This window comes from Gordionus sp. m RMFG-2023, chromosome 3 (genome assembly GCF_954871325.1).
Source record: "Gordionus sp. m RMFG-2023 chromosome 3, tfGorSpeb1-WG-v2, whole genome shotgun sequence".
In the NCBI taxonomy this organism is placed as follows: Eukaryota; Metazoa; Nematomorpha; class Gordioida; order Chordodea; family Parachordodidae; genus Gordionus; species Gordionus sp. m RMFG-2023.
Window position 1 is genome coordinate 22,799,247 of NC_088777.1, and position 125,370 is coordinate 22,924,616.

General features: G+C 26.0%; 1 protein-coding gene and 1 long non-coding RNA gene across 3 annotated transcripts; one reads left to right on the forward strand and one right to left on the reverse strand.

Annotated features, from left to right (window-relative positions):
• Positions 1–41,426: 41,426 nt before the first annotated feature.
• Positions 41,427–57,521, reverse strand: LOC135926813 (GATA zinc finger domain-containing protein 14-like). Its single transcript, XM_065462744.1, has 3 exons — positions 55,951–57,521; positions 52,703–53,001; positions 41,427–41,981 (listed from the first exon to the last, which is right to left on the reverse strand). Exons 1-3 carry the CDS (start codon positions 57,519–57,521, stop codon positions 41,500–41,502), a joined length of 2,352 nt encoding a protein of 783 aa, XP_065318816.1. The 3' UTR covers positions 41,427–41,499.
• Positions 57,522–69,932: 12,411 nt separating this feature from the next.
• LOC135927278 (uncharacterized) lies at positions 69,933–101,081 on the forward strand. 2 transcript variants are annotated; one of them, XR_010572026.1, is made up of 4 exons: positions 69,933–70,058; positions 70,544–70,606; positions 80,930–80,997; positions 100,940–101,081. It is a non-coding gene; the product is annotated as an uncharacterized LOC135927278 (long non-coding RNA). The 2 variants fall into 2 exon arrangements; XR_010572025.1 differs by lacking the exon at positions 80,930–80,997.
• The last annotated feature ends 24,289 nt before the right edge of the window (positions 101,082–125,370 follow it).

A 125,370-nucleotide genomic window follows, 5' to 3' on the forward strand; every position in this document is an offset into this window, starting at 1 on the left:
TTAAGTTTTTATTATGGATTTTAAAATTTTGGTCACTTTCACTTTCCAGATTTTTAAAAGTTGATGTTAAAAAATAAATTTGGATATGTTTTGTAAATTATTTTAAAGGGAATTATAAATTTGATCAGCAAATGGAAGCTAAATGATTCATTAATTAACCCTTTTGTCTACTAATCTGTCAAATAGTAAATTTTCTGACCTATTTTACCGCGTAAATTATTTTGGCGCTAAAATTTTAATTGTGTCTTATAAGTAACATTCATAAAAATCATTTTTTTATAATAAATTCTTATATTTATTTAAAGTGCAAGTATTTAATGTCAGCTATTCCCTATATTTCAAAATTGACATTTTTCGTAATTTTTAATTACATTTTTTAATATTAAACTTTAATATTATTTTTCAAAAAAATATGAAATAGATAACTAAAATACTCCTATATTCTTTTCTGTTTTTATATTTTAAAAGTTTAATTTAAAATTTTTTAATCGAATATATATGTATGTTACTAATAAGACTAGATTTCATCATCTGATTATTCTTCTGATAAGAGCTTTTTAGAAGATAGCCACGATAATGAGGATGATAATTCAACATTTTCAGATAATTTTACTATTATAAATAGACGAAGAGATATAATATAGAAGGAAAAAAATTTAAACATCCCTAAAACTATCTGAAATTCAATGAAAAACTTTATCCAGCGAGATACTGGCTTTACATACTCCCTATCAATGTTTATCATATTTTTTTGAATATGATAATTCTATCGAATCAACCAATATGCTGCAATAAAAAATATTAACAAACCTATAAAAATATCTATAATGGAATTAAGGAAATTCATTGGGATTAATATTATCATGTCGATTGTCCAATTACCGTCCATAAGGGACTATTTGGAAGATGTAATTGGCAATGACTTATAAAAAGGACTATGACTGGCTTATAAAAGTAGTCTCAATTGTGAAACACTTTCAAGATAGGTTTCGTACAATTCCTAAAGAGGAATGCTTATCAATCGATGAGCAAATTTACTCAACTAAAGCTCGTATATATTTAAAACAATATATGCCAATGAGGCCTCACAAATGGGGCTTTAAATTCTTCATTCTATGCGGTGTATCAGGATTTGCCTATGATTTTGAACTATATACTGGGCAGGAAAATGATTTTGAAAAGAGACCAACAACAGAACCAGATTTAAGAGCGTCCAGCAATATTGTTGTGCGTCTATGCCGAACAATACATATAAATCAAATTTTTATGTTATATTTTGACAATTACTTCACCTCAATTCGATATATTTGGCAAAAAGAGGCATAATAAATATATTATATATTTAATTTTTCAAGTATATTTATAGGTATATACAGTCTTGGTACAGTAAGGAGGAATATGATCCCAAATTGTGAGCCTACAGAGATCGAAATGAAAAAAGAGATCAGAGGGTCATCCTTTGAATACATGGCACATATTGAAGGGGTAGATATAAATTCCTTAGTATGTAAAGATAATAAAACGGTAACCTTTTTGTCAATATTGTACGGGAAATTACCTCAGAGTCCTATTGAAAGATATGATAGCAAAACCAAGAAAAGACTAAATATAGCTTGTCCCATGCTTGCAAACAATATAACAAACATATGGGAGGGGTTGACTTGTTAGACAGCAATATTGGAAGATACCATAATACAACCAGATCTAAAAAGTGGTATATAAGAGTCTTCCTACACCTTATTGATGTAGCAGTTGTAAATTCCTGGTTATTATATCGGCGTATGAAGGTGAGAAAGCCAAATCAAATGACTTCTGTTTTTTCTCTATCGGAATTTCGCCAAGAAGTAGCCACAACAATGTGCCAAGTTAAAGCTACAATAGAAATGAGACCCGGACGTCCTTCTTCTATGGTCGTAAATCTAATAGAAGGTGATTATTTATTTATTATTGTATTATATTTTCATTTAGATAAAAAAAAGAAGGGGGCCTACGTCTTTCGTACCGTCCATAGATATTCGCACGGATCAAATTGGACAATTCCCAGAGTGTGAATAATTATCAAAGTTGCAAAAATCTACTATGTATAAAGGCGTTACACATGTAAAATGTTCGAAATGTCAATGCGTACTATGTTTCCATGCAAAAAAAACTGCTTTATTTTATTTCATACCAATATATACAATTAGACCTGTGCGCCGACAAAATATCGGCGGCCGGCGCAATTTTTAAAAAACCTAATAATCGGCGCATATATAAATTTTTATAAGATACATTTTTTTTATTGCATATTAATTTTTTAAAAAAACAAATAAATATACACTATTCTACAGATATCTCGGCATATATTTTAATATTCATTTAATAGAAAACTTATTATATCCAAAATCGATTTCGTAATTTAATTATCATGTATAAAAATTATTTTATTTAAATTTTTGGGACATAATGATGATCACCTTGAATTTAACGTCAATCCAGCGGTAGAGAAAACTCTTTCACTAGGTGTGCTAGTCGCCAGAATACAAAGAATTTTTTTGGCGAGCCTGGAAAGATTGGGAAGTTCACTCTTCTTTTCTCTCCAAAAATTTAGAACGTCCATATCTTGTGAATGTCGTTTTCCAAGAAACTGTGTGTTCTAAAGTCACCTAACTTGGAATCATAATTTATATTTGTTGAATGTTTATTTGCCAATTTTGTCAAATAACTTGAATTTAATAATTCATCTTCATCCTCAGTAGCTATATTTACTACCTGATTATCATCATTCTCTATAAGTTTAAGATGTTTTATTATAAATTCTGAAGCTGAGCAATTTTGCTCTATTAAATATTTTGACACAATTGTCAATTTTTAAAATCTTGGATCTAAAAGAGAAGCCAATACCTATAAATAAAAATAAAAGAATATACTTATATAATATTACTTGCAGATTACAAACCGGAAATCGTAACGCAAGTCTTTTTTGCATATTTTCCTTAAGTGAAATAATTTAAGAATTATCACTATCATTTACTATTAAATGTGTTTCAATTTCACTTCTAAAAAGTAACGCTAAGTTTAAAGTAGGCCCTTTTAGTACTGAAAGAAATTCGACAGTTTCTTTAAATTTTGAAAAATGCTAATAGTTCTTCTACCAGATCAGATTCATAATTTGATAATTTGGGAAAGTGCTTCCCAATTCTTTTCAAAACATTATTAATTAAATTCTTATTTAATAAAGATATGTTTCTAGCATAATTAATATACTATGCCAACGTGTTGGGATATTTAATTTTAAGGTTTTCATATGCGTGGAATTATTGTTACTATTATCATTGGAATTGCCAATTTGAAACCGGGTATCCGGGTATGGATCAATGTTGCCATGATCTAACATGTCTGATGTTAAATCTATTGTACTTAGGCATTTTATTTGATATTCCTCGAATTCAAATTCAACCTCTGCAGTTTTATATCTTAGAGCAGTAATAATTTCTCTAATTCTTTTGCAAAAAATTTCATGACTATGGATTTTTTATTATCCAGAGTTAGGATACTAAAATTATTTAAATTATTAAATTAGATGCATCCATTTTAAAAATATGTAAAATTATTGTAACTTTTGGAATTTTAGATTTTTGATTGATTGAATTCTATAATGACGTGGTCAATATAATTAAGATTTTAAAATAGTAGAAAATAAAAATTCATCAAAATCCTGATTGACATTAAAAAATTACAAGAGTAATGTTTACCAATTATTAGAATAAAAAGGTAGAAAGAAATTTCTGCGCCGGCCGTGTGCCGCCGATATGAAAATTGTCAGCGCGCCGGCGAACGGCGGCGTTTTCGGCGTATGGCCGGCCAGTGCACATGTCTATATACAATACAATAAATTGTTTGTTAAATACACTTTGTTAATTATATGTAATATACATTATTATAGTCAAAATAAAAAAAAAATTTTTTGATCAATTATCGATTAATATGTTAAAGGGAATACCTGAGAATTTTTTCTATTATTGCAAACATTATGTGATAAAGGGTTAATAAAATTTAAAATTAATTTTAAAAAAATTCCTTTTGTAAAATAAATATTTTGCCAAACCCGACTCAGCTTTTAGACATATATTTGGGAGCATTTGTCCTAACTCACAAGATTTTCACCTTTCTTAAATAAATGAGGAAACAAAAATTTATTTCAATAAAATAATTGGGCTTTCAAAAAGTCATTTTATGTCGCATAATAGAGTGTCATATTTGGAATAATTTATAAAAAAGTCTGAAAATTTAACCAATTTTGCAGATAAAGTATCGCATGATAAAATCTAGGTTGATAAAGTTTCGTGTTACGAAATGCCCTCGTGAAAAAGTGTCGCGTGAGTCGTATCGAGTAGGCTTATGGAAAATTATTCGATATTCGAATTAATTCAAAATTTATAAGAATATTAAAATATTCAATTTTATAAGAATTTGAATCGAAAATTTTATTCCTAGATTTTTGAAAATCATAAATTTTATTAAATATTAGAATTTTATCATTAATTTTTGAAATGCTTTACTCTCAATCATGTTTACCTTTGAATAATTTTTGAAATTAAATGTATTATATATAAACCATTCGACAAGATAATTATATATTATAAAATTTAAAAAAATATAAGGTTATATGAATTCAATGTTAAATTGCTCAGCTTGCGATAGTGAATATTTTATTAGTAAAAACTGCATGCCCATTCAATCTCATTTGTCTCGCCAAAAAAATCCTTATGTAATAAATTTATGCGATTCATTCGTTAGATCATCTGCCGCCAATACCAAATTTGGTATTTTTTTAAATTACAAATATAATACAAAATAATTTTATAGGTCCCCGGGAACAACTCAATGAAAACACTGCATTTATAGATGCATCGATGATATATGGTTCAAATAATTGTATCGCAAAATATTTGAGGAAAAATGTGGGAGGTTTTATAATAAATGTGACTGGATTGAAAAAAATAATTTTATGTAGGTCGTTTGAGATCTCAAAGCCCTGCTCTGAACATTAATAAAGATTCAATCAAAATTGCCACCGATCTTTTTGAAACGCAATGCCAAACGATTTTGAATATAGACTGTTTCTTAACTGGTATATATTAATTCATTTACTTTACAACGAAATCAAACAAATATTTTTACACCTATAAATAGGTGATCCCAGGGCGAATACACCTATGGTTGCGTCATTTTATATGCTTTTTATCAATGAGCATAATAGAATAGCTAATGAGTTATCTAAATATAATCCAAGTTGGAGAGATGAAGAATTGTATCAGGTATAATTTTCTCACCTCTATAAATATATTGTGTTTGAATGTTGATATGAACTATCTGATATTTTTTTTTAAAATAAGATTAAGCTAGAATTTGATAGATGCTTCTTAGATTATTGTCTATAAGTCTCCATTGTTCTAGTCACTTTTGCTTACTATTACAAAAAATATCTATATTAGAGACCTGAGACTCTAACTAAATCCTTGGCGGTCTAATAATTAAAAATTTGGAAAGGGTTGGCCTAATTTTTTTCCTAGATTTAAGAGTAAGACAATAAATTTAAATTATATAAATTAGTCAGTTGAAAAACACGCTGAATCATTTATATTTTTGGCTTCTCTTTAACATTAACAAAATGACCAAATTTGTGTAAAATCCGAGAAGTGTCTGGTAAACTCGGGTAAGGCTAGAAAATAAAATACAGACCTATACCCCTGTATATTAGATTTCTGCAGGTATCTCAATATACATATAATTTATTTGGTAAATGAATGCATTTACGAATTATAAGTGAAAATTTCTCATTAGGAAATATATTATCTAAGAGTGACAATCATTGTATATAAACGTAGCCATGATTTTGTGGATTAAAAAATTTCCCCATAAATTTTATTGAATTTTATTCCCTTGGTGTTTTAAAATAATACGAAACCCTTAGTTATTTGCGGGAATAACTGTAACTAATTGCATTTGAAGTTTTGGAATTTCACTTTTTAAAAATATTTTAAATAACATTGTAGATGCGATGGTTTATTTATAATCATATTTATTCACTATAGGTAATGATTATTTATATGATGAATGGTTGGAAGCATTACCAAGTCGTAACCTAGGTAACCTCTTATCAGGTGAACAATTAAGAGTTGCCATAGGCCATCGACTTGGATGTAACATTGTTCAATCACATACATGCATCAAATGTAAAATATTAGTTGACTCCAAAGGGAGATATGGTCTAAATTGTATATATAGTCAAGGCAGGCATGCAAGGCATGCAGCAATTAATTTAGCTATTAGCCGTTCTCTTGCCAGGGCTCGAATACCAAACATCCTGGAGCCTACAAATTTATCATTAGATGATGGCTTAAGACCAGATGGCTTAACTTCCGTGCCTTGGTCTTAAGGGAAATCCTTAATTTGGGACTTCACATGCGTATATTCTTTTCCAAAAAATTTAAATTCTAATCCGGAGAATAAAAAACAATGAAATATTCCAAATTCACAAATTATATACCGATCGTTATCTCTTCCCTTGGACATATGCCAAACGGAACTTTAAAGTTCTTAAAAAATATAAGCTATAAGATAAGAGTCCTTACATCAGAACCAAAAGAATACTATTTTTTAAAACAAAATCTACAAATAACTATTTTAAAATATAACTATTCATGTTTTTTGGGAACTTGTAGTCCCACCTCCGTTTTTATAAAATAGTGTTTTATTCTATTTTATATTTGTTATATTAATTTTAATATAATATTTGAAAGTAGTAATAAAAGGAATATTTGAAAAAAAAATTATATATGAAATAATATAGCTGCAAAATATATTAAAGTTTTAAATTTGAATTATTAAATATATCTTATAAAAGAACGTAGTTTCACATCAAATAATATATCCTTCTATAAAAATGGGTTCGGGTTTGGGTTCAGTGAAAAATCTTTGAACCCGGTTCGGGTTTAGGTGGGTTTAGGGTTCGGAGACCAGAAAAATAAACTTATTAAAATTAGTTAAAATAATAGAAACATCATTTTTTTAAAAAATTTATTTTAATTAGTATCGCCATAAAAGTAATTATCATCAATATTTTATATATAATATCGTTGGTCTAGAATTTGAGTGCTCCACTCGACATTTTCAAAATTTTTAAGTTAGAAGTGGATAATAACTTATTTATTCCCAATATATATAAAAATATTAATTTTTGCCAAAGTTATTGTCAACATTGATCAATAAGTTTTTCCTAAATTTAATTTTAAACTTTAATGCTGTTTCTCATTTTAAACATTTGCGTAAATGGAGCACTCCAATTCTAGACCGACGATATAAATGCTACAATACAATTTAAAAAATTATTAAATATAACAAAAATAATTACAATAAAAAAATGACCCCAAATTTTTTTTTTAAAAATTAATTTTTTTTTTGAATAAAAAAAACAATTGTTTTGAATAAGAACTCTTTTTAAATAGGAAATCTTTTATAAATAAAAATCTTAAATTACATGTTTTTATATTAAATTTAAAATAAATAAAATGAAAGTTTTAAAATTAAAAAAAAAACTTGAACCCTGTGAACCCTAAATTTAAAAAAAGGGTTTGGGTTCGGCAAAATATTAAGGGTTCGGAAGGGTTCAGTGTTTGGGTTCTCGTCCCTGATATAAAACGAATTTGGATATTATAAATAAAGACAATGATAATTTGTAATATTATAAATAAAGACAATTTAACAAAAATTGTTACGTAATAATACTACAAATATTATATATACCACTTATTACCTTTGTATATTAATTTCCCACATTTGAAATTACTTTTTATTAAATTTAAAGGCTTTATAAATCGTTCCGGACTTTTGTTTAGTCTAGGGAAGCTTACATTTATAGTAGGCATATTCAAAATCGAATTGAATTAACGAATACGAATAATATTCGACAAATTATTTGAATTTTGATTGATTATTTGAATTAATTATTCGGAAAAATTATTAATATTAAAGTAATTAGTTACTCTTGATTTACTCTTGATTTTATTGTAGCTAATAATTTGTTACTTATAAAAACTTTTAAATAATGATTATTTTATAAAAGGTTTCTTTTTTGTTTTTTATAAAAAAATATAAATTTATTATTAAAAAAAATATTCTGATTTCATCATAACAGTGAGAAAAAAAAATATAGCATACAATTTTTTTTAAAAAAAAACCAATTCTAGAAATTTTAAGAAATTTAACAACCAACGACTTCATAATACAAGGTATAATAATGGGAATATAATTAGTGCAAATGATAATACGAGGAGGAAGGGGGGGGGGTAATTTAAAAAAAAAAAGGGAAGAAGAAGAAAATCTAGATTAATCGGGCTCCTCGGGGAATGAACCTATGAAGCATGTGAAATTAGATTTTATAATCTGAATTCCTATGCGTTGACGTAAGTAGACGCCTTCTTTTGGGTCTCCTGATTTTGTTCTTAAGGTTCTGCCAATCTTTTTGACAACTGGTACGAATTTATACTCATCTGGAATATCCACATATTTATTTGTTTTAAAATCTTCGGTGTATTTTAAAATGTCTTTATTGATGTTGGAGGGTGAGAGGGGGTCAACGCAGGAGAAATCCCAGGCTAGAAATCGGCCATTCTCCCAGGGAATTTGTGTAATTCCATCGGGTCGTCTCCCATCCGTAAAGAGACCTGAGGGTTCTAAAGTGGCAGGAAAGCCTGCTGACTGTAAAGCTCGTTTTATGAGAGCATTACATCTGTTATGCCGGATCGAGCGTCCACTGCTAAAAATGCATTGGACGCAATGACGACCAGTTTGACTAACTGGCCTTTTGCACTTGGCGCACTTATATGAAACTGAGGTTGTTGCATTTAATCGAATGGCTACAGCAAAACTGAATTCTTGATTTGAAAGTTCGAGATCAAGATTTTTAGAGGGGATGGCGTCCAAGTATTCATGTCCTGAACCTTGGTTGAGGGAAGCTAATAGGGCATGATCTTCAGATTGCAGTGTCGAAAAGAGGTAATCAACGGACCTTGCAATCATCGGATTATCCCAATCCTTTTGTTTATGGGAGGCTGGTGGTAGACATTCATCTCCAACTGAGGCTTTCCAAATGACATAAGCTTCGTCAAGCAGTGCATCTGGCAAGGTCAGGTGATCAGTTATTATTTTGGAGCTTGCCAATCTGGACGAGATGAAACCACTAATTGATAAGGCTATGGGTGATCGTAACCCTAAGCCTCCTTTATTGCAGGGGAGAGTGGCTTGATGCCACGAATTGGAGATAAATTTGAGGTTAGTTATTTTTTCCATGATGTTTTTAATTATGGATTCATATGCTCTTAAGGGATTGGGATGTTTAAAAACAGCAGTAGACCGTAGAGCATATAGGATCTTTGGTATATTGAAGAAATTTTTAATTAAGAAGAAAGATTTATGCGTGGGAAGTTGCATAAGTAGACCCTCCATATTGTTCAAATTATTCGAAGTAGCCTGGAAAAAGGCTTCAACTGCTAAGCAACCCCCAACTGGTGAGCCAAGATGTGTTAGTTCTTCGGCCATAACCTCTTTAAAGGCGTGACAGTTGGGAGATTGAGAGGTGAGCTGACAGAATTCTGTTTTGTCGACGTTTAAGAGAAGGCCTATGTCTGGCCCATCCTTTTGCAAAATTTCTAGGGCTTTGTCTATCTCTTCTGGGCTTTCGCTTATAATCCCGTCATCTATGTACCAGATATGAAGATCTAACAGGCAACTGCTTTTAATTTTTTTAACTAGATTGTCTATTCCTAGACAGAATAATATCGACCCTAGAGGATCACCCTGTTGAATTCCTTCTGAAGAAGAAAGCCTATATTCACCATATTGTAAGATGGAGGGATTCGCATAGCAGCTTAAAATGTAGCTGGAGTAGCATGGGAAGCTATTGATAAAGGATTTTAGGAAGACGGATCGCTTTATTGTGTTGTATGCATTGTAAAAATCGATTTTAATCAGGTGTTTTGAGGATTATTTTGTAGATATATTCGGGTTATATGAGCGGCAGACTCGCAGCCGCCTTTGACACCAACCCCTAGTTGAGTTGATGTGAGAACTGTAGAGACCTTCTCATTGATTCGAGCCGAGATCAATTTTGATACTAGTCTTCTAAAAAGGGTGCCTATGGCAATTGGGCGCAAGTCTTTGTTTGGTTTTGTAAGAGCTATTAGTTTTGCTACAAACATAATTGGCTGGGCGAAGATAGGAACGTCACCATGTAAGATCCTGTTACAAAGGAGAGTTATACTGTTGAGTAGGGTAGTTTGAGAATTTAGAAGAGGGATTGTTAGGTCTTGAAGATATATCGGTCTCATGCCTTCAAAACCATGTGCAGAATCTTTTTGGAAGGTTGAGATTGCTTTTCTTACTTCCTCTGGGGTAAATTCTATTGGATAAGATGTGGGATTTAAACCAGGAAATTCAGTTGAAGATGCCTGATGTGTGGGGTGCTTCATAGCCAATCGGGTATAAGTTTGAAAATTAATGGGGGCTAGTGTGTCTGATGAAGAGGCCAGACGGAGTGCTCCTTTTATATCTAAATTATCGATTTTTTTTCCAACTAAATTTACTTTTATCTTAAAAGGATTTATGGATAACTTAGGTGTGGAAGTTATGTCCATTGAAATGTTGTCTAGATCATTCAACCTGTTCTTAATTTGTTGAGTGAGGGACAGCTTGCTTTTGTCAGTTGGAACCTGAAAGGCATGGAAGCCAAATAAGAGAAACTCTTTCCAGTGCTGTGGGGAGTTAAAATTGGTTAGAAGGTTATTAATAGTTTTACTATATGATTTAGCCGCAAGAAGCCTGGCTCCCCGGGGGATTCTTGAGATAATATGAGATTTAGGTAAATTTGTAAATTCATCGGAGAAGGAGGGTATTGGTAACTCATTGGAAGTACAGGGTGAGTCCTCATTAACAGATAAATTATTAATTGTGGTGAGAGCTGGGATATGTGAAGGGGATGTTAATGTTAAATGCAATAGAGAAAATGGAGGGGGGATAGGATCTGTAAAAGGTGACTGATGTGATAAATGACACAAGTTACCACTTTTACCGTGCTTCCTTAGGGTTCCGTTTTTGTTGATTAAGGTATTTAGCCCACAGTTTGGACATTTTTTTTTAATTGGGATATGTGTAGAAGGGGACATTTACGTTTATAGGGGGAGGGGCAAGGTGGGAAAGGGAATTGAAATTTTTGTGTTAGTTTTTCTTAGAGGAAGGGGAATAAGATGGATATATATACATTTTAAAAAAAAAATAATTTTTTAAAATAAGAAGAAAAAAAAAGAACTCGAAATAAAATTGTTGAAGTTTATCGTTAAATTGATTTTATTTTAATTAAATGGATGTTAAGATTATGTTATTTAAAAAAAATTAAAAATATAAAAATAAATAAACAATTAGAAATTAACATTGACGTAAATGGTGGTAAGTAAAAATGGTGTATAATAATATACTTGAAATGAAGCAAAATTTTTCATGGAAGAAGGTAATGTTATCAGTGAAACAAAAAAAAGGGGGCACGGAAATATCCGATATGAGAAGGGAACTCATTTTTTTCTTTTTTGAGACTCTGAAGAATTATCGATTGAGAAAAGATAAATATAATTTGAATTATTTGAGAGATTAGTGTAGTCATCTAGATATGTTTTCGCAAATAATTCGGAGAATTAATCAGTTGACTATCGCTTTGGTTGAAGATAGACTATGGTCATCTGTAAAGGGCTTGTAACCATTCGGTTTTATAATGTTTATGCCGAATAAATCGAATAAATAGAATTAAGAATACGAATGATCGATATAGTCCGGAAATCCCGAATATTTAATAAATATTGCAATATATCGGTAGAAATAATCGAATATTTAATTCCCATACAAGTAAGGTATATAGGTTTATATTCTTCATGTAATAATAATTAATATAATATCGTATAAATTAAATATTAAATAAAATTTTTGAAAATATAACAAAAATATTAAAAAAATACAAATAAATGCTTTTAAATTTAAAATATTATTTTGATTTAATATAGAATTCTTATAGAAAATGCAAAATTTTATTAATTTTTTGAAGAATATCACTATTTGCTTTAAAATTTAAAATATTATTTTGATTAATATAGAATTCTTATAGAAAATGCAAAATTTTATTAAATTTTTTAAAGAAAATCATGTTATTTTGAAAAATTATTTAAAAAACAATGTTTATGTATTTGATTTTAACAAGTTACAAGTATCTTATATTTTGAATCTTTTATATTTTTAATAAGATATTTCTAAGATCCTTTTTTTACAAAGAATCTGTATCTAGATTTTTTTTTGAGGACCTGCACAACTCTGTAGACAGTCATATAAATAAGGATATGAAATTTTGTCAGATTTGAAGGAATAGTATATCTTAATCGATTTTAAATATGTGTTCATTTAGGTCTATAATTATTAAAAGGAGGATTAATTAATTATTGGATTAAAACCTAAGTTTAACATTGGGCAATACAAATATACAAATGGTATATTGGAAATCTCTACCTTAGTAGAATAAAGGATCATACTAAATTTTGCCGAACCCTACAAATAGAAAAGTAAAAATCAAAGTCGGATATTTTTAAGTAGAGTCCCTAAAATAAAATTTTGAATTTTAAAAGAAGGAACAAAAATTTCGTAGGGATTTTAGAAATTATTTATTATAAAAATTAATAGCTATTATATTAGTGAATATTCTGAAATCCATCTATTGTATCCAGTGACTACATAAATGGAGGGGTGTAGGAGCCACATTTGCCCCAATCTTCCAGGAAATGGGTTCCTAATATAGTAGTGAGTAAATAATAAGGGAGAGGGTATGAGGGTAAATTTAATCATGTTGCCACTAATAAAAATTCTCATGTAGATGCATAATAGAATTTTATAAATAATTGTTTTAATTTAATTATAGATCACATGTAAAAAAAAATAACGTTTCATCTTTAAACTTAATTAAAAAAATTATACTAAAATTCAATATTAGGAGACTCGCAAAATTATAGGCGCGATGGTTCAGCACATAACTTTCAATGAATTTTTACCAAAATTAATGGGCAATGAGAATATGAAAAGATACAACTTATATTTAGAGGACATGAAGAACGCTGAATATTATGATAACTATAATGACAAGTGTGAACCTGGTATAAGGAACTCATTTTCAACAGCGGCGTTTAAATTCTTTGATTTAATATTATCTAAAACAAACTCTAATTTAAAAGAATCTCAACCTTCTAGGTATATTAAGATTGCAATGAATATTTATGTTTTGACTTACGGAGCAATTATAATTACATTTTTATAGTTATTATATTAAGCTAAAATATTTATATATATTAAAATTCTTTTGAACAATACATTGATCTAACGTAAAATGATGATTCATAAAATGCATTAAAAAGCATGCATCTATTAAAGTCCATCATCGTAAAGCATTTTGGCAAAATGGTCAAGAGCCATTGGCATATATCGCTTTCAGTATATGTACACTTTTAATAAATGAATCCTCAGTTTGTTAGTAATGTTATTATTTTGATGCTTATAAATATTTCTATTTTTATGAAATCCATCTATGTGTATTTTTTAGATTTTTTGTTGGGGGGGGGGGGAGGAGGGGGGCTGTAAAATATTACGAATCTCAACTAGGCTGGGCTTAGAAATAAAAATTAATTACAAGTGGCTCTGCTTTATTTTATATACACAATTGCTAGGCCGAATTTTAAACTACATCGATTAGGTAATTGAAAACAATATATATAAAAGAATTTCTTTCCAATTTTCCTTTGAAACAATTTTCAAAATACAGCCAAAATTTTGAATATAACAAAACAATATTATTATTTATTTTGAAAGTGCTAAAAATGGGAAATTGTTTCAGTTTTTGTCGCAAACAGATGATAGCCATGGAAAATTAGAATGGATAATAAAGACAATTACATCAACAAGAATTGATGATATTAGCTTTGGCCAAAGTAGTTATAATGAATCTTGATAAAAAATTTTAAAAAAATAACAATAAAATTTATATAACCAACTTTTTATAGATGCTAATATCCTCAATCAACTACTTCCAGCGAAAGGAAAACTATTAGATCCAATCAGCTATCATATTCAAAGAGGAAGGGACCACGGCTTACCTTCTTACATTGATTTTATAAAATTTTGCAACATTTCTATTAATTTAAAGGACTTAAAGAAACAAAATGAAGAGTTAAAATATTCAAATCTCTTATCTTTGCTTGTTAATTTATATGAGTAATATCTAATTTTGTATATATTTTATAGTAATGTTTTTTTTATTTAATAATTATCTTTTTCATTTGAATATTATAGTCACATTGAAGACATTGATGTTTTTATGGGCGCACTAGCTGAAACCCCATCATCAGGTGCAATAATTGGCCCAACTTTGAGTTGCCTCATAGCTACACAATTTTATTATATTAAGAATTGTGATCGATTTTGGTATGAAAATAATTTATCGAACACGGGATTCACTTTAGGTAAAAATTAACAAAAAAACAACTAAAATATTCTGATCTATAGATCAATTAAATGAGATAAGAAAAATTTCGTTAGCTAAAGTAATATGCAATAATCTAGATACCATACATTATACTCAACCCCAAGTCATGGCTCCATTCAATTTAAGGTATATTAAACAAAATTTCAATTATTTGAATATTATACGATAGAAATCGTAAAGTTAGTTGTAAAACTCTTTACAATATCGATTTACGAAAATGGTCCAAATCAGGTATAATGATATTTTTTGTATATTAAATATATATTTACTACAATATACTTCCAGAGGTATGTTACGAAAAAGGATTCGAGATAGAAAAGGGCGCGTATCATGTCATATCTCCTTGTAACGTATGTTATTGTCCTTTCACTGGAAACAAAGTATTTAATCAATAATAATAGTTTTACAATAATGATAAATACAGGCTCGATGTAATAGTGTCAAAATCGAAAATTGTTTTCAACTATTTGTTCAACATCCGCGAGAAAAAATTTTGGAAGATGAATCATGTCTGATTCAATGTAGTTTTGTTTTCCAATTGCCCATAGGCAATGAAAATCCTGCCCAAATAACAAATGCTAATAATAATACATCCTCGTTTTTGGATCCTATTAAAATAAAAGGTTATTAATATATGATATATATAGACCTGTGCGCTTTTTTAAAATGATTAACTTGTGGCGGAATATCGAATTTCACGCCGTCTTGAAAATGAGCAGTGGCGCGGCGGCGTCGAATATATTTTTGACTTGTTTGTTTTTTACAAAATATATTAATTTATTAAAAACAACTTTTTTGAAAAAAATTTATTATGCAAACTTTGAATTTGTATATTTTATAATAATATTACTCAAATTATAAGTATCAATTTAACAATGATATTATGTTAAATTATAATGTATAAATTATTTTTATTTAGATTTGAAGAGTATAATAAAGAAAGCTCAAAGTAAGCCTGCTATTAAAAACACAAGCTCGCTGAATATGCTCCTAACTGAAACACACTAGTTTTCTAAATAAAATCAAAAGCTTGAGCCATGCTCTTATTTTCCAAAAATCTAATTCATTAATTGTCTCTGAAGCATCAAGCGAAATATGAATAACATTCTTTTTCTAGACTAATAAAAGCGTTCATTCTTACTCTAAATTCTGATGATGAATGTTTCATTTTTAGTAGTTAATTTCTTAAGAAAATCGAATCCTGAAGTTATTTCTGCTATATTGTCTATGAGTTTGTAGAGAATAGATGCAGTGTGTTGCCAAAATTGTACTGGCGGGATAACATTTTTTCTTTATATCCATTCACTATGTTTATCGACTGAAAGCGAGAGTTTAAAAGTGTTCCTGTTACCTAAGTATAATGAATATAACAAAGAAAAATGTATTTTAAAAATAAATTAATTTAAGCATTTTAAAATAATACCTTAAAATCGGTTATTGGAAATATATGATTGAATTTATTATTCCTAAGGGTTTTTATTGCACATATATTGTATTGCAGAACCATCATTTTATTTTGCTATCAAATAATTATTAATCAATCCTAAATAATAAGAATATAATCGTTTTAGTTAATGCTATATCCTTTTAAGGATAATAATTAACAATGAAAGTTAAATAATTTAAGAACCTGATCTAAGCTTAAATATATGGCCCTGACTGACCCTATATCAATTATACTAGAAAATATTTCATTTATTGCGATTAACACATCACAAAAATGATATATATTTCTATAGTTTGATATGAATCTAATAATAAGCAATTAAACCAAAAAATTGTATTCGAATGATAAAATATATTTTTTTAAATAATAGGGGAGATTGGGGTAAAATGGTTGGTATTTTTCATTTTTGCCAAAAAATTTTAAACATAAACAAACAGAGCAAATTATAGATTTATATATAGACAAATTCCTCATCTCATCTACAAAATAAAAAAGTGTAGCTCTTTGTCTTAATGCTTAGTTAAATTTATGAAGAGGTAGGAAAGTGACAATTAACAACCTATATTTATACCCATTTGCGTCAAAAAAATTCAATATACTTCAAAAATAACGATTATGACAATTGTCACTAATCTAGGGTACATCTTCACTAATATTTTATTTGAACATGTTAGGAATATTTATTTTAGCCCATTTACATCAAAAAAATTTTAAAAACTTTAAAAATAACGATTATGACAATTGTCACTTTTATATGTTACATCTTAATTGAAATTTTAATTTAACGTGTTAAAAATACATATTTTTGTCCATTAGCGTCAAAAAAAATCTAATATGTTTTATATTGATTATGATAGTTACCAATTTATCAGTGAACTTCACTGAATTTATGATTTAACATCTTTTTTTACCCTTTTGTGTCAAAAAATAATAACGATTATGACAAATGTCACTTTCCTATATCTTCATGAAATTTAAATTTGACATTTTTAAAATATATTTTAACCCATTTGGATCAAAAAAAATCAAAAAACTTTAAAAATAACGATTATGTCAATTGCTACTTATCTTTACATTTCACTGAAGCTTTATTTTAACATGTACGCAATCTATATTTTTGCTCATTTGCGTCAAAAAAATTCAAAAAATTTAAAATTACGATTATGACAATTGTTACTTGAAATTTTAATTTAATATGTTTACAATCTATATTTTAACCCATTCGTCAAAAAAATTCACAAAAACTTTAAAAATGACAATATGACAATTGTCACTTTTATATGCTACATCTTCATGAAATTTTAATTTAACATGTTTACAATATATATTTTTACACATCTGCGTTAAAAAATTCAAAAAACTTTTAAAATAACGATTATGACAATTGTCACTTATATATATAGTACATCTTCACTGAAATTTTAATTTAACATGTTGCAACCTATATTTATATCCATTAGCGTCAAAAAAAATCTAATATGTTTAAAAATTTTGATTATGATAATTGCCAGTTTTCCAAGAAATATCTTTATTGTATTTATTTTTTAACATCTTTACAATATAAATATTATTTTACCCTTTATGAAAAAGTTTCAAAAATGTTAAAAAATAACGAATATGACAATTGTCACATTAAAATATTTTCATTAAAAAAATCATATAAAATAACTTAAAAAAGATATAAATATTTTTTAAAAAATTATTTGGAAAAAACCACATCTTTTAATATACTAAAAAAATAGATAATTTTACAAAGATGATTAAAAAAAACTATAAAAAATTTAACTAAAAAGATTGTTTATTGATAATAAATTTCTCAAAAGAATTCCTCAAAAATGATTTATTTACAAAGAAGATTTAAAATTCTTATCAAATCAAAATATGTTCAAATTATAAGGTAAAATCTTTGTTGAAATTGAAGATAGAAATATCAATAACAACTTAAGCTATGGTGGTTAGACCAAAAATAACTTTAAAAAAGCCCGGGACAGGCCGGCCCTGAGTATATAAATCACGGACTATGTCTAAATATTTTTTAAAAAATCCATGCCAGGCGTAATTTTTATTTTTGAAAATAGGATTCTGGACGAAATTTTTCTATTTTAAAAATTCGGGCCATGCAAATTACCTCTGCAGCTATCTGACATTAATATTTTAAAAAAAACACATTTAAAAATTCATAAATAATACTTAATATTAATATAAATCACCTTTAAAAATGTTTAATAAAAAAAATTAATTAATATTTACATCAAATTCTATGAAAAAATAAAGAAATAAAATGTTGAGTTAATGAAAGATTATTTATCTAAATATCTTTAGCTTAAAAGAAAAAAATGATTTATATTTTAATTTATATACCTATAAAATACATAAAATAACATGTACAAATAAAATTTAAAAACAAAAAAATAAAATATTATAAAAAAGGTGAATTCCATATCAAATCAACCAAGGTTTCAACCCGACCCCCTTCAATTTTTCTTAAATTTTGTATACTGGTAGTATATACTATAATTAAGAAAAAAATGAAATTTTACCTTCCAACACTGTTTATCCGCTAAGATATGGCCGTTTAAAGCGCGGAAAAATGGTACATTTTTGACAAAATGCACCTCATTTATTTTCAAATATCTCGAGAAATAATTCAGTTAGAAAAATAATTTAAATTTGATTTTGTAGCTTAATAAAATTCTTTAAAATGACATAAAAATAAATATGATGGAAATTTTATTAATATCGAAAACCGGATGTGTAAAACCGGAAATGGCCATAGAAAAAAAAGGAATTTTTTTTTCAAAATTTTTTTCTGTAGATAGATATCACACTGCTTTATATTTGTACAAAATCCTAGACTGGGATGAACATGGATTTAGGAGTTATCACTCTTTATATGGCTAGAATTGAACAAATTTAACATTAATATCATCATATTTTAATTTAATGAATAGTTATGAAATAATGTTAATTTAAAAATTATGTCTAAATGACAGGCCCTTACTTTTTTTTATCTTTATCAAAATTTTTGAGAAATGGCTGGAATAATAAGCTTTGTTTAACACTTTAGTTAAATTTTGTCTCGAAGTTACTTGACAAAATAATTCTAAACATATTTATAACTTTATTTGTCTTAAATTGCATTACATATAATACAATCAAAAATTTATAATTAAAATATATCATATATTATAATCATCCAAGGAATTTTATTAAATTATGACTTTTGTTTTCGTCTAGGGGAATAAAAGCTTGGAACTTTATGTTCTAGAAATTCTCTTTGCTCTCAAAAATCTGCTTTCAAGATGACTTTCTATGTTCATATATTCATGATTGCTCACAAATATATAATTTACCCCATAGATATTATTTCTTGCATAGTTAATTAAATCTATTGTTGTCAATATGTGATGTTCATATGGACGTTGCAAGCTTGCTCGGGCTGCTAACCGTTTAGTAACGGCCCCCAAAATGTCGCATGGGCTTTTACCCTGTTCGGTTTCAAAAAATGTCACTCAGCCTTTATCCCAAAATCATTTTCATGATTGTAGAGATTAATGAAATCTTTTATTTTTATATTGGTTACTGCTCCATCAGAAAAATAATAAATTTTAGCCACTCTACAGTGTTGTGATGATTTAATGAAACACATTGACGATTAAATTCAAACCCATTCATATAAAATTTTAATATTTACAAAAATAATTAAAATAACAAAAGGAATAATAAAAGGAATAATAAAAGGAATAATAAAAGGAATAATAAAAGAAATTTCAATAATGCTTTGTCTACATTTTAATTATTTTTGCAAATATTATAATTTTATATGAATGGGTTTGAATTTAATCGTCAATATGTTACATTGAATCATCACAACACTGTATTAAATCTTTCCTTCAAGAATACGATCAATTTTTAAAATAAATAAAATGCACATGCGTTGTGCTTTAAACAATCTGATATAACCACTAAATATTTACATGTTTTATTATGTTGTTCTCACGGTAATAAATTATAAAAGAGTTGATTAAGGCTTGATTATTGGTCTGATTAAATACTTGTGCATGTTCTGCACTACAAATGCATAGTTTTCTCAAAAGTATGCAATAACTAAGAATTCGCCAACATTTAAATTGAATTTTAAAAAGTTTCGAATTAATGATTATCGTTAAGCTATAAACAAATGAGGAATTAAATTGTTTAATTATTCAATTAAATAATCTACAAATTTGTCAGCTGATTTTGTCAGTGTTTCGAGGGTAGTTCGATCAAATGCTATCCATTGTTTGAATTTTTTATAATCTATAGAATTCTCGTCAAATAATATATTAAGCCTTTCTTTTAATTTTGGATATATGGGGGAAAATTTATTGTTAAATTTCAATTTTGGTAGATTATTTTATGCTAAATAAAATATTTAAAATTATTTTGTCAAGTAATTTTAATTTCGAGATAAAATTTAACTTAGGTTTTAAACAGCTCATTATCCCAGCCTCAAATTTTTTTTATAAAGATAAAAAAAAAGTAAGATCATTTAGGCATAATTTTTAAATTAACATTATTTCATAACTATTCATTAAATTAAAATGATGATATTAATGTTAAATTTGTTCAATTTTAGCCATATAAAGAGTGATAACTCCTAAACCCATGTTCATCCCAGTCTAGGATTTTGTACAAAATATAAAGCAGTGTAATTATCCATCTACAGAAAAAAAAATTTGGAAAAAAAACACCTATTTTTTCTATGGCCATTTCTTTTACACATCAGGTTTTCGATATTAATAAAATGTCCATCATATTTATTTTTATATCTTTATAAAGAACTTTTATTAAGCTGCAAAGTAAAATTTAAATTATTTTTCTAACTTAATTATTTCTCGAGATATTTGAAAATAAATGAGGTGCATTTTGTCAAAAATGTACCATTTTTCCGTGCTTTAAACGGCCATATCTTAGCGGGTAAACAGTGTTGGAAGATAAAATTTCATTTTTTTCTTAGTTATAGTTAGACCTTTACGCCGGCCGGCCGTTGGCCGGCCGCCGACCTTTTTTGGTTACACCAAAAACGTCGCCGTTAAGAAAATCACGCAGGCGCGCTGCCGATTTTCTTATCGGCGGCGCACGGCCGGCGCAGAAATTTCTTTCTACCTTTTTATTCTAATAATTGGTCAACATCACTCTTGTAATTTTTTAATGTCAATCAGGATTTTGATGAATTTTTATTTTCTACTATTTTGAAATCTTAATTATATTGACGTCATTATAGAATTCAATCAATCAAAAATCTAAAATTCCAAAAGTTACCATAATTTTTCATATTTTTAAAATGGATGCATCTACTTAAATAATTTTAATAATTTTAGTATCCTAACTCTGGCTAATAAAAAATCCATAGTCTGGAAATTTTTTGCGAATTAGGAAAATTATTATTGCTCTAAGATATAAAACTGCAGAGGTTGAATTTGAATTTGAGGAATATCAAAGAAAATGCCGAAGTATAATTTAACATCAGACTTGTTAGATCTTGACAGCATTGATCCATACCCGGATACCCGGTTTCAAATTGGCAATTCCAATGATAATAGTAACAATAATTCCACGCATATGAAAACCTTAAAATTAAATATCCCAACACGTTGGCATAGTATATTAATTATGCTAGAAAGCATATGTGGATTAAATAAGAATTTAATTAATAATGTTTTGACAGGCGCGTACGCAGGAATTTGGTCTGGGTGGGGGGATAATAAATTTTTTTAAGAAATAATATTTTTAATTAAAAATACTAAGCATAAATTTATTAGGATTAATAACTTTTCTAATACACAATTTTAAACTAATGTGAATTAAAAAAATTATAAATATAAACCGGCATTTAAATGTGAATCATAAAATATAAAGTGAATATAACCCATGATATGAATCACTTAAATGACCCAAAATTGAAATTTGAATTTTTTGAGCTTTTAAAATATATAAAGTATAAAAAATTTAAATGTTGTAAATATAAATTAATACACAAAAAGTTTCTTAGGAATAATTGTATTTTGTATGTTTTGAGCTAATTTTTCAATTATCAATCCTTGCTTGGCGTTAAATGTCTATGAATATTCAAAAGATCCAAATCATTCAATCTACTTTCAGATGTTGTAATTCATAGGTATGTTTTTCACAGACTTGCAGGCCCGGCCCCCGAGCCGGACCGTATTTTAATTTTTTTAAATATACCCGGGCCTGGCTCGTAATTTTTTTTTTAAAAAACACTTGGGCTGGGCCTGAAAATTTTTTAAGAAAATATATCCGAGCCGAGTTGTATATTTTAAAACCAAATATTTGAAATCGCCATTATTACCTATAAATATCAAAAATAAATATAATTTATTTTAAAAAATTCGGGCTGGGCCAGCCGGGCCGGGCCTAAAAATTTTTTTAAAAAAAACCCGGGCCGGAAAAAATTTTTAAAAAAAATCTGGGCCTGGTCCTGCAAATGGTACCTCTGCAAGGCTCTGTTATTCTTCTTAAAAAAAGTGAATGTTCTCTCATTAGTTTACTAAAGAGCTGCTAATATATATATAACCATTTTAATAATTGGGAGTATAATCTAAAATTTATTTGAAATAAAAAGCATCCATAGCATTTTTTGGGACTTTATCAACCATAGTTAATCTTTTAATCATAGTTATTCACCTAATAAGGCATCATAAGATATTTTAACATCTTCATGATAAAAATATAACAAATATTTATATTTTTTTTCTATCACCATATGATGTTTTATAATACTCTTCTACTGATCCTATATTAATGTTTTGATGATGAGCTTGCTTGCTGCAAGTCGAGGGGGACAAATATTTAACACGTATAGCTCTGCTTTTGACTCAACAATAACATATTAAATATGAAATTCTTCAACAACACTAGCTCTATTTCCTTGAGTTCTAATAAAATGCTCTCCGCTATTCTCATCTTCTTAATCAAGTCAATGTTATGTTTTTGAAAAGTATTATATAAAATAGTTGTATAATTAAATAATACATTCTAATGAGAAAAAAAATTTGGAATAAGTATTGAATCCAATAATTTTCTTGCTTCTGAGGAAATATTTCTTTCAAGCCATTGTGATATTTCAGTAATAGCATTAATAATCATCTCTTCTAACTCCAAAATAGCTGTTACTGTGGCGGAGACTCGATTTCGTTGGACAAGCTTGCAATTTTTTTCTCCCTGTTGGACAAGGAGTTTCAGAGATAATTATTATTTTATTAGAAATTTAGATAAATATTACGCCACTAAAATTTGAAAATAATAGGTAAATTACGCCAAGGAAAACTTGAAATCGAAATTGATTGATAAAATAACTTAGTAGATGAATGTGATAAATAAATGTAATTAAATATATATATATATGTATATATGAGATAAGAATAAATATTAACAAATATAAATTAATATTAACAATAATATTTTTGAAAAATATAATCCGGCATCTGCATTTTTTGGCTTTGGAAGGGGGGGGGGGATTTGTCCCCCTGTCCCCCCCCCGCTGCGTACGCGCCTGTGTTTTGAAAGAATTGGGAAGCACTTTCTCAAATTATCAAATTATGAATCTGTCCTAGTATGTTATTTTACAGACGTATAACGTCAATCAGATGGATTGAATACATCTGATTGGGGGAAAAAATATTATTATTTAATGTAAAAAAATATAATAATATTTTTTTTTTAATTATGGATTATTAAAGTTATGAAATTTAAAAAGAAAAAAATATAATTATTATGAATTTATTTTTTTCTATATATATTTTGGGATTATAATTATTCTTGTTTTTATAAGGAAAAAATAAAGGTTTTGAAATAAAATAAAGTGATATATTTTTTCTACGATAATTCTGTTTCTATACGTCAAAAGAATCTGATCTGGTAGAGGAACTATTAGCATTTCTTTCAAAATTTAAAGAAACTATCGAATTTCTTTCAGTACTAAAAGGGCCTACTTTAAACTTGGCGTTAGAAGTGAAATTGAAACACATTTAATTGTAAATGATAGTGATAGTTCTGAAATTATTTCACTTAAGGAAAATATGCAAAAACTTGCGTTATGATTTCCGGTTTGTAATCTGCAAGTAATATTGTATAAGTATATTCTTTTATTTTTTATTTAAAATCTTTTAGATCCAAGATTTTAAAAATTGACAATTCAAAATATTTAATAGAGCAAAATTGCTCAGCTTCTGAATTTATAATAAAACATCTTAAACTTATAGAGAATGATGATAATCAGGTAGTAAATATAGCTAATGAAGATGAAGATGAATTATTAAATTCAAGTTATTTGACAAAATTTGCAAATAAACATTCAACAAATATAAATTATGATTCCAAGTTAGGTGACTTAGAACAAACAGTTTCTTGGAAAACGACATTCACAAGATATGGACGTTCTAAATTTTTGGAGAGAAAAGAAGAGTAAACTTCCCAATCTTTCCAGGCTCGCCAAAAAAATTCTTTGCATTCTGGCGACTAGCATACCTAGTGAAAGAGTTTTCTCTACCGCTAGATTGACGTTAAATTAAAGGAGATCATCATTATGTCCCAAAAATTTTAATAAAATAATTTTTATACATGATAATTAAATTACGTAATCGATTTTGGATATAATAAGTTTTTTATTAAAGGAATATTAAAAAATATGCCGAGATATCTGTAGAATAGTGTATATTTATTTGTTTTTTTTTAAATTAATAAGCAATTAAAAAAATTTATCTTATAAAAATTTATATATGCGCCGATTTACGCCTGTTTTATTGACGGCAGCTAAAAATCGGCGCGCCGCTGGCCATCGATTAGATTTTTAAAAATTGCGACGGCCGCCGATATTTCGTCGACGCACAGGTCTAGTTATAGTATATACTACCAGTATACAAAATTTAAGAAAAATTGAAGGGGGTCGAGTTGAAAATTGACTTTTTTTTTGTTGATTTGATATGGAATTCACCATATGAATATGAGGGGTATAATTTTATAAATTCTAAATTTATGTTTTTTTCCATTTATAACATGGGTATATAAAAATAAATAATATTAAATAATAATTTATAATATAACATTAAACAAATAAATTATAATAATAAATAAAAAATATAATTTAATATCCATAGTCTATTTTTAGAATGAATATTTTTAAAGTAGATCTTATACTCAAAATGATTGAGCAACTTGTGAATAAGTTTTGCTTAAATAACAATTATTATCGTCAGGAATACAATATACTTTTTACAATTTCATAATGCGGGTAGAAAAAAAACAAGAGTCTGCCATACCGATGTAATATGTGTCGTAGATCTTTTTTAATTATGAGATCTTCCTTTGGCTTGAGCCTCAGTCAATTTTTGACTCAAAAACAAGCTGAATTTTGGGCTAAGCCGGCTTGGCTCAGACGTTTAAAAATAAATTTCGGCTCAAAAGTCGGCTTGAGCCAAGTCATGAGCCGACTCGAGCCAGTCTACTAATTTCGCTCAAAGAGCCGGCTTGAGTCAATTTTAGATTCAAAAACTAGATGAGTTTAGGGCTAAGCCGGCTGAGTCAATTTCGACTCAAAAACTAGATGAATTTAGGGCCAAGCCGCTTGGCTCAGCCGTTTAACAACACTACTCAAATTATTTTGGCTTAAAAGACGGCTTGAGGCTCCTTAGCCGGCTTGAGCCGACTCGAACCAGCCAAAAATAGCTCAATGAGGAGGCTTGAACCTTAGTGAATTTTTGACTCAAAAACTGGCTGAGTTTAGGACTAAGCCAGCTTGGCTCAGCCGTTTAGCAAAACTAACACTAATCTCAAATAAATAAATTTCGCCTCAATGATTGGCTTGAGTGAGCCAACGACTGAGCCAGCCGGCTCAATGAGTCGGCTTGAGCCTGAGCCAAACTTTTGGCTCAAAAACTGGCTGAGTTTTCGGCTAAGTGGGCTTGGCTCAGCCGTTTAACAACACTACAAATAACACAGAAACCATTTATTAATGTTCCTTTTTGATCAAAATACCTTATTAAAAAAAATTATCTTTTTGCAGCTTAAATCAGATAGAACATTTTAACCGTTCTACCCATAATAACTTTACCCCAAGGTGATACATATTATATAAATCGTTATTGCATAACTTTTAATTAAGCTATAAACTTCTGATAAATTTTATTTAGTTATGATTTAAGAAACATGTCTACATATTTTTTAATTATGAGCCTTAATATATTTTGCTAAAAGCAAAATTAATTAGTGGGTATTTTTATAATTTTTAGGTAAGAACTAATTTTTGGTAAAATATGCCAAACTAGCAAAGTTTTTAAAAGGTATATATGTAAGAAATTAGATATAAAAATGCACGTTTTTATTCTATTAGGTTAAAAAGTTATTCGCGTTAACATTGTTACCCCATCAATAGCTTTACCCCGGTCTTCTACCTGTTATTTGTATATTTTTAATATAATAACATCTATTCAAATTATTCTGATAACTTCAACTATTTAATATGTTTCTTTATAAAAGTTTTCTATAGCAAATAATATTTAATTTAAAAGATTAGTATCTCATTTTTAATAAATTAAAAATATCCTTTTATAAATGTATTCACTATTCGACTAATGTAATTATTATAATTCAAATTCACAAATATAATAAATTTACTAATAATAAAAATTGTATATCACGCGGCCACGTCGTCAAATTTTTACATCGGGCGGTAGTGGGTTTTCTCTGCGGTGTACAGGTCAAAATTATGTCTAGTTTTTATATAAATGTTATTATTTACTTAGAAAACATGAAATATCTGCCTTTCCTTGACTTGACTAGACAAAAGAGGGTAATTGTTCCCGGAAAATATGGACTAAATGTTGAACAACTTTTTCACATTTAACTACAAATGGCATCTTATAATGCTGACTCGATAATTTATAAATTTGATAATAAAACATTTTTATTATATTATAATGTTAATGATTACTAATTCCAACCATATGCTGATATTTCCTTACTTTTTAAATCTACCATTCAAATCTATGCTTTTGTTTCTATTAATTTTAATTAAAAATATTTTATTTCACTCTAATAATATGTATTGTATAATAACGCCAGATATCCTAACTGCAATGGAACCTAAAAAATAGGGTTCTTGCGTTCTCATATTTTACCGTCGCTAAGAACGAAATTATCTGAAAATACTTTAAATGATATTTTAATTTCAAGATTAAATATATAAAAAATTCAACATGTATATTTGATATAAATATAGTTATATTTTATTTTTAAATGGAAAATATTGTTCAATGTAAATTTACTTTAATTATTACAATAAAAAAAATCTAAATTTGTCACACATTCATATTAAATAAATTATGATAAATCTAGAATCATTTAAGAACCATGAAAAAAAATCAAAACCTATCTCAAAGATTCGTTCTCTGCATAAAGAAAAATTTGTAAAAATTAAGTTTAATAAATAAATATATTTGAAAAATAATAATTTTGATTGAAGGGAAAAGCAATAAAACTATCATACCTGGTTTCTTATTCATAAAATAAAACTGAAAAGATGGGGTCATATATGGGCCTCCAAGTTGGTCCAAGAGGGTTTTTGAAGGGGAAATTCACGACGGACGATACTATAGGGTGCCAAGGATAGGAAAGCCTTTTTCAAAGTTGAATATCATATAACCAGTACATTAATCTAAATTTTTAAAAAATCAGTCACCAAGATAATTCGTGTTTATATCCAAATCTTTAATTCCTTTTATTTATATTTTGATTATAATTTAAAACCAGTTTGATGCACCATTTCCACTGATAGCGCATCCGATGTCAACTATCCCCTCACATTGAGACCCCACATAAGGTTAACCTGACGTAGGTATCCCCTCCAAAAATAAGTTATATCAAATTTTTAATATTAATAAACGAGTGTTTTTAATCTTGTTTTGACTAATATTATATCAGTTATTACCCCCTTGGCTCTACATCTAATCTAATTAAAATAATCAAAAAAGGTATTAAAAATTTTAGATTGAATGCGAATCGAAAAAATATTAAGATCGAATTGAAATCGGAGAAAAAAATGAGGTAACAGGGAAATAAAAGTCACCAAAAATTGAGTAAAATGAAGAAAATCTTTAAAAAAATCGATAAATTTTAAAAAAAGTAGTGAAAAATTAAGTTAAGATAAAAAAGACTAGAAATAAATTACGCAAAAATCAAGTTGAAATGAGAGAAAATCGAAAAGTGTTAATATAAATGAAGCCACTAGGAAAATTTGTACACAAGGCCGCAGAACCATTCGACTCCTTTTTAGCATAAATGCCATTTTTCATTGGCCTCATAAATCTTATCATTTACAAGTGCCAAAAGAAAGGTAAATTATTTTATTAGGCGTTTGCTCAGAATTTTGTTTCTATCAAATAAAAATATTTTAGGTACGTCAAATTAGATTTGTACATTCTGCTCACAATTTTGTTTTTCCCTAACATATTGTCGATTTTCCCTTTTATACCTTTATAAAGAGTTGATAAAATATTTAAAAAATTTATTGATTATTATAATTTAAATTTTAATAATTTCAAAATTTTATTATACATCACTATAGTTCATTCTTTCATCTATTAGTATTAGCAGGTTGATAAAGCTTTTAAATGTGAAACAATATTGTCCTGTTTATAGCAATATTTTTTTTAATTATCTAAATGCACATCTAATATATTCATTTTTATAAAAAATTAATGAAATTAGATTTTGACTTGACTTGTATAAACTTAAATTATTTTTTTTCAATAATATTGAATATTAAAATATCAGATTTTTGTTATTTATTACTTATTATAATAACTAAAAAAAATTAATATAATTATAATATAATATATAACAATTTAGCTTTCATTTATACAATTTATCGTTTAAAATATAATAATTTGTTAGTACATTAGAATAATTTATATTTATTATCTAATCACAAATTTAAAAAAATATTGTCTATATTGTGTTTGAAAAAATTCATTAATTATTCATCCTTTTTATTTTATCATCTATAATTTATCTCTATTTTTCGAGTGCAATTTATATATTTTTTCATATATTTACAAGCAAACAAGTCTCGCATTTTTATGAATTTTGTTTTTACCTTTTGCAAATCCTTTCATTATATAATATCAGACTAACGATACTTTTAAACGTATAGAAACCGATACCGATAAAAATTCTAACAAAGTCCGTATCTACCGATAAAAATACATTTTAAAAAAATATTATTCATATTAAAAATGTTTACAAAATAACCACTAGTATTTGATTTTAACAATAAAAATTTTAAAGTTTTTATCTTGGAGGCATCCTCTCATTTCAGTAAAAACATCTTTAGCCACTGTCAATCGGTGGGCTGGGAAAAGTGCTATATGTTTTACATGAACTAGATTTTATGGAAAACTTGAATGGTTGACACTTCTTAACTATCAATGCTCCTCTTTTTTCTCTATTATCTGATTGGTCTTGATTTCAATCCCATATTTTTAATTATAAGCTAATTTTGAAATCGCTTGCACAAAATTATGAAATATATTTTTAAAACTTTTATCTTTAAATATCATATTTTTTTCCTTAATAAAAAAGCTTCATTTTCATGGTCCTCTACTCTCTTCATTACTATATCCCTAAAGATTTAATTTATATATTTAATGATAGAATAAAAAATAAAGAATTTACATTCATTTAAATAAAAAAATCTGATTCAATTCTCTTTCTATATTATCAAAGGTAGGTCTTCCTTTAATTTTTCATGAGTTACAAAATTAATAAACTCCCTCCTTAATTATTTATTTCTATAATTCATTTTTTCTCCTTCCATTTAAGAAAGTGCATGAAAAATCTATGAATATACAAAATTGAAAAACGAGACATATTTCAAAGACACTAATTTGTATCAAATCTATGTTTCACCTTTTCTATTTCCAAGTGTGAAATCATAATCATGAGAGTAAAAAATCATCGATTTTAATAGTTTTCAATTTCACCGTAATCAATCCATCTTATTTTGTAAACACATTTTTCAAAAGTTCTATTAACATGTGCCCCACTACTAACTTATAAAAGTATCAAGGGGGGACATCATCAAGTTCATATTGATTTTTTATAATGATGATATAGTAATTTTTGCTATTCCCGATTTTTTTTTATTATTATATATATTTTAAATTTATTTTATACTCATTACAATATATATATGCATATTAGATATAGGTTAAAACGGAAAAAAAAAGAGGTAAATATATATTTTAAAAAAGACTAAAATAAATGACTAATTAATATTATAAACGATGGGTAGGCTATGAATTGATTAGTTGAAAGGCAAATTTAAAATATTCATTAGGATCGCCTGTGAGATGGGTAATTTTTCTTCCTATCTTCTATAGGAAGGTAAGTCTCTCGTGGCCAAAGTTTCACAGCGAATTTAATATTGTTTAGCTCAGAATATTTGTTTATTTTTTTTATTTTCGCTACCAAAAATTGAGTTTTTGTGGATGTTAGATTTAGTGAATATGTCTACACAGATGTAATCCCAAGTGAGAAGGATACTCCTTTCCTCTGTAATTAACGTTAAAATATTTGGTTTCTTACCATCTAAAATATTAACTAAGAGCTAAAGAATAAGCAGTATAATAGATGGTGCCCATCTTTAACTCTGATGCTAAAAAGAGAACAAGGGGAAGGAGATAAGATCCTTAATGGGCAGGACTGACATACAGCCTTAATATTATATTTTCTAGCGGGTCTCGGTTTTAATTTTTTTTAATGGGCTTAGGACAGGCATGGGCTCGAATTTTTTTAATTTAAATTTAGGTTATTTAAAACAGTTACTAACTTAAAAAAACATTGCAATTTTCTTCTAATAATAATAAATTTTATTCTGAACAAATTGCTTAAATAAACATTAATATTTATTTTCATTAAATACAATATATTAAATATTAGGACTTTGGCAACTGTTTGTAAAAACTTTTTTATTTGGTAAATTTTCTATCAAAAATTTCATTTCTTATAAATTACCCCAACCCTCCTTGCCACGTGTTGGTCAACAAATTTGTTAATTAATGTTATCAAATATATATGTTCACTTAAATTATTATACAAATTTGGTTAAGTAAATTTCGGAATCATTCTTATTTTATTCAAAACAATAAAGAGGATTATAATATGATTTGATTTTTTAAAATAGTCTCTTCTACTTGTAGAATTTGGATATTGAATTAAAAAAACACTATTTTGTAGGTTTGTCGGGTGTAAAAATTCTAAAGTTTGGCATGCTGACAACCAATTAATTAGTTCATTATTCGTAACTATTAGTCGAGCTTCATTTTTGAATAGGCCCTAATCTATAAGAAAAATTATAACGCGTTAAGTTAATCTCTCTATAAATAATAACATATAGAATCAAAAATTATTGTAAATTCACAGGATTTTGAAGATTATATATAAATAGATTATCAAATACTCTTAAAATGCATAGGAATATAATTGCAGAAAAAGAAAAGATGGCAAAGAAAGTAATATCAAAATTAGTTAAATTTTTAACCTGTTGTTTGGATCAGCTTTCCTTTGTTAGTGATTAACATCACATTTTATTGCAATAAAAAAATTTTAATTTTCTTACGAATTATTTTATAATATTAAAAAAGATAAATAATTCGATTCGAATAGTAAATTTTATTATTCGCATGAAGAATAATAAATTCATCGATTCATTTAAATGAAGTGGATACTAATGATGCATTATCTGTATTCGTTTTTGAATTTGATATCTTGCATATCTGTAATACTTTAGGCTTCTTTACTTTATTTGCATATCTGTTAAATTCTTTTCTACCCCTTTATTATAGACCAGAGCTATTCGGGGCAAGGGTTTTGTCGCTTCAGCGGATTTTATTTAAAAACCAGGCATGTTTAGAATTTAAATTTAATTATGTAATAGAATTGTATAAAATGGATATTTTAAACTAAAAATATTTTATACCCCTCAGTTATTAATAATTTTTTATTATAAAAATGTGTGTTTTTTAGGTAAAAATCAAAATGAAAAGTTTAAAAATAATAAATTTTAAATTTTAAACCCTCTTTTCGCATTTCAGAAAGTTTCATAATCATATATCAAGCTTAAATATATTTTTAAACGGTTAATTATAGTAGTAAATATGGGCTAGTAGAATCAGGGCTAGTCGGATCAATAAAATTATGCTTACATATATGATATATTATAATACATTTATATAATGATATATTATAATATATTATAATATATTTATATAATATTATAAAATAAGTATTATTATATATTTAAATCAATTTCATATGATAATACATAAGTATTAAAAAAATTTATTAAAAATTTTACACATTTTCTATAATTCAAATAATGTCATATTTTGTCATTTTTATGTAAATGGTATATTACAGAGTTGTTATCTAATGTATAAATTAAATTATTTTTTAAATATTAATAATATTTGTTAATTAAAATTCAATAAAAATAAAATTTTATTTTATTTAAATTTATTTATTAATAAATGTTGAGCCGAGTTTTATATTGGTTTTTCATCTAATCATTTTAAATATTAAACATCAAGTTTTTCCTTTTTATATTGAAAATTTTTTGAAAATCTTGTAAGTCATATTAATATTCATTTTATAGATATATAATAAAAAATAGTTTTCGATATTATGGATTTAGTGATCATAAAAGAAGAAATCGAATTTCCATTTCCATCATACAAAAAATATTACTTCTAAAAGATGTTGATCCAAATGATCAAACAAATTTAAGGGCAAAATGCCTTTTGTGTTTAAATAAAACTATTTCATTTTCAAAAGTTAGCAGCTTCAATCTAAAAAAGCATCTAAAAGTTAAAAGAAAATTGTTTGATAGATTCTAATTTAGAAAATTACTTTTAAAAGTTAATAAAAGATTATAAATATTTTGATAGATCATTTAATATAAATAATACTTTTTGATAAAAATATGATTTTGTTTGGTATACCTTCTAAAAAAATAAAAATCAAAGGAGCGGTTATGGAGTGGCACTCTATTATTTGGAGCGAGCTAGCTCCTTTTAAAAATGTAGTAGCAGGAGCGCGAGATAGCTCATTTTGAGAAGGTAGAAGCGGGAGCTCTTTTAAAAAGGAGCGTTATCAACTCTGGTATATTTATATTAATAAAACATCGTCCATGAAAATAAGGGAATAATAATATTAATTATCTTATGGGAGACTTAATAAAATAAATGTTGGCTCAAAAATTTACTTTTACTAGAATCAATCTTGAAAGAAAAGTATAAAATAATTTAAAAATTTATTAATGTACAAGGTTAGTTAGAGTTTGGGCTATCTTATGATATTTTGTAAATTCAAATACCACATTTATTTTTGGACCTATGATGATTTTGACAAAGATTGGGCCGACTAGACAGGTCTCCCCTAAAATATTTTTCCCATTATTTTTTTGCTGCCAAATACAGCCTTTTGACATAATTAATTAATTATATTTATATATTACACGTTGATTTATTTAAAAAACAGGCATTATTTCTACAATAGGCAAAAATATTAATTACTAATAGTCTTTAATTTTTTTGTTTGAATATTTGCATTATATCTAATGTTTCTTTCTACTCTAAGTTAATTTTTTGGAAAATAGCTTAACCCAAATGGCAGAAATTTCATAAAATATGAAAAAAAAATTTTGCCATAATTTTATAAATTTTAAATTTCATGGCAATAATTACAATTTTATAATTTTTGACAGTTTGCGAGATTTTAGGATTTTAACAATTTCACGGTATATTCAGTCACGTTTTTTCAGCGGGACAGAAATTTATTTAACGAGATTGCGCACCTAAAAAGGGACGTTTTGCAGGTCAAGCTAGAGAGGGCAACTTTATATTAGTAAGCCTTATCATCAGCTTTATCGGAAATATACTAGTTAGAGTTTAAAGGTAGGATATTCAAGAAAAAAGGAAAGTTAAATCCAAATTTTGTTTAATTTCATATATTATAGATAAACCTGCCTCATCATGATTTGGAGCCCTACAAATTTTAAATAAATTTGTCCAGACCAGGATTTTTAAATTTTGGAATTTCATTTTTAGACCTGAGCTCGATAACCCCAAAATTTTAATTGATTTTAAATTAAACATATTTAAGAACGCGTTCCTTTTTTTTATCGAACCCGTTCGAATTTATTGTTTGTTCAATTTGAATTATTTTTTTTATTTTTATTTATTTGAAAAATTTAATATTAATCGAATTTTTTAATATATTTTATAATCAGGTGTTTTTCTTTTTCATATTTCAATTTTTTTAACACGCCATTATTATAGTTTATTAATTTGAATATTATTGTTTATATTTTAAATTTAATAGATTAGCATAATCATGGATATAATTATTCCATCATCTGATTTGGAATGGCTCAAATATGATAAACATTTTACAGTAACTAACTAAATTGAAGGAACTAATTCAATACTAACCAGTAAATGGTGCCCAAAAAGTATTATAGTTTCAAAATCTTTAAGCTCCAATTAAAACGATATTTGCTGTAATATTAATTATTTTATATTATATAACTAAGTAAAATCCTTAAATTCGAAGAAAATATGATTTGGGCTATTTGACCCCAACAATAACGATAGTTAAGTCAAATAAAATTAGTTATGGTCAACCAATGATAGACGCAGTATTAAATGGTATTCATAAAAGGTATTAAACCTATCACTCACTATTAAATTAATTACATTTTTTAAAAATTTAAACATATATACGAAGATTAATATGTTTTGCTGCTATTATACATCTTGTAATTAAGCTTCAATGGCTATGGATAAAACTTCCACAGAAAGAACCTATAAAAAATTAACTTATAGCATTATTGAAAAAATGCATTGAAAACCCTAGAAATGTTAATGCAAGAACTGTTAATTTCGAGATATCCTTTTTTTTGAAATGGAAGTGGAGGACAGGTTGGAGGAGGATAACTTATCTCCATTTTTTAAAGCAAAGGACAAAACAATAAATGTTTTTAATATATTTCCCGCTCTAAAAGAATTGTTTATTAAGTATATTAACGCAATACCCTCATTTACCTCTGTAGAGCGCGTTTTTAGTATAGCTAATCTCTTATTAACTGCGCTTTAATGTCTATCAGATAAAAATTTTAAAAAACAAATTGTTATTAATAATTAATAAGAATTTTTTTTTATAAATAACAATATCTTTTTATTTATTTTTTACTTAGCAAATATATTGTGTTAAGAAATATAAGACATTTATTTATTTTAAATTAAATTTAAAAAAAATTTATCATAAAATATTGAACGAACGAGAACGCGTTCCTTTTTTTTGAAAGTGAATGTGAACGCGTTCGATTTTTGTCCATGAACGTTGAACGCGTCGATTTTTAAAAATGTTTACAGCACTTTAAATAATATAAAAATTATCAATTAATATTTCCTAAACCCAAGGAATATTCAATCCTGGTTCAAATTTTATTTATTTTTAGGCTCAAGCGGTTTTGGCCGACTAGCAGGTCTCCACTCCGAGCTACAAATTCAGCGAGTTCTATTTTCTTTCACTTTCATATTGATAAGATTACAGTGGATTAATAAGAATGCCTAATTTAAATAATTCAAAGTGATGATTTAATGAAACATATTGACGAATAAATTAAAACTCATCCATATAAATTTATTTTCTTTGCAAAATTAATTAAAATAACAAAAGGAGTAATAAAAGAATTTTCAATAATGCATTGTCTATATTTTAATTATTTTTAAAAGAAAATAATTTTATACGGATGGGTTTTAATTTAATCGTCAATATGTTTCATTAAATCATCACAACACTGTATTCAAGGTCATGTAATCACCTTCGAATATAATATTTTAACAAGAATTCTCACCTTTATATAAGAGATATGCCGTTGTCCTTTAATTTTTTTTTGGTAACCCATAAAATTTATTACAAAAAAAGAAATTATGTACGACACGGATTATATAATTTGAGGAAACAAATCACTTCTAATTGACCAATTTAAGTTATCATCTCATTAAAAAGTTAATTAAGTTTTTTTAATAAAAAAAATCAATATAAGTTTATTTTACCTCATGAAATTATTTATATATTATCACAATATTAATATAAATATTATATTATAAAATGAATTGATAATTAACTTTTACTTTTTTATATTTTATAAATAATTATCCAAATAATTTATATTATTAGATGCTTTATAATATTATATATAATATTATATATAATATAATATATAATAACCACAATTTGCTCTTATTATTATTAAAATAAATATCATTATAAATTATTATTTTTTAAACATAAAAAATTAATATATATTTATTAATTTTTTTCTTTTCTAAAATATTAGATAAGATTATAATTAATAAAAAAATTTAATAATTAATCTCTATATTTTGTTAATTAAATAAATTAGTGTATAATATATATTATGATTAAATTTTTTATATTAATATAAATTGAGATTATGTACCTAATATTTAAAGAGCCATGGTACCTTTTAAATTATAGTTTAAACTTAGCAACATTTTTTTAGGTTTAAAAATATTTATAAAGAACCTTATTAAGATGAGCACGTCTTTTATTTTGAAATCTTGCGTATTAGCTTTACACAGAGACTAAACTTAGCAACATTTGGTTTAAAAATATTTATAAAGAATTTTATTAAGATCACGCCTTTTAATTTGAAATCTTGCGTAATAAGTTTACGCGGAGACTTCTACAACCTTCCTTAAACAAATGAGATTTGCCCCCTTCCTTCCCTGTAGCAAATAACCCTCCAAAAAGAAGCAGCAGCTCTTATAAAATTTGTTCATTTCTCCCTTTAATTTTATAAATATAAAGTCGTCTTTATTACAAATAAAAGCAATGATATTTAAAATGTAACTAAAAACAAAAATATAATTTTTAAATTGTATAAATTAAATTAATAGTATATAGTCCCGTCAAAATGACCGGGAATGAGAATTTTATCCTTAATTTGATGATGAATTTTTTCTTTTCTATTTGTTACCCATATCAAATTTTATTTTTACCCCCTCCACCTTCCCCCAGTTTAAACAAATAAGACCCAAAGTGATTGATTACTATTATTTGAGTCAAAATATTTTTTAATTAGCATTTTTAATACCCATGTTAATATTTTGTGTTGATTAAAATATTCCTGCCCCTCCACCCCCAGGCCTAGATCTTTTACAAAGACTAATAATTATCATTAAAATCAATTAATTACCTTTTATATGATACCTATATTAAAAAAAATTTATCCCCCCCCCCCCCCTTCTCCCAGACCAAATTCAACCCATTAAGATCAAAAGTGAATACCATTGTTTGAGTCAAAACCATTTTTAATGCTTTTATTTAATACCCATAATATTTTGTTTGATAAAAAAATTCCTGACTCTCCAAGACCTAGACCCACCCACTTGGAGTGATAATTATCATTACAATCAAGACATAAAAATTACATGTAATACATGAGATAATTGGGAATTGTCTATAAATATTTTTACAGGATGAATGAATTTGAGAAAGAAAGAAAACTCACAAAGAAATTAATTAATTTGGGAAAGCGAAAAAGTCACAAAATAATTAATAAAGTAAAATAATGTTTAAAACCTATAGAATTAGGATCATCATCAACACCATTCGAATCCAAATAATGCAGTATTATTATAAAAAAAAATTAAACAATTCTCTGAGTCTAAAAAGTCCTGTCATTCTTTAGCTTTTATATCATAGCATTTTGGACTCCAATACAAAATTTGCTTCTGTCATAAAAATTTTGACTGCCACTAGATCAAAATTTGGTTTTATCAAGAAAGTTAAAACTTCCGTATTTTTCAAATAGGATTAAATTTATTTGACCATTCTTGCAGGGAAATAGAATGTGTATGATCAGGCACGTAGCCAAGAATCTTCTAGGAGAGGGGGGTGGGGGGGGGGGTTTAAAATAAAATAATTTTATTATGCGCATTAAAAATTTATTAGAACTAATCATATAAAATTTATTAGAATTATTCATCATATAAAATTTATTAGAAAAACCAATCATATTTAAAAATATGATAATTTCACAAAAATAAAATATTGGATAATTCAAAATATTAAGAGCAAATATAACACGGTTATAAAATATTATAGCTACTAGTAATCACAATAAAATATAAAATTAAACATTTATAATGATTTAAAAAGTTAATCAAAATATCATCCATAAATGAAAATTTAATCTTCTTTGCGATTGGGCCAATTTTTTAATTGTTCTATGTTGGGGATTAGATCAAAACAAGTAAAGCTAGTATATTTAATTAATTTTGAGATGTCTTAATTTTGATAGTAAAGAAGAAGGTCCTATCATTTGTGCTTGTACTAATTGGTATCATTGCCAAAAAGATATACAATTATTTTATCTTAAAGTATGCAATTTCACTGTATTTCTTGGAAGATTATCTTCAAAAATCAATCTTTCATTCATACAATTTAAATTCTTAAATTAATTGGCCTTCAAATACATTTATATCCTTTGAATAAAATTTAACAAAATATTTAATTTTTTAAAATCAAAATTTGATATATCCTCAGATCAGGAGGAGTTATAAAATATAGTAAATTGAATAGAGACGTTTGATAAATCGGAAACATTGATTTGAGTCAAAATTAAATCTAAAAGTGGAATAAAAACGGTTATTTTATAATAATCCTCAATTGAATCCACATTAATATTGGAACGATTTGTTTGTTGGTAAAGGTAGTGGCTAATGAATCTCAAATCATACAATTTTATTTTTTTTCTTTAACATCATTTTTATGTATTTAGATTTGAAAAGTAATTGCAAAATATATTAGTACTATTCTGAGGTTTAAAATTTCTTAAGGAAGCAATCATTCAAATGTTATGCATCCCTTTGAAGTTTAGTGAATTTACTTCGTGTGCATTCCGTTGTAGGAACCACTACATAATACTCACCCTGCCCCCTTCTTACCCCCTACAGCCTAACCAAATAAAAATTAGCAAAAATAAGGAGATCCAAATCAATATTAGCAAAACGAAAATACAAATCACTATTTTCAATTGACTAACTTGTGTCATACCTCCTCCATATCATTCTCCCTTTGGTAGAAGTCCCTAGTTTTGCGATTATATTTGCGTTTTTTTAAAAGATATTTAAGGAAAGACATTTCGTATTGAAAGAAACGCTGTAACATTAATTTTATTGGTAATTATATTATTAAAATTGCGATTTCATAAATCAAAAAGGTCTAATGGCGTAACTATGTTCAAATCAACTGAGGGGAACTGGAGAAGGGAACTTTTTTAATATTAAAAATAATCTAAAAACACTGGGAATTTTCTTGGCCAAATTAAAATTCCATTTGAGACAGAAATTTAGAGCACTAAAAGTCAAAATTTCTAAAATTAAAAATAATTAATCATTTTTAATTAGAGATAATTTAATTTTAAGAAAAAATGACTTATATACTTTTATTTTAATAAAATATACACAAAAACAGATAAAAATTAACACTGACCGATGTGGAGAAGTGACTAGCCAATGCATTAGGATAACGCTCCCCTCCTCTCCCCCCAATATTTACAGATGCCTGAATTGGGTATTGGATATGTAGATATTAGGTAAGGTTAACTACCTGATTATTAAATTTATTTCACTAGTAAAAAAATTTAAATATTGACTTGTAATATAATTAAAATAATAGTAAAGTAACTGACAAATCAAATAAATTCATAAGAATCTGAAATCCTTACAGTCCTCGGAACCAGAACCGTCGAAACCAGAATAAATATAGGAATATAAACCAATTCCGGAACCCATTTTAAAATTTTCAGAAACTGGAACCGGTTCTAAAAAAAGTACAAATTATAAATATACTGTTTAAAATAATAAAGTTTAAACCAGAGTCAGAACCTGGAGCCCTTAGAACCGCATAAAATTTAGAAACCGTAAACAGAACTTACTTTTAAAAATTATGGAAACCGGACCCTTTTTAAAAAATATTCAGAACCTAAAACATTTTGGCTAGTTCCAAGGATAATTATTACTGAGATTCTAAAATTTATACGGTCTAATCATTTATTTTACAATAATGAAAATGATAGTGGAGGATAAAATTATTTGCTTATTTTACAAGACTAAAAAAATGGCATAAACAGGTAATTCAAAAAAATATTAGGTAAATATAAATATTGGTATATAGAGGAGCAATCATTAGAAACAATGTGACAAACTCCTTTCCCCTTCCCAGTAGTTATGTTACTGCTATCATGCCAAGCAAGTATTATATATTTTTTTACTTATTTTATGCTTTCTGAGGGCTCAAAATTTTTTTTAAAAAGGGTATTTTTTAAAAAAAATAAAAATTTTCAGAGGGATCTTCAAATTTTTTAGGGGGCTTGCTCCTCTGTGTACCCCCTCCCTTGTGAGGCTACTGTTAAGTCATAAGGGTAAAGATATGAAACTCAAGATCTGTTATAATTAGTTTATTATATATCATAAATAACTACATTTAATTTGCTTAAAGGATAACTAATAACATATTTATTATCGAGCTTATAAATACAATTACATAAAATATGAATTTAACTAATTGTATAATATGTTAATTGTTTTATGACCTATTATTTATCTTGGATAGATGTTTTTTATATTTATTAAATAAATATCGAAAAAATAAATAATCATAGAAATGTAGCACTTAATTTAAAAGTGTATATTATTTTTTTTGAATCAAGAAAAATCATTTATATTACAACTATTATGACAATTATTTAGAATAGATAGCAGCTCAAAATTAAACTCTTATTGGTTTAATAACGAATTCACTGAGATATAATATACATTTCTTTGTTTGAATATTGTAGATTAGGTGCCAAGGGCTTAAAAAAAATTATTGAGAAAAAAAAGATGGTATACAATTAATCGTTTCCAAAATTCATATTATAAAGAATTCAAATAATATATACTTTCGATTTTATAATTTTATTGCACAATTTATATGCTAAAATGTTAGTCTCTAATATATAAATAATTCATAACAATTTGATCTTTGTATATATCTTTAAAAAATGTATTTTTTTTTTTATAGTGTGAACGAGTTTACTTTTTTTCGAATAAACATTATTCACATTTAACAACCTAATAAGGGAAAACACAATTTTTACACATTAAAAGTTATTATGGAGGAAATACACAATTTTTTACATTACGAAAAATTATGAAATTATCCTTTAAAATCCCTCTTTTAATTTTTCAACCAATATCATACTTATGAGATAAAATTAATGTTTTCTTTTTTACTTTCTCAAAAATTATTCATTTTACATAAGGTCGTTGGCTTTATTGGCAGCTGAAAATTTCATTCTCTTTTGTTTTTGCCTCTGATTACAAAACCAAACCCTGACTACATTCTTCTTTAACTCTAATTTATCAGCGATTGCGCTTATTTTATCTCCCGAGGGCCTGGGTTGAACCGAGAAATATGCTTCTAGAGATCTTTTTTCGGGGGCTGCAATAGACGTTCTTTTCCTTTTATTATTACTACCATTATTATTATTGTTATGATTGAAATTACTGCCATGATTATTACTATTATTTTGATTATTTATTGAATGGAAATTATGAGACTTTGACGAGTTATTAGAGAGTGAATTATTTTCCTTTTTGTTGTAAACAATTTGCTTGTGATTATTGCGGTTAGACGAGCTACTATGAATGGAAGCTTGGTTAAGGTCCAAGTTGTTTATATTTGAACAGGGATTCTGAAAGTTAAGCTGAGATCCGGTGTTTTCATAATAAGATTCTTCAAAAAAAAATTTTTTAAGATTTAAAAATATATATAAATGCAGAAAAAATGGAGTGAAGAAAGAAACAAATATTTCTGTATCAATGAGTTTAAACTATATAAATATTCAATTCTAATAAAAACTTATAATTATTTGAAAAATTATCTACACATACAAACTAAGTTGTCCGACCGGTTTGTAATAAATCGTTAGAAAGGAAAAATATAAATTTACTTAAGTATTATCTTTAATAAAAATTTACTAGGGGAGACCGGGGATAGTGTGTTCCCGGGGTAGGTATTTCCTTCTCAAATAATTTAAAAATTAATAAAGTTTAAGATTTGTAATTTAAGCCCAATATGTATTATAATAAGGTGCTTAAGTAGGTCCAAAATTGTTTCGGACAAAATTGCTCATGAAAAATTTTAAATGCAAATTTAAGTTTCAACATACCCAAAGTAACTTTTTTAAATTTTACATTTTCACGAATAACTTTTTTTATAAAAGTTGTTCAGACTTAATATAAATTCTAAATGATAAAAAAATCTCCATTTTATCATATATAAAAATATTGACAATCATTATGTTATTTTAATATTCTAAATTTAATTTTTAAATGATCCTGTGGACCTGGGGAAGGTATTAGCGGGGTGCGTCTTTTCCTTTTACATACATTCATTAAAATATTGGTTCTGATTTTGTAAAATGGTTCGAACATATATTAGAAAAACTAACAAAGAAAATAATGATAATCAAAAGGCAAGTATTCTTCAAATGCTGAAATATAAGATACCTTTGACAGTTATAACCATGAATACGAATTTAAGTTATGGGAGGTATATTTATATATTTAAATTAGTATATATTTAAGAAACTAAGCATTAAGAAGTATAATAAATTGTTCAAAAGAAATGAAGATTTTCAAGAGCGATATCTTTACAGATCAGTATTTTCTCCTATTCAAGAAGCTAAATTAACAGATTATTTAATTAAAGGATCAAGATTATTTTCAGGATTATGCCCTAATCAAGTATTTTAATCCTTTGTTATATCATATATCTCTGTAAAATGATTTTTTTTATAATCTTTAAATTTATGCCATGGTATTTCTTTAGTTAAATAATAATAAACTTGAGAAAATTTTTTTAAATTATTTACATTATATGTTAATGAAACATCTTTATTAATTTTAAAATACTTTAAAGTAAGAATTTAACTTATACATTAGAATGATATTTATTTAAGTGTGTATGATATATATGTAAATAAAATGATGCTGCCATGTATATATATTAATTTTAAAATGATGCTGCCATGTATTAATATTAATTTTAAAATGATTTATGTAGCATTATATATATTATATCATGCATTAAATCATATCTTACCTATATATTAAAGATTTAATTATGTGTGTATGATATATATTTAAAATAAAATGAAGCTGCCATGTATATTAATTTTAAAATGATTTATTCATTGATTTAGCATTAAATTATATCATGCATTAAAACATATTTTGGTTCTTACCTATACATTAGAGGTTTAATTATGTATGATATATTTTATTATATTAATTATTAAATAAATTCAGAATAAAATTTAAGAATTAGGATTTTAATTAGATTGCCTTAATATATAAATAATTTAATGTCTTATGTTTAAATTTAGGTTAGAGTTTTAGCTTATCAAATGGCCAAGAGGTATAGTTTACAAGTACCAAAATCTTGTGAAATAACTCAATCAGCTGGTGAAGACTGGGTTGGAGCATTTATTAAAAGAAATCCAACCATTTCTTTGAGAACACCAGAGGCTACAACAAGTATAGCCAGGGCTACCAATTTTAATATGAAAATGGTTGATTTATTTTTTAATTATTTGACTGTCACAAGGGAAAATAACTTTCTACCATGTGATATATATAATATGGATGAAACTGGTTAATTAAAATATAAATGATAGCAAATCTTTAATATTTTCATAGGATTAACAACAGTTCAACGGCCTAATAAAGTTATTGCAAGGAAAGGCGAAAAACAGGTTGTGGCAATTACTACATCAGAATGTGGTACACTTATGACCTTGGCAATTGCTGTCAATGCTCTAGGAAATTCTATTCCACCTATGTTTATATATCCCAGGAAAAAATTTTATGATCATTATTTAAGAGATGGCCCTGTAGGATGCATTGGCGTGTATAATGGTTCTGGGTGGATGCTGGCTGAAGATTTAATATATTTTTAAAATCATTTTATAAAATACACTAAGCCCAGTCAAGATAAAAAAGTTTTGCTTATATTAGATAATCATAAATCTCACCAATCTATTGAAGTCATTGAGCTGTGCTCTGACAGTGGTATAGTTCTATTGACTCTCCCTCCCCTCTTCACCTTACAAAAAAATAGCCAGATCTAGGGCTAATCTGAAAAAAAAATCAAACCAATAATAAAAAAAGTTTAAATATGAATGCTGGCAAAAAAGAATTTTGTTTAGTGTGCCACAAAAACTATCAAACTCACCACCATAATGAAGATTGGATTGTCATTTATGGGCACATGGATCATGTTGTGATTTTAATCCATTTTTTATATGTAATAAATGTGTTGTATGTTAATATTATATGTTTGTTATGATTTTTATATGAAAAAAATGAATAAAATGCTTAGAAAATGATAGTATAAAACATGCCCCACAAAAGGACAATACATCCCCCGTCTCTTTTTCATGACTCAAAAATTTTCATTTTTTTTAAATTTAAATTTAAAAAAATATATAATATTTTTTTATTAGATATTAATTTCTACCGTAGATAATTATATAAAGAATAAAATAACATCAAAATTATTTTGATAAATTATTTCTCCTCCTTTTCACAGCCTCTCAATTTTTTATGGACAATATAACCCCGGTCTCCCCTATAATAAATATTTTGCATATATCATAAATAAGAAAAAATAAAATTTTAGTCTTCAACTCCAAATAGGAACTGGGAAATGAGCCCGTAAAAATTGAAAATTATAATTAATCAGAAATATAATTATAATTATATAGCCTATGTATGAGGCCTAGCTAATGAAATATTGTTCAATAGGGTATTATTTTTGACCTTTTCCTCTTTAACCACCTCCTAATCTGAGAGCGCTGTGTTTGTTCGCCAAACTATTCATAAGGATACTCTATTTAATCATCTAATACATATCATGTAAATGCTAATCAATTTTATCATCTAATATGAACATAGTTAATAGATAAACTGGAACTTATTCAATATTTTGATGGGGTTAAGTTAAGCAAGCCAAGTTTGTATCTTAACAATAAGTTGAGGAGGAGGGTAGGGTAAAGTAAATATATTAGAGGATTACCAATTACATTATTTGCTTGCGCTATAATAATATAGTAGTAATAAATAAGTGTATATACAAAAGTAGGTACATGAATTTACCAACATAAAATGCGTATCACGTCAATACCGCGAAACTTTTACCGCGAAATGTATTATCGCGAATGTATTATCGCGAATGTCGATTACCGCGAAAAGATATTATAGCGAATGCATTACCGCGAATGCATTATAGCGAATGTATCATAGCGAATATATTAGCGCGAATGCATTACCGCGAAAATATTATAGCGAATGCATTACAGCGAATGTAATACCGCGAATGCATTATCGCGAATGCATCATAGCGAATGTATTATAGCGAATATATTAGCGCGAATGCATTATAGCGAATGCATTACCGCGAAAACATTATAGCGAATGTATTACAGCGAATGTAATACCGTGAATGCATTATCGCGAATGCATCATAGCGAATGTTTTATAGCGAATGTATTATAGCGAATGCATTATAGCGAATGCATTACCGCGAAAACATTATAGCGAATGCATTACAGCGAATGTATTATCGCGAATGTATCATAGCGAATGCAATATCGCGAATGCATTACAACTAACATTATCACAATGCAATAGTGATTTATATTTGACAAAATTATATTTAACCCATTTATTAAGTTCCAAAAAACCAGAGAACTAGCTTAATTGTCCATATTGATTTAAAGTAGCGTTTTAAAATTATTTACCTCTAAAACACGTCACTTGTTATTTATGAAATTCGTATTTTATTAAAAAATATGTGGAATTTGGTATACTCAATTTTTTTAACGATTAGATTAAGTCGTTTTTTACAAAAGACCCTATTAATAAATATTTTATATTTTAAGATTGATTCTAGTAAAAGTTAATTTTTGCCCCAACAAGCCCCAAACCCCAGGTTTGTAGATTATATTGGTTTATTAAGTCTCCTATAGGATAATTGTTATTATCAATAATACACCATTTGTATATAAATAATTCACAAAAAATTTCAAAATGTGATAAAGTTTTAATGAATTTTTTAATTTTTTTTCTAATTCTTTTGATTATCAACCACCAGAAAAGGTGAAAGTTAAAGGGAAAAAAATAGAATTTAAAGCTATAATAGCCAATGAATACTTATTATATCATATTTTTAACCATAATATAATTAATTCGACCTAATTCTACTAGCCCCTTGTTACTGATATGATTAACCCTTTCCAGCGCTAAAAAAATATGTTGATAATTTTAAATTTTTTTAAATAAGATTAGATGAAGGGGAATTGAGACCTCTATCTTATTAAATCTTTTGTAATCGTCAAAATTATTAATTTTATAGCTTTAAAACATAAAATCTTATCTTTTTTAAATTTAAACATTGTTAAATTTAAAAATAATAAATGCCAACTCCTGTTTCAAATATAAATCTTAAAATGATAAAAAATATATTTAATTATATAATGGTGTATTTTGATAATAACAATTATCCTATAGGAGACTTAATAAACCAATGTAATCTACAAGCCTGGGGTTTGGGGTTTGTTGGGGCAAAAATTAACTTTTACTAGAATCAATCTTAAAATATAAAATATTAAAAATATTTATTAACGTATAACTTAAGTTAAGTGTTTGTTGGGCTATCTCATGGTATTTAATAAATTCAATTATAAATTGTCAAGCTTATGATGATATTGACAAAAACGACTACTAGCCCTATTCCTACTATTGGAAAAAAGTTGATAATGAGATCAAAAATTTTGATTATTTACTGGGCGGCTAAAGAACGTCGCGTTTGAAATCTTATTAACTCCGAAACGTGTCATTCGTTTTTTATGAAATCTCCTGTCTTAATATTCTCAAAATATATAATTTAAAGTGGTTTTTAGAAAATTAAGATAAAAAAAATGTAGTCGTACATATATATTTTTAAAGATTTCCTTTAATTCATAAACTATAACATAAAAACAAAATATTTTAAATTTTATAAAGTGGCTTTTAGAAAATTAAGATAAAAAAATGTAGTCGGACATATATATTTTTAAAGATTTCTTCAAATTCATAAACTATAACATAAAATATTTTGGCATTATTAAACAAATCTCATTATTAAATACCACTAACAATATAAACATACGATAATTTTCTAAATTATGTATTTTATCAAAGATCTGATAATGATAAAATTTTGACATGAGAATAAAAATTGGAATCAAATTTAATTCCTGAATTCTCTAGGAAAAAGTGGAATATTAATCCAGTTCACCAAGCTAACCCCATGGTTATCATATAACTCATCAATCTCCTTTTGTTTTTCAACTAAGATTTTATCAAGCAAAACCATAGATTCGTAATACGAATTCCACTAGAATTTATCAGATACCTACCCAATTTCTTGATGTTACCTGCCATATTGGTAGACATTTTTTGTTTATTCCACAAAGTAAGACATTTTGGAAAGAACTTTGTGATATTATTTTATGTTATCAGCTAAAGCTAAAAAATTTATAATGCCCATAATTATGGGAGACCGGTCTTATAATGAACCCAGGGTTATAGTGAGAGTGGCTTTATTTTCTAGAGTATTAAACTCTAAGAGATAATTTTTTACCAAAACTATATACTTATATATTGCATATGCGGCTATAATTTTTATTTCTAACGGACCGCTTGAAGAATTTTTAATATGCTTTATAATATTCGTACCTTCAAACGTAACTTTTTACACTTTTACTATTTTTCAAAAATAAAGATTAATATATAATTTTACCACACAATAATCATCTTATATAAAAGAAAAAATCCTATTTTATAGAATAACAAATTACCCGAACAAAATTGATAATATAAATACTTCAAAATATGATCTTAATCAAAGTGGTGCTACTGGGGCTATTTTTATGGGGTTAGGTCGAACCTTATTTTTTTGCTATTTTTTAAAAATTTGACATGCAAAAAAAGCCAAGGAGAGACCAACTAAAAGAAAAAAAATCGAAAAATGTTATTATATGATAAATAATTGTTTGGTATACAAATAAATTATATCAAGCATAACAATCAAGACTGCTTTCAATGTCAGTTATTAGTTACATGGCTTTGCAATTTTATTGTTTTTTTATTTGCAAAGATTGTGAATGTTTTAAATGATTTTATATAACACTTTTATGTTTTAAATCATTAAATATATCCTAATAAAAAAATATATAACTTTTATATATGGAAAATTAAGCAGAGTTTATAATAGCCTCGACCAAGGGCTTGTTCGTCCCCGAGTAGGGTTCACTCGGTTACCAAAAAAAATTCCAGGAAAAATGATATTTTGAAAAAATGATATTTTGAAAAAATTATTAGAGATGTATTTTTGAAATTTAAACATATCATAAAACTAATAGAGCTGAACAAAATGAGATATTTTTTATTAAAAATGATAAAGTACTTATAATTTTCTTAAGGTTTGCCTTTAGGGTTCGCCATAACCCCGTTCTCCCCTACAAGTTTTCAATAAATTAAAAAGAAAAAACTTGATGTTTAATATTTAAAATGATTAGATGAAAAAGAGAAATCTATTTTATTACTTAGAATCTTTTTTATATATTTTGAGTCAAAAAAAAGAAAAGCCTTATCCTTAATTTCAATAAAAAAATGTTTTTAGAGCCAATCCCCATTTTAACTTAATTTTCAGACTCAACTAAGTTAGTCGAAAAGTCGATAAATATAAAATTGTAACTTTCATGAAACTCCATTCGCGATATGATAATGCATTCGCTATAATGCATTAGCTATAATGCATTCGCTATAATGCATTCGCTATAATGCATTCGCGATAATTCATTCGCTATAATGCATTCGTTATAATGCATTCGCTATAATGGATTCGCTATAATGCATTCGCTATAATGCATTCGCTATAATGCATTCGCTATAATGCATTCGCTATAATGCATTCGCTATAATGCATTCGTTATAATGTATTCGCGATAATTCATTCGCTATAATACATTCGCTATAATGCATTCGCGGTAATATATTCGCGAAAATGCATTCGCGATAATTCATTCGCTGTAATGTATTCGCTATAATACATTCGCGATAACATTTTCGCAGTATTACATTTTCGCTAATACATTCGCTATAATATTTTCGCTGTATTATATTCGCTATAATGCATTCGCGGTAATGCATTCGCTATATTATATTCGCGATAATGCATTCGCTGTAATGCATTCGCTATAATATCTTTTCGCGGTAATCGACATTCGCGATAATGCATTCGCGATAATATATTTCGCGCTAAAATTTTCGCGGTATTGACATGTAACCCATAAAATGCGTTTTACCAGATGATTCGTCATTTTTTCAAATGTATACAATACCGATACATTAAAAATTAGTTATTTGTTTTGGAAATTTTATAATCAACAGCCAATATATATGTCGTATTGGGATATAGAATCCGAGGGGATTCGGAATCTCTCAATTTTAAATAAACATATGAAATACTTTTGATTTATAAATTTTAAAAAATACACAAAAGTTGAAGTAAAAAATGTTTGAAATTTATAGAATAGGTACTCTATACATGCTGGAATATTTTTTCGGTCACCAAATTTAAAATCACCCTCAAATTATTTAAAATTGAGATATTTCGCATGGATTCTGTATCTCAAGACAACGTTAATTCCAAGTCAAATCAACAAATATTTGGTAGTTTTCGTGGGAATTTCTTTGATAAATCGGTATATGCAGTTTACTATAATGAGTAAAATTGTCCAAATTTTAAAGTTCAATTTTGCCGGCATGCCGAGATTTGACTCATTAAATTTGTAAATGGAAAAGTTGATATTTTTGATCATCATTATCTCACATATAAGCAAAGATCATAAAAAACTACAAACAGATTTGATATCTCATATAGCTTTCAAATTATTTTTTATTATTTATAATTTTTTTAAAAAAATAGCGTTTTACCGGCAATTGAATGACGGAAATCAATCCATCTCAAAAATGACCTTGAAGTTTTTTAAAAAAGCAAAATTAAGCCTTATTATTAAGGCAAGCATAAAATTAATTTGTGATCTCAAACAGTTTTTGGGATATTTATTAAATTTTATTTTTTCTAAAACATGATTTTTTTAATTTACAAATTTCGAAAATTAAATACGTTTTTTAAAATATAAACCAGAGACCTGCATGCCTAGCCCTGTATTTTTTAAAAATATACCCTTACCGGGCCTAATTTTTTTTAATCGTCATATCTACAAAAATTACAAATAATTAAAACATATTTAAAAGCAATATAACACACATTCATTAACTTATATTTCCTATTTCTATTTTTTCGATCCTTAGAAAATATTATTTAAATTAAATATTCAACTAATCATTACTTTAGATGATATTAAAAGCAACAAAAATACACTCAATATTTAAAATAGAATACAATTAAAGGGAAAATTGTATTTTAGATAAGTATCATTATATCCCCCTTTTTTATCCCAAATTCAGGCAAATAAATATGTTTCCAGGGAGAGAGCGCAAAGACTATACCTATATAAAAGACTATATTAAATTACAAGAAGAACAGGAAATAAGGGAATTACCATCGATGTGGTAATTCAAACTAACTCCTTTTATAACAAATGGGGAGATAAATTTTTTAATATTCGCTGAAAAACGCTAAAATGCTTAAGGTAGGGGAGACCGGGGTACATTGAGTACAGGGGAACGTTAGGACATTCTAATTATAATTTGAGCTATTATTTTATAAGACTGGAAATTTGAGCCTAACATAGATAATTTAGTCATACATGATTGGCTAAAAAAGATTTGAAAAATATTTAGTATTTTAATTTTTACAGAAGAAAATGTGTTTTGGCATACCAAAAGTAATAATAAATATTTGCAAACTTTATCGTTTATATTTATAAATAAAGCTTCAAAAATCATAATAAATAGATTTTAGGAAAGCCTAAACCCAATTTTCCAATCTGGCAAACTTACAGAATCAATAAACATGAATTAATATGATTTTGGATGATATTTATAAAGTTAGTGGGCTCGGTCATAGTTGGTCATAGTATAGTTGGGACACGCCATTTTAGCTCATTTTATAAACAATTTTATTATTTTATTATTAATTTAGTATTGTGAATAATGAATAATTAAATACTTATCTTTCGCTATGTTTATGATTAAAAAAAAATTTTTTACATTTTTTTCTTTACAATTTTTTTTTTCCATTAAAATAAATTTCCTAAATTTTGCTAAAATTTTTTTTATATAGTTATTGATTATGAATTACAATATTATCAATAAAATCATATGTGTCATAGTCTCTAGTCTTACTGGATTACTGATTTTAAATTTTTAAATTTATTTAGACCTCTATTTCACGAGTGTCCCAACATATGTGTGTCCCAACGAACACAGAGTCTGTCATAGTTGGGACAAAAAATTTTTTTTTAAATTCAATTTTCTAAAAAAATATAATCTTCATAAAATATATATTAATTATTTCAAATAGCCTATACTTCTGGGATTCAGAAGATGCTTTAATTATTCAGATTAGTCTATTAATATTAAAATTATTAAGGTTTGAACGAAAAGTGTCCCAACCATCCCCGGTCTCCCCTATATTTCAATTTTTTTTAAAACCAAATAGAAAATTTTTTTACACCCTAACCGATATTTTTTAAAAAAAAATATGTGGGGGGGGGGGAATTTTTTGAAAAAAATCAGAGCCGGTACGTGACGAATTTTTTTGGAAATTCGGCCTGGGGCATGTATTGGTACCTCTGCATGTCTCTAATATAAATATAAATAATGTCTAAAATATATTTCTAGAAAATTTTAAAAATTTAACATACAATTTTATTAAAATTTCTAAAAGATTTGAAACTTTTTGAATCTTTAAACAAATTTTGAACCTAGTATAAATTTTTAACGGTTGAGTTCTAAATATTTATATGGGGTTTTTTCATCGCTATTATGCAAATAAATGGTTGTCTTATTTTTATTGATTGTAATTTTTAAACCTTGGGCTCGAAATAAAAATTTCGGATATTATGGTTTTGATCTTGTTTATAATTACACTTTTTCAAAATAATAAATGGTCTTTTATTTTCATTAGAGTTGTTAATGCTCCTTTTAGAAGGAGCAACTCCTAGCTTCCGCTTCTGATGAGTTTTTGAAATGAGTGCGCTCCTGTTTCAAATTTAAAAAAGGATCGTCGATTTAGTCTCTCTTTTGATTTAAAGTACACAAAACAAAATTATATGTTTTTATCTACATTATTTATATGATAGATACTGATATATTATTTTACCATGAATTGTCTTTGAACCTCTGAAAAAGTTAAAAAATAATTATAATTTTAATTACCGAAATTTTGATTGATGATCTGTGAATTGTTAACGGAAGGGTTATTATTGTTGTTGTAATTGACCAAATATTTACCGGGATAAGTGTGGAGACTAGGAATGGGGACAGGTGAACACGATGAAGAAGAATGGTCACTTTTTGATCTAACCACGTTATTATTCATAGTTTTGTTACTCCCATTGAGATATTTATTATTGTGATTAACCATGGCTACTTCAGCCTCCGCTTCGCTCAACCAAGCCTGAAGGATAGGTTTCAACGCTACCATGTTATTATGACTTAGTGTCAGTGATTCAAAACTTTATTTTAAATCAAATAAAATTTTTAGATATCATAACTATGTTAGAGCCCAAATTCGGCCCGAATCTAAACCCTGCTCTAGGCCGGGCTAGCCAAAATTTAAAAATACATCGGGGCTTGGGCCTGAAAAATTTATAAAAATCTACAAAAATAATGTTTTCTCTTGTTTAAATATAGGGATTTATCAGTGACTGTGATAAGGACAAGGCAATCACCGATTTTTAATAATTTATCTATTTAAAATGTATTTAATTAAAAAATTTTAACCGAAAGGGTTAGAAATTCGGGCTCGGAAGAGACTCAGATCTAAAAACTTTAATATAAATCGGGTCTGGGGAGAGCCGAGAAAATTTAATTTGCAGGGCTCTAAATCTATATAAGTTCAAAAGTAAATTATTAAGTGATTTAGTCAAGCTGTGCGTTATGGAATTCGTTTAAAGCAATCACCGATTTTTAATAATTTATCTTTTTAAAATGTATTTAATTAAAAAATTTTAACCGAGAGGGTTAGAAATTCGGGGTCGGAAGAGACTCAGATCTTAAAATTTTTATATAAATCGGGTCTAGTGAGAGCCGAGAAAATTTATTTTGTAGGGCTCTAATCTATATAAGTTCAAAAGTAAAATATTAAGTGATTTAGTCAAGTTGGGCGTTATGGAATTCGTTTATATATCTTGAATGCTTTCGTAAATTCTATCTAACTACACATCAAATTCTTTATTATTTTCTATTCATTCAATCAACTTACCAAATTTCTAATAGAAACTTTTATTTAATTTAACTTCCTATGTTTCCAAAACTTAGAATTATTTTATTCCCAATTTAAACTCAAATATTTTTTGTTCAAATAAATTAATATTTTATTTAGAATAGGTGTTTTTCTTATATAGTAATTAGGATATAAAAACCTACATTATAATAATATTTTTTATTTTTGAAAATTAAAGTAATTTTTAAGGGTTTACAATCATGGCTATGAACTAGACCCGAATCCAGAGTTGTGAATCTGTGGGTATTTTATGAGAATCTGAATCTAAACCCGAATCCGTTTTCAAATTTCTTAAGAAGCTGATCCGACGGTTTCATACTTTTTCAAAATTTAATGGAAAAATATTGGAAGATGTTCTAATTGTGCGATTGAATAAAATTTTTAATATTGCTAAATAAAATATCAAAGATATTATTAATTATGTAGATTTAGATTATTATGAAGATAATCAATATTTATAAAGTTTGAATGAAATATTATACAACTTTAAAAAATGATTTAATATAGATTTTTAAAAAAATTAAATGACATTTTAAGATTTTTGATTTCCATTTTAAAAATTTAGGCTGACATTTTAGAAATTTTGATTGTCATTTAAAAATTTGATTGACGTTGAAACTATGTCATGTTTTGATCTAGTTTTGAACCCGAACCTGGCCAAAAAATTTTGTGTGTTTGAAGCACTTCTTTACGTCAAAATATTTGTTGCATAAATTTTGTTGAAGGACTATAAAGTCCTTTTTAGACCTTTGGCCAGGTACCTTTTGTAAAAAAAATGGTTTTACACTTTTTCTACAAATTTTAAATTTCTAAAAATACCAATTATAGTTATTATTTATAAAAAATTATTAATACTTGTTTATTTTAAATTCTAGTTTGTAATGACTTATTGCATTTATTATTTAGGAAAAATGACTGGAGGGGGTGGGAAGGGGGTGTAGTAGAATATTTTTTATTAGCTTTAATCTCCCAGATGGGGAGGGGAGTACTATTTCTTATCTTATGCCTGTTATAATTTAAATCCTCAAGTATAGAAGTAAAATAACCTTTTTTTGCGAAAAATGCATTTCCAAATTTTTAACTTAGAAGTTATTTTAAAAATTTTTTAAAAATACAATAAAATTAGGATTGCATTATTTATAATCAATGACATATTATACTTATACCTAGATGGATGATTTATTCTTTAAAGCTCATTCAGGCATAGCTGAATAAATCAGCTGGCGACACCTTATTTTGGTTTCTTATATAACAATATTATAAGTAAATATAACTCGAAATTAGTGATCTGCATCGGGCGGCCCGAAATTTTTTTAAAAAATTTTGCCGGCAGACCCGAACCCGAAATAAATTTTAAAAAGTTTTAACGGCCGGCCCGGCCAGAACCCGATTTTTTTTTAAAAAAACTAACCGGCCCGGCCTGGCCCGAATTTATTTAAATATAAAATTTAATCTTTATAATTACTCAAAATAAGTCATATATGTTATATGGCGTCTAGTTTCTATTAATAAAATCTAATATTTTAATTTTACATAAAAATTCAACATTAAATGATAAATTTAGATATATTTAAAAAAAATTCCAAAGCTTGACTCGACCAGGCCCGAATTTCTTTAAAAAATATTAAGCCCAGCCCGTACCCGATTCAGATCTCTACTAGAAATATTTTTTAAAAAAAGTTTTCATAAAATTTTATTGTAAAGTTTTTATATTGTAAATCAAACTGGAGTAACCAGCTGATTTGTATTTATAACATTTAATGAATAAATCGACAGTCTGGGTAGTATTATCATTGACTATAATATAAAAAGTGGAATATTCAGGATTTTAGTAAGTGAGAGGGGGGGGGGCATTCGAAGTGGTTTTCTGCCATAAATTTTAATGGATTTGAAAGTATTGCTTAATAATGACATATTGCAATTGTTTATTTAGAGATGGGGTTAGTGTAGGGAGATATTTTTATGTTAGCTTAAAATGATATTTACGTAAACTGGCTTTGCTAAGGGGAAAGACCCCTTCCATCACCGTTAAGCCAATAAAAACAAAGATTCTATCTACCAGTCTGGGTTATTGTATAAATTAGCATTTCTAAAAATAATTATATAAAAAAGAACCAATCTTAAAAATAGAGTGCTGTATAAAATTAAAAAATGCATATTAAACGTAAAAATGATTTACCGACATATTGTGCTCTGAGATAAAGCTCCAACACCGGGTATTCTAAGTTTCGCCAAGGCATTTCCCACATCGGCTTGAGTTACTCCTAATTTGATCCTTCTTTGCTTGAATTTTTCTGCAAAAGCTTCCAGATCTTTTGGGTCATTGCTATCGTTATTTATTGAGCAATTTTCATCATTAGCTATTATATTGTCTCTATTGAGCCCTTCATTTTTTGTAATAGTTTCGTTGTTGCTTCCTAAATTTTTGCTTATATTTATCATCTTAACGGTAGAGTTAAAGTCGAGAGAAGATTTTAATTTATTTTCGTTGTAAGATTTACGATCTAATGCTTTCTGTTTCTTGGAAAAGTTGTAATGATTCTTATTAGGCATAAAAATATTGACTGGTGGAACGTGAAAAAAACTAGTTTCATTGTAATAACTATCTTGCTGAGGATTGTTATCTGAGGTTTTTGAAGTTTTATCAAAAGCTGAACTATTCTCGTAAATTTCCCCATAGTTATTACTAAAACAATTTTCGCTATTTTGAACCTTGAGATTTTCGTGCTCCCCAGATGTGGTAGGGATTGTTGTTTCATCCTTTGCATTTAATTTGGGAAATATTTTTAGTGGATGGTGGCCAAAATCATACGTGATTGAGTGATTATTATTGTTATAAAATGATGTGCTATTAAAGGGTAGAAATGGTTGATGCAATCCAGGTATAAGATTACAAGCTCCACCCATTACATGAGAGCCCACAATCGATGTATCTGTCAGTTGATCTATGCCGTTATTCTCGGCTCCCACTTCATTTCTTGAACCCCAGTTAGCTACACTGTTACATTCGCTCATTGAAGAATTAGGGGGTATTTGATGAGAATGGTAATAATTGGTATAATTTTTGTAATTATAATTGTAATAATATGGAGTATAATCATCTCCATCTTTCCTGGTTGGAACATTGTAATAACTACTGTAATCAATAAGATCTAATTTGTTCTGATTACTAATGTTACCAATGCGTTTCCCGTCTTTTCGTTCTAAAGCGCCTCTAAAGAGACTATCCTGATGATCGGTTTCATCATTATTATTAAGAGCGAGATTATTAGAACTCGTAGTTCCTGAATGATGGCCTCTTATAAATTGTTGATCACTTCCATTGTTAATATTTTCTAGGTGAATATTATCTAAAATAGGAAAAACATTTTTTGGGCCTGTATCATTCGTACCGTTTGCCGTATTCAAGAACAAATTTTCGTTAATTACTTGCGGATAGTAATAATGATGATAGGAATTGTAAAATTGACGAGTTAACGATTGATTGCCTATCATATTGGTGTTTGAAGTGATAAAATTTTGAGGAGTTAAATCAGAATTATTTTCAGTGCAAAATTGGTTAAAATTGGTAAAATTAATGTTGATATTATTATCGTATTCTAAGGTGAAAGGTGTGTACGAAAAATTTTGAAAAGGTATCCTGTCCTTTAATTTATAAGAAATAGATAAAGTAGGTTCTACAGACTTTTTAGAAAATAGATTATTAGATGTGTTGCAATTAGTTGCTTCGTTTTTGATAGCCACACTCATTTATGAATGTATATTTGATTTTGCGAATCATCTATCATATTTGATAAATATTTTAACGATTTCTTCATATTGCAAATTTTGATGAGATGGATTTATTGATATCTAATCTATTCTATAAAGTAAATATGTGATATTTAAGAGACAGATTTTTTTACTCTGTCACCTAAGGGATCTTTCAGACACAACGCTTTTTTTTCAAAACGGTAAAAAATAAACATAGCTTAGTGGTTTAAGTTTCAAAGAATATAAATTGTGCTTGTTTTTAGTTTTGAAAAAAATAATGTCATGTTTAGAAAGTCCATAATCACTTATTTTTTAGTCATTTTTAATTGCTCATATTGGTTTCTTAATTTGGACTTACAGGGTTTCCCATTCAAAAAAAGGAAAAGTCCCAATCAAAAAAGGAAAAGATTCAATCATAAAAGGAAAAGGTCCGATCAAAAAAGGAAAATGTTCAATCAAAAAAGGAAAAGATTCAATCATAAAAGGAAAAGATTCAATCATAAAAGGAAAAGGTCCGATCAAAAAAGGAATAGGTTCAATCAAAAAAGGTAAAGTGTCAAACAAAAAAGGAAAAGGTCCAATCAAAAAAGGAAAAGTATCAATCGAAAAAGGAAAATTCCCAAAAGGAAAGGAAAAGTGTCAATCAAAAAAGGAAAATTTCCATTCAAAAAAGGAAAAATTTTTCAATTTTTCTTAAATTTTTATTTATTTTTGTCATTCCTTCTTATTTTATTTCTAACTTTTTGCGATTTCTTTACTTTATTTGTATCTCTTTCCTCAATTTATTTTTCTTACTATATTTTTTCTCAATTTTTTTTCTTCTCATTTTGATAATTCTTTTGTATTTTTAAAAATAATTTATAAATTTAGGTCTATTTTTTTAACAATTCTTGACGTTTTTTTTCTCATCATACTAATTTTTAAAGGGATCATAACTATCCGGGATCTTCACGGGATTTAAAGGGATCCCTTTAAAATTTCAATTTTTTAAAGGATAAAGAACTACACGGCATTATCACGTTTGAACCATGATATAGAAGAATCTTATTTTAAAAAGCGTTTTCCGCGCGTTTCGTTTGTTTCATTTTATAATTTTATTGTTATTCATTAATTTTCAATGTTGTTTTTTTTGGCCTTATGAAATAAGATATGTCTAATATAGGGTATCAATCGATAGCCAATCAAAAGATGTATTCAACTGGTCAATCTCTTTCCCATATGGAGCTGGTCTACGTCTTGGGGGGTCAGAAATATTTTTATCAACATAAAATATCGATATGGTTTTCAAATAAAAGCTAATTTTAATATTGTTTGACTGAAAGTCTTCATTCTTGGTCTGGATGGGCATGACTTGGTCTGAGGGGGGGGGGGGGGTAGGGTTGGAGGGAGGGTGGTGTAAAAATAATTTTTTTTGATATTTATATCAAATAAACGCTAATTTTAATATGGTTTGACTGAAATTCTTCATTCTTGGTCTGGATGGGTATGACTTGGTCTGGGGAGTGGGGTTGGAGGGAGGTTGGTGTAAAAATAATTTTTTTTGATATGGGTATCAAATAAAAGCTGATTTTAAAATCGTTTGACTGAAAATCTTTATTCTTGGTCTTGAGGGATATGACTTGGTCTGAGGAGTAGGGGTGAAGATGGGGGGGGGGGGTTTAAAATAATTTTTTTATATGCGTATCAAATAAAAGCTAATTTTAATATGGTTTGACTGAAATTATTCATTATTTGTCTTGATAGGTATGACTGTCAGGCCCTCAACATATTAACAAAATGTTTAGTTGGATAGAATTTGCAGAAATAAAAGAGAAGAAGATAAAAAAAAATTTTTAATCTTTTTTCGGTTCCAATCTTGAACTTGAAATATATAATTTGCAGTGTTCTATATTTAGCGCGTTATTCCATAGCTTTTTAGTATCGATAGCTTTAGCGTGCTACATTTTTTTAAAAAGAGCTTGTTACTAAATAAATAGCAAAAATTATTATAATAGTTTTATAATTAATTCTAAAATCATAATCTTTTTATTTTATCTGTACCAAAATTATTTTTATTATCAATGTCTACTGTCGACATTTAAAAGTTATTATTTTTTTGAAAAATATATTTACAATGCATATTTTTAAATGTAAATTTAAATAAATAAAATAAAAAGATTATGATTTTAGAATTAATTATAAAATTATTATAATAATATTTGCTATTTATTTAGTAACGAGCTCTTTTTAAAAAAATGTAGCACGCTAAAGCTATCGATATTAAAAAAAATAGCTATGGAATAACGCGCTAAATATAGAACACTGCAAATTATATATTTCAAGTTCAGGATTGGAACCAAAAAAAGAATTAAAAAATTGTTTTATCTTCTTCTCTTTTATTTCTGCAAATTCTATCCAACTAGACATTTTGTTAATATATAGAAAGCCTGACAGTCATACCCATCAAAACAAAAAATGAATAATTTCAGTCAAACCATATTAAAATTAGCTTTTATTTGATACCCATATCAAAAAGAATTATTTACACCAACCTGCCTCCAACCCCACTCCCCAAACCAAGTCATACCCATCCAGACCAAGAATGAAGACTTTCAGTCAAACCATATTAAAATTAGCGTTTATTTGATATAAATATTAAAAAAATTATTTTTACACCACCCTCCCTCCAACCCCACTCCCCAGACCAAGTCATGCCCATCCAGACCAAGAATGAAGACTTTCAGTCAAACCATATTAAAATTAGCTTTTATTTGATACCCATATCAAAAAATTTATTTTTTACACCACCCCCCCCCCCCCCTTACCCCTACACCCCAAACCAAGTCATACACCTCAAGACCAAGAATAAAGATTTTCAGTCAAACGATTTTAAAATTAGCTTTTATTTGATACCCTTATCAAATAAATATATTTTTTACTCCCACCCCCCTCCATTAACCACCCCCCCCAGACCAAGTCATGCCCATCCAGACCAAGAATGAAGACTTTAAGTCAAACAATATTAAAATTAGCTTTTATTTCAAACCCATATGGATATTTTGTGTTAATGAAAATATTTCTGACCCCGCAAGACCTAGACCTGCTCCATATGGGGGAGAGATTGACCAGTTGAATACATCTTTTGATTAGCTATCGATTGATACCCTATATTAGACATATCTTATTTCATAAGGCCAAAAAAAAACAACATTGAAAATTGATGAATAAAAATAAAATTAAAAAATGAAACGAAAAGCGCGAAAACGCTTTTTAAAATAAGATTCTTCTATATCATGATTCAAACGTGATAATGCCGTGTAGTTCTTTATCCTTTAAAAAATTGAAATTTTAAAGGGATCCCTTTAAATCCCGTGAAGATCCCGGATATTTATGATCCCTTTAAAAATTACTACATATGTATGATGAAAAAAAAAGTCAAGAATTGTTAAAAAAATGGACCTAAATTTATAAATTATTTTTAAAAATACAAAAGAATTATTAAAAATGAGAAGAAAAAAATTGAGAAAATATATAGTAAGAAAAATAAATTGAGAAAAGAGATACAAATAAAGTAAAGAAATCGCAAAAAGTTAGAAATAAAATAAGAAGAAATGACAAAAATAAATAAAAATTTAAGAAAAATTGATAATTTTTTTTAAAAAAATTTTAAAAAATTACGATTTTCCTTTTTTGAATGGGAATTTTCCTTTTTTGATTGACACTTTTCCTTTCCTTTTGTGAATTTTCCTTTTTCGATTGACACTTTTCCCTTTTTGTTTGACACTTTTCCTATTTTGATTGAACCTTCCTTTTTTGTGTGACACTTTTCCTTTTTTGATCGGACTTTTTCCTTTTTTGATCTGACTTTTTCCTTTCTTTTTGGGAATTTTCCTTTTTTGATTGACACTTTTCCTTTTATGATTTACCCTTTTCCTTTTTTATCGGACCTTTTCCTTTTATGATTGAAACTTTTCCTTTTTTGATTGGGATTTTTCCTTTTTTGAATGGGAAACCCTGTATATATATTAAGATTATAGTTATTTAAAACAAAATGTTTTTTCTCACCATAAAATCATATATTCATAGATCTGTAAAATATGGGTGATGAGACCGGAGTTATTTTGTCCATAAAAAATAGATGAAGAAGATTTTCCAAAATATCTATACTTAGTTTTATTATTTAAATATACGTCTACCTAGAAATTAATATTTCTATTATTTATGGAAAAACCCGGGATAGTACCTTTCATCCTTTAACAGTGCTTATCAAAGATATACTTTATTTCTAAAAATTTTTTTATAAAAATGATAGTTGAAAGTAAATAAATGAAGATACATTGCCAAATATGTGAAATATATCAAGTTCATTCCTATTACATATATATATCACCCGGAAGAGCTTATTGTTAGTTAAAACTGTCATATAAATTACAAAAATTCAGCCATCTTTATCGTTATTCTTAACCCTAGACAGAATCGTGAATTCTATTATTTTTAATTTAATATTAATCCCTTTTTAAAAATGGTTAATACGCACCCCGCCAAAATTTGTCCCAGGTCTTCACATTTAATAAAAATCAATTTCAAGATATTAAATTACCAAAATATATTGTCAATATTTTTATTCAATAAATTTGAGACTACTTTATCATTTAGAATTGATATTTAGTTTGAGTAACTTTTATAGAATAATTTATTAAATATGTAAAAAATTATAAAATTAAAATAATTTGTATTTAAAAATTTTCATGTGCTAAACATTTTTTAAACCATTGAAGAACCTTATTTAAATATATTTTTAGTTTAAAATTCAAATATCAATGTTTATTCATTTTATAATTATTTGAGAAGAAATTACCTGTCAGGGTATAACACTATCCCAGGTCTCCTCTACCATACAAACTGGCTACCTAATATATAAAAACTACTTAAACCTACTAACTTGCTGCCTAATTTCTGTATTTTAATAAATTCTCGGTTTTAAAGTATTCTAGAAATTCTTCTCTCTTTTAGTATACTTTTGCATATTTTCCACATTTTTTGAGTACATTATTATTTAAAATATATCTGATTTTATTCCATTCTCGCATATTTTTTATTTTTTCAACTCATATTTGATTATTCGATAGTTTTCTAAAACTTTATATTTTTTTTAATTTTTAGTATTTTCGTCTCTTATTTTGGAGTAATTTAATATATTTTCCTAAATCTTACTTTTTCCTGTTTTTGTTTATCTTTTAAATTTTTTATTAGTTATTAAATATTAATTTTTTAATCTATTTTTCATTTTTCTATCTATTTTTGAGAATTTATGGATTTTAAACCTGACTTAATCTTTAATGTTCAATTTTTGAATTTGTTACAATATTGTTTAGTCTCATATATTAACTAATTCACTTGCTTCTTCTTAGCCTTATACTTTTTTTTGGATGGACTTAAAACTTAGATTACATAAGTCTAAATTGTTTTTTAGAGCACTTATAACATATAATAACTCAACACATTTCGGGATCCCTTCTTCTATAATAAAGATTTGCAAACCAAATTAGAAGAAATTTAAACATACAAAAAATACTTTATAATTTTTTTTATAATAAAAACTTTTAAAAAAATATACAAAAAAATACAAAAGTAATTGAAAACTAAATTATTCAAATATGGGAGAAAATATATAAAAAAATAAAGATCGGGGAACCCAATAATTTAAGCTATTAATTTACACTTAAAATTTAAGCTTAATAAGGATAATTATGTGATACATGATTAGTTAAAAAAAATTTTAATTTTTATAGAGGAAAATGTGTTACAAAAAATATTTCAGACTTTATCATTTAGATTCATAAATATAGCCTTTAAAACCCGGACCCTGAACCCTCCTGAACCCTCGTATTTTGGCTGAACCCGAACCTGGACCCGGATTCTTTTTAAAAGTGAAGGGTCCAAGGATTCTAGGTGTTATAAAAATTTTTAAAAATAAAAATATTTTTTTAAAAAATAATATAAATTTTATTAACTTTTTTGTGGAATCATTTATTTTATATTCGCGTTTTTCTTTCAATTTTCTTCCTGGACTTCTATTTTATTTAGATATTGATATCATAAATTATTTTCCAATTAATATGCTATGTTATAGAAATACGTTGATTATTTTGAAAGTGAATTATTTTGGTACAAGTAATAATATTTAAATTTAAATGATAATGCACAACACGTTGGTGCTCAATTTGTATGATGCTAGAACGATTATTAAGTTTGAAAGATTTCTGTAATGATTTTATTATAAAAGCATTTGAAGTCATTTTGTCGGAAGATGATTGGTGCCAAATAAAGGATCTTACTAGTGTATTAGTTCCTTTAAAAATAACAATATTAAGATTAAAATCAGAACAATTATGTTTATTTGATTTTAAGGAATATGGATTAGATGCCGATTAGATTTAGAAAAATTTACAGTTCTTTTATATGAGATATTAGAAAAAATGAAAATTCGAAAGCAAAAATATTTGCAAAATAGTGTTGTATACGCTTCTACCAGGCGCGTACGCAGCGGGGTAAAAGACAGGGGGACAACCCCCCCCCCCCCCCAGCCAAAAAATGCAGATGCCGGATATATTTTTCAAAAATATTATTGTTTGTATTAATTTATATTTTTTAATATTTATTCCTATCTCATATTAAATATATATTTAATTACATTTATTATCACAATTATCAACTAAGTTATTTTATCAATTAATTTCGATTTCAAGTTTTCCGGCGTAATATTATCTAATTATTTTCAAATTTTTAGTAGCGTAATATTTATCTACCATTTTCAAATTTCTTGTCAAATAATAATTATTCTGAAATTGTCAAAACAGGGAGAAAGAAATTGCAACCTTGTCCAACGAGATAGAGTCTCCGCCATCAAGCAGTAACAGCTTTTATGGAGTTAGAAGAGCGATTATTTGCTATTACTGAAATATCAAAATGGCCTGAAGGAAATATTTCCTCAGAAGCAAGAAAATTATTGGATTCAATGCTTATTCCAAATTTTTTTTTTCATTAGAATGTATTATATAATTGTGCAACTATTTTATATATTACTTTTCAAAAACATGATATTGACTTGATTAAGAAGATGAAAATAGCGGAGAGCATTTTATTAGAATTCAAGAAAATTAGGGCTAATGTTGATGAAGAATTTCATATTTTATATGTTATTGTTAAGTCAAAAGCAGAGCTATACGTGTTTAATATTTATCTCCCTCGACTTGCAGCAAGGCAAGCTCATAGTTAAAACATTAATATAGGATCAGTAGAAGAGTATATCATAGATACAGATACATTTATAACCCAAATAAATGAATGGTTTTTATTTCATCATGCAGCACTTACCAATCTGCAAATATTACTTCCATAAAAGCCTTCCCAACCTTTTTCGATAGAAAAAAAAATATTTGTTGGATTTTCATCATGAAGATATTAAAGTATCTTATGATGCCTGGCCGGATTTTCAAAATAAAATTTTCAGGCCCGACCCGGATTTTTAAAAAATAATTTATAATTTTTGATTTATATAGCTAATAATAACGATTTCAAATATAGTTTGTTTTAAAATATACAGCCCGGCCCGGATATTTTTTTTAAAAAATTTTCAGACCAGGCCTGGGTGTTTTTTTTTTAAAATTCAGGCCCAGCCCAGGTGTTTTTTTAAAGGTCTCTGAAAAACATACCAAGAAAACTTCTGAAAGTAGATTGAAAGGTTTGGATCTTTTGAATATTCACAGGCATTTGATGACAAGCAAGGATGAGATAATTGAAAAATTAGCTCAATCCCAACGAAGATTGGATTTTGCATTATAAATATATAACATACAAAATACAATTATTCCTAAGAAACTTTTTGTGTATTAATTAGAGACCTTCATGGGCCGGGCTTGGGCCTAATTATAAATTTTCTAGCGGGCCTGGGCAGGTCTTGGGTTTGTTGGAAATTTTTGCAATAGGGCTTGGGCCTAAATTTTTAAATTCAAATTTAGCTTATTTTAAGGATATTTAATAGGATAAAAAAAATTCATGCAATTCCAGCATCTAATGTTTCCAGTGAACGGAATTTCAGTACTATTGGAAGGGTTATTGAAGAAAGAAGAACAAATTTAAATAACGAAATTGTAGATAATATATTATTTTTAAATGATAATTTGAAAATATTAATTAAAATTTTATATCATTTATTAATATTATATATATATATTATTACTAAATAAAATATTATATTTCTATTAGTATTACTTCAGCATAAGTTAAGTATACATAAAATAATTTTATGGGCTTGGGCCGGGCTTGGGAAAATTTTTAAATATTATAGCGGGCTTGAGAATTTTTTTAAATATTAAAAACGGGCCGGGCCGGGCTTGGGCTTAAAATTTTTTTTTACGATGGGCCTGGGCCGGGCTTAGTCCTAAAATCTAGGCCCATGAAGGTCTCTAGTATTAATTTATATTTCTAACATTTAAATTTTTTATACTTTATATATAAATTTTAAAGGCTCAAAAAATTCAAATTTTTATTTTAAGTCATTTAAATGATTCTTTACATATAATTTTTTTCTAATTCACATTAATTTAAAATTGTATATTAGAAATAGTTATTAGTCCTAATAAATTTTTGCTTGATATTTTTAAAAAACAATAATATTTCTTAAAAAATTTTATTATCCCTCCCTCCCTCCCTCCCCAGACCAAATTCCTGCGTACGCGCCTGGCTTCTATATATTTAGACCTCGATATCAAGTTTTATTGAGTATTGAACAAAATGGCTAAAGACCATCTTAAGGATTTATGGCATAAGCAAAACTCTATTCCCCCCCCCTCCCCAGACCAAATTCCTGCGTACGCGCCTGGCTTCTATATATTTAGACCTCGATATCAAGTTTTATTGAGTATTGAGCAAAATGGCTAAAGACCATCTTAAGGATTTATGGCATAAGCAAAACTCTATTTACAATATATTGCAGGCTACGACAATACCTATTGGTTGTAGTGATAATAATATTGATAGCAACATTGATGATCTAGAAATTTTACTTTTAGATAGAGAAAAAAAAATCAAATTATCATCAGATAGAAAGGAGGATCAAAAAATGCCTATTGCATCTTTAATAGTAAAGTTCTCAGAAGTTAAGAGAATAAATAAGAATATAAATATTTTAAAATTCTGGGAAGAAAATTCTTCAATATATCCAGAATTATATATCTTATCTAGAATCTTCATGGCTGTACCGGCGACACAAGTACAATAATTTTATAAAGATAACTATCTATTTTAGGGATGGGTAGAACGTGAATTTTTATCTTTGAAATATATATTGTCTACTTTACGTGGAAATTTCAAGGATGATATTTTAGAATTCATGTTTTTTGGGAACTTGTAGTCCCACCTCCGTTTTTATAAAATAATGTTTTATTTTATTTTATTTTATATTCGATATGTTAATTTTAATATTATAAACTATGTTAATAAAAAGTTTAATAAAAAATAAAAAATAAAATTTAGAAGATATTATGATTGTGCGAGAATAAAACATATAAAATATAAATTATTTCATTTTTAAATTTTTCATTTGTAAATTATGAATTATATATTGAAATATAATAATAAAAAAAATCTTATTTTGAGTCATTATTTTTATGTTCCCTGAACCCGGACCCAAACCCCCCGGGTCCTTTCAAATTTTATTCCTGTACCCGAGCCTGAATCTGGACCCTTTTTTGTCGAAGGGTTCACATCCCTGCTTTAAAATCTAAATATTTAAATTTTAGGACAGTTTGACCCTATTTTTTTTAAGATTCCACGTCAATTCGGCAAATTTGGCACGTATCTAATACAGTTGCAATTTATTATAAATTTATTATAAATTTATTAGTATTACCATGATTAAATAGAAGTCATTTTGAATGTTTGGTCCTAATAATTATTTATACATTTTTTTACAAAAATTTCAATTTTGTTTACTAAATATGTAATACCAATAAAAAATGTAATAATATCAAAAAAAATTAACAAACCAATATTTATACTGATTTGAACCAATTTACCATGTTGTAAGATATGTTGATCCAAAAAATCAAATTATTTAAACCAAAATTTTGAACCTCTAAATAAAGCGCGTTTCGGTTTTTTGTTTAAAATTGGTTTGCTCCTTTTATATTTTTTTTATAAAAGTTGTGTTAGAGTACGGTTCAGAATATTATAATGGTTCGTTCCGGTTTTGCGGTTCAGTTCGAAACCATGATTTAAGAATAATATTATATTTTTGTGATTAATAAAATTATTTTAAGGATTTTTAATAAATCTATAAAATGAGTCAGTTTTAAAGGTAAAACTTTTTTAAAGTCAATAATTATTTTCTTACGATCATTGGATATGATTGCAAAATTCAACCTTTAGCATGAGACTTTCCTTTTAATAATTCCTTACTTCTAAAAAATAATTTGAATTTTTTTACTTCAATATCTTATAACATGGTAAATTGGTCCACCAAAGAAATCAGAAAATAATTTGTATTTAATTTTTTTTTGATATCCAACCCTCAATATGACTTCTATTTAATTATCCTTTTGCTTTGTATTAATAAATTGCAACTGTATTAGATAACCGATTGACGCCAAGCCTAATTGTTGTGATACCATTTTTTAATCTCAATTTTTCAGAATCATAAAACCTTAATGAATATTTCTGAATGATATTTATAAAGTTTGTAGGCCATGGTTGTTCATTGGATAGTTGGTCCTATTAATTTGTTTTGATTAAAACAAATGCAAATAATTTTCAATAGATATTTATCTAAATATTTTAAATTGTTTTTCTTTTTAAAAAAACCTATGATTTTTTAAAATCTCTAAATTCAATTAAATTTAATTATTTATTGCGTATTTTGATATTATCAATAAAATATACTTCAAAGTAGTGTAACGGCTCTATTTTTTAAAACGGATAACCCGGTAATTTAGCCAAAAATATTACCCAAGCCTGGAGATTTTGCTATTATAGCAGAATGGTTTGCTATTAATAAAATCTCGAAGCTTGCGTAATTTTTTTGGCTAAAATATAGAATTAGCCGTTTTTAAAAATTGAGCCGTTTTACAACCTACTTCATAACATAAAAAAATAATTTTATATTTTGTTTTCCATTTTTTACATATTCACTTTTCTAAAAATGTATCGTTTTTATAAAATATATAAATTAACTATTTCAAATCGCCTTTATCTCTTAAAATTCCCGATTTTAAATAAACGGAATATGCTACATTTTCCAATTTTCTTCCAAAATCATGGGAGATAAAGCTAAAAAATGTTGCATTCTGTTCGTGTCTATATCTTGATCCTTTAAATATTATTGTCAGATGACAAAATAACAGGAATAGTAAGCATTTTATACAAACATAACATGTAATTGACCTTGTGAAGTATATTGATATATAATTCACTTCCTTCCATTAGTTCAAGTCAAGATGATTATCCCGACCATGAAGTCGATTTGTAATACAAATGAAAATAGCAAAAGTCAAAATATGCCATACAATACAAAAAATCTTTTAACGGAATCGAGTGGAATAAAAACATCGATATTTTTGCATCTTGGGAACGAAGAAAATTAAAGCTCCCGAAGTCTATCCATTATGTCTGTCCCAGCTATACAGATTTAGCTTTAAGGATCAATTTAAGAATAAAAGTTTGATGTACAAAAATATATATTCGAATAAAAATTGAAAATAAAAGTATAGGTTAGCTTTAATAAAGAGTGTTTTATTTTTTTAATTCCTCTATATTTATAAAAATCCTGGAACCTGAACCGAACCTAATCAAAAGGCTTGACGCTCTGCCTTTGATGTAATATTATTAAATGCCATTATGCATAAGTTTTAATTTTTATATGAATAATGCTAAAATCCTGATGAGTATTTATATAAAATATCAGTAATTTGATTTGAATCAGTATTTTTTTCAATTGTGTATGTGATTTGTTTGAAAGAACTTAAATATTTTTTTTTAAATATTTTTTTCATTGGAATGCTCAAATTAAATAAATGAGTATAAGGTATTGTTATAAATGTACACATTTTAACAAATTTTAGGAGAATTAGTCCAATAGATAAAAAGTTAGGCAATACTCCTAATATACTTTATAAATATATAATGCTAATGAATATTGTATTAACTTTTTTGTTGGCTATTGTCTATTGTATGTTACTTTTATATTTTGAAAAGGAATTTGCATAAATAATTAATTAATTTAAATAATTTATAAACTTTTTTATTTTTATTTATTTTATTATTTTTGAAAAATGTAATATATGTAAAATGTAATATATGTTAAATATACGTTATAAATATATAATTTTGTGAAATTTTTTTTCGTAAATTTTATATAAAAATTTTGGATTCCAAAAATCATTTTTTCTGAATAAAAAAATTTGTAACAAAGTTAACACATTTCTAATTCTCGCTAGGCAACAAAGAATTATTATATTCTGCCCTGGAAATTGAAAAATCCTGGGAGAACGACAACAAGTAAAATGGTTATATATAAAGTTAGAAAATTTCTTCTCTTTTTTTAACTCTTAAAGTTGATTTATTTTATATATATTCATTATATACCTATATACTAGATATTTATAAGTAAGTATGGAATTCAATTTTAGGCATAATTTCGTTATATTAAATAAAATTGAATTTAATGAAAATCGCTAATATAAAATATTTATGATTTCACAGATATAATATGCCTAAAAAATTAATAAATTTTTTATCCATGATGAATTATTAATCTTAATTATTTTTTAAAATCATCAATTTATATTTTTTGATAAAAAAAAACCATTTATAAATAAAATATTAATCATATTTACCTAATAATATCTTTTCTACCTTTTATTAAAACACAACCTTTCGATTTTTCAAAAATAATTGTGATTATATTCTTCATCATTCATTTTGATTTCAAGATTTTTTTAAAGATATATTGATTAATCTTATATAATATACCCAATTCTCAGGTTTCCTTAGGCGAATATCTACGAATCAAGATGCATCAAAAGATTCTTCTTTTTTATCTTCGAGTATTAATAATATTATATATTTATAAAATATTAATATATATACTGATATTTATGAAAAATGAAATTAGTTTCGATTTTTTTTATTAATCAATTAATTAATTAGAAAATTATTAAAAATTTATGATTAATTTAAATTATTTATCAAATATAACATATATATCTTTTGCTATATAAATATATAATATTATTATATATTTATATATATACGTAAAAATTAGATGATTAAAATTTAATTTTTTTAAAAAAATAAATAAAATAATAATATTCCAAAATTTGCTATACAATATAATTTTCTCAAAATTCGCAAATTTTATGTTGTTTTTAATATCCAATATATTTATTTAAAAAAAATATTCTAAATAATATACTATGTATTTATTTTTATATAATATATCGTAATCAATAAATCCCGATATAGTATAAAAGTTAAATTAATTATAAGTATATATATCTAATAATTAACAAATTATTTTTATAAAAATGTTTTAAAATGGCCCTTTTTAAAAAATAAATTATTTAAATTCGGATGTATTATAAATATATGATTTAATTATATATATATTTAACATTTTTTTAACCCAAGTTTATTCTTGCACTATCAAATCCATTTTAATAATTAAAGGCTTTTTAAATATGTTTCTAGAGGTCGGCCTGCACTAACTAACCGACAAAGATTTTTGAAAAATTATTTCAGTGGCTCTTAAATTTTTTACTCGTGAGACCTGGCCGAATTTTTTTTTCGGATCACTGGCGTTAGGCCGACATCTATTTGATGAATTAAATATTAAATATATATATCTTTTTAAATATAGTGTGATTGTATGCATAAACATTTAACTGAAAATAAAGCTTGGACATATTTTTTCTTAATCTTCTTTATTTGAATAATTACGTAGCCTCATCCACCAACATCTAAATATTTTTGTTTAATTAGTCCATTCCCTCCTCCTATGCCCCGGATTTATATAATTTTAAAATTTTTAATCATGTTATCCGAATCATTTTATCTATTGATTATAATATATAAAATTTATTATATTTTAAGTTAACGTTTTATATGGTGAAGTATACTAACTAATAATAATTTTAGGAAATGTTACCAAAAATTCTAATAAAAGATTCTACATAAAATTTTTAAACTAAAAATATGACTATCGGAATCATAACCATACCCAGGATTTTTCTAGGGAGAGGGGTTTATAGTGCGTATTGATGGGCTTTAGAACAGATTTTTACTTGCCTTTGGCTTGGTTAAAACTATTGTATTGATTTCATTTATTTCTTGGAAAGAAGGGGTCAGAGGTGTAGGGGTATTTCCAGTGTAAAGAAACTTATTTTTAATTGGGAGGAGGAGAGATTTTGTGTCCCCTACTTTGGTTATGCTGATGTTCTTTACTCATAATTCATATTTTGCCATCATTGACTTAATAATTTTAAAAATTTGATATAAATAAAACAAATAGGTGTTTATATTTAAGCCCTCGTTATGAAGACGTTTGGCATTATCACATTTTTTAAACCAATTTTTGTTTTACAGGTTCCTTTTTTATTTTGGGGTTATATTTCCTTAAAGGTATATTTACAAAACAGGAAAAGTGAAAATTTCTTCTTCCCTTATTGGTTACATTAAAGTCCTATATAGTCTACAACAATAAAATTCAAAATTTTTATAAATAATTGTTAAGTCACTTGCAATATTCAAGCTCTATATTTATTCTCATAAGAATGTGTAATTATGATAATTAAATTTATAATTATTTTATTAATCTATGTTAGGAATTTTTTACAAAAAACAAACATTATAATCATAATTTATTTTTATAAATATATATATTTTTAATTACATTATCAATTCAATATGGAGGCTATTATCGTATTGACTTAAAATTATTTAAATAAAAATTAAATAAATAATTATTTGGAAAAAATATTTTTTCTCCTAAAATACATTCTGATATTTTATTAAAATTTATTTTTTTTAAAAAATTTACTCCCTACAACAAACATGTTAAATTTTTGAAATGTCAATCATTTTAATGCTTTTGCGAATTTGTTTAATACTTTATTACAATGATATGTCGATCATAAGCAACACGATTCATAAAATTTTTTTGACAAAAACAAAAAAAAATTTAATTTATATATTTTATACACGCAATCGCTATAAAAAAATAGGTATGTTAACAATTAAAACCAGTCCTATGAGACCGCAAGAAAATGTAAATATTTGAGGCCGTTAGAAGTACAAAAGAGGCGATCAGAAGAAATATATAAAATATTTATATAATAATTATACTAGCTAATAACCCGTCAAAAATGACGTGGTTGTGGGTAATTAGTTAGTTTGTGTATAATGGTACTAAATATACTTTTATTAAAATTTAGGAGAAAAAGAGATAAAATTGTTGCAATGTAACCCGTGAGCATTAAGGGTATTAGAAATATCAAAATTTAAATTTGTGATAGGAATCATATTGGGTAAAATTAAAAATATAAATGCTTCAAAATTTTTGAATTTTAAATATGGGCTATACATTGATCTCAAAATTTTGTTTTGCAGACACAGCTAGGCCTGGTCAAAAAACCACGTCCCATGCAACTTTTCCAAAATTTTGCCATTTATTTCTTAATAATGTCTTAAATTTAATTTTATATTTAGAATAAAATTTAAATTTGTGATAGAAATCATATTGAATAAAATTTAAAATAGAGATGCTTGGAAATTTTTTAATTTTAAATATGGGGTAGACATTGGCCTGAAATTTATTTTTGCAGACATAGCCAGGCCTGATCAAAAAACCAAGTTTCATGCAACTTTTATAAAATTTTGCCATTTATTTCTATATAACAATGTCTTAAATTTAATTTTATATTCCATTTATTTCTATTATAATTTAATAACAATATCTTAAATTTAATTTTATATTTAGAATAAAATTTAAATTTGTGATAGAAATCATATTGGTTAAAATTTAAAATAGATATGATTGAAAATTTTTTAATTTTAAATATTGATCAGACATCGGCCTGAAATTTCTCAAACCTGGCCAACCCATAATAATTTTGTAATTTTTTCTCAAGCCTGGAGATAGGTAAATCTCTGAAAACCATATTGTTGGGAAAATTTTCTCAAGCCCGCCAAAGACCATATAATTTTGTTTTTTAATTTTAAATATGGGCTAGACATTGGCCTGAAATTTTTTTTACAGAAATCGCCTGGCTTTTATATTTTACCCAATATGATTTCTATTACAAATCTAAATTTTATTCTAAATATAAAATTAAATTTAAGACATTTTTATTAATAAAAATAAATGGTAAAATTTTATGAAAGTACCCAATGACTTGGTTTTTTGATAAGGGCCTGGCTATGTCTGCAAAAAAAATTTTTTAGGCCAATGTATAACCCATATTTAAAATTCAAAAATCTTAAAGCCTCTCTATTTTAAATTTTATCTAGTATGATTTCCATCACAAATTTAAATTTTGATATTTCTAATACATGCTCAAGGTATACTTTGTAACAATTTTACCTCTTTTTCTCCTAAATTTTAATATTTTTAAAAAATTTATTAAAAAAGTATATATATACCATACACACAAACTAAATAATTACCCTTAAACCCCTTCAGCTAGTAATAAACGGCAAAATTTCAAAAATATCAGCTATTAATTAATATATATATAATTAATATTTTAAATTTAATTATATTCACATTCGCCTTTGAAACAAGAGGTTTGAGGTTCTACTCTCGTAGTGAGCAAAAAAATAACATTACACTATATAGTCTCCTTAAATTTTAAATACATTAGGAAGATACGAAAACGATCATGTTTTGATTATGGAGATTATATATATTAGATATATATTAGATGATTCAATATTCAAAATGTTTCTCTTATCTTATCACTATAATATTAACTTTTAATTAATTACATTCCTTTTTAACATTTAGATAAATTCAGTTATATCCGAGATCTCCAGATGTAACTAATGCACTATCCAGTAGGCCTACAAAATACGAATTTGCTATTCGTATTAGTACGAATCGAATAGAATATTAAATTCATTATTCTATTCGTCGAATATTTTATTAAATTCGAAATTTTTTCTAATGTTTATAAAAAAAATTATAGACAGATGTGGATGTTTTAAAATAACACCTTTAAGGATTCTAGTAAAACTAAGTTAATTGTCATTAGCATATCAAGATTTACAGAAAATAACAAGCGAAATAAAACCAAATGATTTCATAACCTTATCCGTAATATATATAATAAAATTATTAATATTTAAGAAAATTAAATTAAATTATCATATATACAACAATTAAATGTGTCACTTCTTATGAAGATAAAAAAAAGAAGTAATTAAAATAAAGCAAAATAAATTTAAAAAATCCATTGGGAAAATTTAATAAAGACTTTAAAAAATATAATATTCCCTTAAAATTACTAATATAAAAGAATATTTAGAAATAATTTCGAATACGAATTATAATATTATTTTCAAATAATATGAATAATAATGCGAATAATTTCGAATAACATGAACAATAATTGTGCCATTCTTATTCATAAAATGCGAGTTAAATCAAATCGAATAGAATATCGAAAAAGAATATTTTTTAGGCCTACTAACCAGCCGTTTGTAAAATAAAAAAAATGTGGGTTAGACCGGATATTTTAAATTTATATTCTTTAACCAGGCCCGGATTTTATATCCTCAAAGCTGGCCCGGCTCGACGCGCATCATTAAGAAATTTGGCCCGGTTTTTTTACAGGGTTAGAAATATTTTTATATATCGACATTATGATTCGTTTTTCATCCCATGTGAAATACTTTAATATAATAATAATTTTAAAGTTAAAGTCTTTATTCCAAAATGAAGATCATTTTTCATTTAATACAAAGGAAAAATACAGTTGTGTTCATTTTTGGCGAAATTTATTTTATTTTGTAATATATGTTTGATAGACTAAAAATAAAAATTATAATGATTAACCTCTAAATAAATAACTTTTTATTTACCTAGTACAGTAAAGCAAATAAGTACATATTAAAATAATGTGATGTGATTGGTTGGTTATATTATATTGTAAATTATCTTCTAATAAATTATCAAGTTTAAAATTTTATATAAAAAATTACATGTAATATTAGTGATTGAATTTGATTATATTGTATAAAAAAAACTTTATTAATTATGATATGACATAAAAGTATCGTAGATTGTTAAATTTATATATAATACATGATATAAAATATAAAGATAAGACTCATAAATTAATAAATATTATACCTAGTTAAGTAGAGTTTATAAGGACAAATTTAAATGGTATGATTTGACTAAAAAATAAAGATATTAGTGAACTGTAACAATTTTACTTTTATTTTATAAACTATATATGAGTATTCTATCTATATAAATGGTTTAAATCAAAATAGGAAATATGGGAAGTGAATGAATGTAATAAATTATTCTTTTATACAATTTTTTTTAAATTTTTTATAGGCTCGGCCCGGGTTTATTTTTTTTAAAAAAATATATGGCCCGGTCAGGCTTTGGTTCGGGTCTACAGGTCTCTGATTTATATTTATATTATTCCTCAAGGATTTTAATTTAGATATATGATGTCCCCTGGGGGTTATGGCAAGCATGGCTTTTTTCCAAAGAATTAAACTATAGTTATATATATGTTAGATAAATAAGTATAATAGTGTGCACAAATTGAGCGTTTCAAACGCTGCGTTTCAAGCGCAAATAATGCATTTCAAAAGACCTCGTGCAAAACCATTTAAAAAAACGCAAATAGGTTTGCTTTTTCATTACTTTTTATTATTATTCGCTGTGTAATATTATATAAAATGTAATATAAATATCTTACTTATATCCTAAAAAGGAATATTTAGAAATTAAAGAAATAAAAACGCATACGATAATATAATTTTCAAAAGACAAATCCTTTTTTTAAAGAACTTATTTAAAATGTTGCATTTGTAACGCAGCGTTTGAAACGCTCAATTTGTGCGCACTATAACTCCTATAATTAAAAATAAAAATAAAAGTGATTTTTTACCACTCTAATACTATTTCTACAAGAAAAACTTCCTTATAATAGAATATCAGTTTTCTCGAATAAAATAGTAATACTTTAAAATATGATCTTCGATGAGAGTGGGGTTTGCGGCCACATTTAAGAGGTAGCAACGAGTCATTTCTAAGCCATTTCACACTCATTTTAAATTTGATAAAATAACATGCAATTCTTATTCAAACCCATCGCCTGCTCCATTCTCACCACCTTCGGTAGCAAAGCTCAACGTTTTTTTAAAGAATTAGGCAAACAGATTAGCGAAAAAACCGATTAGACTAAGGAATCCCTCTTCTAACGTCAAAGACTTGCTACCGCCATTATTCGCTTTAACTATCTAAGTTTTATCTCTACCATTGAATAATCTTCCATATCCCTAGATTCCTTTTTTTATCCCCTATCCTTTCCCGTAAACTCTATTTCTACATTTTTCACCTCTATTAATTTTATCTTTTAAAAAAATTAATTATATGCTATTACATTTTGATAACATATTTTATATCAGTAAATATTCAAATAAAGTAACCTATGACCGGAAAAAAAAATTAATTATTTTAAATTTTTACATATATTTTTAAATAAATATATATTTTATAAATAATATGGATTTTTATATGCAACAATGATTAATTTGTTCATTTATTCCCAAGAAAAAATTACTCAAAAAACAAAATTTTGAAAAATATTGGACATTTATTTTGAAATAGAAGTAATAGAAAGGAATAAAAATGTAATACTATATACTTAAAATGACAAATTATATATACTATGAGGTTTTATAATTATTTACTTTACGAGCTATAAAAAATCCTGGCCTACCTTCTAGATTTATGTTAAATTTTTCAATCCACTTGGTAAATGGTATAAGCAAAAAGTTGTTCGCAAAAAATGAAAATTTCTCTAATTCACATCAAGATTCGGTAAGACGATTATTTATGGGTGTTGTTATTTCTTTTATTTTTACAACAATAAATTAATTATTGATTGCTTTTCTTTAAAAAAGTCTGATTTTGTCGGAAAAGTATTTCGCTATATACAATCCCTACCCAATAAATTTTAAAAAATTTTGTAATGAACTTCTGAATGAATTTTATATATTCATTTTTTACATAGTTTTCAAATTATAAAAATTAACTTTTTATCGTATTTTTAAATATGAGACACTATGTCCCATCCCTTCTTAAAGCATTGATACTTTTACAATTTAGTTGCGGGTAGTGGCATAACATAAATGTTCGCACCCCTTGGCCGACGGAAGGTTTCAAGGTTTTGAATAGTAGAAAAACAAATTTTTGGAAAAATTTAATTTATTTAAAAAATGAATGTCAAGTTGATTTAAAAAAGTAATATATCATTTAAAGAATACCAAATTAGGATAAAATATATTTTTTAAATATTATCTCGTATGTGGGATATTTTTTAATAATATATATGAAAATTTTTATTATTATGTAATCACTGGAGTCTTAATTTTTTTTATAGTTGCTTTTATTCACCAAATCAAGATTTTTCTAAATATTTATAATAAAATGTTATTTTTGGAATTAAATATATCATATCAATTTTGTCACGCACTTAGATAGAATTTTAAAATAAACATTATGAAACAGTTGTAGGGGAGACCAGGGTCAAATGGAACGATTTTTGGCATAGTTCTACAAATCTTTGAGGCACTGATTTAAATGATAGAATAATATCTTTTACATAAATTTTATTGATTTAATAACAAATGTATATTAGTGTTGTTTAACGGTTTCGATTTGGGTCGATTTTTATGAACAGCCCAATTAAGATTTTAGCCATATATGTAAACCTGAAGATTTTCTCATATATTGTAGATAGGCTTAGACTTTTATTTACGAAATCTCGAGGCTTACATAATATTATTTTGGCTAAAATCTTAAGCAGCCATTTTTAAAAATCGACCCCAAATCGGGTTGTTTAACAACACTGATTTAAAACACAAAAATAATCCATTTACGCTAATTTTATTTATTTAATGATAGTTATACTGAATTGCAAATACAAGAAAAATGATTATGCACAAATTTTATAATATTTGATATAGAATTATTTAACAATATATGTTCTATTTATAAAGCTTGATAGCATTATCGATAAATAAATTTAATCATTACCATATTAAGATATAATAGTAAAATATATATGTTTTGATTAAGTGACAAAGAAAATAAAAATATTAGAGAAATCTTATTAGGAAAAGCCTTACTTTTTAATATATTATGTAAAATTAGTTTTTTAAATATGAATTTATCTAAATACAATTCGATATAAGTAGGGGAGATAGGGGTAAAGCCACTTTTTGTTGAAAGTTTAATAAACTATAATATTAAACTAATCCAAATAAATAAAACATATTCTGAATCCTCAAAGAATGAGAAATTTAATAGGTAATATATATTTTATATTGTCCTCTTTAAGAAAATTTAATTTGAAAAAAAAAAATCCTGGTCCAACGTTGTACTCTGGATAGGTTGATCTAAAAATAGGTGATAGTTGGTCCACTAAAGAAATGAGAGTCTAAATATAAAATTATTATTTTTTAATATTCTTATAACCCTTAAGGACTTAAAGAATATTAATATATTGATAATATTATAATATGAAATAATTAAGTGAATTAAATTAAAATTGAATTTAGAGATTTTAAAAAAATTTAAGAAATTTTGGGAATTTTTGTAAAAATAAATTAAAATAAAATGATATTTAAAGTATATTATAATAAAATTATATTTTAGATTGATAAATATTTATTTAAAATTATTTAAAATAAAATTTTTTTAAATAAATAGGACAAAAGTACCTCAGACTACCCATAACCATGCCCACTCATATAATAAATGCCATTTAAAATAAAATTAAATTATATTTTATCATTCTAAAAAATTGTCATATTAAAAATTATGGCTTAATTCTTCTTAAAATCTACTTATTAAGATTTTTAAAGTTTAATTTGTAAATTTGGGTAAATCTTTTTAAAATCTTTTTAGTCAATGATGACATAATTGTTTATGTTAAATAAAAATTTCCACTCTTAGTCGATAATAATTAATAATTTCGATTATAAATGGCGTGGAATAAATTTCTCCTGTACCTAACACATGCCCCAGTTTCCCTTCATACTGATGTGTAAAAATGGTTTACCCAGCCTCTGTCTCTCCCAAGTTACACAAATTAAGAAACATTTAATAAGGCAATTTATAATGGTCTATTAATAGGAATATAATATTTTCAAACATAAAATAGGTGATATAGGTGATATTGCATTAAACACATCTAATGCTTTGCACATATCACGATTTATCAAATTTAATTCAATATCAATAATTTTTATAGTAAAGTCATTAATATCAATATCGGAATTATTGAATGGAATCAAAAAATTTCTTTTTTAATTATTTGAACATAAAGGAATATCAAATTTAGATGAAAATTTAACAGCTTTGTCATTCCTAAACCGATTTTCTTATAATTTCAAATTTTTTCTGAACTCTATTTGCATTGAGGTAGACAAGGAGACGTTTAGGGGTTGACCCCCTTCCATAGAAAATATGACTAGGGGAGACTATGGATAGTGTTCTCGGGGGAGGGAATTTCTTCTTAAATAATTTTAAAACTAATAAACTTTGATATTTCAAATTTAACCCATAACTGTATTTTAATAAGAAGCTTCAATGGTACTATAAATGCTTCACAGAAATATTTTAATGAAATTAAATGCAAATTTTTATTTTAATATGTCAGAAGTAACTTTTAAGATTTTTACTAATAATTTTTTTTATAAAAGTTACTAAATATCAATTCTAAATGATAAAGTAATCTCAATTTTATCATATATAAAAATATTGATAATATTAATGGTAATTTAATATTTTGAAATTAAATTTTAATTAAATTTTAATTAAATGTTAAGACCTGGGGAATGTTATGGCGGAGTGCGTATTAGCCATTTCTTAGCAGGGATTATTCTGAATAAAAAAAATCTAGCTATATTTGTAAGAAAATTAGAAGCCACTAGGTTGTATTCGCCATGAATGACAGTATGAAGATGATTAATTAATTTTTTGTAGATTAGTTTTAAGTTACAATATGTTCTTCCAGGTGATATATATAATATTAATGAACTTGATAAATTTAGTATATTTATCATTTCTTTATTTCTTTTTATTTATTTAGGATTAACATTTTTATATAAAAAAAATTAAGAAATCTAAGAATAAAGAACCGCTATGACACGAAACGCGAAAGGATAATAGGTTTCCCGGATGTTTTTCGTAATTCTTAAATTTTCATTTATTTAAATTTTATATTTAAAAAAAACTAAAAGTTTTTTTTTATTAAATATTAATTTCTACCGTTGAGATATATAAGTGGCGTAGCCAAGATTAATTCATGGGGCAGGGGGGGTTAAAAACTTTTGGGGGCTTCGCCCCCAAACCGCTTTTAAAAATTTGCCAATTTTGTGCTTTATTGGTGTCTAACCACTATAGTAGCCAGCATAAATGAAAAAAATATTAGTAATAAAATTTTGGCCGAATTTATGATTAATACGCGACTGAAAGCATTATTCTGAAAATTTTATCAATGTTTAGTCAATTGTAAATTAATTCAATCCATTCGGTGTAGAAAGAAGAATAAAATCGCCCCCCAAACCTCCCATTTTTTATGATGACTCAATATATCTTATTCTATGTTAAAAATAATTATTTTAATTAAATTTTTGCATATAACAAAATTTTGCAGAGAATTTTATTATAGATTTTATTTATTATTTATACAATAAAATAAATTTCAAAATGTATAAATTTTATACAGATTATATTAAAAATTTATTCTAAATAACTATATTTAAAAAAAATAGAATTACAATAAATTATGAGAAATTCATGTGCGGTATTTAAAAAAATCTAATTTAACTATTATAATATAATTAATACAAATGAGTATATTAAAATAAAACATAAATAATTCTTATTAGAGATCCGCAAAAGTAGGAAAATCGGGCTGGGTCGGGCCTAATTTTTTTAAAAAAAATTCGGACCGGTTGGGTCTGGCCTTGGAAATTTTTTAATATATACCTAAATATATCAATTTTATGTTAAATTTTTTATGTAAAATAAAAATATTGGATTTTATTTATAAAAACTAGACACCATATAACATACATCTATAATTTTAAGTGATTATAAAAATGAATTTTTATATTTAAATAAATTAGGGCCAGGCCGACAAAACTTTTTTAAAAAAATTTCGGGTTCGGGCCGCAAAACTTTTTTAAAATAATTTCGAGCTGGACCGGGCTTGAAAAATTAGGCCCGATGCAGATCATTAATTCTTAGTGCAAATGCAATATTTTTATTAAAAATAGTATAATATAAATTACATTTTGAATATAAAAATATTATGACAAAGATCATATTATAATAATATAGCAATTTTATAATTTGAATTTATAAATAGAGGTCTACTTTTCTCTGAGATTTGACTAATTCATCTAGAAACAAATTTTTATCTAGAATAATCTCCTTATATATATTTAATATTGCGAATCCATTTAAACGGCTTTCACCGGTGCTATTTCTTAAATTGGTTTTTAATCTTTTCAAAGTTGAAAAAGACCTTTCATTAGCGCAGGTGCCAATCGGTAAGGTAGCTAAGATAAAAAGCAATGTTTTGATATTAGGCAGGGGATATAAAGTGCAATTATACATGGAAAGGGCCTGTAAAGCATGTTTTGGTGTCAAAGAGTATACTCTATTCTATCAAAATTTTTATACCAAGATTCGACGTCTTTCTTAATATCCACTCGCGTTTCAAGTGTATTTAGACTCAACCGGCAAAAAAAAATAAAAGATGTTTAAAATAAAATTGTGACTAATAAATCTTTCCTTTAATTGAAATAAAAATGTATCAATAAGGGGAGTAAAAATATTTATTTTTAAAAATCCTCAATAGTAGATGCATCAATATTTAAGCTATTGGACTATCTAGAAACTACTCTAGATTAAAAAAATTTAATCCCAAACATATTAGCGATCACCTTTACTTTCTCATTATATTCCCCAAATTAAAAGATTTTTCTTTTATTTAAAAATTAATTAAAATTTTTAAAACTATCTAATTAGTTTAACAATATAAATTTTATCATTAAATTTATAAATATCTAATTTAACTATGCGGGAAAAAATTAACAATATATATTTATTGTTATTTAATATTTTACATAAAATTTTTAATATATATTTTTAAACCACATGTTATCATTTAAAACTAAAAATTCTTATTTGTTTTTTTAAATGTATTTCATTTTCATATCGTATATAATTTTATTTATAAATTGAAACCATTTTTTAAATAAAATTATTTGCAATAAGAAAAAAATTTAAAAAAAAATTTTTTCGGAGGTTATGGGGGAGGGGGGAGTTTCAACCCCAACCCCCTTCCCCCCCCCCCTTCTCTACGCCAATGTAAATATATATATTTCTATGTGAAGAATAAAACTACATTTAAATATTTTGTAATATTTGCTTCATCTAGTTTTTATGACACTTCAATTTTTTATGGACAATAATCCTGGTCTCCCTTAGGTATAATTTGTGTTTTCATAATAATTTTATATAAATATAGACAAAATTTGCCATTATTTAATTTAAATTGATACTTCGCTACCATTCCATATTTATTGGTATCACATATACACAAGTAGATTTACTAAATTATAAAAGTATCAAAGCTACAACCAGAGACATCGAGTCCTATATTTTAAAATACGAGAAAAAAGTTAATTTTTTTTCATGTAGGCCTACCATTAGGATACATAAAAAATGACTGATCTTAAAATATTTTAAATTAAATGGAGTGCAGTTTGCCCAAAATTGCCCTATTTATTCGACATTTAGAGGTCCATATCTCAGCCGCGGAGTTGGGAATTGAGTTAAGTTTTATTATATTTTTTTGTTTATAATGTATACAAACTCTTGTTAGAATTTTAGAAAAATCTAAGGGGGTCAGGTTGAAAGTCAAGTTTTTTTGTTGATTCTTCATGGAATTTACCATATAATATATTTGATTTATTTATTTTTTTTATAATTGCATGCTTCTATCTATATTTGTTGTTTTCTCGTTGATACCAATTTGAGATACTTTGTTACATTTTTAATAACTCTTTTTATGTGCTTTTAAAGGTTTGGTAAATTTCCTACTTAAGTCTGCGTTTTAATAAAAAAATCAGATTTATATCAAATTTTTGTAAATATCGAATCAAAATATAATGAAATTTTAACTAGTTTTTCAATATGTCTTAAAAAGCCAAAATTAACATAAAATATCTATAAAGATAGCAGAATCATTATAAAATATTATGAATCGGGGAGAAAGAAATCTTAAGGTATTTAGATGTAATTGATTTTTGAATCGCAATTTATATGATACAGCCTTAGGCTATCATTACAGTTTTATTTCTCTTATAATATCTATTTATTGACTGGGAAAACTGCCCGATGAATTAGAAATACTAATCAGGAATCACATATTGGCATATCAAGATATATAGTGCCTATAATTTGTTTAGCATGATGCCAATATTTGCATTTTTTCTTATTTTGTCAAGAATCCGTTTTTCTTTAAACTATCTACCAAACTGATTGAGCCTTTACATGCATTAATACTAAATATGCACTAATACTAAAGATGTACTAATTATTTACATAAGTATCATAGTTATCTAGAAGTTTGGCTGACATTACGCTTAAGGCATGATATCATAGTATTTAATTGACATATAATTATTTTTGTTTTTTTGTGACTGGCAAAAAAATTAAATTAATATTATAAAACCTTCTAAAAATATATGAACAATATTTATTATACTGATTTTAGGAATATTTTGTATATTTAATATTACAATTTTTGGAATGGTTAAATGCTCCCGCTTTTTATTTGAAAGAATCTGGTAAACTATCTAGGTGGACCCGGGGTGAGTCAACAAACCACTTATCTCTTTTTAAAATTAAAATACTAGAGTGATAAAATCTTTATCTTAATATAGATTTTATTATTAGGCATCTATAGACAGAAAATATTTTAATATAATTAACTATTAAATTTGTTATGGAAATAAAATTTTAGTGTTAAATTTAAAAAACTTTTGCATGGCAGAAATTTAATTCTAATATATAATAATTTATAAATTAAGTTTTTAAACTTTCTTTAATAATTTGAGAACGTTTTGTGAGTATATTTATTGTCTTAGATTAATTTAGAGTTAATATGGGTTGATCTATATTATTCGATATCGTGCCAAAATGCAAACCCATGAAAATTACCGATGGTCCTGCATTTTACATTAATGATTATCTATAGTAAAATTTTAGAGGAGAGGACAGGAGGACAAATACACCCCCCCCCCTCAGCCAAATAATTTAGATGTCCGTTAAAATATTTTTCAATATTGTTCTATTTATTAATTTATATTTCAACCTTTTCTCACATATATATATTTCAATTTACATTTATTATCACATTTCACAGCAGAAATAAATGTTACCAATTTATTCTATGAATTAATATCGATTTCAAATTTTCTTAGCATTATATTCCACCGGGTTAAAATTCCCACCAATCATTTGAAAATTTTTCACTGCAAAACTAAAGTAAAATGTTTCAAAAAAACATCGATTTGATTTGATTGAGACTATGAGAATCGTTGAAAGCATTATACTGGAATTTAAATGAGATTAGGACAAATGTATATGACGAATTTCATAAGTTATTTGTCATTGTAGAGTCAAAAGCAGTCTATGAATTTAATAATTGTCTACCTCAGCAGCAGATAAGCAAGCCCATCGTTCCAATATTAATATAGGACGGTCGAAGAATGCTATAAAATAAAATCCTTCCCCCTCTTGGATACTTTTACAAATGAACAAAGGAATCTCTAAATATTTACAGCAGAATCCTTTCAAATCTATTTCAAATCTTGGTAGAGAAAAATTAAATATTTGGTAGATTTCAATTGTGAGTATATAAAGTATCCCATGATGCATTACTAGCTCAATGCAAACTATGGTAATAAATTTTTTAAGCATTTAAAATTTGATATTAATAAATTTAAATTATATTTAAAAAAATAAATGTTGGAAATATAGATTTAATGCATATAAATGTTCTTAAGAATTATTGCATAAAATTACAGAGTATTCGTAAAAAAAATGGTTATTAAAAAATGGGGAAAAATATAATTAAGAAGCATATTGGGATTGTCAAAGCAACGCTTTTTATAATATTTCATTATAAAATGTTATAGATACTTCGTATAATTTCGAACATATTTTAGACTATTTTCTAGTGTTGTAAACGAACGCGTTCAAAATGAACGCGTTCGTGAACGAAGTTCGTTTTTTTGAAAAAAGGTGATGAACGGCGTTCCTTTTTTTTGACGAACTTTGAACGTGAACGCGTTCCTTTTCTTTGATGAACGCGTTCAATTTTACGTTCGTTCAATTTTAAAAACACTTTTTATTTTTATTTATTTGAAAAATTAATATTAATCCGCATTTTTTAACAAAAAAGTCTTATATTTTTATTTATTTGAAAAATTAATATTTAATCCAATTTTTTAACAAAAAAGTCTTATATTTTTTTAATCAGCTGTTTTTCCTTTTTCTTATTGCAATTAACGTACCATAGTGCTACTGCTAGAGAAGATAAGATTAAAGTTTATTAATTTTAATATTTTATATTTTAATTTAATAGATTAGCATTTGCATGGATATAAATATTTCATCATCAGATTCTGAAAATCAAAATTCAATATTGAATTAGAATTACCATGGCCCAAATATCAAAAATATTTCACTGTTTTAAAATCAATTCCGAGATATCCTTTTTTTTTGACGAGGAAGAAGAGGGCAGATTGGAGGATGATAACATAGCTCAATTTTTTGAAACAATGGATAAAACATTAAATGTTAATAAATTCCCCCTTTTAAAAGAATTGTTTATCAAGTATAACACCTCAATCCCTTCATCTGCCCTTGTTGAGCGAGTTTTTAGTAGAGCTAACGCTATATTAACTGACAAGCGTTCATGCCTATCAGATGAAAATTTTGAAAAGCAATTATTATTAAAAATTAATAAGAAATTTTTTTTATAAATTTATTTTTTTATCGCTCTATTATATTGTATTTATAATTATACTATCAAAATAAAACTATTATTTTTTATCATGGCTAATATATTGTGTTGAAAAATATAAGGCATTTATTTATATTAAATTTTGAAAAAATTTATCATAAAATTTTGAACGTATCGCGTTCATGAACTTGAACGCGTTCCTTTTTTTGAATTTGAACGTGAACGTGAACGCGTTCGATTTTTGTCAATGAACGTTGAACGCGAACGCGTTCGATTTTTTTAAAAATGTTTACAGCACTACTATTTTCTTATTATATTAAGTTAGCCTTTTTTTAAAATTGGGCTCAATTCGAGCCATTTAACAACACTACTGAGAAGTGTGAGTTAGCCCTTCTTATATAGATATGGAGTTGGTCGAAACCAAGCTCTGATGAAGTCATTGAAAAATTAGCTCAATTTCTGAGAAGATTGAATTTCGTATTATAAATTTATAATACTGTGTATTGATCTATATTTTCAATATTTATTTTTTAAAATATAATTTAAATTTAAATAAATATCAAATTTTAAATGCTTAAAAAAATTTATATTTTTTTTCCATTTTCTTTCTCGAGTTTAGTAATTCATATGCCGGTCACATACATATAATATTTTATCATTAATTTATATTTGAATTAGAATATTAGGAAGTGAACTGCATCGGGCTTAATTTTTCAGCCCGGCCCGAAATTTTTTAAAAAAGCTTTGCCGGCCTGACCTGAATCCAAAATTTTTTTAAAAAGGTTTTGCCGGTCCAGTCCGAATTTTTTGAATTTTTTATAAATTATCATGCCCAATGTCATATAGCGCCTAGTTTCTACAAATAAAATATAATATTTTTTTTTACATAAAAAATATTGGCGCCATTTATGATATATGATTTATAAAAAAATTTCAAGGCCCGACCCGATTCGGCCGGAATTTTTTTAAAAAATATTAAACCCGACCCAGCCCGAACCTAAATTTTTTTTAAAAAATAGGCCCGGCCTCCAAAGCCCGTTCGGGGCGGGCCGGGTACGGATTGGACCTACTTTTGCAGATCTCTATTATGCCAACATTTTATACACGAGTCCTAATAAATTTCTGAAACTTAAGATATTCTTAAAAACTTCTAGATTAATTCTTAAAAATTTAAATATCCTCTTTCCCTAGCGAATTCCTGAGAATTTAGTAATTTTATATTAAAATTTTATTAAATAAATTTGTTAAAATTTTATTTAATTAATTTAATTAAATTTTAAGAAGGCTATTAAAATATAGGACTTCTAAATAAAAGAGAATCTGTAGCTAATAACATGTAAATTTCTATACATTATTTGTCTTTTTAACCCTATAGGAAAATCCTAGAAACCCCTATGAGCGAAGTTATTGAAGCCACTTGTAGTGATTTGCTTAACCCCACAATTGGGTTGATGGGCAAAATTTCCATATTTACAAAAAAAAATTAAAAATATGCCTAATTATAAAATACAAGGCACCTTTATAGAGTATAGAAGTTATAGGCATCGATTCATGTATTGCTCTTCACAAATCCTTGAAAATACATGAGTTATAGCCTATTTTGCAAAAATCTATTTGACAAGTCTCAGTCTCTTCTACATGTCATAAATTTACACATATTGGTCTACCTCATTGGTCATTTAAGGCGCTTCTCCGCTAAACATTTTTTTAAATATCGATTGATTACTTCTAGATTATTAAAATTCGATCCGGTTAGGTTTGCCGATTTTCAAGACTAAATCTAAGCGTGCCATATTTAAAGATTAAATCGATTTTATTTAAATTTTGTCCTATGTCCAATATAAATCAAAATTTTATTATTTATAATTTTATTTGTATATATAGATAATTTGATAAATAAATAACACACAATAGTATAGCAATATTATTTTTTATTATAGTATAATAGTTTCAGCTTCAATAATGTTCAATCGAAATTCATCTCCAATAGATTATCTTTTTTTGAACCTCCCAATTCCAATACACATGATAGATTAGATCATTTTGCCTGGTAATCTATTTTTCTTGTTACTTGGCCGCATTAAAAAATAATTGTTCACAAGGAATTGTGAATCAGATATCTTTATCTGGTAAAGATAAACAAGAGTATTTATATTCAGAAAGAAAAACCAACATAAGATATAGATGAGAACTATACATTGAAAACACATATTAGGCCCGTAACCGAGTAGGAGGGAATCCACTTCCCACCGCATATTTGTCTGTTCTCGTAAATATCATTTTAAATTTCTCCCTACACACACCCACCCTCTCTCCCTCAAAAATGTTTGCAATATATCATTATAAAGAAGAATTTGAAGGAAAAATTTGTAAAAGTTAATAACTTTTTAAAATAACTACTACAATTTAAAATTTTTAGAAAAAAAATATTTTATAATAAAATAAGTGAAAACTAAAAATTATTTTTATAAAAATATAATACAGCCCTACATTGGATAGCCAATCAATAGTTTACAAAAAAAATTAGGGTATTCCACTTATACTATGGCGCTATTTGGGGTTAAGTAAAAGTAGTGTTTTTTTTACTATTTTACCGCCGCAAGATTGGTAGGATAATAAGGCAAACATAAAATTCAACACAAAAAATTTGTAATTTTTATTGTTATATGATATAATTTTTTTTATAAAAATTAATCTTTGCAATTGGGTTTTACATAAAATGAATCATTCCAGGCACAATTTAAATGGGCCCATTCGAGAAATTTGGTACACTTTAACCAATCTTCGCGAGTTTATCATGGTTGTAACTTATGCCGCAGATTATACAATTCCAATTTTTTATTTATTTTATATTTTTATAATCTTTCTATGCAATTTAATGCTATTTTATATGTCATTTTAACCCCTAACGTCAGAGCATGAGGGGCGGTTACCTCCCCCCCCCTTCATAGAAAAATTTTTTAAAATAATTTTTTTTACTAATTTGATAATAAATGCTTATAATTTAAAAACAACTATTTTTATGTTTTTAATTTATTATAAATAATAATGTACAGTATTTGATTATTTTTATATTTTTTTAAATAAATTTTAAATTATTTTGCATAACATAAAACTTGACTAGTATATCATATTCCATTTTATAAAAAAATATATTTATCAATATGAGAAAACAATCATTAATTTATTCCTATTTCAAAAAATGTCAAGCACATACACAACCTATAACTACTATTACATTGGAAAATCTTCCTGATAAATATGTTTGGGATTGAAATTTTTAAACCATCCAATCGCTCAAATAATGATGCATCTACGATTGAGTACATATAAAATAAACATTTAATTCCCCTTATTGATACATTTTTATCTCAATTAAAGGAATTTATTAGTTATAATTTTATTTTAAAAAGCTTTTATTTTCTTTTGACGGTTTAGTCTAAACTGTTAATTACACTTGAACGAGAGGATATTAAGAAAATCTCAGAGTTTTACGGTGATGATTTAGTAGGCTCATATGATAATTTACTTTGTCATGTCGGATTTTAGTATAAAAATCTTGACAGAAATATATTCTTTGAAGATCAAAAAATGCTTTGCAGACTCTTTCCATGTGTTGCACTTTAGATTCCCTATCTAATATCAAAACATTATTAATTATTTAGCTACCTTAGTATCTGCACTAATGAAAGATATTTTTCAACTTTAAAAGGGTTAAAACCCTATTTAAGGAATGCCACTGGTGAAAAACGTTTAAATGGATTAGCCCTATTAAATATTTATAAAGAGATTATTTAAGATAAAAATTTGATTCTAGATGAATTAGCAAAATCTTAGAGAAAGACCTCTCTTTATAAATTCAAATTAAAAAATTGAAATATGATTATATTAGTTTTAATATATAATATTTTTAATCAAATTTTTTTTGCAAAATGAATTTACAATTTTTGTATTAACTCTTAAAATATAATACTATTTTTAATCAAAGTATATTTATATTTTGATAATATCGTCATATTTTTTTAAACACCATTATTTGCATAAGAATTACTTATATTTTATGTAATTGTTAAATTACATTTTTTTTAAATAGAGTTTTTATACAATAAAATTTTTAATAATATAATCTGTATAAAATATCTAAATTTTGAAATTTATTTTAAATAATAAAAATAAATACATGAAAATAAAGGAATGTTATATATGCTTAAAGTATTTTTAGATAATAAATAAAAGAAGCTATAATGAAATACTTGCTAAAATTTTGTGCAAATATTTAAAATAGCCGTAGATATAAGCAATTTAGTGTTCATTAAAAATGGGAGGTTTGTGGGGCTTCGCCCCCCTCCCAAAATTTTTTTTTAACCTTCACCCACCCCCCTTTGAGAAAATCCTGTCTACGCCACTAGTAGCCTAAACATTGGACAATATGATATATAAATTAAAATGAATGAGTAAAAATACATAAAAGAAAGGTTGTTGGAAAAATACTCAGAATTGTTTCTGATCTATATTAATGAGGAACTAGAGGTCTGCCTGGGTTGTCCGTAGCCCGACCCAACCCGAGCTCGGATGGGGTTCAGACATAAAAACTTTTTTCGGGCTCCGGTTCTGGTCGGGTTGTAAGAGGTGTCCGACCCGAAGCCCGCCCTAATAATAAGTATAAATTTCCTAAATAAGCATTTTAATTTATAATATCAATTAAAATAACATATCATCTTTTATCTAACAAATTTCATCATTAAAATTTCAATCAGAATAACATGTACTAAACTATTTTGTTATTATAAATTTGTATTATTATTACATACCTTATTTACATCATATTCTATCAGGTTAATTAAAATATATTTATCTAATATCTATTTAATTAAATAGCTTCAAATTTTCAATATTTAAAATCGTTTACCTAATCTTAAATTGGTGGATATCAAAACCACTTTCCCAATTTAAGTAATTTGGCTCTTAAATTCTTTGCTTTCCCTGCTTATAGGCTAGCAGTGAAAGAGGGCTTTCATCGCTGGTAGAACCTTTGGAGATAGGAAGACTTGTTTAAAGCCTGAACTCGACTCCTCATTATTTATATGTCACAATTATTAACTATGTGATACTATTGATATTGATATATCATTATAATATGTTCATTACATGCACATTATTTTTATATAATCGAAATAATTTTTAAATTCGATTGTATTTCAACTTTTTTAATATTTAAACTGAATAAAAGGTATATGTTTCAAATTTAAATAGAATGCAACTTAATATAAATATTGATTATGTTATGGCGATCAAATAAACTTTAATTTTAGGTAATATACACATAATTTTTAATTGTTTTTTGGATATTATAATCTAAAAAATTTAATCGGGTTCGATCGGGTTAAAAAAAATTTGAATTCGGGCTCGAGTCGCGAAAAAATAAATTTACAGACCTCTATGAGAAGCTCCCGTTAAATAAATATTTGGTAAGTATATATTTTACCAAATATGAAACAATTAACCCAAAATATGAATAGGTTATAGCATTTTGCCTTTTTAAACCACCTGCCGGATACCCGGTCTCTCCTATAAGACTCAATTTATGAAAAAAGAACGAGATAATGAAGGAACTTGGGAATAAAATGTTATTTATATTATTATAAATACTTTTGCACTCCATTTTTTTCCAAAATATATATTTCTTTCTATTTTTTTATATTATTTTTATGGTATGTCCAAACTCAAAAAATAGTTAAATACGCATTTTAACATTATCTGTTTGGACGTACCCTAAATGTTTAATTTGTAATATATTAGAAACCTTATATTTTTACAAAATGTTTAATGAAAAATATCTTCGAATTTTACTAGTCAGAATTTTTAGTTATATATTATTTTAAATCTTGCAATAAAGACAACTGTTTAAATATTATTTTTGATTATGTAATGTGGACGCTGAACAAATTCTAGAAATATTGCTGTTTTTTTCTAGGAGGGGGAAGGGGATTCAGTGTGTTTTTTGTTTCATAGACTACAGAATAAAAATATAAGTGTAGCTCTCTACCTATAATACATTAGCAGCTTAGATTAATTATGTAAAGGATGTCACTTTAGCCATTTTAGTCTATGGTAATATGCTAAGCATCAATATAAAGTGGTTAAATTAAACATAACTTTGCTTTACAAGGCAAAAACTAGCAATTTTGACATTTATTTGTTATTATTAATTATAAACTATTTAATACAATATGAGAATGTAAAGAAATTATCAAATTTAACCCATTTTAAGGGTGCCAATTTTATGCATATTTTAATTTCCCATTTTTCTTCACCTTTGCGATTATTTTCAAATTTTATTCCATATAACTTGGAAACTATTTAATAATGTTCCTTCTTTGTCAAAAATTTATTTTTATTTGGTGTAGAGACATTAAAGTATCAAAATTCATATTTTACAGCTTTAATCAGACAGGAACATTTTAACCGTTTTACTTATAGCTGCCTTACCCCAAGATTAGATTTTTTTTATAAATGAAATTGAGTGCTTTCTAGCTTAGCTATTAACTTCTAATCTTTTATTTTATGTGGGAAAATATATTTTAATAAAAGTAAAAAAATGCTAGAAGGTAACTTTTATAATTTATCGGTAGAAAACGGTAATTATGAAAAACGGTAATGTGGAAAAATATACCAAACCAGGTATTTTGTCAAGAGATAAATATAGGTTAGAAATTATATATAAAAATACATCTTCACACCAAATTTAAGGTTTGTTACCACGTCAATTGCTATACTCGGTCTCAAATACTTTATAAATAAGAGGAAATACTTCTGAAATATTTGTGTGATAGTGGAAGAACTATTTCCCATTGCAGGATTAGTAATTACTCCTCTCAGACAAAATAATTATATTTTTAATTTATTTACAGCTAAAATGATTTAACCTGCAAAAATAAAATAAGTCGAGCAAAATTAGAAAATTAAGAAATTATCAAGTAAATTTTTTATAATAATATACTAAAAGAATGGGAATAATATGAAGGCCGCGAAAAGGGGTAAAATCAGATTTAAATTTTAAAAAAATATAATAAAATAATGGGAGGAAAAATAGAAATGAGAGAAAAATTAAGTTAAAATCATCAAAATAATTAAAAATGAGCTGAAATTTTATAAAAATAGGCGAAAATAGGGGAAAAAAACCGTTAAAATTTTTTTAAAATAATATAAGTCTCAAAAATGGGGGAAATATATAAAAGTATACTAAATAAATAAACCTTCAATTTTCAAAAAATCATTAAATACTCCAAAACTTAGGAAAGCCTAAATTTTTCTAGTTTGCATTAGGTCTATTCAAAAGCGAATCGACTAAAATAAATGATAAACCCTCATCTAACCGATTAAATTCTTAAGATCATAAATTACAATTGCTAAAATGAAAGTATAGTTTAAAAAATTTTTTATTGGACTTGTAAGCAAAATATTTTGAGATATTATTAAAATAATATCCTAAAATATAAATCATATCTTTGATTGACGATCAAATAAATGAAAATTTTCTGATTCACAAAGAAAATTATATTTTATATAATTAGGAAATTTTATAAAGTTAATCTTAAATCATATTTTAGTCATAAAATACAAACTTGTGCTCTAATCCTAAGCGACCTTAAAGAGCGAAGAGGGGCTCAAGCTCCCTGGAAATTGTAAAAAAATAAATTAGATATTTTAGATAGAATTATCTTTATGCTAATTTTTAATGGAATTTCGTTAATTTTTAAAAAATTAAAATGGACCCTCTAAAGATGACACTGCTCCAACCCTTTTATCATAACATCCTCAATCTTAATTTGTACTGTTATATATTTAATATTTTCGTTATATAAAATTATTATTATTAGTTTGTAAATAATTTTTATTATATTATCATGAAATCATTTCTTACATAATTTCTTTTAAGTAAGCAATATCATATAATGTGTACTATTATATAGTTAAAAAATTCCATATTATTTGACAAGTTTAGAAGAAAAAACATTATCTAAACATTATTTATATTTTATATATACAATATATTTATTTATGCTATATAAAATATAATATACCTTAAAAATCTAATTTATATTATACATTATATATAAAAATCAATAAATTACTATATTGTATAAAATTTATAATATTCCTTTTCAAATAGATATAATTTTTTTTATATATATTTTTTAATATTATTATCATTATTAATACAATTTATAAATAATTTATAACTTTAAAAAAAAATTTGATATTTCTTCTTTCTATATTATATACAATTTTATTTTTTCTAGTATTTGTAAATGATATAAAAAAAATTTTATTTTAAAATTTAAGTGTTAATATACTACGAAAACTAAATTTAAAATTTGAGTGTTTTTTTTTAAATTTAAGAAGATTTATAGTTTTTTAAAAATTTTATATTATTTAATTGCAAAAATAAGTTATTTTAAAAAATCCTATATAAAAAGTAAAACACATTTAAAGAAAATATACTATTGGTTAATTTGACGATATGACAATATTGTTTTGTTAATTTGTGTTTGTAATATGCAGGGAACCAACTAGGGTCTCCTTACTTTACAGAGTCATTTCCTGAGGGTTGTAATGGCATATCTATTTGCCTAAGGGAGGGGGTAAAATAATTCACATAATATTCAGATGTCGGAATTGTTTATAAGTTAAAATAAGGTTTAAAAATTTTGAGGAGGGGATCAAATGCTCCTTTGTTCGACGCTAAAAATGTTCATTAAGGATGGTAGTGAAAGAGGTAAAAAGTGTGGCAAAATTGATGATAAAATATTTTTATAAAATGATGAATAAATATATGGAATGGAGAAAAGAATGACATGAAACATGCAAAGAAATCTTAACCTAAAGGCGTAACTTTTATTCTGTTTTTTGATAAAGCTCCTGGTAAGAAGAACATTGGTAATTGTATTTAATTTTATTTAAAAACTCTAAAAAAGATATATAGAAATAAGAAATCAGAAAATTACAAAACCTGAATTTTTAAAACCGATCCGAATTTTTAAAATTTTGAACATTTAAAATCCTTTTTGCGTATTTTATAAATTGTTTCAAAGGGAAAATGAAATAATAAGCAGAAAATGAATGTTAAATGATTTACTAGTTAATTAATATAATTTAAATTTTCTAAATGGCACGGTTTCTTCTTAATTTTGATAAAGCCCCGATTTTTATAATTATAAGGTATAGTTGCGCTAAGATTTGTCTTGCCAATTTTATTAATTACGTGATAAAAGCGTTTTCGCCCTCTGGTTGTGGATAGCTACGCAAAAAATTTACAAAAATAGCTTCTCATATACGACTCATTTTTATCTGTCATTTTATTCCAGGAAGAAGAAAATAAACATTTTATCGCGGCAAAGGATCATGTTGCAAATGATGGTAATATTGATATTATTGAACATAAAGGTGAACTTAGAATCCATTTTAAAAAGTTTTATATCAGAGTCTAATTTATTTAAAAAATTAACTAGTATTTTCCATTGCATATTATTAATGGATATTAAATAACAATGAATCGAGCCATTAGTCCCCAGACCAGTGGAAGACATACTTGGCTTTCGGTATTATTTATTGAAACCGAAATAGCGTATTAAATTAAATTGTCCAAGAGTTTGCAATAAAAAGCAAGAAAATTGTTTTTTAATGGCTTATTAGCATATTGAATGTAAATAAATAAAATAGATATTTTAAGGATTTGTAAAAGGTGATATATAAAATCTTGCATAAGGGCAGCAGATATCTTAGTAGCGAACCTAAAAGACCTTTAAAGGGCAAAACATTATACCCCCAAAACATGTATTAAATAAAATAATTCTAGAACCCCTAACTTATAATTAAAGGTTGGAAAACATAAAAGGTAGTGTGTTATATACATATATGTATATTATACTTATTTTGGAGTAAAAAAATACCTTATATCTATTTAAAAAAGAAAAAAAAATTTTAATAAAATTAAAATTAAAAAGTTATATTAATATTTATAGATTTAAAATTGTGTTCCCATAAAGGAATCAAAATTATATTTTAAAATTTTGATTTGCTTTATAGACGAAAAAGAACCTTTAGTTGGTGTGACTATTGGAATGAAAATAAAATTGTTTAAGATACTTATAGTTTTTTGGTTTTAGCCTGAGTAAGCGGATTGATGTTAGTGTTTGAAGGGGATGTAGAAACCTAAATATAGTCCCATATTAAAGATCTACCGAGGGCCCACAGGATGGTTGTCAACCATCAGGTCTTAAGCAGTCTACATATGATAGGGTAGTGAGCTCAAGATGGTTGGATTTGAGCCGCTGTTAATTTATTGATGACGTTTTTTATAGAAGTGGGTTACCTTAACTATATACATAATTTAGAACGTGTCTGCATTTCGAGTCTACTGGTTTATTGTATTTGATAAAAATGTGGGAAAGAACGATGCCACCTAGTCGTAACCCGATGGCTACTCTCAATTGTTCAAATAATAAGAGGTTGTCAAAGTTATGACTAAGGAATGCTAAAATAGGCTCAAATCGAGCCATTTGACAACACTAATTCTTTGCTTAGGGTAAATCCAAACAGTCTTCATATTTAAAAATTATTTGACTTTGAGACTTGAAATTTATAACTAAAATAGGTTTCATATAAAAAAAAATTTTTTGAGGAAAAAAATCAACTTCGGACCCTTTGGAAAAATTCTATTACAAAAAAAAACCTCTAATAACTAAAAGTTAAAATAAAAGTGTGCTAGATTTATTTCGTCAAAATTAATTTAAGTTTTACACTTTAAAATTGATACTGTGAACAACTTATAACCCTTAACAAATATAAAAAAGAATTTCAAAGATTTTTAACAAGGATTTATTTGTATCTGATCGCATTTATATAGTTACACCCGGGATATGCCAGACTAGGTAATTGCCGGACACTATAAATGTTTTCGTCATTCACATTTTTTTTTATAATTTATTAAAAATGCGAAAATTTATAGAGTAAAATAATCATAAATTTATTACTAATAAAGATTATTACAAAATTTTAAAATTGGACGAGTACAAAATTCTAATAAAACCATATCAAACATTAGGTCAATGATGGGTCTCAAGGATTATTAAATTCATTAATAAAGTTTATTTATATAATTATCGATTTTAAAATCATTTTTTATTAAAATAAATCCTATAAACATTTGTCCGTTTCCGGTTGTATCCGGGATATACCCCGGGCTCGGGGGAGATACGGACATCTTGTTAAATTCGTTTTGGAGAAATAAAATGCTTAAGGCAAAAATTATTTAGCATAATGAAATTCATGTAGTTATGTATAATAAAATTCATGTAGGTAGGGTAGGTAATCTATATTTGAGATCTGCAATAAGTGGGTTAAATATTTTAAACATAAGGTTAGTTGGTGGGCTAAAATTACTTTAAATTGGGAGGATGGCCTGGTGAATTTTAAATTTTTTTCAAGCGAAATTTACAAATTATTTTTTATTTCATAATATTGCATATTTTATAAGTTCAAGTAAAAATTTATAAAAAATATAATAAATAAAAAGCCAAAGCAATCAATCAAATATTTTTGAACATTGGACAGGCGGGCGGTTATAATAATTTTTTAGATAAATATTTGGGTGGTTTATTTTTTTTTATTAAAAAACTAAGGATGGGTGGACGAGAGGGTTAAATTGTTCTAAACAATAACGGGCGAGCGTTTTGGGTGCGTGCTCATTATACACCTCCATTCAATGGAATACAATTACCGTATAATCCAGGTCTTTAAAATTTAAAAAAATGCGCACTCTAAAGGATTTGAATTTTAAAGATTTGCTAACTCCGAAGACATATATATAGTATAATATAAGTATCTAATTTATCAAACAATACTCAACAGATAAGGTTATGGATAATTTAATTAATCGTGCAAAAAAATCAAAATTATCTCTTATTTTAAAATTTATATTAAAATAAAATATTATATCAACAAATTTAATTTTACTCATAAATAATTTATGCAAATATATGCAAATTAACTATAAAAAAATTAATTTTACGATTAAGTCATAATGATTTACGGATAATTAACATATATATTTTTTTATATATCTAAATTTCGACATTTAAAAATTTTAAAATTGACACAAAACCTTTTTTGATTTTGAAAAGAGAAAAAGGTTTGAGAAAAGTTTATAAATTATAGGATATCATTAGGTATAAATAAATAAATTATATTGATATGATTATTTTAAATTAATACACCATTTTCTACAATTTTTTTTTGATTCGTTGAAATTTTTTTTAAGTAAGGTTTAAATACGAAGTTGAGAATATTTCCATTTTATGTTTACACTTTAAAAAATATTTTATAAAAAAAAAGTACATGATAGAAATTTGGATAAAAAATTTAATTGTTATAATTCGTTAATTATGACATCAGATCTTACCCTTATTTGTTCAAAACCATATAGGTTAAATCGATTTTTAATGATGGGGTGGGGGGGGGGAGTATGATTTAAATATTTATTATAAAGGATTAATTATACGCATAACTATGTATTATAGAAGTACATCTATTCTAAATATAAATATATTTAAAAAATTATTATATCCTTACAGTGTAATGGGGAAAAAAATAACGGGGAAAAAATCGGGAAAATTAACCCCGGAATAGGAGAAAAAATGCCCCCTAAAAACATCACAAAGAAAAAATCCGGCCAAATACCGAATTAAGGCTAAAAAATCTCGGAAATAAAAAAAAATTAAATAAAACTTTCAGGTAAAATCAAACAAGTATCATTTGGATTTTATTTATTCTTGAATCAAAGTAATGCCTGATTTGGGCAAGCAATATTTACTCAGTTTTGCTTAATTTCACAGATATGGGATAAAACGTAGAACGTAACTGAGGGGTTTTTATCCGTTTCCATTTCTTTCTTAGAGGCTTTGAGAATTTTGGGGGGCGGGGAAAATTTTTGCAGAATAATGAGAATCCTGGATCTTCTTTAAAATTATACAATCAGATCGAATTATGGTGTTTGTTCCGTCGAAACTATCTAAGTTTCCCAGTAACTCAATGATATATCCGTCTTATTTTTTATCCCTATATTTAAAATTCTATATTTTTTAAATATCTTAGTTTAATATGTTTTTAACACATGTTTCATTTATAATATATTTTTTACAATGCATGATATTTAGAGTTTCTAATTTGGAAAATAATTTAAGGAAGAAAAAAAATATAGATATTATATGTTTTTATATGTCGTATTGTGATATGGAAAATTCTGAATCTCTTAATTTTAAATCATTTATGGAGAAGAATTTAAAAAAATTTTGAAAAATCAATAAAAATTATTGTAAATTAAGGAAAATTCTAAAGTTCATGTAGAATTATTTGAAATTCGTAGTGTTGGGTACTCTATAGTTGGAATACATTTGTCACAAATTTTTTTAAATTCAAAAATTGTCCTTAATATATGGTTTAAAATCGTAATATTCCGAATCTTAAGGACTTCATATCCCAATACGCTGGGATGTTCCTATGCATGGAGCCTAAAAAATTTATAATTTTCGCATATAATTAAAAATTATTTTTAAAAATACAAAATTTCTTGTTATATTATAAATATTAAAATTGCTCAGCAATTTGCATGTATTGACTTCTCAAAAGTAGCCGAATCTCTAATTATCTATAAAATTTAATTTTATAGTAGTTTTAACATTACTCTCAAATAAATATTATATAGAATAGGGTTTCTTTATAAAAGATAATTATTAGATAATTAGAACTGCTATTATTCTTTATTTTTGAAAAAATGCAACATTATTGGTGACATAAATTTTTACACGTGATCCATATATAAAAATAGACGTATATGAATAATATGATTTTATATTATGGTAAAAAAAATTAACCATTAAAGATTAGTAAAATAATCAGAACCCTTACAGGAACACCATGTAAACCCCTTTATTCATTTGCCCACATTATAAATATCAGACAAAACTATTCATAATTTATATTAATTTTTTATATAAATTTAAAATATATACAAAAAATCAGATTTTTAAATGATAGAAATCCTCTTGGCCAAATGATTTAAAGTTCAAGTCAATACAAAATTAAAATGCTACCGTCAAATAATGCGATCAGTCAATGCGTCTATTAACTAAAAAAAATCAGGCAATACACGTATTGATTGTTTAACCACTTCAATTTGTGCTTGACTGAGAAGATCAAAATACGCGTATTGCTTCAAATTTCTCAAAATAATCACAATTGACTAAAAATGTCTTAAGACAAAATTCTCAATAAATATATTAATTAATTTTTTCCTCTTTTCTTTTTCTTGATAAGTATATTACCGGAAATATTTTGAGATAATAATTAATTAAATATTTGTATTATTTATTGTATTATTTATTATATTATTCAACTTTGATTTCATATTTTTAACAAACAATACTTTTATATTTAATAAAAAGTTTAATATAAGAATTGACTGAAATATTTTTTATAAGAATATGTCAATAAATAAATAAATTCATTCTTTTTGCTTTCTTTTTCTTATCCTATTCTTTTTACTTTTCTTTTACTATTTCACATTTTATTTTTTTTATTTTTCTGTTTCGTTTTATTGCCATTCTTTTTCTTTTCTGTTTATTTTTATCTTTTATTTCTTTTGTTTCGTTTTATTTCTTTTTGCTATTCTATTTCTTTTTATTTCTTTTTCTTTGTATTTATTTTTCTTTGTATATCTTTTTCTTTGTATTTCGTTTTCTTTATATTTCGTTTTCTTTGTATTTCTTCTTCTTTACATTTTTATTCTTATTCTAAATTTTGGCTCCAATTTGATCATTAAAAATTAAAACTAAGTTAAACTCTCACAATATATAGACACTTAATGTTTGGAAAAAATTTCTCAATGCTCAGATAAAAAAAATTAAATTGCCGAGAAAAAATAATACTTGGTCAAATATATAACTGAAATGCTCAGATTTAAAAATGAATTGCTAAGAAATAGACTAGTAATAATGATAAACCCATAAAATATATTTAAAACTGGTTTATAACCATATAGTGTATCATTGAGAGGTAGGTTTTCGAATCTAAATGGGACCTTATTTTGGAGCTGGATAACAAAAATTTGGATTTATGACAAATCCGAACCCGATATTTCCCAAAACCTGGATACAGATCAATTTTGGCAGGTTTGAGACCCGTAAATAACATAATTTTAAATAATTTGGTCCAACTGATCCGATCCGGAAATTATTTTAAAGGTCTTTTCTAATCAGAAATTTTACTTTCTAAATAAATCTGAGTCTGACCTAATTCGAATTTTTATATTTATATTGAATAATTTTATATTTCATCGAAATCTGAAAAATTAAAAGCGCTGAAGGATAAAAACAATTTTATAGTTATTCTTGAAATCAGAAATAATTTAAAACTTTGACGACGATTATGGTCCGGTATGATTTTCTTGTAATCAAGGTCAGAATCAAATCGATTCGGAAAAATATCAGTCCTTATCCGACTAATCCTTCTTCGATCGAATTGGACTTGAATCAAATTCTTAGGCTATGATCGGTCAAAAATTTTTTTAAAAAAATATCTTGCCATAGATCTTAAGTGAAATAAAAGAAAATCTTTTAATCAGAGTTCTAGATCCGACATAACTCTGGATTCCGCACGTTCCAGGTTAAAAGATTCTAGAAAAATAGAATCGGTCAAAGAGAGCCAGACAAGCCAAACACATGTCTAACTTAATCTGGGTCGGTCTAGATCCGTATAAATAGGAATAACTAATTTTCCCAAACTCTCGATGGAACTGAAGGAGATATTTTCTTATTTTCTAAAAAATAAGATTGAAAAGCTGTATTTTAGATTCGAAAAAAAGTGCCGTGAGCCGGGGCTCTAAGATTAGGATTCGGTAGAGAACGATTTAATGTAAAGATGGTAATAACCCTATTTTACATATATATAATTTTCTTGTGGACAATTCAAGTATTAGAAGGAAAGAAAGAATTGAAATGTGACAAATTCATTGACATATCAGATTAATATTACTTTGTTCCGGTTGCAACTTTTGGTCCTCAAGATCTAATGAAAAGTGTATACAGATTAATTCTGACCAAAAAGAGGACAAAAAAATAGTTCCAACTTTGCCAAAACTTGCAATCCAGGTCATCCAAATTTTCATTGTCTCAACTCATTTTCCTCTTTACTCTTTTTTTATCTCTCTCCTTTTCCCTCATATATAATTAATTGCAGAGTTGCTAACGCTCCTTTTTAAAAGTAACTAGCCCCGCTACTAAATTTTTAAAAGGAGCTAGCTCCCGATCCAAATAATGGAGTGCTACTACATAGCCGCTCCTTTGATTTTCATTTTTTTTAGAAAGTACGTGAAGCAAAATCATATTTTTTTTATCAAAAAAGTTTTACTCATATTAAAATGATATATCAAAATATTTATACTTTTATTAGCTTTTAAAAGGAATAAATTTTTTAAAATTTGAATCTATTTATCAAATATATTAATTTTGATATCATTAATTAAAAAATATTTGTTCAATATATTATCTTCCTGAAATCCAAAAATAATTATAGCCATTTAAAAAAATATATAGTTAACATTTTGTATTTAAAAGAAAGATTTTTTACTTTTAGATGCTATATTAGGTTGAAGCTGCTCACTTTAGAAAATTGAAATAGTTTTATTTACACATAATAAACATTTGGCCTTAATATTCGTTTTGTTAGGATCATTAGGATCCAACTCTTTTAGAAGAGAAAAATATTTTTTGTATGATGGAAATGGAAATATAATTTCTTCTTCTATAATGTCTGGATACATAATATCAAAAACTATTTTTTATCATATAAAATGAATATTAATATGACTTACAAGATTTTCCAAGTCTATAAAAAAAAGAAAAACTTGTTATTTAATATTTTAACTGATTAGATGAAAAACCAATATAAAACTCGGCTCAACATTTAATATTGCATAAATTTAAATAAAATTAAATTTCATTTATATTGAATTTTAATTAACAAATAAATCGATTTTATATTTAAAAAATAATTTATAAATTTAAAAGAGCGATAAAGCGGTGCTCTTCCACTCCAGCCCTAAAGGCTATCTCCTGCTCCTGATTTTTAAAAGGAGACAATTTTAACATGGAATACAGGCCTGGTCGTGGGAATCTTATAGCCTAGTCACTATCTAGTTACCGTTCCACGATATCATACCGAATCAATACACAAACACTCATTGGCGATTCGTAATATTAATTTAGAGGATATGCAGATTTCAGAGGAAACCTGCGCAGGAATAATTCGGTACAAGATCCGATACTAAAACGAGGGGCACTACATATTGAAAGAAAGAATAGTCCAAGATAGGAAGGGTTTATATTAATATGTATAGAGAAGTCAGATCTCATACTGCGAAAATATGCAGATCAGAGGGACCATGTGGTAGCGAAGCAGCTAAACGGGGATGGCGGGCAGCAATCAGAGGGAGGGGCATGAGCTACCAAGACGAGGGCGGTCACACAAGCCACCAAATGAATTATTGAAAAGATGTAGGCATTACTCTCAATTAATAAAGGGGAAATGTAGTAATGTAGGAATATTGTAATATACTATTTATACATTATTAGTTATTAACTTCGTCTATGGTTATAATGAATATATATATTTGTGATTAATATATTATTAATTGAGGTTAACTATCTAACACTCATAGCATAATTATAAATTCCGCAATCGATTCTATATGATTAACAGCCTTGTGTAACCGGTGCATGTATAGTTTAGTATAAGCGGATTAGTTTATTAGGTTTCTAGATATATTGGGTAGATGTGTCAAGGTGGGTCCCTTTTTCCATTCAAAAAATTTTCAAGAAAATCTGTGTTAATAAGAGAAGATGGAGCTCAGTAATATATAATAAAGGTTTGAATATTGTTATAAGTTCAATAGTTGGAGATTTTTGAGAGGAAGGACACGTTATCCCTTTGCAACTATGTTTGTATAAGAGATTGACCTTTATCCTTAATTTAATTTTTCACAATTGTTACAAATTGTTGACATTATTTGTTTTTTAGAAATATATAATATTACAAAAAATAATAATTTCTTTGCATGACCATGTGTTTTAATTTCATGTTTCATGTTTTGGTATGTGCAATGTGAAAGTGGAACTAATGATAGGAGGAGCCGGTAATTTGGATCTTGTACATTTAGACAGACTAAATTGATTATCACGGTTCTCAGCAAGTAAATAATTGGATTGGTTTATGAAAGATAAAACTATTTAGATGTTTTAATATTATAGATCATTGATTTACAAAAATTATTTGACTTCATTCTTCAGCTGGGAAGATAGGTGAAAACTAAATTTTAATTAAATTTGAAGATCTGGGACAGGTTTCAGCGGGGTGTGTATTAGCCATTTTTAAGCAGGATTTATTTTTAATAAAAAAATCCAACTATATTTTTAGAAACACTAGAAGTCACCAGTTTGTCTATAGTCACAATGACAATATGAAGAGGGTTGACATATTTTTTTTAAATTATATTACAGTTTTAAGTGCCAGCAATTTCTTTCGGATGATATAATATGGATGAACTTGGTACATTTTACATATTTGACAATGTATTTTCATTTATTTACTAAGGATTAACATGTTTATATAAAAAATTAAAAAATCTAAAAATAAAGAAGTGCTATAATATGCACCGCAAAAGGACAAAATGTATACCACATGTGTTTTTCATTTTTCTTAAATTTTTATTTTTTTAAATTATATACTAATAAAAAAACTAAAAAAGGATTTTTCCTAAATATTAATTTCTATTATAGAGATATATGTAAAGAATAAAACTAAGTTTAGATATTTATAAAACTTTGCTTCATTTATTTTTTTATAGTACTTCAATTTTTTATTCACAATATAACCCAGTCTCTCCTATACTAATTGCCCTGAATAAGCATATTTTATTTCTAGAAAGAATTTACTTTATATGTGTCTTTGCTGTGAAGCTATTTTTTAAACTAAAATAATATTAAAAAAATTTTGTGATTTGTGGGTTAACTCTGATATTTGATCTTAGGTCGTTGGAAAGTAAAAAAACACGACTTTTACTTAATCCTAAATATCGCTCACAGTATGAAAAGTAAAAACCTTCAGTTTTTATTTTATAATCAAATAATGAAGCCATCCAATGATGAAATTTAGTTAATCTTATTAAATAAAAATAAAGTTTTATAACAAAAGAGAAAACCCCTGACATATAACCCCGGTACCACTGGGATTTTACATGCACCGACATTTTTACCGCCTCCAATATATGTTCCATATAAATATCTAAATTTAGCTGAAAGCAATATATTCATATCCATTGTGGTTTAAAATAATTATTCATTGAAATAAGAGGCGAAATCCCTAATCAAACTATTCAGTCAACATTTCGAGGGTCTTTTATCAAATAAAGAATTAGACTTGAAATCATAATTTATAATTTTAAATTAATTTTAGATACTGGCCATGACCTGAGGAGTATAATTTTTAAGTTATTTATTTTATTTATATATATGTTGTATTCCATATCAAATCAACTGAAGATTCAACCCGACCATCTTCGATTATCTTTAAAATTTGTATGCTGGTAGTATATACACTAACTAGTAAAAATATAAAATTTTAATTCTCTACTCAGCTTACTTCGGGAAATATGGTCATCTTTAGAAACGCGGAAATTCCAAAATACACTATATTTAATTTTAAATATCTTAAATTAATTAAGCTAAACACATAATTTATTTTATTAAATAGCTCTAGAATAACCCTTTAATATGATATAAAATTTATTATATTAAAAATAAATCTATTACCAAAAACCGGAAATAGAAAACCGGAAATGGCTATAAAATAAAAACTGCTCCTTTTTTCTTTCAAATTTTTTTAACAGATAGATATTATATTTCTTAATGTTAATACAAAATCCTAGATTGGGACGAGTACCAATAGTTATTACACTTTAAATATAAGTAGTATGACTTCCTATATTATACCAAATATAGAGTAATTATTTTTTTTAAAAAAGTGGGAAATATATCTGAATAATAGCATTAAAACTAAAATTCTAAACAACCTGATTATTATGCGTTTTTTAAATATTAAAACATTTACCAAATTGTATTGTATTATTTTAAAAATAACGCAAAACGCCTTAATAAGCATTTATAAGGAATAAATAAAGATTTTGTAAAAAGTAATAAAGTAATTTCTAGTAAAATCAAATTATTAAATTTAAAAAAACGCGCTTAAAAAATGATTCAAAGTTAAAAAATGGCAGGGAAATACACACTACCGCTAACATATGCTAGTGTTGTCAAAAGGCTCGACTTGAGCCGATTTTTAAAAACGGTTAACTCAATATTTTACCCAGAAAAGTAATATGCAAGCCTGAAGTTTTGCTAATAGATGGGACTAGGGCTTGAACATATATTAGCGAAATCTCCCGAATTAGCCGTTATTTAAAATTGGCTCAAATCGAGTCGTTAACTACAAACTGCAGCTATGCTTAATAAAATATGAAATCCTAAAAATAATCATTTATAATTTTGAACAATTAAATTATTTATTGTTTGTAGAACTAATACAAATAATTCAATGATCCGATTAATACGAATACGAAATTAATCTCAAACCGCTTTTATTTTCTTGAGTATAATAGATTATTTTTTGGTTCTTTAAGATGTTGTAATTTTTTATCAAAGTATTTTATTTAAAAATACATATTTAACAATAAAAATTAAAATTGCATAGAGATTTATAATTTTCTAAATAAATATTATATTATACAAGAGGAATTAATTTACACATTTTTTTACCCACACACAAAACATCAAGCCTACATAATCATTTAAAAAATTACCTTTCTTTTTTTGCAAATATATTATAAACCATCACGCAATTTTCAAAAAAAAATAATTAATTTTTGTTTTAGTATCAAAAATTATTATAACTAAATATATAATCTGCTTCGACGATTAATATTAATAATAATGTAATAAGTTATTTATTAACTATACCTTTTATTTAATAGATTTTTATATTTATTTTTTTGCAAAATTATATAATGTGACCTTTGAAAAAAAATTAATATTATTTATTACTATGTCGCTTTAGTCAAAAACGCATATTACATTATATTTTTTTCCTCGTATAGAGAGTCGAAATTTTTGAAGTTCTCACGTTTCATATAAATTTAATTTAGTATATTTATTTTATTATATTTGGATCGATTATAACAATTTGCAAAAAAATTATAAAAATTTAGTTTTACAAAACAATAATAATAAAAAAACTCTGAAATTTATACAAATTTGCATGCCACATTCCTAATTATAATAAAATTTAATGAAAAATAAATAAATACATTCCTCGATGTTATATTATCTTTTATTTCCTTAATTATGCTCCTAAAAAATATCCAACAAATTTAGATTTGCATTCTTAAGGGGGAGTAGATGCCTAGATCATAGAGTACCTCACTTTGAGATTCTAGGCTTCAATGACTTAGGGGGATAGTTGACACTGGATGACGGACCATTCGCTAGTTTTATTATGACATTCTAGAATGTTTTTCTTTATTATATAAAATTACAAAATTAGAAATGTAATTGTGTTATATTTCTTTCTACCTTACATTGTTTTTCGGAAGGGAATTAAAATATCAATTTTAATTGTTTTTCACTCGTTTTGCTATGATACTGATCAGTATGAATTTTATCGTTTCCCAAAATTTCCTCCCCATCCATAGGTTTAATTACAAATTATGCTATTATGAAAGATGAAAAGGCAGAAAATAATCCTAATATCCCGATATTTTCTTGTAATCTCTAAATTTTAGTATAAAGCCGCTAATTTTATTCCTATCTACCTTTTCATTTACTTTTTTAGTTTTACATATTTTATTTTTCAGATGTTAAGGTTTTTAGTAGGACTTCCAACCTTATTCCCAATTAAATTAATTTCGTTCAACCTTCTTGCAAAAGTAAATCATTAAGCTTATATATTTTTCCTTGTCAAAAGGTCTATTTTACATAAATATTTTTACCGGATTTGGGGAAGGTTTGGTACAGAATCTAACTGAAATGAAAGGGCGGTAGAAAGGAGTAGTTGAGTAGTAAGAGGTATGGTTTTTGTAATTTAGATTTTCTTTTTTTGCAGCTTATGAGGGGTAATATCTTTATAAGCTTGGTGGGAGGGGGGGAGGCTTTATTCCACGAGCATATAATATTCATTATCTGGTTGAAAGATTTGATATTCTTATCATTTTGAATTGCAATCGATAATTTATTGCAATTCCATTTATCCATGTTTAATAATCGATTTACAAACTTCTGTGTGAAATTTCTCATCGTAGTTTCAGTGCTTGATTGTTCTGCCTAAACATAATACTTAAATTTGCAATTTGAACCGTTTTCAAGATTTTTTACACTCGGACAAATTTTTATTTGAATCAGAATGTACTTGGATTATGGTCCCTACTTGCTTCTTATTGGACGATTTTTTATAATTAGAAGTAGTATTGTAATAACGTTGCTATTGAATTCCAGAATCATTCCATTTGTTTGATTTATCCTCTATAGAAGATGACGTTAGCCACTCATTTCAAAAAAAATTCTCAAACAAACTTAAGTAAATTGAGATTTTTTTAAAAAAAGAAATTATTTATATGCCAGGCCGTAAAAGTCTTACACCGCTCTGTACAAGTCTAGTGGATTCGATATGCACTGTAAATTTCTACACACAAATTTTTATAAAATCTAACATCGTTGTAAAAAAACAATTTTAAAAATACGAGAGGGGAAAACTGATTCTATTTTATAATATAAGATCTCTTTTTATATCCAAAGTAAATCAATTATGTAAATATATATCATATAAAATAACGTTTTCTACAAAAATTAATATAATGTAAAAGTTTAATTTTATATATCACACGATAGCCTTAAACCTTCATTATCTAAAATGAAAAAGTATATTAACACAATAAAAAAATAAATCGTTACAAATATGTAACACTTACTAAATAATTGTTGTAACACTTGAGGGCAATGTATTATTTAATTTTCTAAACTTTTAAATAGATCAAAAATGTTCATTTGTATTTTAGATTTAAAAATGCTTCAAGACTATTTATTAGCTAGTGTATCTTCTTTGGATATTAAATTAAGGTTACCAAAAGCTTGCTGCTCTTTACTATTTACAGGCGCGTACGCAGGAATTTGGTCTGGGGGGGGGGATAATAAAAATTTTTAAGAAATATTATTATTTCTTAAAAATATCAAGCATAAATTTTATTAGGACTAATAACTATTTCTAATACACAATTTTAAATTAATGTGAATTATAAAAAAATTATATGTAAAGAATCACTTAAATGACCCAAAATAGAAATTTGAATTTTATGAGCCCTTACACAAAAAGTTTCTGGAATAATTGCATTTTGTATGTTATATATTTACAATGTAAAATCCAATCTTCGTTGTGATTGAACTAATTTATCAATTATCTCCCTTGCTTGTCGTCAAATGCCTATGAATATTCAACAGATCCTTTTTAAATATACATGGGCCGGGCCCGAAATTTTTAAAAAAAACACCCAAGCCGGGCCTGAATTATTTTAAAAAAACACCCAATCCGGGCTGTATTTTTTAAAACATCGTTATTATTAGCTATGAAAATCAAAAATAAATATAATTTATTTTTAAAAAATCCGGGCTGGACCTGAAAATTTTATTTTAAAAAAAGTCGGGCATGGCCTGAATTTTTTTTAAAAAAAGCCGAGTCTGGCCTAAAAATTTTTTTAAAAAAAGCCGGGCCTGACCTAAAATTTTTTTAAAAAAAAGCCAGGCCGGGCCGTAAAAAATCTTTAAAAAAAATCCGGGCAGTGCCCTGCAAATGGTATTTCTGCAGGCCTCTGTTATTCTTCTTAAAAAAGAGAATGTTCTCTCATTTGTTTACTAATGGGAAGAGTTTATAAACCCTTTTAATACATTGGGAATTTAATCTAAAATGTGTTTGAAATAAAGCAGAGCATTCATAGCATTTTTTGGGATTATATCAACCATAGTTAATCTTATAAACATAGTTATTCAGCTAGTAAGGCATCATAAGATACTTTAACATCTTCATAATAAAAATCTAACAAATATTTTTTTTTCTATCACCATCTGAAAAAGGTTGGGAAGGCTTTTGTGAAAGTAATATTTGCAAATTAGTAAGTGCTGCATGATGAATTAAAAATTCATTTATTTGGGCTATAAATGTATCTGTATTTAAGATATACTCTTTTACTGATCCTATATTAATGTTTTAACGATGAGCTTGCCTTGCTACAAGTCGAGGGAGACAAATATTAAACATGTATAGCTCTGCTTTGACTCAACAATAAAATATAAAATATGAAATTCTTCATCAACATTAGCCCTAATTTCCTTGAGTTCTGATAAAATGCTCTCCGCTATTCTTATCTTCTTAATCAAAATGTCATGTTTTTGAAAAGTAATACTTAAAATAGCTGTATAATTAATTAATACATTCTAATGAGAAATAAAATTTGGAATAAGCATTGAATCCAATAATTTTCTTTCTTCTGAGGAAATATTTCTTTCAGGCCATTGTGATATTTCAGTAATAGCAAATAATTGGCTCTTCTAACTCCTTAAAAGCTGTTACTGCTTGATGGCAGAGACTCTATCTCGTTGGACAAGGTTGCAATTTCTTTTTCCCTGTTGGACAAGAAGTTTCAGAAATAATTATTATTTGACTAGAAATTTAAAAATGGTAGATAAATATTACGCCGGAGAACTTGAAATCGAAATTAATTGATAAAATAATTTAGTAGATAATATAATTAAATATATATTTAATATGAGATACGAATAAATATTAACAAATATAAATTAATATAAACAATAATATTTTAGAAAAATATATCCGGCATCTGCATTTTTTGGCTTTCCGAGGGGGGGGGGCGTTGTCCCCCTGCCCCCCCCCCCGCTGCGTACGCCAATGACTATTTAGTTAATAAGATCAGAACATGAATGCTTTATTTTACCTTAACGAGTCCCAACAATCTACTGTTTTTCAGTTGTAAGAGACATCTTATAAATCAAATATTGAATACTCTTTAATTTCTTAAAAATTAACCGAATTATCCTTTGCTCTATGCATTTAATATTAATTTCCATGGAAGTTATTTTATTAATTTCCAAATATTTTGTAAAATTTGTGAAAAGGTAATTCCATAAAATCATTTTTTAATAAAATTTTTAGGTTATCATCTGTCTCAAAATTGTCGTCATGTTTATCTTTATTGGTGGCATATTATATTTTAAATAACATGATAATTGGATTTATAAAGCCATTTTTTAATATAAATTTCGATATAAGATTATAAATAAATTTTTATTATATATTTATTATACACAGGGTTTACTTTTGGTTTCGAACATAAACTCTTATTGTGAGAGCACAAGATACCTAAACAACATTTATCATATTTTGTTCTCATTCAATACGAACATCGTGGAAAAAATCATTAAAAATGTCAATAGGGGAAACCGGGTACGGTTGGTCCATAAAAAATAGAAGTGGTATAAAATATGACATAGCTATTTTTCTAAAATGTTTTAACGTAATTTTATTCTTAAAATATATCTCTAGGGTAGAAATTAATATTTAAGAAAAAAATCATTTCGTTTTTAATTAATGCGAAATTTAAAAAATGAAAATTTTTATGAAAAACACCCCGGTACCTATTATCCTTTCACGTTACGTGTCATAGCACTTTTTTATTTTTAGATTTTTAAAAAATTTTTATATAAAAATGTTGATTCTAAGTAAATAAATAAAAATAAATTGTCAAATATGTTAAATTTATTAGGGTTCATCTATATCACATATATAACCCCTAAGTACTTGTTGTCACTTAAATGTGTCATATATTTACAAAAAATAAGTCAATCATCTTCATATTGTCATTAGTGGCCCTAGACAAAAACTAGTGACTTTTAATGTTTTATAAACTAGTTGGATTTTTTTTTATTCAATCCCTGCTTAAAAATGGCTAATACGTACTCCGCTAAAACCTGCCCCAGATCTTCACAATTAATTAATATTTAATTTTAAGATATTAAATTACCATAAATTATGTCAATATTTTTATACATGATAAAATATATATTTCTTTATCATATAGAATTAATATTACGTCTAAAAAACGTCTAGAAAAAGAGTTATTGAAAATGTAAAATTTTAATAGTTACTTTTTGGTATGTTAAAAAAATTGTTTTTTGGATATCAAATTCATTGTTTTTTAAATAATTTTTTTATACCAAGGCGGGGGGGGGGGGGGGTATTTTTATTTTAATTTAAGAAAAGATATTAATTTTTAGAATATACTGATGGAATAAAAAGATTAATTTTAAGAATAGTATTGTAATTGTAAAATTTTAAATAACGATTTAAATCAGAGACCTGTAGATACCATTTGCAAGGTCCTGCCGGGATTTTTTTTTAAAAAAATTGGATTTGGGCTGGGTGGGGCCGAATATTTTTTAAGAAAATTTGGGCCGGGTCGGGTGGGCCTTAGAAATTTTTTTATATAAATTTATCAATTTTATGATTAATTATAAATATTTTATTTTATTTATAGAAACAAGATACCATATAATAAATATTGTTTAATTAGAGAAATTATATAAATCAATTTGTGTATTTAAATTAATTCGAGCCGGACCTGTAAATTTTTTTTAAAAAAATTTCGTTCCGTCCGGGGGCCTGAAAAATTAGGCCCGATGCAGATCACTAATTCAAAGCTATTATTTGAATATTTTGTTATACAGTATTATAACCTTCTTATAGCAATTATATTGAAGTCAATATAATTGCAAAATATTAGAAGTTAAATTACATAATTATAAAATAGTATAGGGGAGACTAGGGTTAGGTAAACCCCGGGGCTTGGAAAACCATTTAATCTCATTTTAAAATTTAATACACAAGAAGGTTAAAATTTTATCCTAATATAGTTTTCATTAATAAATGATTAATAAAAATTAAAATTCTGTCATGTAAAAATCTTTTGAATTTCTAAATAAAATTTTTAGAATTGACGTGTATGGTTTAGCAAACCTCTCTAGCTCTAAATTGACAAATCATGATTGAAATAATATCTCGATTTCATAAATACTCATAAAACTTATTCAAATTATAGAAGAGTTTATTAACTTTTCAATAAAATTTAAAATATATAAATTATTATATATTTGTTAATAATAACGGGCGTAGACTAAAGTCAGCTCGTTTCAGCAAAAAAGTCGAAAAATAAATATTATGACAATTGTCATTTTTCTATGGTACATCTTCACTGAAATTTTATTTTAACATCTTTACAATACATATTTTTACTTATTTGTTTTAAAAGAATTCAAAAAAGTTAAAAAATAACGATTATGACAATTGTCACTCTCTTTAGTATCTTCACTGAAATTTTATTTTAACATTTTTACAATGTATATTTTTACCTATTTATATAAAAAATTCAAAAAAGTTAAAAAATAACGAGATTATGACAGTCACTTTTCTTTGGTACATCTTCACTGAAATTTTATTTTAACATCTTTACAATATATATTCTTACCTATTTACTTTAAAAAAATTCAAAAAAGTTCAATAATAACGATTATGACAATTGTCACTTTTCTATGGTGCATCTTCACTGAAATTATATTTTAACATCTTTACAATATATATTCTTACCTATTTACTTTAAAAAAATTCAAAAATAACAATTATGACAATTGTGACTTTTCTATGGTATCTTCACTAAAATTTTAACTTACCATGTTTACAATATATATTTTTACCTATTTGCTTTGAAAATCAAAAAAGTTTAATAAATAACGATTATGCCAATTGTCACTTTTCTACTTTGCTGAAATTTTATTTTAACATCTTTGCAATATATATTTTTACCTATTTATATAAAAAAATTAAAGTTAAAAAATAACGATTATGACAGTCACTTTTCTATGGTACATCTTCACGGAAATTTTATTTTAACATCTTTACAATATATATTCTTACCTATTTACTTTAAAGATTAAAAAAAGTTCAAAAATAACGATTATGACAATTGTAACTTTTCTATGGTAAATCTTCACTGAAATTTTGTTTTAATATCTTTACAATATATATTTTTACCTATTTGTTATGAAAGAATTCAAAAAAGTTAAAAAAATAACGATTATGACAATTGTCACTTTTCTATGGTTCATCTTCACTGAAATTTTATAACATCTTTACAATATATAATTTTTACCATTTACTTTAAAAAAAATTAAAAAATAACGATTATGACAATTGTCAATTTTCTATGGTACATCTTCACTGAAATTTTATTTTAACATCGTTACAATATATATTTTTACCTATTTACTTTAAAAAAATTCAAAAAAGTTAAAAAATAACGATTATGACAATTGTCACTTTTCTATGCTACATCTTCACTGAAATTTTATTTTAACATCTATACAATGTATATTTTTACCTATTTACTTTAAAAAAATTCATAAAAGTTCAAAAATAACGATTATGACAATTGCCACTTTTCTATGGTAAATCTTCATATAACTTTTAACTTAATATGTTTACAATATATATTTTTACCTATATGCTGACTAAATAGATCAACTTAGTCGACTAAATTAGTTGTTTTAGTCGACTATATTAGTCTTTTTAGTCGACTATATTAGTCGTTTTCGTCGACTATATTAGTCGTTTTAGTCGACTAATAGACTAATTTAGTCACTAAAGTTTTTAGTCGATTTCCATAACTACAACTATTAGTCGTAGTCGAAAGAACTCGACTAATTAACAACACTACATAATGGTGAAGTCGTTTTGGTCCTTGACCGAAGAATTCAACTTCTTCAAATGGTTCACAATGGATGTGATACTAATGTGTCAGTAATATCTCTTGCTGCCCATTTTGGTATGGCTGATAGGTAAAATATATGAAAATAATATTATATGATCAATAATATATTTTTAAATATAATACACAACAATAAATTGTTTCACTAGTGAAACAATTTTAGATTGTAACAGAAGAGTTTAACTCCTTTAAAAAGTTATTGTGGAGTGGATGTGATACTAATGAGACATTTAGCTTACCATTTTGGTATCACCAAGACTCACAGCAATTTGACTGGTAAGTAATATATTTTTGCATAATTTTTTTATGTTATTTTAATTTTTTTATTTTAGTTATGATTGTGTAATTACAATTTATATTAATTAATAAAGTATCATGTATTTAGCTTCTGGTGGCCAAACATGAAATTGCATGTTGTTAATTTTGTAAAATGTTGTGATATTTGCCAGCGTAGCAACACAATACTAGCAATGAGTTGCTTTCAATTCCTAATCCAACAAAGGTAGTAAAGTTGATTACATAACAAATCCTTAATTTGAAAATTTTTATAGTTTGGCCATTATAATTGTATCTAATTTTTGTTTATGTATTTTATATTTTTCATTTGTAGTCTTATTAATGATCTGTCTATTATAGCTTATATGTATGTGACACTTATTTTTATTAGTTATGTTGGTTTCATATATTGAACCATCTAAATTTTATTGAATTTTTTTACAAGAAATATATCATATATTCATTTTTAGTTTCTTTAAGGTTATTATAATAGTCTAAAATAAAAATATAATTTTCATATAATTTAATAATTAAAACTTATAATCTGAAAATATAATAAATAAAATTAATATAGTCCCCTTCAATCTCAGGTTACAATTGATATATATATATCATAATTTCCTTTTTTAGCTAATTTAGATTTTACCTCATCCTATATTATTATGTTTTTTTTCAGCTGCAATCATAAATAATGGTAAGCAACTTTACTTTATTATATCATGACACCCAACCTCCTAATGGAGTATAATATATAACAACAATCTTTTATTTTACAAAAGGTATGGACACAAATAGGTGTTGATTTAAGTGCTTTGCCTGAAAGTAAGGATGGCTATAAATACATTGCTGTAGCAGTTGATTATTTCAGCAAATATATTGTAGCAATGCCTTTAAAAGATAAAACAGCAAAATCGGTATCGCGTTTCCTCTACTCGCTACTATGCACACATAGTAGGGCAAAAGTATAATAAATTTGGTAATAAAATATTAATAATATATATAGATTCAAATTAATGATCAAGGACGTGTGTTTGTGAACGAAATAAGCAATATTTATCAAACTAGTAGGGACCATGCAGAGATACCAAATGGCATGGTTGAAAGAGTGTATAAAACAATCCAAAATGCACTATTAAAGTGTATTAAGGATGATCATTTAATTTGGACAGATGCCTTGTCTGGCATGATATTTGCCCATAACACGTCTCTACACGAATCTTCAAAATTTACAACCTATGAGCTGCTGTATGGTAGAAAAGCAAAACAAGCTTATGGGGTATGATAAATCTCATTTTATAATCATATACTATATATTATGTCTCTATTTAAGGTTGACGAGGAAGAGGATATTGATCCTGACAATGTACCTGAAGCAGATTTCGAATCTTGTTTTCAAGATACAGTTTTCAGGGTGAATGATATTCATGAGATAGCAGCTGACAAAATAGATCTTGCTCAGCTTAAACAGCAGAGAGATTTTAGAATTCATAATGCTGGTAGAAATAACCATTATTTATTCAATCATCAATTGCTTATTTGGAACAGCCGTCGGGCTGATAGGAAAGGTGGTAAAATGACCAGACCTTGGATGGGTCCTTATACAATAGTTAGGATTCTTAAAAGTAAAATTTATCATTATTATTAAATTATTTTTAATATTTAGGCAATGGTGAGCTCATGAATGCTAGTTGTAGCATTTTAAAGAGCAAAGCAAATATATGTAATATAAAACATTATTTTGCAAGAAAAGATATATAATTATCTTAATTACTTAATAATATACATATTTTTTAGATGATAAAAACTCTGAGATAGTGAGTTATAATGCTTAGTTAAATACCCAAGAAAATCACTTGAAAGGTATTATTTTTAAAACTCACATTAATTATTTAAATATTTAGTCCAAAGTTACTCAGCACGATTATTGGAGAAGCGAATAAGAATTGTGAAGACCAAAAATATAAAATATTTATTATTATACGTATTTTTTAGATGATGCAGATTTTAAGAAGATAAAGATATTAAAGATAAAACGAAGATAGTAGAGCATGGTAGCCATCGAGAAAATATTAATATTTTTATAAATTGATATTAATTTGTTTTTTAAATTATTAGTTATGCCTCTTAATCCTAAAATACCAGCTGTAATTGAAAAGTGGACCTTAAATTTGTATTATTATTTAATTTGCTATTTTTTAGATAATATATTGACAGTTGAGACTGTAATTTCCATGAAAGACGATACAAATTTTTTTCTTCCCATCAGGCAGCGTCTACATGACAGGATTTTCACTGGATGCAAACCCCCTTCAAAAACCTTTGCCTACCCCCAAAAAATCACCGCCGCCTTAGGCGGCGGTGTCTCTTTATCGTTATTTTCACTTATTTATTTATTGATACTCTTCTCAAATAATTTATATAGGATAACTTAAATTAATCTATCTCTACTACTAACTATCGATATTTTGTGAATATAAAGAATTTATTTTTTAGATAATAAATTCAATTAAAACCTCCATTATTTACAATGAATTAATTATTATGGCATTATGAGCTTGCTGAAATATCTAAACCTTATAAATTACATTTAAAAGGATAGTTTATTTGGAAAACAATGTGTATGATTGTTTGCAATATATAGATTTGGGCGATGAATTGTATTATAATAATACTATAATAAAAGTATTAATTTTTACAGCAATAAATTTTGTCCTAGTCCATCTCAAAATTTAATTAACCCCCCAAAAAATTTATTTTACCCCCATTAAAGCAGCTTACCCCCTTGCCCCCTCAAAAAAATAGGATGCAAAATCGTTGTTTTTAAAGTTTTTCGAATTTTTTTGACGTAAATGGGCTAAAATAAGCATTGCTAACATGTTAAAATAAAATTTAAGTGAAGATGTACCCTAGATAAGTGACATTGGTCATAATCGTTGTTTTTAAAGATTTTCGAATTTTTTTGACGTAAATGGGCTAAAATAAGCATTGCTAACATGTTTAAATAAAATTTAAGTGAAGATGTACCCTAGATAAGTGACAATTGTCATAATCGTTGTTTTTAAAGTTTTTCGAATTTTTTTGACGTAAATGGGCTAAAATAAGCATTGCTAACATGTTTAAATAAAATTTAAGTGAAGAAGTACCACAGATAAGTGATAATTGTCATAATCGTTGTTTTTAAAGTTTTTCGAAAATTTTTGACGTAAATAAGCTAAAATAAGCATTGCTAACATGTTTAAATAATATTTTAGTTGAGATGTACCATAGATAAGTGACATTTGTCATAATCGTTGTTTTTAAAGTTTTTCGAATTTTTTTGACGTAAATGGGCTAAAATAAGCATTGCTAACATGTTTAAATAAAATTTTAGTGAAGATGTACGATAGAAAAGTGACAATTATCATAATCGTTGTTTTTAAAGTTTTTCGAATTTTTTTGACGTAAATGGGCTAAAATAAGCATTGCTAACATGTTTAAATAAAATTTAAGTGAAGAAGTACCACAGATAAGTGATAATTGTCATAATCGTTGTTTTTAAAGTTTTTCGAAAATTTTTGACGTAAATAAGCTAAAATAAGCATTGCTAACATGTTTAAATAATATTTTAGTTGAGATGTACCATAGATAAGTGACATTTGTCATAATCGTTGTTTTTAAAGTTTTTCGAATTTTTTTGACGTAAATGGGCTAAAATAAGCATTGCTAACATGTTTAAATAAAATTTTAGTGAAGATGTACGATAGAAAAGTGACAATTATCATAATCGTTGTTTTTAAAGTTTTTCGAATTTTTTTGACGTAAATGGGCTAAAATAAGCATTGCTAACATGTTAAAATAAAATTTAAGTGAAGATGTACTCTAGATAAGTGACAATGGTCATAATCGTTGTTTTTAAAAATTTTCGAATTTTTTTGACGTAAATGGGCTAAAATAAGCATTGCTAACATGTTTAAATAAAATTTAAGTGAAGATGTACCCTAGATAAGTGACAATTGTCATAATCGTTGTATTGTGGAAATAATGGGAATGAATATGTATTCTTGTGAGATTTTAGAAAATATTCAAATTAAGTCCTTTTTCTCCAGAATGTTAAGATTTTGATTGCGAGCCAAGAGATCAATACACGAGTAATCCCAGACCAAGAATTGATCACGCTTCAAAGGAATTTGAGAAATCTCATCAGGATATTTCCCATCGGATCTGAAAAGACCAGAAGGTTCAAGAATAGAGAAAATTTAAGCTAATCACAAAGCTCTAAGAATGATCGAATTGAATAAATTATGTCTAATAATACGAACTTTCGACTAATGACAATTAAGGCTATATTTGCTATTACTCAAAACGGCAGAACTACAACCTGAACGTGAGGTTGGGTTATTAGACTGTTTAGACTAATTCCAAAGGCGTGAATGAGCTCATTTTGGTCAAAAGTTATAATTGTAAATTAACTGAGGGAATAGCTTCAAGGAACTCATGGCCTGAAACATTAAGCAGCGAAGAGAATAAAGGACGGTCAGTTAATTGCACTCTAGTAAGTAATAATTCAACACAGCTTATAAAAATAGGCCCACTCCAGTCCTTCTGCTTATTCGATTCAAGAAGAGGATGATCAGCGATAATTCTTGATTTCCACTCTATAATAGCACTATTATAGGAAGGGTTGGGTTTTATCAAATGGGAATTTACAATATTTTTTGTAAAAGGAACTAAATTATGATAAGAGAGACTTTCTCACGGCAACGTGGGCAAAATGCCCACATCCACCGCATCTGGAGTACAAGATATAAAGGGCCTGTATCTTTTTTTTATCATAGATGCAAGTATTTGCGATGGTGCCTTGCCCAACTCTGTCTAGTAACCTCCCCCCATTCCAAATTCAATGAATTTCGCGTCATATCCCCAAGGTATAACTCCAGTGGCGTAGCCAGGATTGATCCATGGGGGGGGGGGGAAGGGGAGGGGGGGGGGGGTTGAGCAATTTTTTGGGGGCTGCGCCCCCAAACCCCTTATCAAAATTTGCCAATATTTTGTGTATTATACCCAGGCCAGCATAAATATTAAAAAATATTAGAATTAAAATTTTTGCCAAATTTATAATTAATAAGCGACTGAAAGCATTATTTTGAAAATGTTATCAATGTTTAGTAAATTGTATATTAATTCAATCTATTCGATGTAAAAAAATTTTGCCTCCCCCCAAACCTTCCAATTTTATGATCAACTCAATATATCTTATTCTATGTTAAAAAATAATTATTTTAATTAAATTTTTGCATATAACAATATTTTGCAGAGATTTTATTTATTATTAACTTTATTTATTTAACTATGTATTTATTTTAATAATATATAAAAAAATAAATTTCAAAATATATAAATTTTATACAGATTATTATATTAAAAATGGAATGTAAATAACTATATTTTAAAAAAATAAAATTGCAATAAAATATGTAATTCTTGCTAAAAAAATACAATTTAACAATTTTATTTAGTATAAACCCTTTATTTAACTATGTGTTTATTTTATATACAAAAAATAAATTTCATATAATCTTAAATTTTTTTTTAAATAAATCCCCCATTTCACTAACACATGTTAAGAAATCCCCCATCAATATAACCCAAAATTTTAAAACTAATTTTTTTTCAAATATATCTGAATCTGAAAGAAAAAATAAAATGAAAAAGAAAATTATGATTATGATTTATAATAAAGGGGTATTTAAAATTTTTTTAAGGAAAAAAAATAGAAGGCGAGGAAACGTTAGAAGTTTTTCTTTTTATTAATATAAAGAATTATATATTTAAAAAAAAATATATAATGTTATATTTTATCTGACTCTGAATAACTAATAAAAAAGAAAGAATTTTAGAGAGATTTTTATATAATCTTAAAATTTTTTTTAATAAATCCCCCATTTCACTAACACATCACATGTTAAGAAATCCCATCAATATAACCCAAAATTTTAAAACTAATTTTTTTTCAAATAAAATAGAAGGCGAAGGGTGAAGTTTTTATTTTTATTATAAAAAGAATTATATATAAAATTTTTTTTAATAATAATAATGTGGTTTTACGTCTTTATAGAGAAACCATTATAGAGAATGTATTTTATAGAGAAACATTTATAGAGAAGAAAACAATTATAGAGAATGCATTTATAACAAATGGTTTTATAGAGAATGTCGTTTATAGAGAATGATTTTAAAATGAATGTAGAGAATTATTTTGTAGAGAATTATTTTGTAGATCTTGATTTTATAGAGAAATGTTATGTATGGGACAATTAGAGAGTAGTATATGTAGATTAATACGTAACAACATTGGGGATATTCTCAATATAACTGATGAAAAACATATTCCAACTAATAAAAAGGGAGTATGTAAAGATTGTCCAAGAGTGAAGGAGGTAAAAACAACATTTATTTGTTTAAATTGTTAAAAATTCATTAGATCATATGCATACATTTTGTCGTGAATGTTAGTACAAAAATTTACATGATATTTGATGATTAGTATTTTATTTAATATTTGATATCTTTTTATAAAATTTATATAATTATCTATATTCGACATTCATTTAATAAAATATATAATAAAATTTGCATTTTTTTAAATACTTTATGGTGATCAAAATATAATTAAAGAAAGGTTTCAGAAAAAAATTTTTATTTTAGTAACTTTAGTAAAATTTGCATAACTGTTTTTAGAAGTAACTATTAATCTAAGATTTTGTATTTATTATTTCCAATAATATTTGAATATGTATTCAAAATTGTATTTGTAGATCTCAAGTTTTAATATGTTCTGAGATATTAATCAAAATTTGGGATAAAATAGACCCCACCTTTGTAATTAAGGGATTTTTTTCCACCTTTGTAGTGAAGGATCAAAAAGTATGGGTTGAATTTTAAAAGGAGAAATATTTATATGCTAGGTTTACAATAAATATTCATATTTAAAACTGCCTTTCGCGACTCGAATTGATAGACTAAAATAAAAAAAATATAAAATATTTTCAGTATAAAAAAAACTAAATCTATCCAATTGAATAAGTTAGGTCAGGTTTATTATTTTGTCATAACTAAAAAACCAAGAATTTGACAATCCATAAATATATTTGGCTCGTAATATAAATTTGAGTTCTTGCTGTTTAATGTCGTTGTACATTGTAAAAGCACGACTTTACTTAAATAACGCTCAAATTATAGAAGTTAGAAGGCACCACTTTTTAATATTTTACAATCTAAAAGCCATCAAAAATTTAAGAAACATAGTGAGCCAATATTTTTTATTAAAAAAAATTAGATCGGTTATTTTTTTATATTAAATGGGATAGGACCTTATTAACAACAAACCTGGTTAACAATATATTTTTTTAATAATTTTCAAATAATAAATAATTTTCAAAATATCTTTATTCTAACCTTGTTTAATAAAAAGAGTTTAAAAATATTACATATGACAATTATCAGTTTTCAATTTTATATATAAAAAAATCAAAAATAAAGATGATTTATGGTATATCTTCACTGAAATTTTAATTTAACATATTAATAATATCTATTTTTACTCATTTGCTTTAAAAAAATTTCAATAATAACGATTATGATAATTGTCACTTTCCTGTAGTACATCTTCACTGAAATTTTAATTTATATTGTTAACAATATCTTCATTTACCCATTTGCTTTAAAAAATTTAAAAAGGTTCAAAAATAACTATTATGACAATTGTCACTTTCCTGTAGTACATCTTCACTGAAATTTTAATTTAACATGTTAACAATATCTATTTTACCCATTTGCTTTAAAAAAAATTAAAAAAGTTCAAAAATAAGTATTATGACAATTGTCACTTTCCTGTAGTACATCTTCACTGAAATTTTAATTTAACATGTTAACAATATCTTCTTTTATCCATTTGCTTTAAACAAAAAAGTTCAAAAATAACGATTATGACAATTGTCACTTCCCTGTAGTATATCTTCACTGAAATTTTAATTTAACATGTTAACAATATCTATTTTTATCCAAATGCTTTAAAAAAATTCAAAAAAGTTCAAAAATAACGATTATGACAATTGTCACTTTCCTGTAGTACATCTTCACTGAAATTTTAATTTAACATGTTAACAATATCTATTTTTACCTATTTGCTTTAAAAAATTTCAAAAAAGTTCAAAAATAACGATTATGACAATTGTCACTTTCCTGTAGTACATCTTCACTGAAATTTTAATTTAAAACATATTAACAATATCTATTTTTACCCATTTGCTTTAAAAAAATTTAAAAAAGTTCAATAATAACGATTATGATAATTGTCACTTTCCTGTGGTTCATCTTCACTGAAATTTTAATTTAACATATTAATAATATCTATTTTTACTCATTTGCTTTAAAAAAATTTCAATAATAACGATTATGATAATTGTCACTTTCCTGTAGTACATCTTCACTGAAATTGTAATTTATATTGTTAACAATATCTTCATTTACCCATTTGCTTTAAAAAATTTAAAAAGGTTCAAAAATAACGATTATGACAATTGTCACTTTCCTGTAGTACATCTTCACTGAAATTTTAATTTAACATGTTAACAATATCTATTTTACCCATTTGCTTTAAAAAAAATTAAAAAAGTTCAAAAAAGGATTATGACAATTGTCACTTTCCTGTAGTACATCTTCACTGAAATTTTAATTTAACATGTTAACAATATCTTCTTTTATCCATTTGCTTTAAAAAAATTCAAAAAAGTTCAAAAATAACGATTATGACAATTGTCACTTCCCTGTAGTATATCTTCACTGAAATTTTAATTTAACATGTTAACAATATCTATTTTTATCCAAATGCTTTAAAAAAATTCAAAAAAGTTCAAAAATAACGATTATGACAATTGTCACTTTCCTGTAGTACATTTTCACTGAAATTTTAATTTAACATGTTAACAATATCTATTTTTACCTATTTGCTTTAAAAAATTTCAAAAAAGTTCAAAAATAACGATTATGACAATTGTCACTTTCCTGTAGTACATCTTCACTGAAATTTTAATTTAAAACATATTAACAATATCTATTTTTACCCATTTGCTTTAAAAAAATTTAAAAAAGTTCAATAATAACGATTATGATAATTGTCACTTTCCTGTGGTTCATCTTCACTGAAATTTTA

Coding starts and splice junctions, on each gene's coding strand:
- LOC135926813 (XM_065462744.1), bottom strand. CDS start 57,521: ATGAGTGTGGCTATCAAAAACGAAGCAACTAATTGCAACACATCTAAT. Junction 53,002..55,950: donor TCTCAGAGCACAATATGTCG/GTAAATCATTTT, acceptor TTTAAAATAAAG/TTTTGAATCACTGACACTAA. Junction 41,982..52,702: donor GATCATCAATCAAAATTTCG/GTAATTAAAATT, acceptor TTTTTTTTGAAG/AATCTTATTATGAAAACACC.